The sequence below is a fragment of the Seriola dumerili genome, unplaced genomic scaffold (genome assembly GCF_002260705.1).
Source record: "Seriola dumerili isolate Sdu_G_001 unplaced genomic scaffold, Sdu_1.0 BDQW01000551.1, whole genome shotgun sequence".
NCBI lineage: Eukaryota > Metazoa > Chordata > Actinopteri > Carangiformes > Carangidae > Seriola > Seriola dumerili.
In genome coordinates, this window is record NW_019174806.1 from 40,432 (window position 1) to 151,463 (window position 111,032).

Here is a 111,032-nt window from a genome sequence, read left to right on the forward strand (position 1 = left end):
AAGTATAACACAGAAAAGAATGATTTGTCCTTGCGCTCTTTAACTTTCCCTTCGCCAATGTTCGTAAGTTAGTGAATTCACTATGTTCAGGGAGGATAAGGAAGTCGTGGGTGATTTTCACTGACAGGTTCCTACATGAAATGTCACGCACCTTCGTTGATCATTAACAACAAACACTATGAGCAACAGCAACTTTTTAAAGAGTAAAAAAAAAAGACTTTAAATGCATCTGTTAAGAGATTTGTTTTTATGTAGTCAAAACCATGGCATGACAAAGTAGTCATGGGTTTGTTCAGAGGGGTCTGTATTAGTTATTTTGTAGTGAGGTGACAACATAACAACTGAAGCAGGTATTTCCTGCTTTGTAATACTTGTTCAACTCACCTTTTCTCAGCTCCCTGCTGCCCAGGAAACTCACAATTGATTTGAATAATTAACAGAATATCATGTATTTCATTAAAGTTAAGTGACACCGTGCAGCTACATTGTTATGGGTTAAAAATACCTCTAACAATTTAACTGCAACATGTGCATTAACTTCCTTGTTAACTAATATACTGTATGTAGTGCTTTCATATATTCTAATTACATTCATGTTCTCACACTACTGTTCACAAAATAACTATACTATATACTGTGCTACACTGTACTATTATATTATTCAGTATATTTTTTCGAACAAGTGAAAAAATGTTATTGTTGTTATTTGCTGTGAGAGCTTACCTGAGATGGCTCCCAGGATGATGGCATATAACACAGCTTCTGCCATTTCATCTGAAGTATCAAGTATAATGATTAGTCTTTCACTCCTTAGCTTTGTTTATTTCAGTATGAGGATTTCAGGATATGAAGGCAGTATGAGGAAGTGACCTCTAATGAGGGTTTTCCCATCATTGTACTTTGCACTGGTGTGCACACTTTACTGATCTGATCTGATCTGATGTGATCACCGACTATTACCTACAAGCTGAGCATTTTTTTTACAAAATCGTTCAGCAACAATTGAAAGGTTTTATTGGTAATTTAATTATGTTATTATCATGTCAACAAGTCATATCAGCACCTGAGATCATCTTTTGACTCACTAAACATTCAGTGGTTTATTCATACTGTGGCTATCAGTAATATGCCGTTAATTAAATCAATGTCACTCCCAGGTTTTGTCTTGGTAATTTAACATCATGCTTCCTTTCATCAGATCACTTGCACAAACTCACTTTCACCACAAGAGGAAGACATCTTGCAGCTTTTGACCATCGCCCTGAAGGGGTGTAGATTCAGTGGGTTGCTCTCATCATGCAAACAGTTTGCACTGCAACACGTAGGTAAAGGTTCATGAGTCATTTATTAGAACAGTCTCAGTCTGATGGCGTTTTTCTCACCTGCACGTCTCAGGGAGAGTGACCAATGGATATATTAATTTTACTGTACATTGTCTCTGTGGCCTTTACAGGTAAGAATCTCAAATTTAAGAGCTTTGACATGTTCAGTAGTCCTTGTTTGTCAAAATTTGTTGTTTGTTCTTTAAGAAAACTCACACTATCCTTCAATTGATGGCCAAGGAGTTTGGCTAGTGATTAAGACTAAACTAAACTCACAAAACCATGAGTAGCCAACAGGCAGTGTGCTCTACATGCCACCAGTCCAAACATTAGAACCATTATAACTGAAACAATCACAAAACTGCTTCAGCTGTTTAGCAGTTATCATGACAATCTAACAATCGAGAAAGGGTGACTACAACTGGAAAATGTCTCAAGTCTTCTTGAAACCAATGGGAGCATACAGCCTGTGGCTGATGACAAACTTTCCATAATCCACAGTAATTTTTTGTGTTTTAAGTAGTTTATATTTTACATGTAGACTCTCTCAACAATGATATAGTAACCATTGGCCAATATTACGAATTATTCATTACAATCTTTCTTAATGAAGACTGTAATTGCTTCGTCCAGGTTTGTCTGGAGGAGAAAACCTGTCCTCTGGCAATTCCACAGTCCTCATTTATCATCAGCAGGCTTTATACAGATACTGTTTCTCTGCTTCCTTTCCTGGTCTCCTTTCCTACTTTAGAAAAAAGGAAACAACAGAGTTTTTTCCTCTTTCTCTTTCTTCTAGGAGCGACTGGTCAGCAAGTGGAGGTGGAGCCAGCGGTGTTTTCATATCCTGGCCAGACAGTCAACCTACGCTGTGCCCTCATTAATGCCGCTGGGANAACAACTGAAGCAGGTATTTCCTGCTTTGTAATACTTGTTCAACTCACCTTTCCTCAGCTCCCTGCTGCCCAGGAAACTCACAATTGATTTGAATAATTAACAGAATATCATGTATTTCATTAAAGTTAAGTGACATCGTGCAGCTACATTGTTATGGGTTAAAAATACCTGTAACAATTTAACTGCAACATGTGCATTAACTTCCTTGTTAACTAATATACTGTATGTAGTGCTTTCATATATTCTAATTACATTCATGTTCTCACACTACTGTTCACAAAATAACTATACTATATACTGTGCTACACTGTACTATTATATTATTCAGTATATTTTTTCGAACAAGTGAAAAAATGTTATTGTTGTTATTTGCTGTGAGAGCTTACCTGAGATGGCTCCCAGGATGATGGCATATAACACAGCTTCTGCCATTTCATCTGAAGTATCAAGTATAATGATTAGTCTTTCACTCCTTAGCTTTGATTATTTCAGTATGAGGATTTCAGGATATGAAGGCAGTATGAGGAAGTGACCTGTAATGAGGGTTTTCCCATCATTGTACTTTGCACTGGTGTGCACACTTTACTGATCTGATCTGATCTGATGTGATCACCGACTATTACCTACAAGCTGAGCATTTTTTTTACAAAATCGTTCAGCAACAATTGAAAGGTTTTATTGGTAATTTAATTATGTTATTATCATGTCAACAAGTCATATCAGCACCTGAGATCATCTTTTGACTCACTAAACATTCAGTGGTTTATTCATACTGTGGCTATCAGTAATATGCCGTTAATTAAATCAATGTCACTCCCAGGTTTTGTCTTGGTAATTTAACATCATGCTTCCTTTCATCAGATCACTTGCACAAACTCACTTTCACCACAAGAGGAAGACATCTTGCAGCTTTTGACCATCGCCCTGAAGGGGTGTAGATTCAGTGGGTTGCTCTCATCATGCAAACAGTTTGCACTGCAACACGTAGGTAAAGGTTCATGAGTCATTTATTAGAACAGTCTCAGTCTGATGGCGTTTTTCTCACCTGCACGTCTCAGGGAGAGTGACCAATGGATATATTAATTTTACTGTACATTGTCTCTGTGGCCTTTACAGGTAAGAATCTCAAATTTAAGAGCTTTGACATGTTCAGTAGTCCTTGTTTGTCAAAATTTGTTTGTTCTTTAAGAAAACTCACACTATCCTTCAATTGATGGCCAAGGAGTTTGGCTAGTGATTAAGACTAAACTAAACTCACAAAACCATGAGTAGCCAACAGGCAGTGTGCTCTACATGCCACCAGTCCAAACATTAGAACCATTATAACTGAAACAATCACAAAACTGCTTCAGCTGTTTAGCAGTTATCATGACAATCTAACAATCGAGAAAGGGTGACTACAACTGGAAAATGTCTCAAGTCTTCTTGAAACCAATGGGAGCATACAGCCTGTGGCTGATGACAAACTTTCCATAATCCACAGTAATTTTTTGTGTTTTAAGTAGTTTATATTTTACATGTAGACTCTCTCAACAATGATATAGTAACCATTGGCCAATATTACGAATTATTCATTACAATCTTTCTTAATGAAGACTGTAATTGCTTCGTCCAGGTTTGTCTGGAGGAGAAAACCTGTCCTCTGGCAATTCCACAGTCCTCATTTATCATCAGCAGGCTTTATACAGATACTGTTTCTCTGCTTCCTTTCCTGGTCTCCTTTCCTACTTTAGAAAAAAGGAAACAACAGAGTTTTTTCCTCTTTCTCTTTCTTCTAGGAGCGACTGGTCAGCAAGTGGAGGTGGAGCCAGCGGTGTTTTCATATCCTGGCCAGACAGTCAACCTACGCTGTGCCCTCATTAATGCCGCTGGGATTCAGCTCACACAGGTCAGATACACACAGCTGCAGTTTTTTTTTTCTTTTTCTCAGTTAGGATTTGATAACTTCTTTATACCACCAGACTCATACTTTGTGATTTGAAATTATAAGAAAAGTGTCTGTTACATCCTGAAATTTCGCTCATTGTGCTGAAGTGACACAATATAAATCAGTGAAATAGCTTGGGACTACAATTTACTTTCACATCTGAAGTGAACAGAGATTGGCCATTAAGTGAATATAAATGTAATATGTGACTGAACAAATGGTATTTTCCTTTAAAATAAAGTATTTGTCAATTATGCATCAATCTGATTCTGCAGGTGCGTGAAAGAGCAATTCATGCATTCAAAGTACACATTAAATGATAATACAGGTCCATGTGCCTTGTAGAGAGAGAGAGAGAGAGAGAGAGAGAGAGAGAGAGAGAGAGAGACTCTAGAAAAACTCACATCCATATTCATACCTGTGCCACTTATTTGATTGTAATGCTGTACGCTGCCCTGTGGACTTTACAGCAAAATGTGGATGTCTCAAAACACCTTCCAGTGTCACTTATCAACACCATGATGAATGAGGCCTGTTGTTTTTCTCAGTCACTGTACACATCCTAACCACTGGCCCTGTGCCTCCTCCACCACAGGTCACATGGACCTACGAGCCGAAGGAAGGGGAAATGATCAACATCGCTGTGTTTCACCCCAACTTTGAACCCAACTACCCCGACTCACCTGTGAAGGGCAGGGTCAGCTTCTCACCCAGTCCCCCAAACCTGTCCAGCCCTTCCATCCAGATTAGCAATGTTACGATGACTGATGAGGGGAAGTACATCTGCTCAATTTCTACCTTCCCAGCTGGCAACAAGGAGGGCACCACCTCTCTGGTTATGCTAAGTAGGTCACTAACATAATCTACATACTGTGTTTATAGTGTTTAAAGGTGACATTGGCCACCATCAAGAACTGACTGAGGATACCATATAGTTCAATGAATGTCTCTGAGACACAGTGTGAAAACAATGGAAAGTAAATTTGAAGTGTATTTTACACACTTCCCATACAGTATATAGCTTAATGATATTGCAGAAGGTGTTTGATCTTATGAATTTTGAGCTGATGACAGTGAAATAATTTAACATTGTTTTGACTACTGTTGTTGCTTTGAGGATTTCCCTTTCTGTTATATCATTGTGTTTGTGCATTACTGGGATCAAACAATAGGTTTGTTATTGCTGCTCTTTTTTTCTTTCTTTTTTTTTTTTAGGCACAGCAGGAGCAAATAGAAACCTTAAACATCAGCCATGACTGCTCATCATGGCATGGTTTACTTAGATGGAATTGTAGTGATATTATTCTTTATTTTCTGCCTCTTTATTTCATGATGGCAACTAGAGTAGAAAAAAAACCACTGTGTTTATCACCCACAACGCGAGTCTCCAATGTAACAGTAACTGCCAGCAGCACAGACCTGGTGGAGTTCAGCTCTGTCAGTCTGTTCTGCTCCTCCTCTGGATCCTCCCTCTCTTTCCTCTGGCTGAACGGCAGCTCTGAGGTTACAGCCAGTGACAGAGTTCAGCTCACTGATGGGAACACCACTCTCACTATAGTCAGTGTGACCCGCTATGACCAGGGACCATTCAGGTGTCATGTGTTCAATCTCTTCAGTAATGACACCAGTGCTCCAGTAAACCTCTCCATCAGCTGTGAGTTACTACCCTGCATGCTCAGTCTTTTATCTGACAACATCTGTATGTGACATAGAAACACATTTTCAACTTAATTGACTCCAGTACAAAACCACCACAAACATCACAGTGTCAGTTCAATCGTTGTACAGTCGGTTTCATTGAGAAACTTCTGTTCTATTGCATTGCTTTGCACAGTTTTGTTTTTCTATCGTGCTTGATATATAACAATTTCGCTGTGCATACTAATCACATATAAGACCTCAGTATGAGTCACAGTTCATGCCATATGCCTTTCTATTTTTCATGCACCTACCTTACATCTCGTGATTCTTCTGTTGTTTTTTTTTCTTTTTACCTACATTCAGTTGGCCCAGAAAATATCCATTTGACAAAATCCCCGTCACAGGATTACTATGTGGAAGGGTCAGACATCAGCCTGATGTGCTCAGCTGTCTCCAGACCCGCTGCACTGTTTAACTGGTTCCTGAATAGAGTCCCGCTTTCTGATACTGGACCAGAGCTCAGACTTATAAACATTAAGGAGGATCAGAGTGGGAACTACAGTTGTCAGGCCTTTAACAACAAAACTATGAGAAATGAAACATCTCAACCTTCCATCATCTCTGTCCTAAGTAAGTTTGAATAAAAGGTTTTCTACATATAAATATTGATAAAAATGGGATTTAGACATGTAGCTGTGATAGTACCATATAAAACTTTCCTAAATATAAAAATGTTGTACGAAACATTTCTGGAACAATAAGAAACAGTGCACTCGCTTTTTACTCGCCATTTTACTGCCATTTTACTCGCACAGATATAACTGGGTTATCAGAATAAAAAATAATTAAGGTAATTCCAAATCACTCTCTAATGCGGCCAAGAGCATAAAAGCCTTTGTTGAAACAAACTACTATGAATATCAAGCTAACACATAATAACTGACAATTTATTTCAGTAATTACAGTAAATTAACTGACACAGAGTTAAGTAATTAAAAACCATGCATTGTTTCCCTCGACTGAAACATGTTCCCTGTTGTGAGCAGTGGAAAGTGTAAAACCACTGTGTTTATCACCCACAGCGCGAGTCTCCAATGTAACAGTAACTGCCAGCAGCACAGACCTTGTGGGGTTCAGCTCTGTCAGTCTGTTCTGCTCCTCCTCTGGATCCTCCCTCTCTTTCCTCTGGCTGAACGGCAGCTCTGAGGTTTCAGCCAGTGGCAGAGTTCAGCTCACTGATGGGAACACCACTCTCACTATAGTCAGTGTGACCCGCTATGACCAGGGACCATTCAGGTGTCATGTGTTCAATTCCTTCAGTAATGGCACCAGTGCTCCAATAAACCTTTCCATAAGCTGTGAGTTAATAACCTACATTGCATACTCTTTATCCAAGCCACTTTAAAGCTGCAACTTTATACTGAGGCTTCACAGTAAGCTTAGGTACATGTATTTTAACACCTTCTAGCTGCTAACATCACTTTTTTGTGCTTTTTCTTTTTTTTCTTGTTGGTTTTTACTCCCCATATGCCGCACCCCGCAGATGGCCCAGAAAATATTAAACTGACAATATCTCCGTCACAAAAGTACTATGTGGAAGGGTCAAACATCAGCCTGATGTGCTCAGCTGTCTCCAAACCTTCTGCCCTGTTTCAGTGGTTTCTGAATGGAGGCCTGTTGTCTGATACAGAATCAGACCTCAGGCTTATAAACATTCAGGAAAGTCAGAGTGGGAACTACAGCTGTCAGGCTTTTAACAACAAAACTCTGAGTAATCAAACGTCCCAGCCCTCAGTTGTCTCTGTGCTGGGTAAGTTGAATTTAAGAGGTTTTGTGAATATAGTATTGATATGCGTCTGAGAGATGGCACTTATCTGTCCACCTGCATAATCTGCATTGAAAAAATTTGTACTCTATGCCTCAGTGTTTTGTGCTTGCTTGACCTTGGCACAGCTGATTAGAAAATGCCATGTGAAAACATAACTCCACCTCCATGGTATACTTATTCAGGCCAATAATAAAAAGTGGTTATTATCAATATTTTAATATTAACAGTGGATTATATGACTACTTGTATGTGGAATGGCTCATTCATAGTGATAAACCATCAGAGAGTTATCACCTGTCATTGCAGTTGTCCAGAGCTGTGGACCTTTCTAGGGTCTTTTGGCTCGTTTTGGTTCACTGTCACAGCAACCACACAACCTGCTCACCACCAAAGAATGACAGACAAAGTTAACGACTTGCTGATGAACATAGTGAAGCATTTAGCAGCTAAAGAGCCAGCTGTTTTCCTCTGGAGTTGGTGGAGATCAAATACAGAGCTAAAAAGAGAGTGAATATTGGACTTATCCTTAAGATGTGGGCAGAACAATGACTCCAAATGTTGCTTTGTATGTCCTGGACGAGTAACCTGAATGGACTTATGAACTTAAACAGTGATTATGTGTCAATGTTGCATTTACAGTTTGTTTCCCTGCCTCCAAGTGGCCAAAAAATCTACTAAATAGAAAACACGTTGCATTACGCTCCATTAATACTTATGCTAAAAACTCTGAAACAATGACATTAGACTAAATGGAAAAGACCTTATAGTGGTAAAAGTGGCAACTTGAGAATCTTGTGGTTTTGATAAAACACTTTTCTCCATTATTCTGTACGTGAATTGACTATCTGTTATGTTCTGACCTTGGAGTAAAGTCAGTGTCATGTATTCCACTCATATCAATGATATGGCTGGAGGGTAGGTTGTTAAAAACGTTAAATGGTAGAATAACCCATGACTGGACATGGACTCATGGGTTATTCCCCTCGCAAAGATGAACTGTTCTCAAGTTCCTTTAGATCTATTTACTCAGTCAACTCTCAGTGACTCGGCTAGTTTTGTTCCTGTTTTCATATTTCTCTCACAAAATCCTTTATCTTTTGTCCAACAGAGCCAATAGTGAATGCCTCTGTCACATCATCAACAAACCAGCCAGTTGAGGGAAACTCTGTCAACTTAACCTGTGAGGCTGCTGGCTCGGTCTTTGCCATAAAGTGGATGAAGGATGGTGCAGATCTGATCCAGACTGACAGAGTGCTGTCTTTTCAGTCTCTAAAGAAAACAGACAGTGGAAATTATTCCTGTAACATCAGCAACCCTCTCAGCAGTGTTACAGCTGAATACATCATGGTTGTTAACTGTAAGTAAGATGCTGTACAATGTACATTTACTTTTCAGACATATGGTGGTAAAATGCTGAGTGCACTGAGGGAAATAACATGGTTTGTGCTACTGTAATATCACCACTAATCTCTCTCTCTCTCTTTCAGATGGACCAGAAAATGTTCAAATCAAAGGTCCAAGTACAATAAGTTTGAACGAGACCTTAACATTAACCTGCTCGGCTGAGTGCACACCAACTGCTAATTACACCTGGAAACTGAATGAGACGAAGATACTCAACAATTCTGCCGTGTTGACTAAACACATCACTGATCTTTCTGACAGTGGAAAGTACACCTGTGAAGCGATGAATAGAATAACTGAGAAAACATCATCTGCAGTACATGGACTGACTGTAACACAGTTCCCGACAGGTACCAGACAGTGTTGACTGCACATATTGTTAATACTCTTGCATATTGCACTTAGCTTACATTATTATACCTCTGTTTGAAGAGTAGCAGGCTTCCTGAAGATTTACCTTACAGATCTTTTCTACCAGCTACATGGGGCAGATTTATTCTCATCTGACAATATTGCCTTGAAAAGCAAAACTTCATTTAACTGCCCTTTAGCAAAACATTCATAGAATTTTTGCTTAAGCAACACAGTGCATTGACCAGTTTGCCAAACAGAAATATTCTCCAGCCAAAATAGATGTGAAGTAAATACTGTAGGTATTGGTATCTAGCCAAATATGATGTCACATAAAGGGAGGAATTATTAGACAGTTTTGAGATGGGACACTGTCTGTTTACAAAATGTGGTAAAATCATGTTCTTATCCCCTTTTTTATTTTAGTCCAACCACCTTCAAGTTGTTCAACTGGTTGCATCGTTGGAATAGTAATCGCTTGTTGTGTCGTGATTGTAGTTTGTATTCTTCTGGTTCTTCTTTATATAAAAAAGTAAGTAGAAAATATACAACCAGATAGCCATTTTTTCTTTTGTGAACACTATATTAATTATATTAATTACATACATAATTAATAATAAATTACAATTAGGCCTACAGTAAAACGCAATTTTGAGAGTAGTGATAAAACTCAAACATCAACAAAAGGTTGATATTCAATGAAGGGGACTCATGATTGTGATAAAATGCGAGTCGCAGCTCTATTTGAGAAAGAACTATATTATCAATGAATACATGGATATACTGTATATGTTTTCTTCATATTATTTATTTATTTTCTTTTTGTCAAGCACTAAAAGGAGTTGTGCTGATGTCAAGCCTAATTTTTTCAGCTTTTGATGTTGTTTTACATTTACGACAGTCAACAAACATAATCAGAACAACTGATTTCATCTAATCAGATGCATCTTACACAAAGTTACTGAGTATCCATGCTCTTATTATTATGCTGCAAAAAGTCATATAATGCATGTCTAAAGTAGCTATAATAGCAATGACTTGTTACCTTTCTAAACAGAAAGAAAAAATCCCCTAATAGAGACACCGGTACCAGAACAGGTAAGTTAATTACAAATCTGTGTTTTATGTATTGTTTTATGTGTGTATTTATACTATATTATTTACTTGTTTGCGCAAATTCTTCTAAACACTGTTTATTCCTCATGTTGTAAAGCAGGTGAAGGCCAGAACAACGCAGCGTACTCAGGAAGTCAGGTAAAAGCCATCACTGGGTTTACATGCACTCACGTAACCTTACACAGATAATCATAAATCATGTTTACCTGCCAAACTAAGTACTTTCATGATTCTCAGTCTGTGCACCAACAAAACTGTTCAGACAAATTGCAGTATAGCTGTGATTATGATTGTGTATCTGCAGACACTTTTGACATTTCTAGACAATTGTTTGTTTTTTCATAATTTTACAATGGCAGGGGTTTTAGCTAGTGAAACATTTATGTATAGGCTGCTGTATTTTGTTATGATGATACTTTTAACAAGAAATTCAATAGGCCTATATTCTTTTTTCATGATGACTCCTAACTGGACAGATTTGAAAGGGAAGAGATCTAGCTATATTTATGGATTTGAGCTTCAGTCGATCAGACAAGGATTTTCATAAGTTTTGGATCGTGTCACAAACATAAATCAGGTGCTCTGTTGTTTCTACATTTTTGTACATGTTTTCTGTTATTTCATATTATAGAGTTAAAGCACATTTCTCCCAGTTTTCCTTTTTTTAGAGAGGTTTATGGGTGCCAGTGAAAAAATGAACTATAAAGGCCTACTAAATTAAACTATACATACTATCACAGAGCATTTTTTTACAAGATGTAGAAGTATTGTAGAGCTTTTTCATTGTTCTTGTATAAAGTATATCCTGTTGATTGTTATGTGATATGACTTTTTTACAGGCGAGGACTGAAAAGTACTAAAAAATACCATGTGAGCTGATGTAGTTAGGTGGGGTTGTAGTCACATGCAAAACAAGCACATTTTCAGAAACTAGAATGTTACCTTTAGATTCAGGCCTCACAAATGCATTTTGGCCTTATAGTTCTTCTGTTATAAGCTTATTACTTTTACATATGTAAGCAAATTAGGTTTAAAACAGATTATTTAGTTATTTATCTTTTTTTATTGTTTTTTGTACCCATATTTGAGTTTTTATGTTTTTAAGTTTTTATGTTCTTAATATTTATATTTTGAAAATTTTACTAACATGAACATTTGGAATAAAAAAAATGTTTAGATATCATACATTCAGTCTGATTATTTATTTCATAATTGTGATGAATGCTAATTTGAAGGGGCCCCCTGCCATTTTTTTGCCTAGGGCCCCAACAGACTCTAGAATCACCACCGTCTTTATTTCTTTTCCAGGAGCTGAACTATGCAGACATCAGGTTTTTCCAGAACAAGAATGGTGGGATAGTCCATCTGGGGTCACAGAATAACACATCAGAATACGCTGAGGTCAGAGTGAACAACGGGCTTCCTGCAGCATCCTCCCCTCCTACCTATGATGCCCACATGCAGCGAAGGACAGCTCCTGCTCCTTAGTGTAGTGCTAATGGTGCAGAAACTTATGCCCAGGTCCGCAAGAACTGATCACATTGGATGCAATGGATCAGCCAGTCACGTTAGAGAAGGCCAGACGTAGCTAATGTGTTGTCAGAGTAACCCTCACCTCCCTCTCAGTTGTTTATGGAGGACTAATCTGGACTTGAGTTTACCAAGGCAAAGGACTTGAGTTAGTTAATAATCAACCACCTCTGACAGTTACTGCCATGACTGAGGTCAGAAGGAACGATGTTGCCCCATTCGTTTGCACTTTACAATATATAATAGCCTTCATTTCCTTTTTTTCACCATTTTGTGTACAGTCGATGCAAACATCAGTTATGTGAAAATATTAATTTTGTTCAGTTGATTCAGTTGTTTGGTTGAGAATAATGTTTGACACTGGTCTGCTGTAATATTTGACTCCACATGTATACTGTGTGATTGCAGATGAGATTCCAGTTTGCAGCTTGTCGGTTAAGAACGAATTCTTATATTTATTATTACATCTAAAAAAATGATGTTTTTTTTGTTTTATTTTAAATGCAGTTAAACCAGTGAATGTAATAATATAGAGTACATTTCAGTAATATCAGTCAGGACATGGATACTCCTTGACATCGATGGAGTTTGTTAATTTGTCGTTCAGAAAGATTTTCGTTATTAATATTTAAGTAATTATTACAGACTAATTTAATTCCATAATGATAGTTAAACTTAAGTTAAACTTTATTTATTATCTTTATCATTATCCCACCAACAGAGGGTCTACAGCCACAATAATCCAAAACACTACCATGCAGAAATAAGCACTAGCAAGGTATATCTCTGCACTCAGAGAAGAAACAATGGTTTATAACCAAAGTTAAAAGGATCTCCATGAGACGTCCATTGGTTATTTTTATGGATATTTCAGGAGCAATATACATCTTGATGCTTAAAGTCTGTCGAGCAGGAATGCGGAAACTGTGTCCTGCTTCAGGACAAGTTTACTGTAAATGTCAGTAAAAGCTGACGTGATAAAATGATAAGCTTCTTTCTCGGTCAGTTTATCTAAAGGCCACAAAACAACAGGGAACTAATGTGCGAGTAGAAAAGAGCAGCTAGTTTACATAGCACATACAATTGTTGTATTGTAATTATTATACAAATTGAACTACACTGTATTTCTAAGGCATTCAGTACAGTATGTTTGTACTGGCATTTAAAGATAAAGATTTCATTTGTTAAAGGACAACTTATGATGAGACAGCTATCAAATGCAACAAAAATGCATTTGGGTTTAGTTTAAATTCAAATTTTGATTTCAATAAATGGAGCCATATACTGTTTGCAATGCTATGCTCCATACCATTTCCAAAACAAATCATTTGCTGACTGGCAATATTGTATCCTAGCAGGTGTTGATGTGGATGTAGATTTAATAGATGGATATAGATGGAATGAATAAATTGTATCACCTAAACAACAAATACAGGTTAGAGTGGTGTGCAAAGCACCTTTTCAGTTGTACAGGTAATATCAGGGAACATGCAGACAGGTGTATGTTAAGGACGAGGCTTCAGTTAAAGGCAGAAAGTCGTGACTGCAGCCAGGCTCCACATTAACCCCATCAGATCAGTGCCTCCTGCTTTATTTGACTGTGTTGTTTGACTAGCAATGTAGTAATCGACTGCTGATAAATTCTATCCACAAAGATCATGGTTTAGTCTGGCGCTGTATTGAAGCAGACTGTATACACTATTTCTGTTTGGGTTATTGTTGACTCTCTGTATAAAATAATGATTTGCTTTTAGCTCAGAACACATGAGACTCAGAAAAGGCTGTCTACCAGCTCCAGCTCTCGAATCTGAGCGTCCAGGTTTTCCATCCCCCATTAGTTACTCATTACTAAAGATCAAACTCCCTGTGAGTGATTCACACAGCTGAAGAATGTGTGATAAATGTTTGACCGGTTTGCCTTTTAGCCAAAGAAAGAATGCAGTGAATGTAATCCTCAGGTTGCAGGTGTTGAATTTGTGATGATTTGATTGCTTATTCAGAAGAATAAACTATTTTTTCAGTTACTGAATTGTGCAGCTCCATTGTGTTCCACTTCACTGTTTTTTTGTGCATTTGCATTTCCTCACACAGCACAGTAGTCTCTTTCTCTTGTGCATGGAGGGCACTGCATCTGGTTCTACAGTAGCTTGCTGGGGGTGCTTGTTTTCATATTTGCAAAGTTCATGGTACATTTCGTGCACACATTGAACATGCGAAGAGTCAGATGGAACAATAGTTTGTGGGTGTCTGTTTTTAAGAGACCTACAGTAAATAATTTACCATAAATGCTGCAGTATATAGATGTGTCTTCCGCAATAAGGCAGTGGTCCTACCTCTATCTGCTAGGGTATAGTCAGTGTTTATGAGTAATAATCATCACATCGTTTGTTGTGTGTCTTTAAAATACTAATAAAAAAAGAGGAAGTAAGAAGATCCTTGTTTTACTGTCTGTTTTAAATTGTTGTGTATTAGTACATGCAAACAATTGGCTCTCATGCTTAAGAAAAGAAAATACAGGAAGAAAGAGAAAGAGAAAGAAGAAGCTGTACAGTATGCAAAATGACATCCATTTCCAGGAATGACACTGCATCTAAAGTACAGCAATAAATTCAAAGGTCGTTAAGGGTAAATATAAACAATATAAAAATCAAATTTAATGAAAGTACTGTGCAATAAAAGTGCAATGAAAGTACTGCATTGATGAATGAATGCCAGATATCATTGACTATGGTTTTCTTACTTTGTGCTCTTTAATGTCTTACTCAGAGTAAGATGTTAATGTCTTCCTCCTAAAAGACAGATCAGAGGTTTTCACCCATCAACCTTTACTGTTTGCCCTTGTTAAGTCTTTCACCAGAGAGGCCCCACCTGTTTGGACACAGTATTTATTGACTTGTCTTAGTGAGTGATACCCAGGAAGAGGATGACTCAACTATCACAAGTGATAATGAGCTTTCAGTGTAATAAAAACTTATCATTCCCAAAAGAAATGTTGTTATAATAGGACATTTTATTAGGTGTACAAACGTCACACCTCTGAGGCCAGACAATGTCAGCTGAAATGAGAGTAGGGAAAAGGAAAAAGAAGGAAAATATAATGGTTTAGCAAGATATAAGAAAATGCTAGACTGCTTTATTACTATATCAATACCAGTTTCAAGGCCTGTTGATAGGCTGCTGTGCTGATAAAACAATTCAGGTCATTCACTGTTTATCCTGCTTTATATAGAGGCTATCTAGAGGAGGAGTGGCTGACAGCTATTGAGAAACTGCTGTAAGACAGTGCCATCTAGCTCCATGCAATGCTCTATCAAAACTGTCCAGAACGGTGTAATTTCAGCACAGCTGTATCTTCTTGACTTGTCACTGTTTTCCCTGATTTGAAATAATCCATATTCACAGAATTAAAACAAACATTGTGTCAATCACCCCACAACTTGCAAAACTCACAAAAACGAACCTATAAGTTCATCATGAGGTATACTGTGTTGTGAAACAGGATGACGTTGGGAAATTTGGTTGTGAAACAAATAACGTTTTAGTGAAAAGAGAAAAAACTTCCTGCATGTTCAGTATAAAAAAGGACTGTAGATCTAGCTTAAACCAATAGTGGAGTCAGACATCAGAGACATTACCACGACACCTGCTGGAAGAACTGTGTTTTGCTGGTGGTACTGTTTGACGAAGGTCTGCAAAGTTATCAGAAATAAGCTGACAACACAGCTAAGATATGGCACAAATACAGCAGCGGCACCTCTACAAGATAAAATATACAGAATATATTTTTTTAGGGGCAACACACTGAAAGTAGTTATGAAGTTAGATATAACTCCTAAAAGCTAAGCACATCTTGCTGATTCACATACACACTGAGCAAAAAAACTCTGACATTAGTGCTCACACAGAGATGTATTACACAACCTTATCCCACCACAGCTCTCTACAAAACCAGCAGTGATGAAAAAAGACACAGAACTAAAGAAGTTAAAATATGACAAGAGAGGGGTTGCTTCTCTAAAATGTGTCCAAATGTTAAGGATTTTGTCTAGAAAACACAGGAGAAAAGAATCTGTAGGGGAAATGATAGATGCCTCATTGACAGGCACTGTTAACCCAACAACTTTCATTCATTATGTTTTGGTAGGAACCAAATGAAAAGAAAACACTGTGTCCATTATAGGCAGACAAAGACTAAATAGTCCTTTAAGGGCCACACAGTGAATGAGAGCGGGTTAACCTGGATATCATATAGTGAAACTGCAGTGCGCTGTCCTCAGCCCAGAAACAGGACTCTCTAGTAGTTTCTATTTCTATACCAGTTGCACAGTGATTAAAAGTAACTGAGTACTTTTACACATTTACGGTACTTTCTAAGGTACTAGTTATTACTTACTTTTCAGGTTAAGATTTTACTTAAAAAGCCAAAGCTGAACATGATAAGTTTGAAAAATCTGACACAATGTTAATGATCAAACCGGTGGTTCCCACCTTTTTTGGCTTGTGAGCCCTTACAAAAACACAGTGTCTGGTTGGGGTTCCTTGTCATGTTTCTGATGAGTTGTTAGCAAAAGATTGATCACCCCCCTCAACTTTTCAGATTGTTTCAATTAAAGAAGTCAATATTTCATATAACAAACAATCATTCAGCACAAGATAAAGTAGTTAAAACTAGCTCAACCTCAAGTGACTGTCACAGTGATGCATCAGTACTAACAATCTAATAATGTCATGTATGATAAAAAAAAATGTTAGTGACAGGAATCGTGTATGAGTTACACATAGTGTAGATGTTTTATCTCTGATGTGTGTGTTCCTTCTTTCCTTTATGATTTGGAAATCCTGTCTATCAGATATCCTTTGTGACTAAACACTGTCCCATCTCTCAACCAGGCACTGGATCTGCTCTGCCATGATGACATCAGGTGACCCCCACGACCTGGTCTGGCACAAAGATGGACAGAAATTGATCCTGCATGAAAATATGCGGCTGCTGCAAAACAACCTCATCCTTCACCTTAACTCACTGCTGCCCTCTGGTGCCCATTAACACAGTGTGAGACCTCTATATAACAAGAGTTTCTAGCGTGGGCGATTTACTCACCTTTAAGTATTTAAAGACAGAGGAATAGTCTAAGCAAACACCGTAGAAGGAAGAATTTGTATTTGTAGTTGTTGTTGATCCATGGAATATCAGCATCAGTGGACCTGACGTTGCGTTTCCTGGCAGACTGACTGAGTTCACCTGCTTGACAACATGTACCTTAAATGTGGAATATACTGTCAAATCCCCCATGGGAATCTATTTTTCAGTCCATGCAAATGAAGTTTGCAGAAGTCTGCACCTGCATTGCAGAAAATCCAGCTGCTGGACTCTCTGCCAAGGCCACCATAATGGTAGAAGTTAAACGTTCTGAACGCTCTTGTGTCTACTGTCATATGACTGACGAACTGTGATTCAAATCCAGTCTAATGACTTGTTTTGTCCTGTTTGTTATCTTCATCCTCATACAGACCTTCCTCTCTCTGGCTCTGAGGCAGTGCAGCTCCATGGACTTTTTTCAGTGATCCTGAGTCTGGGGCTGCTGGTCCTATTTAATTCATAAAGCGGTTTCCTGTTTTATTCTTTAAGCTTTAGTAAGCGTATTTTTCCTTGTACTTATTTCTATTATACCTTTTATGACAGGAAAAAGTAAACGTAAACTTTATACACAAATGGAACAATAAACACTTGAGTGAGAAAAACTTTATAAGTTTCAGTTATTGTGTAAGATAATATGTGTTATAACATTTTATGTGAGTCAGAGTTAACTTCCATTTGACAATAAGCCTGGTGGTTTTACATTATTTCTATGCAAATTTATGGCGTTGTTTCAACATGACATGAAGGTACACCACTAGAGCTGCAGTATTTTCACAGCACTAGAATAAAACCATTCACAGCTTATCGCCCACTGCATACACACAGTTATTATTAAGATACTGTGACATATTCATGACTGCTATTGAGAGTCCAGTGTTTCAACAATCAGCTTTAATCACGTCACGTTGCTGAAATTCTGTGTTAAATTCTATCTAGTATAATTCAATGTATAACTAATGTCTTTTATGGGTTAATTTAGAACTGCTTGTCTGATAATGAGGCCCACTGGTGTTTCCTCCTCACCCCTCACAAGGTGGATCTAGCATCATCACTTTGTTTGGCTTGAGGGTGACCTCTGACCTCAGCGTGGTAGTGATTCACTCACATGCTGAAAAGAGATTTTTGTGACATCACCTTCTATCTAGAAAATAAAATGTGTGAACCCTGACTCATTTAAGACGGATGTGTTTTTAAAGCACCTGTGGTTAGTGACACCCCTTCCTCGCTCTTACCTTTGTGAAACTGAACAAATGAGATAGATAAGAGAATCACACACAGCAAACAGATGAGGGAGACAGAGGCCTCTGGTGTGTTTTGTGTTTAGATTTGCCTTGTTTGATAGTTCAATATTACCAATCCTCTTTGTGTGTTTTTCTGGATGTTAATTCTTACTATTATAAAACTGAATATATATTAGTTTAGTTTAATTTAGTTTAGTTTATTCTTCAGGATAATAATGTTACAATTAAGTCTAAGTGTAATAAAGTCTAAAGTTTAAAAGTTTTGTTTCAGTTGTTGTCCTTAAATACCTATGTCATAATGAATAAAATCATTCTATTAGAAATACATTGAATTTCCATATTTCCAAAAGCCATACCTTGACCTTGTCACTTTTTCATGACTGGTATCCATTGTGCTTTGTTTGTTTTCTTAAATACATTTGAATACAAATTTGCAACTGAATTTTGCATGTGACCTGAGTGGCAAGTTTTAATTTAGACTATATAATGTGATGATAACAATACTGTCTACATCATGGACTTATATTTGCTGTACCCACCCTTGGACAGAAAAAGTACCTCACACAGTGACAAAAGACTTTTACCATATCTTTTGAATTATTTAAATTATTCATTTGGATGTGTGGCGCTTCGGGTAGTTTGGATTACTCTCCAAACTTTATTCTTAACCAGTGGTGCAATGTAAGTAAGTACATTTACAGAAGTATTGTACTTGAATAAATGCACTGTTTTCAAATATTGTACTTTTCACTCAACTACAATTATTTGAAAACTTTTGTTAGTGGTTACTTGACAAATTCAGATTATTAATAGAAAATATAATTGACTAATAAGTTATGATATAATGTAATAACTTAAGATGCCCATCGGCAGGCCTATATAAAGTATTAAATTAACCCTACATTTACCAACTTCAACATTATTGGATTATCTTTCTGTCATGCTGCTACTCCTTCTCACACCTATGGTGCATTGTATGCTCTAAAAATACCCTGGCCCGGTCATCAGTCTCACTTAATGTGCAGTGTGTCAGGCACATATAACACAGGTGTGCTCAGATACTGAACTTTGCACCACCGCAGTTCAAATAATGCCACCAATGTTTACTCAGTGATATTGTGAAAGGTACAGTGGTTTGCCCTTTAATGCTAGAAAAGATTGTATTGCTTAATATCTGGATCATTAATAATTTGACCTAACATATAATGTAGCATATCTTGTCCTGCCTGTCTCAGAGATGAAAACTAGATGGTTGCTATATCACTCCTTGCAAGATTCAGCACACTGAGAGATTGATGCCCTCAGTTAAAGTGTAGGCTGCTACACAAAGCTGCTGCAGGTGCAGGTCTATTCCTTTTTTAGTGTAAAACTCCTGAAAACATGTGCAGTATCGATATGAAATCTTTGTCTTTGACACACACAAGCACACACACACGCACACACACACACACACACACACACACACACGCACACATGCACACACACCCACACACACTGACTTGTGTCATATATCAGCTCTGTACACCGAAACGTTCAGGAATAGGGGTGGAAAGATAAAAACATCCTAAAATCTATCCCTTATCCAACATGTAAGAAATGACCAGTACAGGATCATTTTCTAACAATAAAAAAAGATTAACACCACCCAACCACAACCACAACCCCCCACTCTCCAGTCTCCAGCCTCACATACCTTGTGTCATAATTTGTCATTTTGCTCATAGACCATCTACAGAACATCTCCCAAGATGGCAAACAGAAACTGTTGTGCACCTTTTGTAAGTTTGACACCTGTTGATAAGAACTTGGGTTGCTACAACAGGTATTTATGGGTAGGGGGCTGGACATATAATGGACATTTATAATAGAGCAAAAACAGTGAGGATATCCTCAGACCATCAATACAAAATGGAGAAGAAAAGTGAAGGAACCTTGGCTATTATATTGCTGGCTTTAATACAAGGTGGCTCTGTTACGGCTGATGAATTTGTGGTGATAACTTAATAGTGCTAGTTAAAAATCTAAGTTTAAAAGTGTCTTTTGTGACATTTATATCATGGTAACTAACAGATGCTGCTCTCTTCCTCAGGTTTTCTGGCCTCTGGTGCTGTGGAGGTCCAGCCCTCCATCAACCCTGCTGTAGTCGGGGACACAGTGACATTGTTTCTGTCTCCTCCGGCATCTCTGAAGAGTGGAAGCTGGGCACTGGGGGAGTCCCACATCCTCACCTGGCTGGGGGAACAGCAGGCTGTCTTCCCCAGTCACAGCGGCAGGGCGTTGGTCAACATCCTCACTGGAGCGCTCACTCTGAGCTCCGTCACCGTGGCCGACTCAGGAGTCTACGTGGTGCAGAGCAGTGACCCCCAGCTTAGGGCCAGCGCTTCCATCACTGTTCTGGGTAAGACTAACACACATGGCTGATATTCAAGTAACTGATTTCAGAGGTTTATCCATCAGAAACACGACAGCTGCTCCAAAACATTGCATTAGAAGTGTAATCCAAGGTGAAGGTTTGGTTAGTATAGCAACAACACTGTTCCCTCTGCCTATGGAAAAGATCACATCCAACAATGTTGAATCAAATCACTTGATAAGTTTTGGACAGTTAAAATAGCTCTGGTATAGTAGTAGGTATAGTTCTGGTGGCTCTCATGAAAGTAATACCTCTCCTCAAGTATGATATTTTGGAATTTTCTCTACAAAAGCCTATACATATTTGATTTTATATTTTTTTCATATTAGCAGTATTATTTGGTGAAATTTTAATAACTTTTTCAAGGATATTTCAGCAGGGGAATGCTTTCTGTCAGAATGGCTTAAATCCTTATTCACCATTGCATTATATTTAACCTTATTGCTCGGTTTAAATTGGGTTGGAGCTCTGAACAAGGCCTTCTTAACCGCAAACATTGTTGAGTAAATAAACTCCATGGGGGTATATTTCCAGCATCTGACCTGCTTGAAAAAAGCAGTTTCTGACAAGGTTCTTTCACACTAAAAAGCAATACATTTTTATAATATTTATGACCAGCGTAAATAAGGAATATGTACAAAGATGTACAGTCGACAACTAAATCTATCTTAAAGGCAACATCATAAAATAAGCGACGTAGACAGAGGTAGCAAACACAAACAAGCACAGCTAGACATGTAGAGAGGGAGAGGGAGAGAAGAATTTGCTGATGAATTGTTTACTCCACCCTTTTCACTGAAACAGGTTCCTGGTGTGATGAAAAACATGGATTCAGACAGGACTGAGAGGAATTTCTGTTTGTGTCTTGTGATATTTGGACTGACAACTAGAAAAATTACACCCCTCACTATTTCCTGTAACAGCCTGCATGTGTTTTGGTTTTGGTGCCCTTTCACTCACATGCCTTCTGGTTAGTTTCTGTCTGTATCTGTGTGTCTCAACACCCACCTCCATCTTGTTTTTCCCTTTTGTTCCTTTTGTTCCCTCGGTTTCACAGAACCTATCTCTGCTGGGTCAGTAGCTCACAACACATCACTGCTTACCCATACAAAATAAAATCTAAAAGAGTTACACTGACTATGTTATAAAAACTACAACTATATGCTTTGTATATAAATATACCATCCTATATATTTTGCTAATACCAGCCAGTGCACAGATACAGGAATCATGAGGAGGCAGAGGGGTTTTAGCATTGAGGTCATATAGTGATCGTGTATTATTCTGAGAGCTGTTTCTCATATTCTGATTCCTCACGTATGTACTTGTAAATGGACTGCATTAGATTGTAAAGGTGTACAAAGTGGCCACAGAATAGTCCTATGGAACATTAACTTTAACATATTTTTTTGGATACTGCTCCTCCATTGCTTCCCCTAATCAAATCATGTCTCCATCTTTTTCTCACCCTCTTGTCTTCCACAGAACCCATTTCAAATGTAACTGTAAAGGCAAATCAAGCTGACCTCATGGAGTTCAACAGCTCAGCAGTCACTACATGCTCCGTCTCCTCTGGATCCTCCCTCTCTTTCCTCTGGCTGAACGGCAGCTCTGAGGTTACAGCCAGTGACAGAGTTCAGCTCACGGATGGAAACTCCACACTCACTATAGTCAGTGTGACCCGCTATGACCAGGGACCATTCAGGTGTCATGTGTTCAATGCTGTCAGTAACGGCACCAGTGCTCCAGTAAATTTTACAATCAGCTGTGAGTAGGACAAAGTGAATTTAATCATAATTCAGGATGTGTACTCAACCAGTTCTACTACAGAGCTCTTATTTGCCTCTCTTCTTCTGTCTGACTCTCTCTCTCTCTCTCTCTCTCTCTCTCTCTCTCTCTCAGATGGCCCGGACAACATGGCTCTCACAGTGAACGGACAGAACACGACTTCCCTCTTAGTTGGATCCAATCTGACCATGCTCTGTTCAGCACAGTCCAGTCCTCCAGCTCAGCTTCAGTGGGCTTTCAGAGGAGAGTTTGTCAACACGACAGGTCCGTTGTTGGAGCTGTACAGCGTCACCGAGGATCAAAGTGGTCCATATTCTTGTCTGGCCTTCAACAGTCACACCAACATGAACAGCAATATCACCTCACACATCATCATAGCAAGTGAGTTTGTTAGTATAGTGATATCAACTTCCATATGTCTCCATTTGTTCCCTGCTTCACCCTTCCTTTGGTTTGTCTCTACAGAGTCTCCCTTCTCAGGATCTGAGCAGCAGGCAGTCAGTGGCCGGCCTCTTCCTCTGCTGCTATTGGTGGGATTCTTCTTCTCATGGCTAGGCAAGTAGTCAAATAACTTCTTGTAAATACATTATATTTTTTGTTATTCATAATCTCCAAAAATGTTTTAGGATTTATATTAAATTATCCATAGATTCCTTTACATTTTTCTCTCAGAAAATAAAAAAAACAGCATTATCCCTTTGAAATAGTGACATTTCAGAGTAGTTGTGGTCTTTAACATGATATATATATATATATATATTAGGTCATATCAGCTTCCTGTTGTGACATAACTGATGTAATCATTATTTCATTATTGATTAATATGAAGATTGTTTTCCCAATTATTTGTTTAGTCTGCAAAATATAGACAAATCACATCATAATTTCCTTAATCATAGGCTGAAAGAATCAGATATCTTGTTGTGTTAGCAAAAGTTTTCATTTGAAAAACTTTTTGATTGGAAAAAGGTTTCAACGATTATTAAATGAATCAATTCCAATACAAACCACAGCCCCATTTTATACACTGTCTCCTTATTGTGTTTGAACACTAGTCATTTGTTTTTCCAAATACATTTTGAGGGAAAAGGAATGAATAAGTTGAGTATGAAGAATTAGACCGACATTCAAGCATACTTTTATGAGACAAAAGAAAATGGAAAAATATTTTTGACATCAATGGTATTGACTGATATATATACATATATTTTGTAAAGACATTAATAAGAATTAGTTATATACCATGACTAATAACTTAAATAACTGCTTCTCTTTCACAGATGTTGGTGGCTCATTCAGTCCATGGATGTCGATGGAGTGAAATAACCTGGACAAAGCGAATGTTTGTGGATTGTCCAATAAAGCGTTCAGAGCCACTTCTACATGTGTTGGTGTAGCAAGAAAACGAAAGTAAAATCTAAACTCCACTGTGTTTAGGCTCAAACATTGAGTATGATTCCAGGTTTGGGCCCTAAACAGAGAATGTATGTGTGTGTGCGTGTGTGTGTGTGTGTGTGTGTGTGTGTGTTCGCGCCCCTGATTTTTTCCCTATAAACTGAAATAAATTCATATATACTGTAAGCAAATTCGATTAGCATTACTGATGTCAAATATTTTGGCCTTTGCCTTTGCATGATGTAATATGTTAACTAATCAAATAATGGTTGATACGGAACTACAGGGTGGTGAGCAGAAAATGTTTTGCACGTCCACAATCACGCACCTCAAACACAGATTAACTGTACTTCCCTGCCAAAAAACACAACTTCCTTTTATCCTTAATTAAATTGCCACAGCACAAATTCTTTGCACAGTAAACTGAAAGCAGTGTTATACCTTCAGTACTTTGTTGACCATCCATCTACTGCATAGCACTCATGATATACTCTCATTATTTAAGTAAGATAAGTTGTTCAGACCAAAGCTGAGAGAAATCCCCTTCACCTAGCAAAGGCTGATTTTTATGCAGTGTTAAAAAAAAACATGAAAATCTTTCAATATCTGATGCCTCCAAAAAAGAAAAAAAACTACTGTCTATTGAAAAGACAGCTTTGCTATAATCATTAGAGCTATTTGGCATATGTAAAGGTTTTAATGCTCATCCTCTGGAACATAATAAAAACCTTCCAATCCCTTTGTTCGTGAACAAATAAAATATTCATTGTTTGGGTCTATGGTTACATGTAAACAGAGAGAGAGATAGAGAAACACTGAGTGAAGGGACAGATGGTCTATTGACCCCTATTAAATCATGTCAGTGTTGAGATTATGGGTGCAGCTCATTACCAAATAACTGGATGTGAAAACCAAAGACATATTTAAAAGGAGTTTAATTTCATGTTATGCCTGATTTACTTTTACTGTTTTTCTCAGTTTCCTGATATTTATTTTATTTAAGCTCACAGTACCTTTTGCATCAGAGAACACAAGAACACAAGCTCAGCATCATTTGTCAAATGTGGGTGATTCCACGGAATAGGGTTTTGATCTGTGGAACCTGCACGTCATGCAGTCCACTTATAAAATATCCCTGTGCCTTACACTGGTTGGTTAAACGTTGCAGAACAACAGTGGTTTACAGTAAATGGACACTCCTCGGTGTGTACCAGTAAAACCTCAGAGTGGACCAGGGCAAAACAAGGTGTGGCCAGGAAAAGGTGTGTGAGGTGACATGGTGATGGTAAAGTAGGGGTAAGCAAGCATTTGCATTTGCACCTGGAGAACAGAAATCTGGAGAGATGCAGAGCAAATATTTGCAGATCAGAAGGCGGCTGTGACTATACAACATCTCAAGATTTGAATTTAGCTAGAGAGAAGTCAATTTAGCTGAGGAGGACATTTCTAACCAAGAAGAAAAAACAGTGAAAAGAAGAACAGAATGGGGCATCCAGTGGCGTTTCTACTGATCCTGGCCACGGTAGCCTTTGCACCAGGTAAGGCTGAATTATATTAAACTTGAATTCATTTTACATTTTTTTTATTAGATCTAATCTCAGTTCAGATATTGAGAGCCTCAAACAGTGTTTTTATCAGTACTTTTATCAATATTTGTGTGTGTTGTGTTATAACTACATTTCAGGATGACTGAATACATTTTCTGTTCCTTGCTTTCTGTTTCTAGATTATGTGTGCAGCCACAGTCTAAGTGCCTCTGAGAACCCCGTGCCCGTGGGCAGCAATGTCACACTATATAGCCAGGCCACCAACATTACAGGGGCATGGCTGTTCAACAACAACATCATTGTGCTGATAATCCAAAGAAATGTTGTCATAAATAATGCTTGGCGTGACAGAGTTACATTCAATTCAACCGGTTTATCGTTGACTATAAAGTCACTACAGCTGGAAGACTCTGGCGAGTACGCATTACAAGCAGTGAATGATTTTTATGCTCGGCTAACACTGTCAGTCCAAGGTGAGGACCAGTTTATCACTTCTCATTTTTACTACCTCATATACTTGCTCATGTTCTAAAAATGCTTTTTTTTAAATAAAATGCAATCTAAACAAAAAACTGTTAACATGCAAAATGTAACAAATAGCAGATAACATATTCCAGTGTGTACTTCTACGTTGGCAAAGTGTTGATTCGCAAGACAAAAGAATAGAGCAGTGTGGGAGTCTGTAGCTATTACAGTCATGGATGGATAGCTAGGATCTCAAGTAGCTCCCAGGTCTCAAATTGGATATTTTGACTGAAAATATTCAATATGATAAAACCTTTCTTCTACTCATTTTCATAAAAATACCAAACATAAATCAAACCCAAATAAATAACTATCATTACTGTCGCAGAAAGTTCTCAAAGTCCAAATCAAGTTTTACTCACCTGAACAACACATAAGCTTTAAAATGAGTTTACAGCTAGTAGCTGTCTAAAGCTGTTTAGGTGCAGCAGTGTTTTAAGCTCAATGCTAATGTAAGCAAGCTAACAAGCTCAGACAGCACTAGACACAAAGTAAAGCCGAGGCTGATCGGAATGTCTTTAGGTGTTTTGTCATAAATAAAATGTTGGACAAATTATATTTTTTTCCTGTTGACAGCACTAGATTGAATCTTAAACTATCAAAATGATTAAAATATATCCTTAGGGAGATATTAATGTGCGCTGCAATCCCACATTGCAACAGAACCTGACAAAGAGCTTGCTATTTCCCTCTCTGCAGTGCCTATTTCAAACGTCACCCTCAGGGCAAAAGCAACCTCACTGGTGGAGTTCAACGACACAGCAGTTTTCATGTGCTCCGTGTCCAGTGGCTCGTCCCTGTCTTACGTTTGGATGAAGGGTCACGATGTGCTCACAGCCGGTGGGGAAGTAGAGCTCAGCAATGGAAACGCCACTCTCACCATACTCAACGTGACCCGCTATGACGAGGGGCCATTCAAGTGCAATGTGTCCAATGGTATCAGTTATGATATCAGCCCTCCTGTATATCTGAACATCAGCTGTGAGTTTTAACTAAAGAAAGATTACATTATATATACTGTATATATATGTAGGCCTAAAAACTCCAACATTAACCCCTATAACAATTTCCCTCTTGTCGTATCATCAGATGGTCCAAGTAACACAACGATGACGATCATGCCCATGGTATCGCACTACATCTACAGAACAGGGTTGAATATCACACTGTCATGCTCAGCGATGTCCAGCCCTCCAGCGATGATCAAGTGGATGGTTAATGGGGTGTACATGAATAAATATGGCTCACACATTCAGCTGGTGAACGTTACAGAGAGCAACTCAGGAAATTACAAGTGTGTGTTTCACAACACAGTCACATCCAGGTTCAGCAGCGCAAGTACAATGCTGTGGATTTTAGGTAAATTTGGATTTGGGGGTACTTCTTTTTTTTTTTTTAAAGCAAAAACACATTCTTTTAATGAAAAAGTTTGGTATTTTAGGGTTCAGGATTTTTGCTTATTTGCTGGAAGTTAGATTAGAGGATTGATACAACTCTCATATTTGTCCTGTCACTATGGAGTTGGAAGATGAGAAAATCTGCCAACCAGCACCTATAAATCTCTTATTAGCATGTGGTATCTCGTTTGTTTAATCCATGCAAAAATTGTAGGGATATTGTGGTTTACGTCCATGACTCAGCCAGGAATCCAGCAGAGACTCGTTGTTTTTTGTAAGTAATAAACAGAAGAGATAACATGTGGTAATGAGTGAACTAAAGAGGTGCTGGTAGGTGGAGTTTGTTATCTTGACAGGCTGGCTCAGACTTTATGCCAAGCTAAGATAACCAACTGTTGCTTGTGGTTGTCACCTTATATTCAATTGACAGATATGAGAATGGTATCAGTCTTCTCATCTAACCATCTGCAACATGGGAATTAAGCATGAATCCCAAAATGTCAAACCCTTCCTTCAGATTTCCCAGTGGCATATGTCATATTGACTGAGCCCACATACAGAACATGTGTGAATTTAAATTACTCTATTCCCTTCTCCGCCCCTAGATCCACTCGAGACAGTCGAGGTGAATCATACCGGTGGACCAGCGATACTTGATCAGCCGTTCGCTCTGCATTGTGCAGTGACTGGATCTGTTGACAGAATTCAGTGGTGGAGGAATGGGCATCTTATTTACCCTAACGACACAATAGTCTTTGACATGAATAATAAGACACTGATTCTCAACCCAGTCCAACAATCAGATAACGGAGATTACCAGTGTCAGGCTTTTAATGCTGTGAGCAACATGACCAGCAGCCCCTACAATGTCGAAGTGAACTGTAAGTATTTTATTTTCTGTCATCATCACTTACTAATGAGGGATTAGATGAGACAGCAAATGTGGCCACATCTAATACCTGCTGAAAGTGACATAAATATTTGCTTGTTGGTGTCAGATTATCCATTGGGAAAAACAGTCATGTGAACATGTTTTCAGTGAAGGTGATTTAAGGTAATATCCAATGTGTTTAGATGGACCAGAGATGCCAACTATCACAGGACCAACTGTGGTGAAGACAGGATACAGCGTCACATTCAGCTGCTACGCATCATCACACCCTCCCAGTCACTACAGATGGTACTTCAATCATTACGTAGTGGCCAATACATCTAAGTATGTAACACCTCCTCTTACCACAAATATGAGTGGGACATACACCTGCAAAGCCTACAACAACGTCACCGGACAAAACAAGACTGCATACATGATGCTTACTGTTGTTGGTGAGACTTGAGTGGCTATTTTTTTTGTTTCTATATAAAAAAAAAAAAAAATGTGCTACTTACAGGGAGGAAAGGTGGCTCAGGAGAGGACTTACATCATTTTTGTTTTGTTTCAGACCCAATAAAAGATGTCCGTGTAGAAGCACCAATGAAAACTCCCATAGAAGGTCATCAATATATGCTACATTGCAACATGAGCGGACTTGCTGAGCATATTTACTGGATGAAGAATGATATGAAACTGCAGGAAGACAACACAACCGTTTTCTCTATGCACAACAAGACAGTCACATTCCACCCGCTTAAACGCTATGATACTGGATACTACAGCTGTAAGGCTATGAATGCTGTTGGAAACATGACCAGCGCTCCTTACCAGCTCCTTGTGAACTGTGAGTATAACATTTAAAGGATTTGTGTTACTGTAGGTGACACATTTCCATAACTGACAGTTTTACATATTGTAGTGTAGTGCATTATACTGAGTTATTTAAAGGCCAAGAATTTAAGTTGCTGATGTACAATGCAATAAGAGCCTACTATTTCCTTTGCTGTTGCAGTTGGACCAGAAACCCCTGACATTGATGGACCAGAGTTTGCTGAGACAGGCAAATCCGTGACCTTCAACTGTTCTGCCATGTCATTTCCTCCCAGTCATTTCAGCTGGTGGTTCAATGGCACCATGGTGGCCAGTACTTCAGTGTTTACAACTGGCCTTTTGACTTTAAACATGAGCGGAGAATACACCTGTATGGCATACAATAATGAGACAGGAAAGAACAGCACTAATTCCAAGATGCTCACAGTTATTGGTAAGAAAACTGAAGTATAGGGAGGATTAAGCTGAGACGTTAGCAAATTTTAATACTAGTCATGTGACTGTGTAACTGACCTTACCTATTTGACTCATTGTTTTGTGTCTACAGAGGCCATAAAGTCAGTGATGATCAAAAACTACACAGTTCCAATAAACTCTGAAAACTTCACTCTCATCTGTGAAGTCGTTGGGCCGTATGACATGATCTACTGGAAGAAGGACAACCTGCTCCTCAACATGAACACCTCTTACCCAGACATGTACCATCCATACATGCACTACCACATTGAAAACAACATGCTGCACTTCACTCCAGTGACACTGCACAGTGAGGGGACATATCACTGTTACGCCGTCAATAGGGCTGCTATACATTCAAGCCCCCAATACATGCTCCTGGTGATCTGTGAGTATTGTAGGAAACAATGGAAATAGTTTTGTGACAACCAAACCAAACTCATTTTGTTATGGCTGGTTTGAATAAAAGCAATGTTTTAAAGTTATTCTTTAATTACTGTGTAAATACCAGTAACTTTTAGGGTACCAGAAAATATTTCTGAGCACCTACACGTAAAAGGCAAGAAGTACAGAAAAACAAGTGGTAAAAAAAACATTATTTTATAGCTTTGTACTTAAAAGCATAAACACAACCTGTAAAACTATAACCTATTTAAATGTCACAGCTTTTAAGGCTTTTAAAATATTCGATTTAAAAACATTTTCCACAATGAAAATATAGAATAATTGTGAATAATTCTGTGATAAAAGTGAATGAATGTGTAATATTTACCATAGTAATAATTACGACGCATGGTTTTGACTGGGATGAGATTTGGAAATCTGCTGCTCAGAATATTGATGGGTTTATACTTGTAAATGTGAATATTATAATATATAATATTCATCATGTTTCTGAACATCATTCTGACCAGCTCTCTCTGTGTGTTTGTAGATGGCCCTCTGCGTATGGATATCACTGGTCCAGATTCAGTAAAACCAGGTGACAGTGTGTCCCTGAACTGCACGGTTGATTCTCGACCAGATTGTGACTTCTACTGGTTCTTCGATAACATGTCATCAGTGGTTATAAGGACTGGCTCTGTTATTACTTTCCCAGCAACAATAGAGAATGTGGGGAACTACACATGTAAAGCGATGAACCCTGTGACCAACATCACAATGTACAAGACTACAGCCTTTACTCTCAGTGAGTCTTACATCTTCTCTCCTTATTTTTGATGTCGTTTTTACACTGTCGCAAAAGTGCAAAAGGGACAAAAGTCCTTTTGTTGGTTCAACTGCAGAATTACAACTACGACATACATTTCTCTTTGTTTCTCACTATGTCCTTCCCTCTCTGCCTCTCAGATCACGCCTCTGCCAACCACTTCCCACCCCAAGGCGGGCTGATGTTGATGGGTGCGTTTGCTTTGTTTGTCCCTATGATGTTCAACTGAGTCCAGAGGGAAAGGCCTCTTGCTCCCTCTACAGTCTTTATCTAACAATCTTACTGTTAAACAAATGGGAATGTATTCAATATTATTAATGTAATATTCACACTGACACTGTAAGGGCAAATTATCTTATTATAGCAATGTCTGCTTTGGTTTTTTTTATGTTAAATGTTATCATTATTAGCAAGGAAAAATAGCTTGGTTGGTGTAGTTTTTCAAATTCTTCAATACACTTACATTTAACAAACAAGCATCTTCTTCTAATACACCTCCATTCTCGTAGATACAAGTTGCAATTCTTCAATCTGAACACCTGTAGCTTTTTATGTTATATGTGATAATATTAAAACCGTAAGAAAATGTATGTTTTATCACACTTTGATTCACTGTATTTATTTATTAATCAATAAAAAAAATGAACATATTCAATCTTTTGTAGGTATTTTATTGTGGAGGATACAGTAAGTGTTTGTAGTGATTAAAACGTTACAAATAAACACTTGAGCTGTTTAAAAAAAAAAGCAGAACTTGTATACAAAGAAATATGCATGGCAGTGATTATTACCAAAAACACTGATATATAAAGATATATATAAGGATAGACAGTATATAAGAAGGGCTTCTTAGTGTTGTTCATATGGGGACACTGGGCCTCAACTTCATGGTCTTACCACGTTTCTTCTCTCTGGAAAACTGCCTGCACTTCTTCAGATTCTTATTTTTTTCCCTCTTGCACCATGTTTCAAATTGTGATTTAGATAATTTCCCTACAGATAAAGCGAAAAACAGGTTAAGTTCACTGTCCAAAATGTTTTAAAATCAGCAATTAACACTTTTGAAGTAAATTTAAATTTATAAATTTTTAATCACCTCTCAATTTAGTGAGGAGAAAATACTGAATGCAAGACTTTTCTTATCCATGATCTCCCTTATTACTGGCTCTTAGACTTAATTATTTTATAAACCGCAAAAACTATAAGTAACTCACATTTTCTATGTTTGCCACTGTGTCTGGCAAACTGCTGACAATGGCAACCCATAGCCGCCGCATCTCTTCTCTTTCCTGGGTGACCCAGATATACAAGGACAAAAGAGGTTAGGAAAATGCAATCCACAGATACTGAGGCTCTGATTACATATTAACTGATGGGTTAAGTGTATTATTCACTTTATGCCCTTGGAGATAACTTATTTCACCTTTGCAGTTGCACAGCCTGTTGTGCTGTCTTGGGGTGTTGACTGGATTAACAGTTGTCAGTGGTTTTCCAACAGTGGAGGCTGCAACAAAATATATGATATATATGATATATATATGATATATATCATATATATGATATCAAACTTAAAATTCATTGAAAATTAGATTAATAGTAATAATTAGATAAAATGCAATAATACAATAAATATCAATGGCATTTGTAAAAAATATGTTTTGAACATTAATCTCACATACCATCAGTGAATGCACTGACAGTCAAAGATTGTTTCTGTGTCTCAGGAACACCTTTGGAAAAAAAATCACAGTATAAAATCCACTAAATGCAAAGAAAGTTACTTTTACAACTCATATAATATATTATTCTGATAAAGTATTCAATACCTTGGCTGTGTTCAGTGAACATTAGCAGCATAAGAACCAACAGCAGAAGCATCCTTGATCCCATGATGCTGGAGTAAAGCCTGTACGATATAGTATGTCCAGGCAAAGAAGTTCTGTGTGTGCACTAACGTCAGCCCCAGTGAGGGAATGAAATGATTGTTGTCGTGGCTCTTTATAAAGGTTGGTGTCGGTCTGGCTCATTTGTCATCTGCATGTTATGTGAAGCATGTCTTGCACAACCAGCACCTTTTCAGTGGGTTGTTGTGAATAAAAAGAAAGATGGACCTTTGCCAATAAGCCTTTGAGTAATGGCTCATTGTCGTGAGAAAGTGAACAGACCCACATCATACCCTTGAGTGCAACTTTTCATACAGGGTCTTGTTATTATATGAGTAGCATGTGGTTAAATGTGTCACACACACATTTCTATACACACACAAGTTCTGTGCTTTTTTCTTACTGATCCAAGCTGAGATCAAATGATCTGTTCCATTCTTTAAACAACCTCTTTAAACAACATGCGAGGAAAGTGAGAAGTAAAAAGGATATGTACTGTATGTCGATCTGTCTGTGGTTATATACAAAATATTTTCCATGGTAAAAGCACTTCATGCTTTCAAGATCAATCACAATTATTATCAGCCCTGCTGAAACCACTGTAATTGATATGCCCCTAACTGTTATGTAAGATAATGTTTGTTATTATTTAGGCAACAGCCAGAATTGTAAGTATGAGATATTGTACTATGCATAATAACTGTTGGTCGAGGTGACAGTCTTGTACTAACATTGTTGAAACTGGATTTAGCGGACAGCAAAGCTAGACTTGTTCCCCCTTCTCTAGTTTCAGAAATGCAGCTCTCTGCCTTTAGCCATTGTCTAATAGTGGAACAAAACCAGTCAACCAAACGCAATTAATCTTTTGTGGACATAATCTGTGTATATGTACTCTAGATGAACCTAGTAGTCTTTGACGAATAAAAATGTAGCACTGTTTCAGTGACATTAAATCATCATCAGCACGCACATCTGATCAATCAGTCAAGGGATACTGAAACCATTTTGTCTTTGTGTTTAATGCATTCTTTCATCACTTACACAATCAGACACCCTGAAACATAATTCAGAGGAATATTAGTGTGAAGTAAAACGTTTTAGATCGCCTAATGGGCCATTATGTTGCACACAAGATTGAACCTGAAGCACAAGCAACTGTAGATGTTTCAATATGACTTTACGACCTGCTCAAACATACCCATGTTTAGCTAAACACAGCCTCTCACATCAAAAATCTGTTGCTATTACATTGGGTGAAGCAAAAAGGTACAAGGACAATAATGAAGTAACATGTGACATGATAAGCAAGTAGACAGTAATGGTCAATGACACATTTGGTCATTCAAAGTAAAATGTACAAAAGACATAAGACATCACAAAAGAGTAAATAAAGCTATTGACAAATAAACGGAACTTAGTGAAACTGAGAAACCAAAATGACAAATTACAGGAATTTCTCTGTCAGGGCAATTCTTGTATCTTGTTATTTATTTATTTACTTTTTTTTTTTTTTTAATCAGACATGTCCTGGCATGTGAAGAGCCACAGTCTCGCACCCTTTTCCAGATAAATCCTGTTCCAGTAGCCTCAGTCGGACAGTATATTTTGCCATAGAAGGTTTGTTCTAAAAAGCAGGTGTCTGTCCATATTCTAAGGTCAATCAAGCTGCTTTGATAGACTCACAAGAGCTGTAGCTGCATAGCTCACACAGCACACAGTTATAAATAAAGGTTTAAATAAGGTGCAGCAACTAATGTTTTAACCTACAGCATGTCTTTGTTAGAGTAAAAAGTTACTGCATCTTTTTAAAAGCTTTATTTATAACCACTGGACATCTGGATTTATTTACATATTACAGATATCATCCCTTCATTGTCCTGACTGTTGACGCACAGAGCTCCCCTTATCATATTCAACCCTTGTATCAAGTGGCATACAAATGAAATAATCCTTCGGTTGAAAAAATCTTTTAGAAGCGAAAGCTAGTGGAACAGATGTTTATGTGGGAATTGAAGGAGGACTTTGTCTCTCTATAGTACAGCACATTTAATTTCTGACTGCATCATAAACACCAAAAACTTTACGGTTCCATTACCTGTAACAGTGGTCACCAACCCTGGCCATGGAGAGGACTTGCACAAATAGTTTGAGCAGCCCTTAGACCTTAATAATTGATTCTATCCATCATTCAAGGTCTTAAAAAGATGAGTGCGATGCTCTCTGGAAACAGGGGCGAGGACCACTGCGGTAGTGTAAGTTTGTGCCCTGGTTGCTCAGTTCTCTGCAGGTTTATCTAGCATGGACTTGAGATGAGCGTGCAGGGGTTCACACACAGCCTGGTAGCCCTGGGGAGTCAGGTGGAGGTAGTCGTACATGTCCTGGTGGGAGATGCTACCATTGGAGTGGACAAAGCCAGGGTCCACACTGAGGAAAGAGGCGTGGGGGAGGGACGATACGGCCTCCTGGACCAGCATGTTCACATTGGCATTTCGCTCCCGCAGAGGGTTTGGCAATTTACCTCTGGGCAGTAATCCCTGGAAAATAGATGAATGTATGCTATTGTTAAAAAGATGGAAAACTCTCAGGCATTTTTGTAATATTTTTACAATAAGAAGTACCAATATAAAAATTAAACAAATGTTTCCCAAAATGGAAATTAGGTGCACTCCAAACTCCACTGAAGTTTGTAACCCTCTCCTAAACAAATGCTGCTTTTTTTATTTTTGTATGTAAAGTATTGCTCACATCCAAACACTTTACATATAATTTAAGTGTTTTTAAAAAACACTGGTTTCAAATTCTTTTAAGTCTGTATTAGTCAGGTGCACCCATGAGCAATGAAACAGGGTTTTCTTGTGGTAATCATTCCTCTTGTTAATTCTGGCCATTAAAAGATCCATTTCTAATGTTCTTCCAATGTACAATAAGAGATGTGGACTAAATCCACGATCCTTGTTCTGAGCAGAAGTACATTCTGAAGTTAATATGAGGTTTCAACAGTGTGAGTTAAAGAAATCATGCAAGTATCTTAAATAGCTACGGTGTTTTTTCTTACTGTCCTTCTACTGCAGCATTTTCAACAGACATGCAGATTAGTAAATTAACACTTCCGGATGTATCTGGAATATATCAGAGAAAACCTACAAGTACAAGCGTGCGGGCATGAGGGAGCTTGTTCTTGATGACTTGGATGATAGCCATGATGCCTCCACAGATCTGTTCTGCTGTGTGCCCATGATTGTTGGTGCCAACCCACAGCACTACAACCTACAACAACAAAAGAGGAAAGATTATAGGACTGAGCAGATGTCATTGATAGTTCCCGGCCAATGTACCTGGAATTAGGATCTCAGCACAAAGTTGAGCACAATGAGTCTACTGTGTGAACAAACAAGCATGATCATGTTCTCTATTTTTGGCAGTGTTTTGTACCTTTGGGCTGATGTTATCCAGTTCACCGTTGCTCAGTCTCCAAAGCACATGTTGTGTTGCATCACCACCCACCCCAAAATTAAGGGCATGGAGAGGAGAGAACAGTTGCCTCCATATCTGCGGAGAAACCACAATATGTCCACGTGTTGAACACAATTTGAAGGTGTGCACAGTGTGTCAAACACTGTGTACAGAGCAGACCCATATAGGAATGTGATCTATGTTTTACCCCAAACTGGTGCATGAGCTGAATAAGAGAGTCTCCAACAAACAGGACATCAGGTTCTTTATCTTTGCTGTCAGACACAAAGCGGTTGTGCTACATAGGGGAAAAAAGGAAAAACAAATGTGAAGATTTTTCAATTTCCAATATCAAACATCACCCAATATGCAGCATTAAAGGCAACTCTTAAAGGTGAAGCATGTCAGTCAATGGAGGAGTCAATCAACAAAAAAGTAATCAGCAACTATTTTCATAATTGATTTATAGTATTTTTTATCCAAATATTTGCTGGCTCCATCTTCTGAAATGTGTCATATATGATAAATAATGAACTGAATAACTTTGGATTTTGGACTTTTGGTTATATGAGCAATTTGAGTGCATTGAGTGCTTTGAGTGCATCTCTTTGGGCCTTGGGAAAGTATAATGTGCATTTTTCACAATTTTCTTATGTTTTAAGAACAAGTGCTTGATCAAGAAAATAATCAATAGATTAATTGATAATGAAAATAACCATTAATTGCAGTCCTAAAACGATACTTTTGAAATGGTTCATGAGAAATGGAGACACACATACAAAAAATGTCTTTTGTATTTGGTATATTATTGTATATATTCAGATATGGAAATTGGAAGATATTATATAGTGGGGGTAATTGATACATAGCTTCATCTATGGAACATCAAATAATGCGAAAGATGCCTCTCACAGCTTTGCAGAGTAGAAAGTGACATATGCAAATGTCTTGATTTGTCATACCAACTGTTCAAAAGCCAAAGATATTAATTTTAATGTGATATATGTCAAAGAAAAGCTGCAGAAGCTGGAATAAGCCCGTTAACCCCATTAACCAGTCTTGCTTGAAAAATGTCTGACACCATAAATCAATTATCAAAATAGTTTCAGATTATTATAAGATCATTCCAGCTCTACTACTCTACAGTTATGTCTCATAAAAATAAATCAACTGTAATTATTTATCTTTTTTGTTTCTGACTACTGTTTTGAGAAAAATGCTGTTATCATATTAGCAACATGCTATAAATTATGTCAGACTTGGACAATTTTCATCTATGATAGCTCCCTTAAACTCACATCTCATAAAACTAATCATTAGCGACAATGCAGGCTGGGAAACCTGACAAATCATGGCTGTGTTACGTTGTAGCCAGGTAAAATCCGAGGAAGAAATAATAGAAAACTCATAACAATAATGATAATTTCACACACCAGAGACATCCATCGTCCATCTCCCTGGTTGTCCACACAGGGAGTGGGTGTGGCGGCTGGATTTGGGTCTTCAGCACTCATGACTTGACTCTGTCTGTGTTGGAAAGCAGTCACGCAGGGGCTTTGGTACTTTTTAGAACGGAAACAAACCGATAAATCAATATTCTATAGCTATAATTCCTTGCTAAAGCTATGGAGGTTGGTAGAATTAGCCACAATAGCTAGCCTACTTGCTGGAAACACAAGACAGATGTAGTTTAGCAGAGAGATAACGGTCACACCCTGGTTGGTATTAAAGTTAAATCATGCAAGTCTGTATTGTGCAAAAGGGGAGAAGGTAGCGCTTTACACAACAGTTACATTTATATTACTGAACATAGGCTACCACTAAATCAAAATATCGTCAACCCCCAGTTCAGTTTCAGGAAGTAAATTTTCACTACAGTTGCATGTACCATTATCCTCCATGGGCAATGACATATATGTTTTCATGTATTTTAGTGTAATGGGACATTTGATTATTACTATGTGTTTTGTAATGAGTTTTAGAGCATGCGATACGAATAAATGATAAGTAAAGCATTTCTCGTGTGAAGAGGAATAAAAAAGATGAAACGGTTTTACCTCCTCGTCTGTGTAAGTGGATTCGCCCTGCTCGTTTGTGTTCATGGGAGTTAGTGCTGCGTAAAGAAATCTGCGTCGAGTGTAGCCATTTTGGGCGGTTTTCCGCGTGATTTAGCTATTTTTTTTAATTGGGTGGGTTATAATTTGGGCACCTTTTTGTGTGGTTTACGCCTAGGAGAAGTTTGCCTGTATTATTTGAGAAGGGAGGGAGCTGAGGTGAAGTTACCATGTGAGGTGAAAGGAACAGGTACATGCAGGTGTTATAAATGGTAAACTGGAACACTCACTGAGCACTTTATTAGGAACACCTGTACACGCTTATTTATAAAATTATGCAATCAGCCTATCATGTGGCTGCAGCGCAGTGCATAAAACCATGCAGATACAAGTTAGGAGCGTCATTTAATGTTCATACAACACATCAGAATCAGATAAAAATACATCTTCGTGACTTTGACTATGGTATGATTGTTGGGGTATTTCTGAAACTACTCATCTTTTGAGATTTTTACTCACAACTGCCTCTAGAGTTTACTCAAAATGGTGTAAAAAACAAACAAACAAATAACATCCAGTGAGAGGTTGTTCGGCGGGCAAACACAATTAATTAATTTTCCAAATTGCATAGATAGATAGATTAATTGATTCTAGGCTCTGACTGCTACTTTTTGTCCGTCAAATCTGGCAACACTGTCTTCGGCATGTTGCTGAGCAACGACAGATTTACATTCGGCAAAAACGACTGCAGACAAGTTCGGTAAGCAGCGTTATTTATTAGTAAGTTTACATTTGTATAAAATTTTTAGATTTAGTATTTGTCTCGCATGACATGCGTGGATTTAAGATTAGTTACTCTGTTTATTAGCAGCTGAATACTGTAATTTCATACAGGTGTGTTTAAAGTTAAATTGCACTTGGTGGTTGACGATATTATCACCTGTTAGCTAGCTATCAGTTAGGCTACACTAGCAGGTTGAAGGCAAATGTTAGGTGTCTGATATCGCAGGGGGCGCGATTGCAAGGATGTTGTCACACTAGTATAAGTTGTTGCAATTAATGTTCACTTTTACTTTAGAAGGTAAGTGAAAGACTGACAATATTTGGATGTGTTAGTTTACGGGTATATATTTCCAGATACTTTGTTTCTGTTTATGCCCTCTGTTAGTAAAGGGCAAGTTTTTAAGTACTTAATAATGTTTGGATGGTTAACCTTTTTTTTTTTTTTTTTTTTTTTTTTTTTTAATTTCCAGGGAAAGTAGGGTCACATTTGTATCCTAACAGTCAGAAATTGTAACCTAGAAATATGTTCTTGATCACTCACTTATTTTTGTAGTTATCAGTTTTTTCAGATAAGAGGTTTGACATTGAATTCAGCCACTATCTTTAATACATTTTGCTCAAATCTAGAAGAAGCGTTGAGCTCATTGAGGTGCAACAACATCCTGTAGCAGTTAACCTAGCTCTCTTATCTCTATTTCCTACCTACATCATAATTTCTTAGAAATGACTAACTGCAGTTATCTTTTCACAGAATCGGATGCAGCATGAGCCACATGAGTGGCAGGGCTTTATCAGACAACAAAAAGATCCTAAATTTTTTGAACAAGCAATCAAGAGCAACAGATAAAAACTGCTGCTCAGTGAACAGATTCACTGCAGATGGGCAGCACAAAATGAAACGACTGAAGACCCGCAAGGAGAGGAGTCAGATGAGAGCTGGTGGGAAAGAGGCCTCAAAGAACAAATTACATCACCATCACTGCCGTCACCAAAGCAGTACAGACATGGCACATGCCAATCACTGTTGTCATAGTAGTTGTCATTGTCCTTCACTATTTCCAAATGTCATTCCTGCTTCACATGAGCCCAGCATCATCACAGACAGCCGACTGATAGGACACCATGGTCTATTCAACCATGAGGTGAAGTCTATTGACATTGAACGCCTGTTAAGTGAGCAGGGGAAGCTGGAGAAAAGTGGACAGAAAACACAAAAAAAGAACCATGCCATTTCACATCCATCTTCAACTACTTACATTCCTCCTCCATTGTCCAGTAAGGATTTGCTGTGTGCTGATACTGATGCGGTTGTGCCATTTGAAAAGAAAGCAGACCCTGCTACAAACATCTGTGATGACAGCAGGGAAAAGGAGAAGAAAATAAGTCATGGATTAGATGTTACACCTGGGCAGAGACCACAGCAACAACTTGATCTTTCACCTCAAAGCAATAAATGCATTTTCTCATCTAAACACAGCTCCCTTGATGTAGTAATAATCAAGAGCAAAATGGCCAACTCTGTCATGCCTGAAAAGGACAAAGCATCTCCACTGACTCCCACTGCTGATAGAAAAAGTGTGAAGGCATGGAAAAAGAAGGTCAAGACACACATAATTTCTACTTTTGAGTCCACCCCAAACAACCAAGAGCCTCCTGAATACCAGACACAAGGTCATGGTCTCAGCCCAAGCCCACTTCAGCTCTCCAGCTCACTCACTGCTGATAGCTTTGACATACAACACAGAAGACAAGGTCCCAGATGTGTATCTACGTCTGTCAGTGCAATGGCAGCACGTTTGTGTGACTGTTTGCAGTTCCCACTTCTGAGAAGGAGAAACCTGGTGGCAGAGAGCAGGGAGGTGCTATTGAAGGCTCTGCGGGAGAGGCATGGACCCCGGCTTCAGGAGAACCTTCTCAAGGAGCAGCGACGCCTCAGTTTTTGTACCGATCTCACAAATGAAGTCCAGGATCACAATCAGGAGCCAGCCATGATAGATGAAGGTGAGCTCTTGCCTACATGTAGGCACTGAAATACTTGACAGCTCTTGAATTCTCTTAGTACAAAGAAAATATGGTGATTTGTATAAGATTATTATTATTTTTAAATGAGAACTTGTTTGCTATCTCTCTGTATAGTCACACAATTCTTTTGTTGTCATATTGTGTTTCACAGTTCTAATCTAAAAATGAGAAACAAGTTTAAGCTTACCAACATTACTGAAGGTGTCATGTTCACATGGTTAAAACCTGAAACTTTTACTGTGTGATATTGAACTCATTAGTATTCATATCGATAGCGTCTTTACCTCAATATTGATAATACCATATTGATATAGAGATTGTACTGTGATGATTGTCAATATTACCAATCTTCAATGCTGCCCTGTGGAGTTTTTTTGTAAAGAAAGTTATGTTTACATTCAGTTTTATTTACCTTAACACACTGACTGTATCTTTGAGGCCTGATAAATGTGTTGAGTTCTTTCCTTTATAAAACCTTTGCAAACCTAATTTTTGTTTGCATTGTGTATATTCATATTTACTAGTTTGAAGTCTTCTTCTTTTGCCTTTGTTAGCACATTATTATGTTTCCTTGCCCTTTATGCCAGCTGCAGCTATTATAGAATAGCAGGAATGTGTCTTTCATCTCCTCCTTATTGTTTTTAACCCTGCTTAGCGGAACTTCTGGCTCCACCTTCTGGCAATGACAGTAAATGGTCAAACCGTTGGTAAACCAAACGTTGCTGGTTGATGTCAAACACATCACTACTGGTGGGCCAGCACAGGAATGTCGCCATATACACTAGATTTAAAACTCTGGTATACTATGAAACACAGATAGATTTACCTGGCAATGATAAGCCTTATCTGCATTATGTGAACTCGTTTGGCACGAGCTTGAATGTAATGGACGTTCATTTATATGTAAAAGTCCTGTACTCCAGCTTTAACACAGGCTTATCCTTAAAAGTGACCTTTGTCAGGAGTTCAATGAGTGGAATCCATTCTGTAAATTCTTTCAGTAGGAAGCCCTGCACACAAAGTTTCTGGCCAGTTTTTCAGTTATGTCTCCTTCTTTTTAGATGCATCAGTATTTCAAGCCAACGCTGCTAATCGGCCATGTTTTGACACCAAGAAAACTACATCCTTCAAAATAATGGGAAGTAATCATTTTAACTGGAAGTCCAGGCTACAGCGACACCAGAGCCTTGAACAGGTAAGACCTAAAGTTTATACTGCCACTTTCTTATTTAAGTTAATTTCACATGTGGCCCAGCTGTTATCCGTCCTTTGATGATCATCAGATAATTTAAAATTCTCTGGAATAAAATGCTCTTTGGTGTTTCATGTGAAGACTGCTGAATGGCTCAGAAGCCCTGTGGATACATCTGCCAGTCTTTTGGATGATATCCCCAGACTAAGGTGCTCTCCTCAGTTCTGTATGGACATTGAGTCCTCTGGAGCTTCAGCAAGCGATCATTTGTTTGCGCCCTGTCCCACCTCATACTGGGGAGAGAGAGCCTCAGCATCTCAGCACTGGGAAGACAGTTTCAACAGGCCAAGGAGCAAGGAGTCTGTTATTTTTGATTCCTTTGAAAACCGCTTTATGAACCACACCACAGCAGTTACAGAAAGGAGGCGTGGGCCTCACCACAATGATAGCAACATCCAGCCCTTCTTTCTTTACCAAACACAGCTGCCAGATAGACGTTCAGCAGAGCCAATGCATTTTCCCCAGGAGCAAGACCCATTCGAAACTGATAGATATTCTTTGGCTCCCTCCTTCTCCACTCAAATTCACCATCCTAATCAGAGCAACCATTTCCAGCCTTTTAGCCAATTCAGTCACCCTTCAACGTGTCCTCCCTTCAGGTCCCACAACATTGACATGATGCATTACCCCCCATCTCACATGCTTGAAAGAGGCCCAGCACTTCCCCTTTCTTCTTTACCAAGCCCTGAGCACTGGTCCTTTCCTCCTATGAAACTGTACTAATGTGTTGTGAAACTCTGCATAGAGCCATTCCTGTGAACGTGTCTTTGGCTAACTAAACAACAATGCTCTCTTAAGTCATACCAAGTTTTTTTGTTCACAGTCAGTGAAAATATGTGTTGTTTGCATGTTTTATTAAATGTAATAGCAATAGCTGTCACCTTAAGAGTTACACCTTTTATTCTTTTTTGCCATTTAAATAGATAAAGAAACACAATTATGTATTGTTTGCATCTTTAGAGAATTTTTTTAATATGCAGAACTGTATATTAACACATCTTCATTAACACAGGTGCTATAATGGGAAATTCTGTACAGATTATTCATTTTAGCTAGGAGTGTGCTATTGTGAAGGCTATTTGACTTTTATGTGCGTGTGTGTGTGTGGGGGGGGTACATGCAAGAAACTGATCACAAGATATTAAATGACACTGCTGATTCATGCTTGAATAAATGATGTTATTGTTAGTCTTACAATGTATCGCACTGTTTATTCACAGTTATTTTCATGACCCTCTCCCCGCAGCAGAGAGTTGAATCATTCATTTAACATACTGAAGGTTTTATCCCGACTAAATCACGAATAAAATCCTCAAATCGTTTTAAGGTAGCAAGTAATAGTTTTCATCTGATGTCTCAGAATGTTCAGTTTCTTCACTTTCAGCATTAACACAACCTTCGTTGTTGATATTTTCTTCCATTTTGAGTCTGCTCCCCATTCTCATTGCCCTACGCAGCTGATTCCAAAACAGGTCTTGGGCCTGCATTGGGTTAGTGCAGTCTGAGTCAGGCCACTGCAGATAAGTCTTTTTTAACATGACTTTCCGCATGCGGTGATAGGCTGACAGCTGCCTCTCAGAGATTGGCTCCAAGAACACGAGCAGAAGAACATCTCGGTGCTCATCAAAGAGTCGGTAGCTGGCAAGCTGGATTTCTAGTGAACACCACTCACTTTGTAGGAAATTCCTGCTCACCACACAAATAGTTTTACGGCTGCTGTATACAGCAGAGACAATGTTGTCCACAATATCGCGGCCCAGTTCAAAGTCCCTGTGATGTAGGCAAAGTTTAAAAGATGATCCATTTCCCTCCAGGTTAGGCAGCAACTGGTCCATGACCCATTGTTCATCAGAGGAATTATAGGAAATAAATGCATCATATTTGCAGTTTTCCTCCTCCTCCCTAAGCCTGCGCCACTGATCACTAAACCATGAACGGAACACATAGTAGCTGTACTTCATTTTCCAGTAGAGCTTGACATAAAGTAAAGGAGTGACTGTGAACAGGAAGATCACCACCGCTGTGCTAAAGAACAGGTACTCTCCTAGATCTATGTAACAAACATTAGTTTTAAAGTTGTGGAATTTGTAATTTGCATCATTTTGGCACTGTAGATTATAGAGATATACAACCTGAACATTTTTGTTATATATTGTCCAGTTTTGCAGCAAGCTGTTCTTGCAGGTGCAGCTTAAAGGAATGTTACGTATGTCAAGGTAGAGGAGTTTTGGTAGACTCTGTAGTGCATCTACCTGAATGCTCTGCATCACATTGCGGTTGAGCTGCAGTGAGCTTAACTGTGTAAGATTCCCAAAAACCTCCTTAGAGAAGTTCTGAATGCCCATACTTTCTACAGTCAATTTGGTCAAATTTCTTAGATTTTTAAAGACTCCTGGTTCTAGTTGTGTCACCCCAACACAGCACTTATCCAGTGTGAGGAACTGTAAGCTTGTCAGATCATCAAATACATCAGGAGGCAGATGAAAGATGTTATTGTTGGTGAGATACAGATATTTTAGTGAGTAGAGGCCACGAAAAAAAGTGTGGGGCAAAACGGTCATGCCATAAGGCCGCTGCCCATCCAATTTCAAATCACTGAGTTTGCTGAGATTCTTAAATGGTGAGCTGTTATTTTCAGTGAGGAAGCGAATCTGATTACTTTGTAAATCCAGCACTGTGAGTGTATCTTGAAATACACGATAGATGGAGGTGTCAATGTGTTTGAGGTTGTTTCCATCTAGATAGAGTTTGGACAGACTTTTTAGTCCATCAAAACCTGATGGCTGAAAATGAGTGATCTTATTACCTCCCAGGTCCAATGTTGTCAGATTCCAAAGCATGAGGAAGGTCCCATTGAAAATGACAGAAATACGATTGTTGCGTAAGTTAAGGACTTGCAGTTTGTTATTGTCTTCAAAAGTCTCATTGAACAAATCAGTTAAGAGGTTATTGTCCAAACGGAGTTCCTCAAGCTTTTTCAGCCCTTTGAGAGCTTTACGATCAAGAAAAGCAATTGTGTTTATGTTAAGTTGCAGCTTCTTGATATTTGGCGTATGAAAGAAAGCAAAGGAATTCACTGAGAGAATGCGGTTGTAACGATAGCTCAGCTCTTCCAGACTTTTTAAACTAACCTTAGTTTGTTTGTTACAGGATTGGAGGGAGGTGAGATGGTTATGCTCTGCATTGAAGCTTTTTATGTACGTCTGTCTTCTGAGAAAGCTAAGACAACTTGTGCTTTTCAGTTTGTTGCGGGATAGATCCAGATCCCCTGTGATATTAGGACAGTAGTACAGTGTGTAGTTTGTTAGATGCCCAATCCCATTATCACTCAGGTGCAGATTTTTAATCCGATTAACCTTTCTCCTTAACAATTTGCATAGCTCCATGAGCAGGCTGTCATTTTTTAGACCCAGGCCAGAGAAATCAACCTGACCTACTTTGACGTTGCTGATGTTTAAAAACTCCACTACCCTGACATTTGTTGAACGCAAACGCAGATAGTTTATATGTCTCAAATCCACTCGTTGAAAAGCTGTCGTAGGGAGCCTAGAATTGTATGACAAATCTAGTATGTTGATGAACCTGAGAAATGAATCTTTACATCCTAATGTAGACAGATTGTTTCTACATATATATAAAGTAGTGAGGGATTTGGGTAGCGACACATTTGAGTGGCTGAGAGAGGTCAAACTGTTATAGCAAAGGTCTAATATTTTCAGATTCATTAGATGTGACACAGACTCAGCGATCTCTGAGAAATTTGTCAGAAGGTTTTGCCTCATGTTTAAAGTGTTTAGATTGAGAGTAGCAGAGAAAATGCCCTCAGGGAGTGTCTTTAATTTATTGTCTGACAGCGACAGAGAGGTGAGATTGTGAAGGTCCTTAAACAGATAAGGGTTCAGTTCTGATATGTTGTTAACAGATAAATTTAGAGACTGAAGTTGATGCAAGTTTTGGAAAGCAGATTGATCGATGGTATTCACGGGGTTATTGTCTATTCTTAGGTATTTAAGCTTTGGTAGACGAACAAAGCTGCAGTTGCAGATGTGCCTCACATGAGTCTTGGAGATGGTGAGATTGATGGCAGATGTTGGCAGGTCATGTAAAATAGCAGACATCTTCTCTTCCTTTCGACTGATGCAGTTGAAGAGTGATCCATTTGAGCGTGGATCTGCAATGCAGTTTTTGAAGCTATAACCACTTATGAGTTGAACAGCACCAAGAACAACTGTAACTGACAACAGCTGATGAAGTAGACCAGCCATCTTATCTTGTTGTAGTCCAGAGAAACGGTCCTTTTAAAATTTAACTTTCATCGGTGGCTTTGTTGATTTGGTCTGTTAGAATATGTTGAAAAGGTCTCTGGGTTGTTGATTAGTTAAACGTGGTACGGGAATCTGAGAACAGAGAGCAGGACAACACATATGTTATGTTGTATGAGCAAATTGAAAGTTACATTTTTAAATCAGGCTAAGAACAAAATTCTTTTCAACTACTGTACCTTTGTATGGAAATTCTTTACTTTCTAAGCAGAAAAACACTAATGCAGACCTGTTACCACAGTTCTTATGTATATATCACAATGTTAGTCCTGTTTACCTTTACAGGACATATGGAAAATTAGATGAATAATTTGACATCCTTCTCCAAAATGTTTTGTCTTTGGTTTTCAGGTGAACATTTATATTTGAATTGTAAAGCTTTTCAAAAGTCTGAAATGTACCTTTAAAACTTTGTGGAAACAGAATAGATTCATTTCTAATAAAAATTTCTTTTGTGTCAATACATACATACATGCAGACACACACACTCACACACACACACACACACACACATTATACTGTATGTGACTGAAGTAAATGTAAGTTAAGATATTTATTAAATACAGTCATGTTTTCAGAAACATAGTCTGATGTCTCCTCACCTCAAGATTACACCTGTATTGAGCCAAGAAATTAGAACCTTGAAGTCACAAGGATAACTCAGTTCCTCTCTTATGTTTTCATATCCCTGCTCACTCTGCACTTGCGTTCCTCCTCCTCCTCCCGGCACACGGTACTGTTAAATTCACACATGATTCTGTTATAAACATGCCATGAAAGGATTTGCATGGATATAAATACAAACATACATATATATCTATACACACACACAGTTAAAAGTAGTAAATTGAGTCATGTTTTCAGGAACAAAGTCTAGTATAGCCTAATAAATGCTTTAAAATAAAACTCATATAGAGCACCAAAATAAAATTAGCCCGGTTTTTACGATGTTTTAGTATATTCATGACGTGAATATCCTTCACTTAATTAAACAGTTTCTTGCTGATGTTAGTGTGTCTTACCAGAACCAAAAGTTTCAAGAGTTTCCTATAATAGTCTCAATTACAAGCACCCTGTTATCCTCACCTGAGGATTACAGGTGTTTGCCAAGAAATTTTAACCGCGAAGTCAAAAGGATAACTCTGTTCCTCTTTTTATAATGCTTTCATATCCCTTTTCACTCTGCACTTCCTTTCCTCCTCCTCCTGCCTGTTTCACATGATACTGTTAAATTCACGAATTATACTGTTAAAAACATGCCATAAAAGGATTGTCATTGTTGGCTAAGCAGCACAGCAAATAGTTTGGCGTTTATTTGTACAGGAACAGGCAACTCGAATATAGCAACATTTTGTGTCGATCCTCATGAGTAATGTCAGCATTAACACGGACAGGGAGACTTCTGAAATGTACCTTTTCTATCTTAAACATTCTAACATTATTTCTCCTACATTTTAGATTCAACTTCTTTAAAGGAGGTATTTTTAGTCTAAAAACTTGCTAATATTCACGAAACAGCACTTCCAAATAAACAATAATATCCTGAGAGAAGTTGTCCTCTTACAATCTTTCACATAATCTTGACTCTCATACTTGACTCATCAGAAAAGCAATAGCTAAATATCTTACTATATTTGAAGTTAAACGTAATGACACTATTTGCCATGACAGCCTTACCTGTTGAGATGAATGTTGTTCACCTGACCATGCCTTATCAGAAAGCTTCGTTGTAACGTGCTCATCTTAAATAAACACTTAATCAGAAAGAGGAAGATGGGTGACACCCATTCTCTTCCTTCCATATCCAGTTCCAGTTAATTACATGTCAAAAAAAAAAACCCCTACATCCCAGCATGATAATTCCACAAGGTTTTATTGAAACACTTTCGCTTGAATATACTCTATAATTAAACATACATAAAATATTTGTTTTATACATTTGTTTTATAGAAAGTCATTGTTGCTGTAAATCTCAGCATTTCCTTCTTCGTGTGTTACAAAGTTGGTTGCATAAGGACAATTTCAACACAGTGAGTCGCTGTTTAACTTATAATGAAAGACAATAGTTGAGTGTAAAAGTTTAGGCCTGTTAAAATACTGAATTATTTCTCTGTTGTCTTTTCTTCCATCTCTGTGATTCTTTGAATGCCTGCCCACATCTCTGACTTTTTAAATATGTATATTATAGATATGATATAAAATGTTCTATAGGTATAGAATAATAAAGTGAAACAAAATGGCAGTTCAGTCTGATTATCTGGCTGTTATTCTTACATTGTAAACCTTGTTCTACTGTACATGTTTTGACTATACAGCGCTTAATTATGGTTATACCAATATATATTCAAATTGCAATTTCAAATACAGAAATGGTGTCCAGACCAAGAAATGTAAATATCCACATGTGCGCTCTCCTTGCAATTTGACCTCTTTTTATCCTCTCATCTTCTGCTCCCGTGCCATCTGACACAGTCCACACAGAGGCAGGCAGGCCATGACAACCCAGTCATCACACACTGAGCCCTGGGGAAAAGCACAGGCAGAGTAAACAATCCTCATTATGTTTGTGGTAAAATCATTTTACTGACAGGAACTGGGTCTGCATCTCATGCATCCTATTTTCAGTACAATTTTTTTGTTTGTTTTCTTTAGCACACTTACTTCAATGTGGTATCTGCTGCGAATACTTGTCCTTAGAGCAATCATGGCACCAGGAAGGAAGGGCAGGCAGCAGCTGTCCCCGTTGTCCTGAGCCACCTTACAGCCCAGGATACATGGGACAAATGTTGCGCAAAGACCTGGAGGTGAGAGACATTTTGTCATGTCGGGATTCATTTCGCAGTGTTGGTTAATTTTTGCCTGTGTACCTAAAATCACATACAGATGCCACAGTCTTCACAGCAATCGCACACATTTGAACTCCAGTCTGATGATCCAGAGGACACATTGTACTGTGTTCCTGACATCTGCGGCTGTGAGTTGATCACACTTGACTGGAACGTCATTGCTGAAATTAGAAGAAAAGGAATTTGAGGAAAAGTGAAGATTCAAAATGCCACACATATCAAAACCATGACCAAAAAAATATCTTGCTCCATGTCCAGTCTTGCGCAATTGAGGCTTCTGAGGTTGTTTTTTTTTCACTAATAGTCCATCATAAACCAGAAAGGGAGAAATTAAATTCATAGAATCTTTTATTGCATTTAATTGCTATGAAAATAAAGTCTTCCATGCAGGACTGGACAACTTTAGTTTGGAGGAATCACTGCTTCACAAAATCTCACCTGATCTCTCCCCTTAAGATTTGTGCGGTCTGACGTTGTTGATGATCACGGGCTAAATCCACAAACAGGAGGGCGAGGGCATGGCCACAGCTCTTATACCTGATGTGACATCAGTCATATTTCTGAGCTCCGTTCCTGTTCTGATACGACAGCGCAAACAATGACCATTTGAGCTGGTGCAAACACCTTGTGAAGACAAAACTCAAATGTTTAGTTTTGGGGCGTATTACGTCTTTCAAAAGGGTGCACTTTACATGACGCGGTTTTTATCAGCACACAGTAATTGAGAACAAAGTGGGCATATAGTGCATATTTGTAGTTTATCAATTTATAAACTAGGTTTTGCCTAAGTGCAGGTGTGGTATGTGTACACACTGTGGGCCCAGCTCTGTGAATGGGAGCTGTGACCATCAAGCACAGATATGAGTTGACAATAAAAAAAAAGGTTTGTGCTGCAATACATCTTTTTGTCAGTGCATATGTGTATTTGTATGGTATGCCCAGATGTATACATGAGTTGACAGAAAACACTGGAATCTACACACTAAATCTAAGCAACCCTATTAGCTGTAGACCCAGTGATTTATCTTTTTGCAGTTCATACATAACACATAAGAGAAAAACAATATTAAAATAGTATAAAAATGATTAAGTAAAATAAAAATACCAATGACATGTTTTATTTTGTCAACAATATAAACATGATATAACTGCACATACACACAAAACTAAAAACAGATATCCAACACAAAATAACACTTTTTCAGCAACACAGGCTGTACATAAATCTTAAATTAAATTAAAATAAATTAAACACCAGTCCAGTTAACTGGTCCCTTAAACATTCACAAACTTACCATGCTACTGAACGTGATCTTCATGTTCTGTCCGGCCTTCTTAAACAGCTTAAAAAACATACACTTTGATGCTCAAAGACTTTTCCTGATTTTATTCCATTCCCGAATTTAATATAAAATTGATGTCATGATTCAGAAGTACTTCTGTTTGGGGTTTCAGAGATGAATAAATACAATGGATTTTCATAACCTCTTTATACGTGATTGGTGTTGACAATACTTTTTATGCAGGACTACCCTCCTAGATCTCAGATTTATTGTTTATTTATTGACCCCAAACAAAAATGTATGTGGATAATATACATTTCTTTGACTGTGAATGACTTTTTTAGAAGCAAAGGGGATATGTATTTGTTGTTTTTAACATGAAATCTTTCCTTACAACAATGCTATATTGCCATTTCTGTATTTTGTCTCCAGCTCAGTTTGTGGAAGAAGGAAGGGTGGCCACCCACTTCAATACTTTTCTTCATACTGGGTTTTAATAAGGTTTGTAGAAAAGAAAAGAAAAATGTATACTTATAATTAGTTTATTTTTTCACACGGCAGTGTAGCCTGTGAGACACAATGTCAAAGTAAAGAAAATGTGAGCAAAACATAAGGATGAACTCTAATAGCAGCATTAAACCATTAGGTAAATGGGCTCTTTCTTGTGCATTTATATGATCAGCACTTGGTTGTATCATGGACATTATTGGATCTCATATTTAAGAACTTTTCTCTTTTTTTTTTCTTTTTTTTTTTTTGACTAGCACAGATTTATTGAAATGTGGCCTTAAATCATGATCCCACAAAGAAATCTGAACAGCAGGTATCATTAACAAAACTCAGATTACACCTGCCAACACAAGACAGGACATATAACAGTGGGCTGTTGCTATGCTCTGCTATGACTCATGTCCTGCATGTCTAATTTCACATCCCTCTCAAAGAACAGCTTGCAGTTTATATCTCAAATGTACTCACAGTGCTCAGGTGTTGTATCCAGGCTTGGTCTAAATCCAAAAAACTGCAAATCCCAAAAAAAAAGACATAAAACAAGATTATTTTTTTGTATCTGTTTTTTTTATTTTTTTTTATCAAGTTTTCCTCAGTTGACTAAAACAAAAACAACTTTTGAAAACAACCTCTGAACAGAACAACATGTCATTATGGCTGCTAATAAGAAGTGAAATGTCACACAGGTATATCATAACTTACAGATTTAGAACTGGTAAATTGTCTAGGTTGATCTATCGGCCAATAATTAAATAAATAAGTAAGGACATTACAAACAGAAATGCCAAACTGGGTGTGAGGTTGTTTAGAAATACTGTCTCCACTACACGCTTTGTCAACCAGAGAGCAATGCCAATACATCTTTATCACATTTTCAAACTTCCAAATATCAAAATGAGAATCAGCCTCAAAAATCCAGTAATGTCATCAAAGCATCAAAGACGGACACAATTTTTTTTTTCTTTATAGGCACTTTGGCTCTCAGAAGAGCAATGCTGGTCACCAGTCCCACCTGTACCATATTACTTGCAGACATAACTTCAGTAATATGTTTTTATTGCACTATTCATCATATAAAACAAGTCGATTATGGCAGAGGAAAGAAAAACATCAGTGATGTTGCACAATCATATAATTTACCAGAAGACTGGACGGTCGAAACAGAAAGAACCGCAAGTGTATTCAGTTCCTCTCACATTTTCACACTTTTTTTTTTTTTTTTAAGAAATATACTATATTAATACTGCGAAACATTTATCTCTCTTTAACATTTATTCTGTTCATCCCATCTCCCTCTGGTTTGTTGAGGTAGCAAAAAATGGCCTTTGTAACTCATGTCTGCACTTTATCTCTCAACCAGTATTTGAGTTTTGTTTGTCATCAGTCTATAGAGACACATAATAATAACAATTTCATTTTAATTTCCTTTAAATCTTCACCTAAACCTTCCCCTTGAAGCGAAAAAATAAGTTGTCATGTGGACAGAAAATCTGTTTCAGTGGAGATCTACTGCATTGAAGTCTTGCACTCCTTCATGCAGAAAAGTGTGAAATCTTCATCACATTATTTTTAACTTGTTCAAGTTGCTTTACAGAGTGTGATAAAGATTTAAATGTACATAATTTTACAGTTAGTCCAAAGCATCCCTAATACTATATATGCTTTAAGATAATGTTACTGTTTGCCCCCAAGTTTATTTGTATTTAACCACCTGTTGCTCTGTAATCAACTGTGGCGTTCTGACCTGCAAAACTCCTTAGTTTGCATCCTGTCTCAGAGGGTAAGTAAATCTTGTCGACCTTAATAAATTAATTTGTTTATATTTGTTTTCATTGAGGAAAAAATTACTGCAATAAGATAGTTCTAGTTTACACTTTGTTTAAAGTTAAAAGTGTTGCAATTAAAAATAATCAAAACCAGAAAGTACTTTGAAATCTTTGAAATTGTGTCTTAAACAGCTTTATTAGTATTAGTAAAGTATTTTGGACAATCTGAGCTTTGTAATATTCATGACAAATAAATAATACTGCTGAAAGGTCATCACCAAGTTACTATGATAAAATGTAATGCTTAACATCACAAAACAAGCTGAATATAAAGAAAAACATATGAAGAATCTGAAATTCCTGTCAACCAAGCAATTTCACTTCTCTTCCATTTGTGGAGGATTGCTTTGTGGAATCAGTTTCTGTTGATTGTAGATTTAATTCCCACAGACTTTGTTCCCTTTATTTAAGCATTTAATTTGTTAAAATAACATACATTGGATGTGCATGTCGGTGCACAACCCAGACAATAGAATATTTTTCCACATAGGGTGCATCAGTCATGAACTGACTGTCAGAAGGAGCTGCCTGCAGCCAAGTTTTAAAACGTATGTCATAATTTCCTTGAGACAGTCATCAATTCCTACTACAGCTATGTTTGCATCTGTCTAAAATGTGTGAGGACTCAGTTCCTGAAACCGTGACTTCTTCTTTCTGCAGTCTGAAAAATAGACAAAAGAAAAGGATGTTTAGCAAATGTGTTTATGAGTACATTGTGCTCTCTGATTCTTGGAGGGTCTCAGGAGTTGTGCTGCCTCCTTGTTTGCTACAAATATGGATCAAGTCACACCAACCATAGAGGATTACTGGGTGAGTGATTATTTCTATAATATAATAGGCTATGTGCATCATTATTGATTAGGAGACAGTGTTGTCCGAGACATTTCTATAAGCTGGTATCTGTAAAATGAGCAAGCAAACTACCATTGCAGAGAACATATTGCTCCAGATATTCTTAGATTATAGTTTGTAGTTAGATTAAGTATCTAACACATCTGTTAGTTTTCCTTTTTGATTAGTTCTAATATGAAAATGTGAATCTTTTGACCTTCATGCCAAAAGCAGCCCTGAATAAGGCTTAAGAAAATTAAGTAACTTAATAAATTGTTTCTGAAATGCTGAGACAGGTGGAATCCCTTCAATGAACTAAGCTTTTCTTGAATAACCCATGTCCTTTAAGTATCTGACAGTTTCACTCTCTTGCAGAACATGGATTATGACGAAAATTACACCTCGTCCCCTGAAACAAGCAGGACTCGTGCAGCCCCATGCTTACAGGAGGACATCTACGCGTTTGCACAGAAATACTCCCCTGTTGTTTACTGTCTGGTGTTCCTCCTGGCTGTTGTGGGCAACGTGCTGGTCCTATGTGTGATTCACCGCTACCGAAACTCTCAGAGTGGTGGCGCCTGTTCCTTCTCTCTGACGGACACCTTCCTTCTTCACCTGGCCATTTCAGACCTCCTGCTGGCCGTCACCCTGCCCCTGTTTGCGGTGCAGTGGGCTCACCAGTGGGTGTTCGGTTTGGCTGCTTGTAAAGTCTCCGGTGCCCTCTTCTCCCTGAACCGCTACAGTGGCATCCTCTTCTTGGCCTGCATCAGCTTTGACCGATACCTGGCCATTGTTCACGCTGTCAGCTCTGGCTGGAAGCGCAACACATGCCATGCCCAAATTGCATGCGCCTTCATCTGGGTGGCCTGCCTGGGCCTGAGTGGGGTGGATATTACCTTCAAACAGGTAGTGGTTGGCCATCACAAGCTGCTCCTATGTCAGGTGTGGTTCACTGAGAACTCCACACAGTGGCAGGTGGGGCTGCAGCTGGTCAGCGTGATTCTGGGTTTTGGGCTCCCTCTGTTGATCATGCTCTACTGCTACATCCGCATCTTCAGGTCTCTATGCAATGCCACTCGCCGCCAGAAGCGCAAGTCTCTCCGCCTCATCATCTCCCTGGTTTCTGTGTTTGTCGTCTGCTGGGCACCGTACAACTGCTTCCAGCTGGTAGATATTCTGCACAGGTTGGGCACAGTGACTGGAGGTTGCCAGTTTGGCCGTGTTGTGGACATTGGGACTCTGATCACTGAAAGTTTGGGGCTGTCGCACTGTGCCCTGAACCCTCTGCTGTATGGCTTTGTTGGGGTGAAGTTCAGGAGGGAGCTGGTAAGAATGTGTAAGGGGCTTCTGGGACAGAGAGGCTTGCTGGGGATGGAGGGATGGAGGCAGAGGAGGCCTAGAAGAACCACGGGCTCCTTCAGTTCTGCAGAAAGTGAAAACACCTCCTATTCTGTCATGGTGTGACACTGGTTAGAGAGACAGGAAGAAAGATATGTGGTTTTGAGTGAGAGGGTGGGTTTGGACTAAATTAAGAGAAAGAATATATGTACAGTTTAATTTAGACTGTTAAGAATGTCCTCCTCCTCATCTAGATTTCTGTGATGTATTTCTTCCAATGGTGCCTTTGCCATCTGGTTATGGTGCAGCTTACAACACTTTGTTCTGTTGTTGTTTCTCTCTTTTTTTTAAGAACACTGTATTAATATTTTGAAGTGAGGGTGGGGCACAGAGTAAAACAGAACTCCCCACCCCACATGTTGATGCTATCCAAGTCCAAATCCTGTGAAACATATTGATTTCTTCATACTTGTAGAAACCCTTGTTCAGCACTTAAAATGTAACCTGTGACGTCAGTAGACATATCTCAAATCCTTACACTCATTTTACTCATTTTGTGTTCTTTTTTTCTGCTGGCAGTTTTACAGCTCTTTTCTCAGCTGTGTGCTTCATAAAATGACTGTGCTGCAAAAGAAGAAGTGAGAAATTACTGTTTTTGAGTTTTGTATGTGCCATTAAAACCCAAAATCTTTGTAAGGTACAAAGGTGTTTTTAATAAATGTTTTTGAATAAAAACAAAGCGTCATGTACAGTATATTATACATCAACATGTGTGATGATGGGACAGTATGTCTTGGAGAGCACTGTGCATCTGGTTCTGAGACACATCGACAGAGAAGAAGTGCAGATCCAGAAAAGTAAAGTTCACATTATTTGCTCACAGAACAAATGTTACATTTTAATGTGAGATTATTGACCACAGCAAGTGTATTCAGATCATATACTAAAGTAAAAGCAGTGATACTGCAATGTAAAAAAAAACACTTATTAGTAAATGATACCCCCTATGACTGACATTTATATGACATAACAAGCATACATATTTAGTTATAGCTGGTGGAGGTGGAGCTAGTTTACAAACATATACAGTTTTAGGTCAGTGGTTCCCAGCCTAGAGTTTAGATCCCCCCAAAGGATAACAACATAAATTTCACAGGTCATAATGGGAGAAAAAAAAGAAAAAAACTAAGTGATACACAAATTTGTGTTACATTTTCTTTTCTCTAATCATCGACCTTAATTTTTTTATTTTTTTTATTTTGCATGTGTGTGTGAATATAGGCTCCTGGAACATGTGACCTCATTGGGCATCAAACTGTTATCTAAATTGAACTACCTGACATTTCTCCTTGGTGGAAAGTGCACAACTAACAACTCATATACATCTGAAACATGATGAGTGGCTCCAAATACACACTTCTTTTTTTTATAAGGTATCACATGTCAAAAACACTGGGAACCAATAATCTTTAACATTGCATTGTATTTTGTAAGCCTATTATTCATTAGCGTGTTTAGCATGTTAATTTTAATGCAAAATGAATCTCAAATTTTGAGAGATCGCTCAATGCTCAAGTAGCCTTTAATCTATCTTTTCTTCTGAAAGGTAATAGAATAGAATTAAAGTAGCCTGGCTTAAAATGGAAATGCTTGGAGTAAAAATAGTAGGCCTACTTACTTACTTACTTACTTACTTACTTACTTACTTACTACCTTTTTTGAGCTTTCTCTATAACTGAGTGAGTCAGACCAGAATCCCCTCACTGTCCACTGTGTAAAACGAATCTATTCTACACTTTGGAGACACAAGCACAACAGTTCCACCTAGTGGAAAGCGGCTCTTTGTGCGCCGCATTGTTTGCTTTGTGTCCAGCGTCCGTGGTTGTGTCAAGTCAGGCAAAGCAAGAACGCGGAAGTTGGGAAACTTGGCCTTCAAAATTACGCACCTGTTTTCCACCCTAATAATTTTGGCCATGCAGACTGTGCCATTTTTTTTCATACTCCGTGCTTTTCAATGCACACTAAAGAGGCCTGTAAATTTATCAGCCTCTTCCTTTAAAATGTCTACTTGCAGGCGCTGTGGTGAATTTGATTAAGGGTTTTATTTTGAAAAGCAATTGATGATGACTCGGTTTCTCGTGTGAGTTGGGAGATTTGGCAGAGGTTGCAGCATGCGAGAAACGTGACGGTTGGCCTATCAAAAGAGTCCAGTGGGAAAGCAATAGAAGTGCACGTTCCCATATACGTGTAATACAAGTAGCCTAAAAGATACAACCGGTATCGGTATGTCCGCGCAGCGCGTCCGTGTTGCAGCTACTAAAACTTCCAGCCGTTAAGCGTCGCCAGCTCTTGCAGTTTCCGCCACAGTTTTTCTTTTTTTCATCCTCAGGTCATTTAAATATTCGGCGTTTGACCTTCAGTATAAGTTTAGTGGTGATTCCTTGTGTCCCGTGTTTGCGCGCAGACACGCAGAAAGCGTCTGGAGTTGACGGACACCGGACAGTGGCAAGAGCTCCTCCGCCCTCCCTCCAAAAAAGAGCGACAGTAGTTCAGTGTACAACGTGTTGACCGCGGTGTGAGGGGGGTACGTGCAGGTTGCTGTGTTTGTCCTTTTTTTTATCATCATCATCATCGATTCACAGACCAGTTGTCCTCTGACTCTGACTCAGCCTTTTATGGTAAGTGAGATAATATATTTGAAAATTTATCACCGTCTGATTTTTCGTGTTATAAATATTCTGTCTTTGATAATAAAGGCTACATTAACGTGGTGCACATTTTAGTTGTAGCAGCTATTGCCATACTAATAATAAAGCGAAGTCTTTCCCTTTCTGTTTCCTTTTTGGTCTGTTTAGAAACTGCTGCTTGCGGTAGCCTGTACCCTAATGCATATTTATCTACGCAAATCTCTTATCTTAGCACATAAGAGCATTTCTCGTTTCGTGGCGCAGGCAGTAAAGAAAGCTGCGAAAAGTTAAACCGCCTCTGTGCGTAAAAATATATTTTTTTAAGTTTGAAGTGTGTGTGTGTGTGTGTGTGTGTGTGTGCGCGCGCGTGTGTGTGCGTGCGTGCGCGTGTGTGTGTGTCAGCCTCAGCCTGACCAAGGGGAACTTTGCTTTCGGTTAAAACCCACTCCAAAGTTGCCTCATCCTGTGACATCACTCCACCATGTGAGTTGTGTGTGACCCTGTTTATAAAGCTTGAGCTGGACTTCCCAAGGGTGATTTTAAAGAATTTATTTCAGCTGATGATACAGAGAGAGAGAGAGAGAGAGAGAGGAGTGAATAAACTCATATTTTTTGACAGCTGACCTCGGAGACACTGCAGTATTTTTGATTTCTCTGTGTTTAACCTTTTTGTCTCCACAGTAGAAGAACATGGAAGTAATACTTGATGGATTTCTTAATCAGAACACTACCTATGATTACACTGACTATGAGATAAAAGGTGACTTAGAACCTGAAGGCAGTGAGGCGTTGTGGATCCTGGCTCTGTACTCCGTGGTGCTGGTTGTAGGTCTGCTGGGGAATGTGCTGCTCCTGGCTGCTTTGGCACAGAAGAGGCTATCTTGGAGTACATCAGATACCTTTGTCCTCCACCTGGGTGTCGCAGACATCCTGCTGCTGCTGACACTGCCCCTCTGGGCTGTGCAGGCTGGTCAAAGTTATGGATGGTTCTTTGGGGATGCCCTCTGCAAGATCAGTGGAGCTGTTTTTAATGTAAGTACCATGTGTGTGGAGGGGAGTGAAAGTGAAAGAGAAATAGTTTCAGTGAAGCTGTGAGAAAGTTTGTGTTTGGCTGAAGGCCATTATTTCTTGCTTAATGAAGACTCTTGGCAGAAAAGGTTCATTGTTGTTAATACTGTTCTTGAGAAAGTGTACTCCCCTGTTGACATCCGCATTCCAGGTATTTCAGCATTTCTGGGAAAAGGCGAGAGGAGTAGGAAAGAAGTGAAAGCTTTGATAGAGATGGCTGGGTTGTTTCTGTGTTACACTAGATCAAAGTAACACTGCCACTATATACGGGTATTGACAATAACTGTCATATTTAAAAACTAGATATTGAGAGATATTGAAATCATGGTAATAATACATATATGATAATATCGTGATGGCAGCTGTTATGCCTTGTGGATCTTTTGTTGAACAGTTCATCTGGTCAACTTTTTACTTTCCCATTAAGTGTTATTGTTGTTTTAATACAGTATAGTACAGTTATAGTTATTTGAATCTAATGAATTTAACAAAAAAAAAGTTAAAGAATTTGACTCAAAGCATTATTATAATTTCTTTAATGTATTTTCTACAGATTTCACAATAATATTGTTATTGTGAATTCTTTTGGCCACAATAATTGTTTAGTTAGAGTATTGTGAAAACCCTAGATCAGAGTTTTAAGTTTTCCATTTCTTTTTCTTAGATCAACTTCTACTGTGGAATCTATCTGCTGGTTTGCATCTGTCTAGATTGCTGCCAGTTCATCGCCAACACTACCCCGCTGTTCTTCCTCAAGAAACCTGTGTTAGTTCATCTCAGCTGCCTGTCGGTCTGGGTCATCTCCCTGCTCCTCTCCATCCCTGATTTGACTTTTCTAATGGCAGAGGAAGATGCAATGTGTGTTCCCAAGTACCCTCAGTCAGAAACTAACTGGAAGCTGTTGTCACGCCTGCTCCACCACACACTGGGTTTCCTGCTGCCCACAGCCACCCTGATCATCTGCTGCTCCTGTGTCCTGCCTCGGCTGCAATGCAGATCAGAAAGCCTCCAGAAGCAGAGGGCCATCATGGTCATCCTGCCCTTGGTGGTGGTCTTCTTTCTCTGCTGGATGCCATACAACATCACACTCATTATGGACACCTACCTGAACAGCTCTAAGAAGCCACACGATGGTTCATCTGGAAACCCTGAAGGTTCTCTGAAAACAGCTCTGATGGTCACAACTGGTCTGGGTTGTGTTCATGCCTGCCTCAGGCCTCTGCTCTATCTCGGCCTGTGTGGAAACTTTAGGAAACAGTCCCTGGCCATGCTGAGATGTGCTGCAAATGAATCTATAAGCTCGCTGTGGGAGCTGGGTGTGGGAAAGGAAGTCCTGCCTGACCAGAGTCATGAGGGAGAGCTGAAACAGATGACAAGTGAGCATCAGCAGGTGTAGTCAACACAGTGCTTATGAATGCCCTGTGACTCAAAATTCACCTGAACAATGGATTTAGGATGAAATCATGTCATGGGTTCAAGGAGTGGAGGACTATATTCTGTGCAATGATGAGTAATAGATATTTATTAAAGAAAAAAAACTCTTACATTGCACTTTAATGTGAAGGCTTCAGAGCCACATCATGGTGACTGTAGCTTGTCATCCTAAATCATGAGTTTTTTTATTCAATTTTGGATATATTTTTTTACTGTGTATTATTATGTGTATTATTATTTTGATGATCATTATAATTGTTATGAAAGCAAACTGTTAGATCATATACTTCATGAAGAAACTGTTGTGTCAGTGAACAGTTTCCAGATGTTAAACAATAATCATATAACTAATGCCATAATCAGTGATATAATAAGGAATATAAGCTCTTATCCTTGCCAGTTTTATTGTGTGCTTGTATTTAACAGTCCTACACAGTTTATAAGTTTATTTCTGATAACATATGTTATTAGAAATAATATCACTTTTCATTTTCCTTGTTATCTTGTGCTTATCTAAAAACAGTAAAGACTGTGTGGATTCCACAATTGCACAGTGAGTGTGTGGATTTCTGTTAACAAACATAATGCTGTGAGGGAATTTCCCACGGCAAATCCCACTGCCTTTTTTCTTTTTGGACTTCACTGTTGCAACATGGACGTGTGTGGTCTTTGAGACACTGGATGATAAAAAGAGGTGGTGATGTCATCAGTCAGGTGACAGAGCAAGACAGAGGCGGAAGAGAATAAAGCGCTCTCTGCTGGGGCTGCGGCCTGCTCATAGATCTCTGCTTACACTCATCTGAAGATTTGTCTGTTGCATGGAGAGAGAACTGTGGCATGCATTGTGTGTCAGGACAGCTGACTGAAGGAAAAAAAGAATGTAGTTAGAGGGAAGAAGAGGATTTAGAGAAGAAAAAAAATCTTATTTTAAAGATATGCTATAAGACATGCTGTGCTGAGTACCAGCTCTGTGGTTTTACCACCACACTGCTGTGTTACAGCCGGACAAGCCTGATTTCTGGGCTCAAGGCCAAATAATAATGTTAACACTTACAAATGTGACCTGAAATAAAGTTGTACTTTCACCATTGAGTATTTTGATAGAAACTCAGATGTACAGTCATTTCTCACTTGAAATGAAACTGTGTCACTTCCTGCAGCCCATGTGTTTTCCTTCCTCTTTTTCTGTTACGTGAGTGGTGTCGAAGTTCATCTAGAGCTGAAGCCTTATGAAGAGTGTATTCTGATCTGAAAAATGCTGCTTGACTGTAACAGCAGTAACATGTCACATTCTCTTTGAGTATTGCATCAGATTGAAGTGTCATTTCCTGTTTCCACTAAAGCTTATCTGTTCTCTAAGACAAGCGGCTGATCAGGACTTAACAAACCTTAACATAAACCTTGTTTTACACACGACAGATTCATTCCTCCCAAGAAAATCAAGGCACAATGCTCCATTAAAGTACGAAAATTAAAAAAAAAAAAAATTCAGGATCATGACTAGACGCATGTTGACCACACACCACACAAAGCTTGATGTGTATGAACAGGCCTGAGGCCAAAAAACTGGAACAGTAAACAAACCTGTCACTCACTTTGCTCTCAGCCACAGTGACTGAAACCAGTAGGGCCTCTCGACTGAGATGTCTAACCTGTAGGTACACTGATTGTTGCCAGGATGTTTCTTACACCACCGCCACCACCACCACCACCACCACCACCACCCTGCTGTAGTCAGACATTGTATTTGCCTCGCTTGCAAATAATGAGTAAGACATGCTGCAAGGAAAAGGTGTGATGGCACATAGTGGTTTTTATAATCATCATGCAAGTTGGTTGAAATATAGACATTTGCCACAAGCCTCGAGTTTTTCTCTGCACTCCTTGCTCATCGATTTTTTTTCTCATTTCTGCTTAAACCACGTGTGCAGATGAGGATGTGCGGCTGCTTTTGTGACTTTGTTTCGATTTCCTGTGTCAAAGATGTAAGATATTTCCAGTGAAACCACCACATTTTGGTTAGCAGCTTTCTTGTCAATACGTGTGCTTTGTTAATCACCTAACCTTGACTTTTTCATAGAAAGTTCCATACGCATAATATATTACCATTCTCAGATACATGCTCAATACATACAGGAGGAAGAGAAGGAATAGAAAAAGGATGTTGCACAGTCTAATTTCTTTGAGTTGGGAGGTTTTTCTTTTGTTGTGACGCACTTTGTGAAGTTTGCTATATATATATATATATTAAATTTACTTGTTTAACTTTGTTCTGCAAACCTATCTATCCTCTATCTGCCATCAACAGCCATTACCTGTATACAGTGTAGGCCTACTTCTGTAACCATGCTCCTAGCTTTATAGAAACAAGTATGCAAAAAAAATCTTTTTCGATAAAAAAGATTACAATTTAGAAAACCCACAGTAAAAATGGCTGAAGTAAAACACAAGTTGTTACAGTTCACAAGATATTTTAAACAAAGTGCATGCCTGTTGAGATTAAACAGTAGCCTTAAACAAATAATAACAAAAGAAGTATAATACAAGCAAAAGATAAATCCTTGGGCATTGACTGGTTCCTTCCTGCAGCAGAATCTACATACAGTAAGACTGAGATTGTTAAACAAAGTGGACCTGGCCTGGTTTCAACAAGCAAAAGAAAGGCCTCTTTAAACTGGAAAGTCCAAGGCATGGGGTGGCTGACCGGAGGCGTGGGAAGGTTCCCAGTGGGCCGGACCACTTGTCTGGCCCAAGGGCCAATTTTTTATAAATTGTTCATGTAGATTGTGGCTTTAGGTTCTTTAAATTAAATCTGACAGTTATGACTTTAATTTAACATCAACTTCACATGGCAGCTTTAAGCAGAAGGCTATTTGGCCGGTGGTACAAAATGAAAACAAATCATTGGCCTAATAATGAGAGAGAGAGAAGGAGAGAGATCGGTGTGAGTCAGTGTGGCCTTCATTCTCACATCTGCCCCTCGTTCCCGTGGCTCCGTCCACCAGGCGGCCAGCGGTGGACTGCTGCTGACTCGCTTTACCTGAAAAGAAGTTCAAATCCAGTTGTGTATCTGCAGGCAACAGACAGGAGGAGCAGAGCAGCAGGTAAGGCCAATTTTACACTAAAAGACACAATAAATATTTAGTCTGAGGTCATTCAACAGCATGATGTTGTAGTGCTTAATATCTGTGTGATTATCTGAGATCTAGTTAATTTTATTACAGAAAGTTCCAAAGCAGGGAGTAAAACTACTAAAATGAAATTATGTTTGGAGTTGTAGGCCTATTTCCTGCTGTTCAGTCCTGTCTGGATTCTAATCGGACACCTCTACAGCTACTACCCTAAAGAGCGAAAAAAGGAAGTACAGTTTGGTTGTTCTGTTTCATGTTCTGTTCTATAAATCATCTATCAGTCCTACATGATAGGTGTGACATGGGCCGTACAGTATGTGATGGTTACTCGAGATGGGCTTTCGTGGACCACTCCAGGTCAAAAATCCCAGGCCGATTTATATTCTGTTGCTGTACTGTAATGTAGGCAAAACGCTGGTTTATGATTCAAAAAGTAAAATTTTATTCTCTATTTGAATATTCCATATCCAAAACCAAGATAAAGCAGTCAAAATATGTCACAAAATATATGATTTAAAAGTTTGTTTGTAAAATAGAAGATACAGTAATAATACTCACTGCAGTCCCTGAAAAATCCCTGTCACTATACATCATATCCTCACTTAGTTACAAATTAAAATATGTAAAGTTTTCACATTTTTTTCCACAACATTTCATGTTATTTATTCATTTGAATGTTAAATGTTCAGTTTATTTACATCATGCTATATATGTTGATCCAAAGCCTTCTCCACACTGCCAGGTGTTTTCTACCCAAAATATGTTGGGATATTTCACCTAAAACATATCAGAATAAGCCTTAACCATTCTAATGTATAATATGTGCATAGCCACAGATTTCCTGATTTTTTTTTACTTGACTTTGGTGAAATAGAAAGTGAAATAAAAAGTCAAAATCCTGGGTGGGATCCACATCCACTGGAAATCCCAGCAGCCAAAAAGATTGTTTTAAAGAGCAGCCTGCAGTATAACAGTGGATTCAGCCAAACACATCTGTGCAATGAAAAAATTGTCTACAGGCTTCCAATTGAAACAGAAAGACAATAGCACACTTGATCAACAGATTGAATCTGCTGCTTAATGTGTTTTAGTTGGCTTACTGTTGTATTATTTGTTTATATATTATGTTTCCAAGAAGGGGGTGTTGATATTGTCGCCTTTGAATGGTAATCTCATGGTCTTTTGGCTCTGTTGCTGTACAGTCATCTTGGCAACACACTTGTCTATGATTAAAAAAAATTAAATTAAATTTACTTTGTATTTGAATATTCCATAATAAAAAATAAATTAAAAAAACAAGATGAAATATACGCTATGAAATATGCCAAAGTTGGTTTGTGAGACAGTAGATAGCTACATTAATAATACTCACTGCAGTATTGCATGACGTGCTGACTATGATACAATGCTGCTTGATAGTCAGAATAGGGAAATGTTATTTTTCTACTACTCAAGAAAAATTAATCTGCTGCCCAAAAGCACAGCTGTATGACCTTGAGTTACAGAGCAACAGAATTATTTTTGTCCTGTGTATGTTCATGTTCAGCTGCTAAAGTGCTATGAACTACAAGAAAGCTGAAAGAAAGCATAGCCTGTTACAGGTCATACAACACAGGAAATAAGGTTCGTGTCTCTGTCGTCGTTTCAGTCAAAGTCTGCTTGTAAGCTTCAGGTTCATCAGTCGGCTTGTCAATAGGTTCATTTCTCTCTCTCAGATAGCCATGGAGTTGGAGGTGTCGGCAGACTCAGACCAAATAGAGGTTCTCCGGCTGCTGACAGCTGATTGAAATTTGACGCTCGTCTTCAGCATGCAGCCCAGAGACCTCAGGATGTTGAAGAGCTGACGCCGGAACTTCACACCCACAAAAGCATACAGGATGGGATTGAGGCTGCAGTGGAGGTAACCAATGGAGGAGGTGATAATCTTAGCTTTCTCCAGAGATGATCTGACTCCACAGGTGTCGCTGTTTTTGTTGGAATGAAGTGTTTCCGCCATGAGTGTGATGTTGTATGGCGTCCAGCAGAGGAAGAAAACCACCACCACAGCCATGATGACCCTGAAAGCTCTCTGCTTTTGAAGGCCCTGGGTGCCACACCGCAGCCGCCGCAAAATACAGGAGTAGCAGAAGATCAAGATAGCTGAAGGAAGCAGGAAGCCCACCGTGTGATAGAGCAGGCGTGATGTCAGGCGCCACTTCTCTACTGACTGAAAGGAAAACTTAAGGTAGTTGCGAACACACTCTGTTTTGTTTCGTCTGTCATCCAACAAAGCTTCCAAAAACATCCAGTCAGGGATAGAGAGGAGCAGGGAGAAGAACCAGACGGCAAAACAGCTGGCCTGAACCACCCAAGGCTTCTTACGGGAGTACATCTGGGTAGCATGAACAATGGACAGGTAGCGGTCCAGACTGATGCAGGCCAGCAGAAAGATCCCACAGTAGAAGTTGATCTGAGGGCACAAACAAATCAGCAAACGAGAAATGAAATAAAACCTCCGTATACAAACCTCTGAATATATGCTATCAAGAACTTTTCTATAATGCATGTAGCTCTAGTGCTTCTTTCCTGTTGCACATCTCTTACCGTAAAAACAGCTCCAGTGATCATGCAGATAGGAGTACCAAATGTCCAGCCTTGAACTTGAGCGGCCTGCGCAGTCCAGAGGGGCAGGGTCAGCAGCAGCAGGACATCAGCCACGCCCAGGTGGAGGATGAAGGTGTCTGTCACACTCCAGTTCTTCCTGCTCTTAGCCAGAACTCCCAGGAGCAATCCATTTCCCAGGAGGCCCACAACAAACGCAGCAGAGTACAGAACTGGGATGAACACCGCCTCAAAATGTATGCCCTCGTTCAGGTCACACACGTCACCCCCCTCACAACAGTTGGTGGCATCGTAGGAGTAATTAAAAGTATAATCTTCCCACCATAAGTCTTCTCCACTAATCGAAGCACCTTTGTTGAACAGGTCACTCTGCAGAAAAAGAAGAAGTATAGGTAAAGAAATCTGCATTAATTTGGTTTGAGAATTTGACCTGTTTAGTCAGCTTCAACCACATGGTGGTGCTATCTATCTATCTATCTATCTATCTATCTATCTATCTATCTATCTATCTATCTATCTATCTATCTATCTATTTATCTATTTATCTATCTATCTATATATCTATCTATTTATCTATCTATCTATCTATCTATCTATCTATCTATCTATCTATCTATCTATCTATCTATCTATTTATCTATTTATCTATCTATCTATATATCTATCTATTTATCTATCTATCTATTTATCTATCTATCTATCTATCTATTTATCTATCTATCTATCTATCTATCTATCTATCTATCTATCTATCTATCTATCTATCTATCTATCTATCTATCTACGTGATGCAAAAGCAAGAGATGTTCTTTCAGGAGGAGTAAGTCCAGAGTGTTCTGTTTGCTCTCTGTCTTATAAGCACATCCTGCATGATTTTTGAAGAAATAAAAAAAAAAAATCATCCTGAAGTCAATTTCTTTTTTTTATTCTTAAAACTCTCATGGCAGTATTCATTAAAGCAAATCTAACAAAAAATATTTTCAAAAGTGAAAAAGGAGTAATATGTCTTGTTATTATAAAGTAATAATCTCAGTTCCCTTTTTAGCTGGAGACGGTATTGACCACTGTTAGGGTTTGTACAAAATTGCTCTCCGCTGGCATATGGGGAAGAGAAATTGATGCACGTGTACAAGAGGAAGCAGTACACTGATCATTCACAACATTAGAACCAGTTATAGGGTTTAATCTTTCATGTTGTGATTGATCGGTGTATAAATGAATAGTTTGTAGCGAGTTAAGACCCTTTGATGAACTAAAATATGAATCGCAACATTGATTATCATCTGTAATGTGTTGCATAATTATCTTCTTTCATTTTAAATGCTTCACAAGCAGACTACCACACAGGAGTTGGCAATGCTCCATCATTCTTTCCTCGCTTGATCCTTCACAAAATGCTACAACTTTTTAGTGAACGGCACAGTAATGTATTGGCACACCAAACCACATGGTCTCTCACTGTGAGTGTGAGAACAAGTAGAAAAATGGGCGAACAAAAGAAGTAATGAAATAATACAATAAGATAGATAGGATAATGGACTGCATCAAAATTAAGTTTCTTTTCATCAATAATTAGCTACTTAGGTAAAGACAACATACACAGGTATACAGGGAAGGACCAAATCTGTTGAAACACATTACATGCATGTGATTTTCAGATGTGAATTGAAAATCCTCAAATAATAAAGAATAACATATGAATATGAGTAAAGGATGGTATGTGCATCTAAGAAATTAGAAAATAGCATAAGTAAGTAATAACCTACCAAATTGCCTGACATTGTCTTCTCCTCAGTGGGCATGTTCACAACAGAGCAGAAATGAGCTAAATGATCCACTGTTACCAATAGCAATCTAAGTAGGTGACAAAGGAAGTTAAGCAGACAGGAAAAAAAAAAAACTTGAGCCACAAAACATTTAGATGTCTTTTAGTTCAGAGAAACTGTTACAATATTACTATTGCATTGATAAATGTCATTCAAACCTCATTTTATTGTTTCTAGGCTACTTTTTTATTATTTCTTTAAAAAATTATATATAGGCTAATAATTTCTTTTGCTGCTGAAATTTGATTGATTGTTTGAAAGAAGTCCCTCTCCACAGACTCACATCACATTCACATCACATTATGAATATGCTTAGAATATATTATATGTCACAGTGTGAGTAAGCTGTTTCACTTTCTAGAGAAACTGATGAATAGTATTTCTTTGAAATAATACGGACTGATTGTAAAAAGAAATGAAACACATAAGTTGCATTTGGTGTGGAGGTTGTTTTTCAGAATCTGTTGGTGTTTAAAAGAAAGGCATCGAACTGGTTATATAGAAAATATGTATGTGTGGACTACGTGTTCATTCATTGTCATTTGAGTGACTGACAAACTCAGGAGAACATCTGCCTTTGGTCTGGTCATCGGAACACCAGTGAAAACATTTTACTTTCAAGTTGACAAAATGTTTTGCATCATTTTGGTCTTTTAAAGAAATGTTCTTCAACTTCCCTTATATGAGCAATATTAGAGGTGAACCACCATCACACAAGTTATCCTCTGCATGAATGATCTCTCCTTTATAGTTTCACTATCTCTGGTGTGATTGACAACAAGTTATTCATGTGTGTGTGCTTGCACCAATTGACCCCAGGATTTGTTGTCATGCACAATGACAAATAACAGAAAAGACACAAGGTCACAGCAGATGATATAACAGCCACTACAGAGGTAAGTGTACCTAAAAACAAGACCAGTAGGAAATACACACGAAATTAAACTTTAATAGTTTCTTAGAATTTTTTTCAGAAAACCACAATGCCAGTATGATTATAAACAAAAATAATAAATAATAATTATAGCTTATCTAATGTTGCTATTCACTTGAATGAAGACAGACAGTGAAAACTGCTCAACTCAAAATTGCTCAACTGAGCAATAAAATAATATACTGTGGTCATGTTGTTCACCTTTATCATCTCACATACCTGTTGATAGGTATAGGACAATATATGCTGACACACACACACACACACACACACACACACATTCACAAAATAATGAATGAACTTGTTCTTGTTGGTTGATCAGCTGCTCACTTTCATTATAAAAGCCTTATCAGTCTATCAGAATTATTCTTCCTCTTGACGCTATTTATATACTGTATATCAGTGTAAAATCTCCTCTTTAATCAATTTCAAAAAAACATTTCACATATGCAGTTATCTCCAAACCAAAACCTCCAAAGATTTTTATCACCTTTTTTTTTTCTCTCTCGGTATGACTCATATATGCACCCAGGCAAAGACCAACATGCAAACACAACACCTGCAACAGTACAGTTCATGAGTCTCTGACATCTCAGCTTTTTCCTGTTTTTTCACACCTTTCACACCTCACGTCAGTCAATGCAATGAACAATGTTGACAGAACAAAACTGAATTGTGCTTTATGCGAACCACAGCCTGCGTTTCTGATTTGTTACTTAACACTTTGAAAGGGATTATTTATGATTTAAAAGCACAAAAGAGAAATAAGAACTATAAATGCTGATAGCTTCAGTGTGGCTTCAGACAAAAGCCGTTGTGTTTCATTTTGATATCCACAATAACTATTTCTACACCTTTTAGCTGGACACCTAACAGCAGATTTAAACTTTGCTCACCGGTCTTCCTTGTCAAGTACTAGACAGTCTCTCTCTACCTGTTGAAATGACTCACCAACATATAATACACACATAAAATACCACTTTTTTTTTTTTAACAGATCTCTTTCAGAAATGTTCAAGTTAATAATTTGGATAAAGGGAGATGAAGTAAAAAAAATATGTTTTTCAGTAGGTATGTTAGATTGTGAGTGTACCCTGTGGAAACCATGGAAATATTTCACTTGAGGAACCGAAAGAGCAAAAATGCGAAGGAAAAAATTTTCCACGTGCCAGTTTTGATCTCTATAATTATGCACTATGGTTTTGGTTGTCTTGTTGCTAAGAGGTAATACCAACCAATCATTATACACTGCCAGCTGTCCGCAGTGTACAAACTCAACAGTTACAATCATGGTTCTTTGCTACATTATCTTCAACTTCCTGTACTGAGGGCAGTAAGAAACATAAATTATGGTGATACAGATATGAGGAAACTAAATTAATTATTTATGATTTTAATGAACAGATAAAATATCAAAGCGCCTTGAAAGAAGTATCCTTTCACTGCCTTTCACATCTGTAGAAATTGTTGTGTACACCCCGGTGTGTGAACCTGCTTTTGGTTTTGACGGAAAAATGGTTTGTTTTACCACATTGAGGTTAGTGTGACACTCACATCAGACCCTGCATTGGAGGCCGTACCTACAAATGGCATCAGTGATGACTACGTATCTGAAGATGCACTTAAATGTTTGAGTCTTCAAAAGGTTGTTACAAATTTCAGGATTAACAGAACAAAAACGGGACACAGCCCAAATATCTGACAAAGTCCATCTGACAATTTTAAGATGTGTTTGGTTGATAAGAGTTTCTCCCTTTAGGTTCTAGTGACGACTCTATGAGTTTGTTGCAGCTTGATCTCTTTTACTGTGAATAAGTGACCCACATCATCATCACATCAGATGACCCTCTCTGAGCAAGCCTCCCAATGCATGGGCCTGGTGGTCAGAGTTGGCTGGGGAAGTCCCCTTTAGTTACATGAAACTGCACAAAGTGACCTGATACACCAAGACATATTAAAGGGACAGTTACCTCAGGTATGCATTTTAAAATCTGTGAAGGTTGATAAACCTCAGAGAAAACATTTCTTCAGTTGTGATGCATCATCAGTGTCAGTGTCGGTGTCAGTGTCAGTGTCAGTGTCAGTGTCAGTTTGGGATTTGTGAGGCCTTGAAGTTTTAAACCTAAACACATTGGCTGCAAACCCTCAAGAGTAGGCAGATCATTATGTAAAAGAGACAGAAACCACAGTACCCCTTGAGGATTTCCTGTGACATTTGTAGCTGTTACAAACATTCATACATACATATTTGTACCCTTTATATTTTAGCAGTGCAGCCTATAGTTCAACAAAAATTCACCTTTGTGAATATCAATGTGGCAAAGATATGTGTTTTGTTTTACACATTTGACAGTGTGCAAAATTCATCTACTTTGTAACTGGAATAAAGTTGATATTTATTATAACATCTGACATTATGTATTGGAGTCCTACCTTACCATCAGAGTGAAATCTAAGTCATACAATGTGCATGACAACCTATGAGTACCAAGAAATGTGTGTGTAAATGGGAGAAGGGCATAGAAACCTATATGAAAACCCCTAAAGCAACTGTCATTCCAACTCAAACGCTCACCGAACACATGTAATATGAGGGGGATGTAAGAGCGTAGATGTGTCTTTGGTTAAAGAACAATATTTTTCTGTCCTTTAGTCTGAGTTTTAATGGAGTTATATCGCTATCATGTACGTAGACTATGGTAATGGACAAGCAAAGCCGCTACATTGTTTTGGTTTCTGTTTTAAATTGTTGCAAAAGATCCTTTAAAGGACAGATACACAGACAAAAGGCAAACAGCCAACAATACCTTACACCATGTTGAACTTGGTGTGAGAGATGATCACATGAGCCACATTGCAGTCTCATGTTGGCACTGTGGCTCCATCTGTTGGATATACTCACATCATGAACCCTTAGAATTGTGTTTTGAATAAAGGACTTCTGTATGATCTAATTCAGTGGTATGGGTGGACTTGAATGGGATCACTAGGAATTAGTCTTTTTAAAAGAGGATATACAGCTACAGAAATTAAATTTGAAAACATGGGGAAGGGATATTAAAAAAAGGTCCTGACACACTGTAGCTTTCATATTTGTGTCAAATTATGCAATAGGGTTTGTTTGTTTGTTTCATAGCACAAAGTCTTCACAGTGGATACCACACCAGGAGCAGAAGCCCATCTTGTCAAGAACTGGGTCCAACTCTGCTCTCTGATACCTAATATCTAAACTCTCAGCAGCTGCAGCAAACAGGAGTGAGACACTGATAACAGAAAGCTTTGGCTCCTTCACTTGCAAGTAAGAAAGTCGAGAAAAAAATCTAAATAGGCAGTTCTTATTAAAAAAAAAACAAAAAAAAAACTAAGGCTCTGCATTAAAGGGAAGATAAAGACTCGTCTTGACGCTCTCATGATGTAATATAATGATACAACGACTGTTGTGTTATCAGTGACAAACAGGAATACAAGCTGGCATGGTCTTTCCTGTGCAGACACAAAATACACTGTCTCAATCCTATTACAGTTGAATGACATGGGTATGAAAAGTGACAAAATATCAGACAAAATTAAAATAAAAAAGATTTAAGAAATCTACACAAATCGTGAAATTTTCAAAACGTGTACGAGTCTGTTCAAATACAGTCCAGATAAAATATAAGATTATCACAAATAACTGATTAGTATATGTGCCATGGTGGGTTTGTGTAGTGTTGTAGTATAATGGTAGTTGGATATATATCTTCTTTCGTCATTGTAACAGAGAGGGTGTTTTTCTCTCTGCCAGGTGAGCAAAGAGAGGTGCAGAAATGCACATCTGCTCGGGAAGAACTGACCAAAATAATTTCTTTTGCAACCTCCATATCCACTAGAGGGCAGTGTTAGATGAACCCTGGTCAGGTTTGCTGCCTGTGTCAAAAATACGGAAAAGGAGTGTGCCTGAAGTCGGTACGCGCTGTGATAGTGCTGTTTGTGGGGTTTCTACTTTTCCAGCTTGTCCCCGAAACTCATTTTTCAGTTTTTGCTAGCGTAAGAAAACATATCACTCAGAGCCAGGTGAGTGTTTATTTGTCTGTTTGCGGTTTGTGAGTTTTCTCTAAAACGAAAGTGAACGCGAGAAGGGCCCGTGAAGCCATGGCTGATAGTATGGATGAGGACATAGAGGAGACTCAGCCTCTCCAGCAGGACCTGACCTGCCCCGTGTGTCAGGGCATTTTCCAGGACCCTGTTTTGCTGCCCTGCAGCCACAGCTTCTGTCGGGAGTGTCAACACAGAAGTTTACAGTACAATAAGAAGTGTCCCGTGTGCAGGGAGGTGTTTGAGGAAGGTCAGGCCATCTCCAACCGTGCGCTCAGCAGCGCCTGCGAGACTTTCCTCAAACAGACGAACTGGCGGTTGAGCCATAAACGTCCCAGTGAGGACACTTGTAACCTGCACCTGAAGCCGCTGGAGCTGTACTGTGAGAAGGACGAGGAGCCAGTGTGTGTGGACTGCGTCACTCTGCACAGCACGCACAGGCTGTTGCCACTAAAAGACGGAGCCCCAAAGTGTAAGGTAAAGTGCCCTGACCAGTTTTTCAGCCGTTTTGTTTTTCTTTGTTGGCACCACCATTCCTGTAATCCCTAACAACTGCTGCAAGAATCTTTTCCTCTGCAGTCCTAAGAGGAAATATACCCGTATCCTCAGACCGATTCAGACAGCAGCCCGGGCAGGGGTGACCCGGGTTCATCCTCAGGTTTCAGTAACCTTGGACCCCTGATATCATGGGTTTGATAATAATAACTGCAGAATTACCACACAGTTACTTTAGGTTTATTACATTTAATAATATTACTAACAGCACATGTCACAGCCCCATGTAAATGAGTCAAAATGCTCAATAACAGGTCAAAGTGAGCCATTGTTATTGTTGTTAATTTCACCTGCGCTTTTCACCCCATGGCCATTTCTCTCCACCATGATAATTTGGTAGGTGTGTTATAATGTCCATGTTTAGCAGCAACGTTTATGTATGTAGAGTTGGAATTTTAGACGTCTTGTGAATGGTGATGAGCAGGAAATAGCCAGTACCAGCAATATGGTATGAATACAAGCTGATCATATGTACATGCGGCTGTTTGCTTATTGTTATTTAATGCTCTGTTCTTTCACATTACAGAAGGAGCTCAGCTTCAAAGTCCGGATTTTTGAAAAGAAAGTTGAAACGTATAAGAATATGACACATAAACTCGGCAACACAGTGGATTACATCAAGGTAAAGTGTGCATATTACATTTATCTACAGTGGGGTCAAAAGTCTGTTAGGAAAGTGGTCTCAAATAATAAACGAATAAAAACATATAAAAACATAATAACTAAATGAGTTTATTATTAGACAAGCTGCAGAACTGGTCCTTTAAATTTAAGACATCTACAGCCCTTGAAGCAGACACCTCCGGTTCACATCGCCGGTCTGTGAACAGCTGCCCTGCTGAAGAGTCTTTTACCAAAATAATTTTTTTAAGACACAAGATTACATTACAAATCAAAAGTACAGACTAGAGAAACTGTATAATGCTGGGAATTAAATCATCTAAAGGATTTTTGTGGATTTACATATTACACTTAGTATGTAGAATTTAGTCACCTGCATGTCAGTAATAGTTCATTGTAGTTCAATGGATCTGTTATTATATTTTTTTCCTATCCTGCTGAAGAAGAAGATTTAATTGAGATCCGGAGTTTAACAGTATACGGGTGGTGCTCGAGCAACAGGACTTTCTATACAGAGCAAAGAGGCAGTGCAAGCTTATTTAGTATGTGTATATATACTGTAATATTTAGGTAATGTGTATGTAAACTTTTCTCTCTGGCTGAATGCAGAATCAAGCTGGGCAGGCAGAGACACTGATCAAGGCAGAGTTTCAGAGGCTCCACGAAGCGCTTGTCACAGAAGAAGCTCTGCGTCTAAAAGCCCTGGCTACTGAGGAGGAGGAGAAGATTGCTGCCATACAGGAGCTGATTACCAACACGAACATGGACATCGTCGCTCTGAAAGGGCTCATTGACACTCTGAAGAAGGAGATGGGCAACGACGATCTACCCCTCCTGAAGGTAAGAGAAGGCAGCTTGACTCTACAGTTCAAAGATTTTTTTTGTTTTGTCTCTGATGTTTTAAGTGTTTTACAAGATGTTTTTAAAAAAAAATATGTTAAACTAATCTCAATCACTCTCTTTATTTTTTTAGAATTTCCAGAATTTAAAAAGACAGTAAGTAACTGCAGAACTCACTGTAGCAATCACGTATACTGTGTCTGCTGCATTTCGTTGATGTACAAATGTCTCTTGTTAACTTTACATATTGCCATCTCTGCTCTAGAAGCCAGTGGACTCATGATGACCCTTGCCTCCCTGATGACTCTCTTCTGGACATGAGCAAGCATGTTGGTGCTTTGAGCTACAAAATCTGGGAGAATATGCAGGCCCACGTCAAATATTGTGAGTAAATTATACAATGAGAGTTGGGAATGGTAACTTGTGTTAAGAACTGGGAATCCATACCAGAACTGGAAATAAAGTATTTCATATTGACTCACTGGGGTCCATTAAAACTGTGTTGGATACTTCAAACATCAGTCTAGGAAAAACTGATTAAAAAAATTGGCACAAAATACAAGCATTCTGCAGTGTTACTCTGAAAACATTGTATGAGACATTAAAGACTTTGTCAAAATCATTTAAGAGGCAGTAAGACACTGTTGCATCTCTTCCTGTGTGTGCAGATCCAGTGGTGCTGAACCCAAACACAGCCACTCCATGGCTGTCCTTGAGTCCTGACCTGACCGGTGTGAAGGAAAGCCCAGAGCTGCTGACCACCCCGGAAAACCCAGAGCGCTTTGATCCCTGCATCTTTGTCCTGGGTGCTGAAGGTTACACCTCTGGGAAACACAGATGGGATGTCATTGTTGGTGACAGCCCCAAGTGGATTGTGGGAGTGTGCAAAGAGTCAGTGGCCCGCAAAAAGAAGTTCACAGTCTCTACAAACCGTGGTGTGTGGTCCATAGGACTCAGCAAAGGGGTGTACACTGTCCTTACACAGGAGCGCTCAGAGCTTCAAGTGCAGCAGCGTCCTGAAAGAATTCGCATCAAGCTAAACATGGATAAGGGGGAGGTGTCATTTTGGGATGGTGGAACAGCAAAGCACCTGATAACTTTAAAACACGAGTTTAGTGAAAAGATTTTTCCTATTTTTGGCCCTGGGCTCCATAGCACACCTATGATTCTGGCTCAGGGAAAAATGGCTGTGCACACATCATAATGGGCCAGGATACTGCAGAGCGATGGGTTGTTGACCTAAACCTGTAGAATTTAAATTAAGAATGATAACCTTTTCCAAATGAAAAGCTTTTTAAAAGCATGACAAACTCAGCAATCAAACTGGGATGAATTCTAACTCTAATTAGAACATTAAATAAAACATTAAAATCTTCCAGTGACAAGAGATGGACCATAATAAATTGGGGAAAGATAATTAATAAAGATAGAAATGTTCAATGGGACGTAAAATATCCTAAAATCAGATATCCCTACTATAGGAATAGAAAAGACAGTACATTGGCTAAAAGCTTCTCACAAAATATTTTAAGAAAAGATTAAAGTGGTGAGGGTGACTTTAAGATTTGGCATTAGAAACTAATGTCAGAAATAAATGTTGCAACAGTACAGTATGCCAGAAATGTAACTAGAGGATAATATGTAAAAACATGCAGGCAGCAAGTGAAGAAAGGCAAGGATAGATAAACCCTCTGATGTTAATAAAAGCCTTGCAGCTGCAGGACCCATGAGTTAGGTGAGAAATGTCTTTCTGAATAATGACGTGCAAAAGCTGAGATCTGACAGAAACATGACTGGCTTTCTCTGGGTCAGCAAAGGAGAATGAAGACTTTTTTTTTTTTAAAGATCTGCCTAAGCTGAAGAAACTGGGTTGACTGATCTTTTGCCACTTTATGATGGAGAGACAGACATGTGCTGTGTGCCTGATGCTGGTGATCAATACTAATGAAAGGTGAATTAAACATTCTCTATTTACTTGTCATAGAGCTGTAGGAAACTCTGTGAGACCAAGCTCTTAATATCTGAGAGATAAACAAAAAACTAAAAAGCTGAGTGTGAAAGTAATAATTTAAGTTGCTTGCTTCTCTTGTTACACCTGTCTGTGGGAATATAGTGCTATATTTACTTTGTATATATTAACACATATTAACAAATAACTATGACCATGATACCAGGTCATAGTTATTTGTTAATATGTGCTTTAATTAATTGTTTATACTTTTATATGCTTTTGTGGATTATCCTCAAATTTTGTAATAATCTGTGCTGTTTTTTTCTTTTTGGTTTCATGATAATTGTTTTGGGTTGCTATTCATCACTCACTGCAGTGTGACCAGAAAGTAGTCATACTGAGCAGGCACAGTTTGGGCAAAACTTTGAAGAATGATATACTACTGCAACTGCTCTGAATCTGTAAATTCAGAAAAATGAATATACTGTCTCCATATGAACGCTTATTCAATAAAATATGTTTAAATCAAATTTGTTTTGTTTCATTAATTGGACCCACATAAAACTATTCTTGAATAAATCTGATTAAAGGAAATGCTGCACTTGGGACACGAGTAAATGGAAAAAAAACATGCCTAGATTGCATTGATGTAACAAACTATGAGTTACCAAGTATTTTGAGTGAATGTTACTTTGATTTATTTTGACCATGTACTCAAATTGTATTTGTTATTCTTTTGCATTATGATAAATACATTATTGTCTCTGTGTGGTCTATGTCCAGATGTTTAAATGTTCTTTTCCATCTCCGCTGGATGGCAGTGTGGGACATGCCTCTGTCTTTTGTGTTGGCAACCACCGGTTACTGCTCGCCAGCCATAAACACAGAAACAACGAGCATCTGTCCATGAGATGGACCGCAGGAATCGCGTCGATGCTGTTAAAGGGCTTCGTTGTTAGCGAGCAGCATGTCCTACTTGGGTCATGGCAATGAGTTCTCGAAACATAATTTACTAATTACATAATTATTAATTACTCTCAAGACTGACTTATTCTGGTAGATTCTGCAGCCACTGACGATTGCGCATCTGGATTTGGCAGAGCTGCTACCGCTAGTTAGCGAACAAGCTAGCAAAGCACCGTGTTATCGCCCCAGTCAGCGGCTGCCCACTGCGGTTGTTCCGAATCAGACGCTACAAGCTAACTTAGCTAGCTGTCAGTCTTGAGCACTCGATAACAAAAAGTTGGCTCATGTGGTAGCTAGCGTTAAACGGGTCGCCGAAAATGTAAATTACCATGGGGCTAAAGAGACGGGAACTGGTGAGTGTGATAATGCAAATCTGCAAACAACACGACTAACGGCCCCAGGCTGTTAACGGTATTCAGTTAGCTGTCTTAGCTTAGCAACCCCTTACGATAGCTTTGTTATGATAGCCTGCGGAGAGCCCCTTGTTGTTGAAACTAGTTGGTTTATCATTTAACTGGTTGGGTGTAAGAAACGAAATTCGTAAAGGCTATGTTTGCGTATAGCGTTATTTGTATAGTCATACCACTACGTGTGAATACCTTAGTTTGTTTGACGTTACTGTTATATCTGTGAGACTGTTATACTGAGCTAACGCTACTGTACATAGGGCTAACACTCGTTAGCTCCAGCAGAATATTTTTTCCAGAGGCTGTCTTTGAGCCTCGCACTGTGCATCAAGCATTGTAATTTTGCCACCCCTAATCAGTTGTGCAGAGTGAATGGCATTGCAGTTTACAGAGGGGTTACGCAGACTTAAACTGGAATCTCTTTGTGAGATAGTCAGCAAATACAGAACCATGTAAACAGGCCACACGAAGTTGTTTGTGAGACCACCAGGCCACATACATATTACCATTAGAAACAATCCTGTATATTCTGCTGGCATTGTTCCTCTGTCTTGTGTAGTAGAGCAAGTGGTAGACCCAAACTGTGATGTCAATTGCTGCATATTTTTGGTGCAGATGTGTCTGTTAGAACTCACACCAAATAAGTCTCTCTCACATTTTACCTCCCATCATGCAGGCAGTGCCAGTGATGGCCTCTCCCCTCCCTGTCTCCTATATCCTGGTGTTTCTGCTGTTGGCTAAGTCTCCTGTGTGCCAGACAGGGGACTGCAAGGGCCACAGGCAGGTGTTGAGGGGACCGCCAGGCTATGTCACAGATGGCCCAGGAAACTACTCTGTCAACGGGAACTGCGAGTGGCTTATCAAAGGTAGTATTACTTAGATAATATATTGTCTCAGGCATAGGAAAATTGGTTATTGAAGAGAAATGTGTAATCTACTGACAGTCAGTTTTATAGCAAATCACGCTGATATTCACCACCTGATTTATATCTTCCAGCTCCCAGCAACAGTCACCGCATTGTCTTGAATTTCACCTTCATGGACACAGAGTGCACCTATGATTACCTGTTTGTTTATGATGGTGACTCCTACCAGAGCCCTCTCCTAGCCAGTCTGAGTGGCAACACTCTGCCTCAACCCATTGAAGCCAAGTCTGGCAAGGTAACCGATGAAGACATGACCAATGAGAAGCTTAAGGATTGTAATTATGGCAAATAACTTCCCTTTATGTCTGTTATTTAATGTCCTTGTTCCAGATGCTGCTTCATCTCTTCAGTGATGCTAATTACAACCTCCTGGGCTTCAATGCAACCTACACCTTCTCTTTGTGCCCTGGTGCCTGTGGTGGTCATGGGCGCTGTGATTCCTCCACATCAAAGTGCCAATGCCATCAGGATTGGGGAGGAGCAGCTTGTATTACTCCTCTGTGCTCTAAGGACTGTTCTGTGAATGGCCAGTGTGACAAGGTAAGAGTAGGGAACAGAGTAGTTTACTAAAAAACTGATTACTGATATTTAACTATTCTTTAACTATTCTTCTCCATGTTTTATCTCAGAAAGGAGAGCGCTGTCTGTGTAACCCAGGCTTCCTGGGTCACAGCTGCCAGCTTGGGCTCCATGATGACAACGGGGTGGGGCAGTGGTGGCGTGTGAGTGAGGGAAACCCCTACACGCCTCCCAGGACAGGTTCTGGTGGCGTGTATCTGTCCTCTGCTGGAGCCATGTACTTGTTTGGAGGTGAGAGTGACACACTGCTTATTTCTTCTGATGTTGTTTTACTGAATGGTAAATGGTATGCTGAAAACAGCTAATATTTAATTATGTTAATTTAGCTAATTCCTTCATTCTTCAGCAGATTTATTAAATTCTAACTTGGAACAATGTTGATCACTTAAGAAATATTTCTATTTTATTTTAAATTTTAACCAACTTTGATATTGCTCGTCTCTAGTATCTGATAGTGTTGTTGATAATTAATGACAATAGTGTATCTTTGAATATTACTTCTTCTCCCTGAAGGTTTCGATCTGAACAGAGCTCTCGGGGACTTGATCAAATACAATTTCACATCCAACCAATGGGAAAGCAGGTCTTATGGTCACTCTCCTGTAAGTGGTTTGTGAACACACACACACACACACACACACACACACACACACACACACACACGCTGTTTTAGCCTCCTCTTGCTCTTGCATTTCATTTACTGTGTTTCAATGCATGCAAGTGACCTGGTTCTGATCAGCCCGCTGCAGTAACCTGATCCTTAAAATATCAGTTAAACAAGAAACCTGGTTTGCTTGAAACCTGTCAACACAGCTAGAATTCTACTGGAGAAACTTTATTTCTTGTCAGATGGATGAAAGGAAACGAAATTAGTTGTAGCAAGTATTCAAAGAAATACTGTAACACAAAGTCTGGCATAAACTCAAGCTGAAATAAACAAGTATCACAAAGTTGGATTCCATAGCTGAACAGTAGATTATTCATGAAACTCTGTCTTCTTGCTGTGTTGTCTTTCCAGATACCATGGCAACAAAACTCCATATCTTAAAGCTTCATATGATGAATGCACTCAAAATATGCCAAATGGGGCTACTGACCAAGTGTGTAGATGCAGGTTTTATAGTAATCAGGTTATTGTAGTGCAAGTAAATGTGTTCTTCTGTTTCCTGACTTCTCCCAGTTACCTGTTCAAGTTTTGTATATGTAAACATAGTCAACATGAATATAAGTGCTCCCATTTATTATTTTTCATTGCAATGTTATTCCTTTCTTTCCTGCATTCTTTGACTCTCCTGTGCTGTCAGGTGGCTCGTCATTCCCACACAGCAGTAGAGTGGATGGGTAACATGGTTATCTTTGGAGGAGAGCTAGCCAACGGCTCCCTTGCCAGTGATGTCTGGATGTACCGGCCTCTTCATGATGACTGGCAACAGCTTGGCTTTTCAAATACACGTGGCTCTCCTAAACTGGCCAATCATGCTGCAGCTGTAGTAGATGATTATCTCTATGTATTTGGAGGTGGGTTTCACATTATATTGTAACCTTGCAATCTGTCTTTGAATTGGCATAAATTTATCTCTTGAGAAATAAATCTTCTTATTTCCCAGGTCGCACTGAGGAGGATATGTTTTCCTCTTCTCTGTATCGGTTCGGCCTGCGTGGCTCTGGACGGTGGGAGACAGTTCAGCCTACTGGTGGTAAACCCCCGGCCACTGCTGGCCACTCCATGGTATTCCACAGCCCATCCAGGACACTGCTGGTCTACGGAGGCCATAGGCCCACCACTGCCAGGTAGACACACTTTCATGTATGAGTATGCTGGATACAGTAATACACACAGCAAGTAGGAGGAGTGAGAGAAAATGAGGCCTCTGACATGTGTTAACATTGCCCACTTCTCTTTTTTCTCAGTTTGTTCCGCAATGCACTCATAGAAAAAATTCCCTTTTCTATTTCTGTTTTTGAAGGAGGAAGTGAAACAGTTTCCTGCCTAGTTTTGTGTGTTACTTTTGTTTGGGGTTCTGCAGTTGTGTAATTTTGCTTGTGTTATTTATTATTATTATTATTATTATTATTATTATTATTATTATTCACATATAGTGAAATATAAACTATCTGTCACATTATATTAGATAAGATAAGGTGGAAAATCTTGTTAAATTAAGCACTACAGAAAAAGATAAGAATAGCAGAAGTAGAAATTAATTAAATATTAAAATAAGTGGAAAGAGCATTTTAAGAATAATTCAACAAGTGAATCAAAAAATATACAAGATCTTTATAGATACTAAAAGTAACCTTGCTGTATATTTTTCTAAGGTTTAGCGTGAGGGTGAACAACACCGACGTGTTCCACGTTGACAGGAGGTTTTGGACATCTTTCCGTTCCCGTTTCCCAGCAACGGGCCCAAGAGAGAGAGCTTTCCACACAGCCACTGTCATTGGAAACTACATGGTGGTCTATGGTGAGCATTGACAAAATTAGCAGACACAACCCATGCAGTGCAGGCCTTTGTATATTTATTCCCCTCTCTTCCTGCCTTTCTCTCCCAGGAGGGAATGTACATATTCACTACCAAGAGGAGAAGTGCTATGATGAGGAGATCTTCTTTTACCATCTGGGCTGTCACCAATGGGTGTCTGCAGGGCAGAGATGGTCACTCCGTGAGTTCTTGTAGTCTTTATCTTCTGTCACAACTCTCACACGTGGAGACACACGGCCCAGTTTTCATTTATAAACTGTTATAACTTGTACACCTGCACACACAGTACCTACAAAACTTTCTTTCTTTTGAAGGTGGGGATACTGTGCGTGGGCGTTACTCACATGTTGCTGCAGTGATGGAAGGACGAGTGCTGCTGGTTGCTGGGGGTTACAGTGGTGTTGCCCGTGGAGACCTGGTGGCTTACAAAGTTCCACTGTTTGTCAGTAGTGATCAAGGTGACAGGGTGAGTCAAGGTATCACAATGTCACAAAACAAGACAACAGGAAGTCATATTATTGGGAAGACTGGCAAATTTGCCTAAGCTGTATAAAGACCGATGGAAGGGGGAGAAAAAATTGTGTTGAACAAGAGTAACTAGGGATAACAAAATCATTGTGTATACCTGTGTGTGCGTGTTGCCTTACCAGGATGCTGTTTGTGCTGAGGCACTGGATGAAAGTATGTGCCTCAAGAACCCAGAGTGCAGCTGGTGCGAAGGCCGCTGTCGGGAGTACCAACCCACTAATCCGGTAACACTTCCTTCTGCACAGCCACACCAACAAACACTAAACTTTTGTTTTAGACTGATGCATATAAATGTATGATGTTATGTATATGTTATATTTATATCCATTCAGACATAATCAGATACCCAAAACATTTTTACACTTTCATGTGTCTTTATGAACATCTGTCAGGATTACAACTGCAATGTTTTGTGTTCACAGTGTGGGAGTACTGGTTGCCTGGGCCTGGCGCGCTTCCTGTCTGACTGCCAGTCGTGTCTAGTGTTCAGTGGCACTCCAGCTTTTCTGGCCCGTGCCCCTGGTGAATTTGGCTGGTGTGTTCAGAATGAGTCCTGCCTACCAGTGTCAGGTGAGACCCAGGGAGGGAGGAAGGAGGGCAGAAGAGAAGCTTCACACTGAGAAAAAAAAAAAAAGATGTTGGGAGTTGACATGGGAGGGACTAGACTCATGTTTGGCGTGTTTCAGAGATGGAGCACTGGGACCTGACTACACCTAGTTGAGATTGGACAAGCTACTCAGACCACGATTTGACTTGCCTGTCCAGTCGCGTACTTCCTTTGGTGCAGTGAGGTCATGTGCTGTTACTCCTTCTGAACATGCGTCACACAAAAGTCGCAGATCACATCTGTTTCAGTACAGTAGTACACTTTAGCAAACTGCTGTATAATGAGATATTAAGAGGTCAGATGTGTTTTTTGTGTGCTGACCTCTCCCTCTCGGTCTCACAGAGCGAAGTGCGTGCCGTGTGGACCAGATCTCAGGGGCGTACGGCTGGTGGGGGGAGCGTACCCTTTTCCTAACCTCCCTCCACTCCTGTCGCACCGAGAACTATGTCCCAGGACTGCACCTGCTCACCTTCCAGCACCCCCGCAACGACTCCCAGCCTGACAAGGTACGGAGTCCAAATCTCAAGTGCTAACTGTACTAGTTGTGGTTGTAACTACTTCCCTCTCTGCTTATACTTATCCCTCCTTCCTTCCTCCAACATTGCTTTGACACTTGAAATTCTCCACCTTGAAATTATAATTGTTTCTCTTTTATTGTTCATTCCTTCTTTGTGCTCTTGGCTTTTTAACCTGTTGACTCCAGTGCTCACTTTTCTTTTTTTCTCTGTTTGTTCTGCAATGCACTCATAGAGAAGATTCCCTTTTTAAGTAGTTTGTCAAACTTGTGGAACAGTTTGTAGAGAATAGTGCTTCTGTTGATGTGTTTCCACTTCCATCCATCCTCCTCTATCCTTCATCCTCCTCACCCCTTCGCCAGGTTTCCATCCTGCGCAGCACCAACATCATCCTGAGCCCCACTACAGAAATGGATGTAGCCCTACAGTTCAGGGGCTTCATCCACCCGTTGTGGGGGGCTCCCCCACCGGCACCTCCTCCCACTGAGACTGTCTCCATGTGGGCTCGCATCCAGAGGCTCCACTTTGAGGCTCAAATGGCATCAGGGCCTAACTCCAGCCAACTGGTGAGGGAAAGTGCACGTCAGCACTTCAAATTGTGTTTTTTAATTGAATAATTTTTTTAAAAACAAATTGCCTGTCTAAAATCGGAAAGTATTGATAAGATTTGTTTCTGTAAACAAGGTCTTATAATATAATTTTCACTGGACAGTTTAGTGATTTTAGTCCCACATGGGATGACATTGTTGCTGTTGGAAGGCAGGCTTCCAAATCATCACCCTGTATATCTGCAGTATCCTGGATTGGGTCTGTGTATGCTATAAATGATATCTACCTTACTTTACTGCTGAAGTGCTAGACCCCAAAAATGAATCACGTCCAATAGTGTAATGGATTGTGGAAAACTATTGTAATAGATTGAATCATGTATGAATTTTCATTTAAAATCACTGTCTTATAATAGAATATTACATTATGCACATCTCTGGAATGCTAATTTAATTCAAAAAGGGCAGTTCAACAAATACAAGTTATATTTTAAATCAAATTACAGAGGTATATTAAATTAGCAGCAATTAAGTATGGACATTTTTGCTTAACTCACTTTCTCTTTCTTCCTGATCCTCTATGCATCTTTTAATTATCGGAGTAGGAGGTGGTGGGTCGTTGGGCAGCCCAGCAGGAGAAAGAGTTGAAGCTGCTGGCCCGCGCAGATGGGAGTAGACTGTTCTCTAACCTGACCAGGGGCAACCATTACCTTGTGCAGGCTGAAGGATACCTTAATAACTCAGGTTCAGGACAGACCAGCGAGATGGCCCTGATCTGGAACAGAACATTGCCTGGAGGGAGTGTGAGTACTGGCACAGTGTGCTTCTCCACAACAGCAACTATGTTTAGTCTGCATAGGTAGTGAAAGTAAAAAAAATAAATAAATAAAATTTTAAGTTGGTGCTTTTTTTTTTTTTTTACCTCATATCCTCTCTTCCCAATAACTTGCTCTCCTTCCAGGAAATCTCCTTCCTGTTCTTGGAGCCCTACCGCTCAGGTTCTTGCTCAGGGTACATGTCCTGTCTGGCATGTCTGTCCGACCAGTCTTGTGGCTGGTGCCCATCTTTGTCCCGCTGCCTGATGCGAGATGGCCCAGACCTTGAACCTTGCCCTGAGGGAGAGAAAGGTGAAGTCAAGGAAGAAGATCAGCGCCATCTGCTGTTGGCACCCCAGCAGTGCACCTTGTGTGAAGAGTACAGAGACTGCTCTGCTTGTACTCAGGTACAACACAGATAACATCTTATCTATATTTTGACTTGTGCCACTTTGCTGCTGATATTATATAGCTTAATTTGGAGCTACTCTATTTCTGACTCACACAAAGCTGACTTTGGCCTGCAGGACCCTTACTGCGAATGGCAGATAAACTCCAGCAAGAAAGGTGACTACCAGTGCAGTCGACGGGGGAGACTAGATGGATCCATACGTGACCCAAAGGGGTGCCCTAGAGTCTGCAACCAGTGAGTTGGAAGAACTATATTTTTAACATGGGTAATTTCAAAACATACAGGATTCCCACAAGAACCTACAAGTCACCCTGATTGTCCTCCCCTCTCTGGTCATCTTTTTGTCTTGCAAAGGAGAAAGACATGTGGTGAGTGCCTTTCTAACTCCAGCCAGTGTGCATGGTGTGAGTCAGCCCAGGCCTGCTTCTATTTTGCTGCCTACCTCACAAAATATCCCTATGGAGAGTGCAGAGACTGGTACGACAGGTAAAATGAGGACATTTTCTAAACTCCTTTCATTGTATTTTTAGCTTAGAGTTGATCATTATTTGCAGTTGCACATACGCTTTCCTGTTAGTTTTAGAACTCAACCTGAACACTTGGAGCAGTACACTCACATTACTACCAGACTAAAACAAGACAAAGAACTGACAAAATCTTAAAATTGGAAGTTTTAAGACAGAAATTTGGCATATTTTATCAGTCAGGGAGTTGCAATTAACCTCAGATCAATAATCTAATATTATCATTTTTTATTCTCTTACCTGTCAGCGTTCATTCGGTTCCCCAGTGTAAGCAATGTTCAGCTTTAAACACATGCACAGACTGCCTGCGAACATTCCAGTGTGGCTGGTGTGGTGACTACAACAATCCCACAATTGGAAAGTAAGTATGGCAAATGTATAATAATTGTTAAACAAGTAGACTGTACAGAGAAAATACATATAATGCCAACACACCACTGATTTGAATTACACATTGCTGATATGTTAACAGTCATTGTTTTTATTGGGATTTCCTTGTGCTTATTCGGTTTTTCCATCTTTTCAGATGTTTAAGGGGAGACTGGGCAGGAATGGATGATCCCTCAGTATATAATTGCAGTGTGGCTGTGGCTGAAGCACGGGCTGCCAAGTATGTTATCTCTTATGAAAGTGTCATGGCATGACAGACAGTAAAGTGTAAGCATATGACTTTCTTATAAGACAATGGCTTTTGTTATAAAGGTGATGTACTCTAAACATTGTGGGTTTAGTGTTTCACAAAGGTTCAGAATTTATTTGTCATAGTCCAGTGCTTGAAAGGGCAAAAGGTTCTTAACTTGGTCTTCACAATACAATTACTTCAGTATATTTGATGGCTGAATTTTGCTTTCTGAAACCTTCCTGTATCTTAGAATGATCACCAACTTTAGGCTGCAAACTACTCCAAAACTTCCTCCTAGAGGTATAGCAAAATGGATGGTTGGAGAGATGGATATAGGTTACCTGTCCAACTTCACATCTCCCTGTCCTGCTCTTCCAGCCCTGAGCCGCAGACTTCAGCTCCGCCTCGACCGCTGGAAATGGAAATGGAGCTGGAGCACTTGGACGATGAAGAGCAAGACGCGATCTGGTCCTACCCCTCGTGCCCCGATGTCGAGGAATGCAGGCTAGGGCTCCACAACTGTCACCCCTTTGCCACTTGCATCAACACTCCCACCTCCTATGAGTGCCACTGTGAGAGAGGATACACAGGGGATGGCACATTGCACTGCAACCAGACGTAAGAGTCTTCATGTATTTCTCTACTCATTAATTTTTCATCTCTCTTAATCTAAAATTATTCTTCACCTTTCCCATTTAGCCGTCAGAATTGCTTTTTTAAATCTTTTAAACCCACCACAATTTCCCCCTCCCATAGGTGCTACAATGAATGTCGCGAGGGTCAATGTAGCGGGAGCCCACGGTTTGAGTGTGAATGTTCCCTGGGCTGGACGTCTGACCCTGCCACTCTGGTTCTGAGTGGTGTTGAATGTGATGTGGACTGTGGCTGCAACTTCCACTCCACCTGTATAACTGCTCCAGGAATCTGTGACGAATGCCAGGGTGAGATCTTAATAGAAGAGTCTCATTCATTTTTTGTTTTTAAGTAATCCTAAACCAGGACAAGAAAACTGGTCTCTTTACTGTCCCATTGGGACAATTATGAAGTGAAATCATACTCACAATTAATAAAACTGAAACTGCATTGGTAATGCATTGATTGAAATTTCCTTTGTTGGCATTCTTCCTCTTCCTCTGTCATTCAGATTGGACCACAGGGCCTCATTGTGAGCACTGCCGTCCAGGTAGCTTTGGTTCTGCCCTGGCTGGTGGTGGTGGCTGTGTTCCTTGCGAGTGTAATGGTCATGGCGATCCTCTCCGAGGCTACTGTCACAACCAGACAGGCCAATGCTACTGCACCCACAACACTCAGGGACCACACTGTGAATCCTGCTTGCCTGGTTACTACGGAGACCCCAGGTAAGGAGATCTTCACCATTTACTTTGAGTGTAATGTCCAGTTTTTATTTATTTTGTGTCTACACTAATTAAAAACAACTCAAAATCAAGGAGTGGAGATTACAGTAAGATACTGATAAAAGTACAAAATGTGAAAACAGAAATAGCTTTGGTTGCTTTTTGTATTTTCACATTCTTTCATCATGACTTTCTCTGTCCAATAGGAACAACGGAACGTGCTACCGCCAGTGCCAGGGCCGTTCTGTGCTGCTCTCCTCCACCTCATCTTCCACCATACCTCTCTCCTCTTCTCTGGGATGGCGAAGTGGCACAGAGGGGAAAGGAGGACTTTCTCATTGCCTGTGGGTCCTGTCTGTGACTGAGAACCTGGCACCTTGTCTTCCCAGACAGCCATGTCCCCCTGTAGCCCTCACTCTACACCCAGACTCCCATACACATTGTAAAGTGAGTACAAACAAATGAATATGTCAGTTGTGCTGTAGCATAAACATAAAATGTCAGTATTCCCTCAACTGTCTCCATTAACATGACCTATGCTTTATTTTGCAGAGCTCATATGTCTATGTGTTTGATGGCCTTCCTCGTTTTCTGAACAATGGAGTTGTACATTCAGATCATAACCTAATTGGAGCATTTTGTGGTACCACAAGGACTCAGCCAATCACAGTGGAGGCCACCTCAGGTATCCTTCAAACTTAAACACTTAAATTACTCATTATTGGTTTACAGCTTAAACTACTCATTCACGAATAAGTACATTATTCACAGTGTAACCCTAATCTATGTATTCGTTATAACAGATTTAAAGTAGGCACAAAAACATACATCGTGTTAAGTCACTTTGATAATATTGTATTTTCTCTTTTCCACCAGGTGTGATCTCAGTCTACTTTGAGGCCAATGTCTCTTCAAGCAAACCTCAAGGCTTTAATGCATCTTTCTGGGTGCGGCGGTGTCAACAGAGCTCTGATGAGGGTGAAGAGGGGTCACCCATATGTCCAGGTGGAGCCCAGTGCCAAAGTGGGCTCTGTCAGTGCCCTCAAGGATATGGGGGACCTCACTGTGATCGGCCCATGTGCCCTCAGGACTGTGGATTAGCAGAAGGAAGAGGAGCTTGTAATATAGTAAGTATTGTGACAATTTATATTAAGGATTTAACATTTGCTTTTATTTTCCAAGTTGTTTCTTGGGCACAGGGTTAATTTATTTCTGGGACTAGAGGGTGTTTATGAATGAATAAAATGTGAAAATTGTATTGTATAATTTAAATTGATTATTATTAGAATACCATAACACAACATTTTTTTGTAGTTATATCCTCTACCATTTAATTTGTTGTAATGTAGTCATAATAATATTCAGTTATAAATGCAAAAAATTCAGGTTAAGCTTCAAGAATTTTAAAATTCTAAAAAAAAAAAAAAAGAGAGAGAGAACAAATTTTCCTGTTTTGCTAACCATCATTTTTTTATTTGTCTCAGTCTTTGGGGCTGTGTGTGTGCTCAGACAGCTGGGCTGGCTCAGACTGCTCTGTTCCTCGCGACTCCAACAGTCTACTCTGGGAAACACTGCTGGACACACAACTGACAAAGGTAGGGGCACAACATAACATAAATGGGAAAAGAAAATGTTTTAATGTTGCTCATTTCATGAATTTCACAACCACAAACACACATTCATATGTACTGTTGCTCCACAGAACCAGGCGCACAGGTTCCTCCACAGGATGGGCCACTCTCTGGTATCTGGACCACAGGGCAATCTCTGGATGTATGGAGGACTGTCTCTGTCAGAGGGCATTCTGGGAAATGTCTACAGGTAGGGGCACGTAACGTAAGACTATTCTGAGTAGCATTAATGTCATGAAACTTTTAAGGTTTATTGTACTGTATGTGTATAGGACATGTACTGTCTTTATGTGTATAATAATGCATTTAATCCCTGCTTATTTTAGATACTCTGTGTTGGAGCATCGTTGGACACAAATGTTGACAAGCTCTGTGGAAGAAGGCTCGACTCCTAGCCCTCGCTATCACCACGCCTCTGCACTGCTGACCAGTCATGAGTCTGGCACTGGAGGCCACGCTGCCACTCACAACTTCATGTTGGTGGTGGGCGGTGTCACTCAAAATGGTGTTGCCATGGATACCTGGAGTCTCAATCTCAGCAGTTTAGTCTGGAGAGAACACAAGGTTAGAATTGGATTTAAAGTGGAAATACAAAATATCTGGAAGATCCCAAATCTCCTTTTTCTACCTCTTACAACTTACATTTTCTTCTTCCTCTGACAGAGCTCAGTGCTGCCTGCCGTGGCAGGCCACACTCTAACTGTACGTCGAGACTCCTCTGTGCTGTTGATTGGAGGTTACTCTCCAGATAATGGCTTCAACCATCATCTACTGGAATTCAGCCCTTATTCTGGGAACTGGACCATTGCCCCACACACTGGCACACCACCTACAGGTTTTTGAGGCCTTTTGTTTTTTAAGGGTTGTAAAATAGTTTTTGATTCACTCCATAACATAATAGTTAATTTATTAGTCTACCTCGCACAGAAATTCAGGATTACATTTTGAAAATGTCTAAAAATATACAAACAAACAGAGATATAGCAAACTGACTTTTTTTTTCTTTTTTCTTCAATCAGGTTTATATGGCCACTCGGCAGTCTACCATGAGCAGACTGATGCTGTCTATGTTTTTGGAGGCTACCGCTTTCATGTGGAGACAGTGGAGCCCTCAGGCGAGCTCTACAGTCTATACTACCCCAACCTCACCTGGTCTCTGCTGGTCCCCTCGCAGGGTAATAAGGTAAGAAACTGACCACATCACCAGTCCCGTCCAGTCTCGTCCAGTTCAGTGAATAAAGATAACTTATTTATTCTTGCTGTATCATCTCTTTGCTACGCAGCCCCTGTCCCGTTTCTTCCATGCTGCAGCTCTGATCAAAGACACCATGGTCATTGTTGGGGGAAGGACGGAAGCAGAAGACTACAGTAACTCAGTGTCTCTGTATCAAATCAACTGTAACACCTGGATACAACCAGGTGACCATCTTGACATCTTCCAGCAGCTTCAGTTATGGTCAAATCATAATTTACCATACCATAACGTAATCACCTTTCATCTCTTTCCTTCAGTCTCAGCTGTAGGCGATCCAGTAAATCGTTCAGTGTCTCTTGCCATGACAAGCTGGGGTGGCCGTCTCTTCCTGTCAGGAGGCTTCAATGGTGTCACACTAGGCAGACTCCTAACCCTGAATGTGCCCTCGGACCCTTGCGCCCTGCTGCCCACACCAGAGGCCTGCAACACCACCACAGGCAGCTGTGTATGGTGTCGGGGAAGCTGTGCTTCTTCTGATACTGCTGAGAGGTAACTTATTTGGCTGAGGGCAAATCAGTAGATAAATAGCCCCCTGTTTTTGAGTTTGGAGTTATGTGCATCCAAAAATGCAATGTAAATGTATTCAATCTTATACGCTCTGTCCCACTCCATCAGAATGGGGTGTTTCACTGGCCAGTCTCCCTGTTCCCCAACCCCTCGTCAGCCAGACCAGTGTCGCAGACTGAAGACCTGCAGTGAATGCCTGGCCCGACACCCTAAGACGTTCTCAAGTCCATCACAGGTAACATACAACACACCTATGCGACCACCATCACTAGCTCAAATAGAGACAGTCTGTCTGTCAACTAAAATCTGTTTTTTTTTTTTTTTTTGTTGTTTTTTTTTAGCCTGCTCTTCAGTGTAAGTGGTGCACAAACTGTCCAGAGGGGGCCTGTATCAGCAGCTCTGTTAGCTGCACATCTGAACATGACTGTCGAATCAACCAGAGAGAGATCTTTCTGTCCAGCAACTGCACTGAGACCAGCTGTGAGGCTTCTGACTGCCCCAAGTGTACTGCTTCTGGAAAATGCATGTGGACTCGCCAGTTCAAACGCACAGGTGCAGGCAATAGTGGCTTTCTTCAATTTTCAGTCCATAGCTGAAAATAGATAAGATTCTGTAATCATGATCACCAAACCTAGTAGGATATGGATTCATTATTAATTTGAAGATAATTGTCCTCCTCAAATAAAATATCCCACTAGGTTACCGCTGAGATTTAGAGTATTTTGTTGCTCTAAAACACGTTGTCTGTGTTGTGATTTCTCCAGGGGAGACGAGGCGCATCCTGAGTGTGAACCCCACCTATGACTGGACGTGTTTCAGCTACGCCCTGCTCAATGTCTCACCCATGCAGGTGGAGTCTTCTCCCCCTCTGCCGTGCCCTCCACCTTGTCACAGTCTCCATAACTGCAGCCTCTGTCTGGGCTCGAGAGGCTCTGATGGGGGCTGGCAGCATTGTGTGTGGAGCATGGCACTGCAGCAGGTATGACTGCCGTGCTTGATCTTTACAGAGTGTTTTCTGTGTTATTTTTTTAAAGCATGTTCATATGCAGCTAACCTCTCTCCCCCTCTTGCAGTGTATGAGCCCATCTTTCGTGCCACTGCGATGTGAGGCAGGTCAGTGTGGTCGCCTGCTTACTGGGGGGGACTCTTGCTCTCCCCAGTGCTCCCAGCTCACCCAGTGCTCCCAGTGCATTGCCAGGCCTCAGTGTGGCTGGTGTGCCACTCGCGGGGGCAATGGAGCTGGACGCTGCCTGCAAGGAGGACTGGATGGTACTAATATTTTTTCAGCTGATTCACTCAGAAGGATTTGAGGACTGTGGAGTGTAACCAGCTGAATGTTATGTTATTCTCACTCACCTTCATTTATGTCTCCCAGGGGTGAGTGAGGGTGTTTGCCCCCTGAGAAACAGCAGCTGGTCTTTTCTCCACTGTCCAGAGGAGGATGAGTGTGCTAATGGCCATCACCACTGCAACAGCACCCAGGACTGCCACGACCTACCCCAGGGATACCACTGCACCTGCAAACAGGGTTACATACTCAGCAGGTGAGATCAGGAGCCCTGAATACATAGTATATAGGATAGGATAGTTAAAAAATACTTTATGGCTTCTCATTGTAACTGGACAACTTTACCCGAATCGCCTCTTGTTTTTTTTCTTTTCAGTGTTTCTGGTCAGTGTGAGCCAGTTTGTGCACAAGGCTGTGTGAATGGGACATGTGTGTCCCCAGGAATTTGTCAGTGTCACTTTGGCTTTGTTGGGGATAACTGCTCCTCTCAGTGCAGCTGCAACAAACACAGCAACTGTGCTGGTGTCAACAAACCAGATGTTTGTCTTGAGTGCCACAATAACACCATAGTAAGTGCTTATAGTAATACACATCCACACACTGTGAGCAAAGTTTTCTCCATATTCATTTGAATGTATTAATTTCTCCTTTCCCCAATTATAGGGTAAGCACTGTGAGAAGTGTAAGCCACTGTTTGTGGGCTCTGCCAAGGGGGGCGGCACTTGTCGTCCCTGTCGAGAGTTTTGCAGGGGAAACAGTGCTGTCTGCCTGTCCCGGGATGAACATAAGAAGGCCCTTGAAAACCCTCGGCTCTTCTCTCTGGACCCCAACAAAGTAAGTGTCTGTAATAATCATGGCCATATTTGGATTCTAAGTAACAGCAAATACAAAAGTGAGCATGCGTAGGTTTTTTGAGCACTGCCTTTATTTTAACTCCTTTTTAAGTTTTAGAGTCTATCTCTTTTCCTCTTCATCAGATTCAGGACTGGGTGTCTGAGGGTCCAACAGAAGAGAATGCCATGTGTGTGAACTGCCAGAATAACAGTGTGGGGGACAAATGTGAGAGCTGCCTCAGTGGCTACTTCCTGCTGCAGGGGAAGTGTGACAAGTGAGCAACATTTGCTATTCATGTGTCAATGGATTCACATACTGTGACAAAACATGTTATATATAATAACCCTAGGCTTTAAAATGTTTTTTTTTTTTTGTAAAAAAGGTCTTCATACTGTGTGTTTTGGCAGTGTCCACAATTGCCATTATTTTGGTACACACAATACCAGGCCTATCAGATCTAATCTACATCAACATACAATGCTTTGTGCATGTTGTACTACTAAATATCGATTCTTCTTTTAATTTACCGTGCCATCAAAGGCAGTTTTTTCTGTCTCGTCTTACAGCAGAAATTATGCTAGTAATGAGATGGAAATCTCCTCATGGCTATAAATTAGATAAATAAGAAGGACAAAAAAAAAATCAATGCTTAATATTTTCAGAAGCAACACACTTTCTCCTCTTTACTGTTTAGAGATTCTCCTCTTCAAGTGTTTCAAGTGCTTAGATTTTTGTTCAGTTCCAGATATTAATTATAGATACAACTACTGTTTGCATTTTATTCAGTTGCAAAAATAGCTGCCTGCATAAGAGTGTACATGTCATAATGTGTTGAGAGGCAGAAACAGGAAGTTTTGTGGTGTTCGAGTTTTTGGGGTTGACCGAAGAGTCAACATGGCCGTCGTCCATAAAGTAGTTGGCAAGTAACTTCAAAAGAGTGTCTTTTGTCAAGTAACAATTTCTCCTTTTCAATGTTCAGATTCTCTCCCTCTTTTAGTATTTGGATGTTCTCCTCTTTACTGTTTGGATTTCTACTCATGTGTTTGAACTTTCTCCTCTTCATTGCAGGTGTCAGTGCAATGGCCATGCAGACACATGTAATGAACATGATGGCACAGGTTGCCCCTGCCAAAACAACACAGAGACCTCGTCCTGTCTGAGCAGCCCTCAGAGTGACCGGAAAGACTGCTACAGGCAACAGGTATGCACACGCTATAAATGATTTTTTATATGGCAGAAGAATGTCACAATATTTTTACATTTTTTATTTATCTGCGTTGATTAAATCAGTAATTAAAACAGGGAAAAAAACAGGTGACCTTGTTCTATTCATTACAGGGTTTTGCTCAAATTGTATTTCTTTTGCTCTTCCATTTAGTGTGCCAAGTGCAAAGACTCCTTCAATGGCACACCGGTGAATGGGCGTCAGTGCTACCGTCAGTTCAACGTGGATACTGAGTGTTGCTTTGACCCGACATCCCAGACCAACTGCTTCCATCATCCCACCATTCGCAACCTGCCCAAGGGGCGCACAGTGTTCTTTGCAGCCCAGCCAAAGTTCACCAATGTTGACATTCGGGTCACCATTGATGTTACCTTTGGTGAGGTGGAGGTGTATGTGTCCAACTCTCATGACACCTTCATTGTGGATGTGGATCGGTACTCGGGGATTCACACCATTAAGATTGAGGAGGAATCGGTAACCCGGGGGACAGCAACTGGGGTAGATAAGGATTCACCTCCGTCCCCTATTAAGGTGTTTGCAAATGCTTCATCCAGTCTTGGGGGCCCCGTGCTCTCCCACAACCCACTGCAGCTGCAAGCAAAACCTCCAGGAGCCGATAGAGAAATTAGGGAGGAGCGGGCTGAAGGACTCATCACCTACATCACTGTGTGGAAACCACAGACAGTGCTGATTGTCCATGCTGTTCGAGATCGTGTGGTCATCACTTTCCCCCATGAGGTGCATTCCTTGAAATCCAGCCGTTTCTACATCGCTCTGAGAGGTGTGGGAACTGACGAGAGACAGGGAGAGTCCCAAGGTCTGCTGTTTCTGCGACAGGACCAAGCCCACATCGATCTTTTTGTCTTCTTCTCTGTTTTCTTCTCCTGCTTTTTCCTCTTCCTATCTGTCTGTGTCCTCTTGTGGAAGGTTAAGCAGTTCCTGGACTTTCGTCGGGAGCAGCGGCGCCACATTCAGGAGATGACCAAGATGGCGTCAAGACCCTTTGCTAAACTCACTATATACCTTGAGCCAGAGGAGCCTCAGCTCATCTACCTGCCCTCAGCTGGTGGAGGGGTGGGGGGCAGCACTGTATCGCTTGCTCATGCCCGCACAAGCAAGTTAGGAGGAGTGGTGGTGGGCCAGAGGGGCAGGGCAGGAGCTGTCTCCTACAAACATGACCCGGGTTCTGGTCCCACAGCCCACCACCACCATCACCTCACCCTGGGTGGAGGGGGCAATAGTGGCCAGCACCTGCCGCTACACTACCTGAACACCCACCACTATGCCAGCACCACTGCTGGCACCCCAGCCTCACATCATCACCATCCATCCACATACAGCGGCTACCAGCATTTTTGCCGCTCTGACCCGTTCCTCTCTCAGCTCATGGGTTTTTCCTATTCCACCTTTAAGGTGGGGCCCATCACCCTGGAGCCCACAGATGATGGCATGGCTGGGGTGGCCACTGTTCTCTTCCAGCTCCCTGGGGGTGTCTTGGCTCCAAATCGTGCCTGTCTGGGCTCTGCACTGGTTACTTTGCGTCAGAACTTGCAAGAATACTGTGGCCATGGCAGTGGAGGGGGGCACCCAGGGGCGGGAGCAGGGCGCAAGGGGCTGCTAGGGCATCAGCACCTGACCACTATGGCTATGTAGGGAAACAAACAAAAGATATAAATGAAATAAGACAGGGATAAAAGAAATGGGTTAAGTCTGTAAATTGTTTGATATATAATAAATTAATTTTTTGAAAGAAACATAGCTGCAAGGCAAAGACAAAGTCCAAAAGAAAGAGTTATGTCAGAGTCAGTTAACAAGAGCATTTTGAACAGAGTTGTACATACACTGTATAATGAATTATTAAGTGTCTTTTATTGTATTATGTATTGCTATACTGTATTTCAGTGCTTCACATGACCAAGCCAGCTGTCTCTAGAATGCACTACAACTGCTTTATGTATCAAGAAAACAGTGTTGCATCCTATCTGTGATCACTAAAGAGGTATGAGCACACTCGACAGTCAGTCCCATACAAAGACTGAAGCTGGACTGTTCAAAGTCTTCTCATTGACCAACAGAGGTGTTAAGAAAGACATCCGCTCACTTTGGAACCAACATGTGCTTTATACCCCCAAAAAGTGACAATCAAAATTGCCATTGAGAACAATAGACTGTTTAAATTGGTTCAGCATAATGTGCAAGATTTTGATTGTCAGCTCAGTGCAGGATGAAAAAAGTCAAAGTTGCTTGCAAGATGTTTTTTATATCATAGTCGATATGAGTGATTTATAATTGTAACTCAAAACATGGCAGGCTTGTAAGCTATTATGTTTATGTTAAACAGACTCCTGGGTATGTTTTTGCATATTCATTCACCTGCTATGTTACATTGTTATTTGTTTTTCTGCTCATCTGCCTTCACTTCTTGCCTTGTCTGTGAGTCAACTGGCTTACACTTGTTACATGTGTTAATGAAAATGTGTGGTGTAGCTCCTGAAGGACATAATAACAATGACATATTTTACATTTTGTTTCACAAATTGTTTTTGTAAAAAAAAATATGAAGGATAATGTTTTCAATATTAGTCTTGAGTTCCTGACACTATATTAATTTAATAACAACCAAACTCGTCCATGAAAATGAAGAAATGATATGTCATTTTCAAACATTTGATTACTTTTTGACATGAAATGTATGTAGGTCTTTTGCTAGTTTTACTGGACTGTTTTTTTTTTTTTCTTCTTCAGGCAACTTGCTTGCTTAGATGATTGCATTGGCCAATCATTGCTACAATTTGATCAAAAACTTTGGATGTGGTTAAAAAAAAAAAAAAAAAAAAATACAATATGAAAAATGTTACAATGGTAATGGAAAGAGTTGTTAGAAAGTTCTCCTGGTGAGAGATTTTGAAAAGACTTGACAGCATTTTTATTTGCAATGAGACGGAATAATGAGACAGAATGACTTGTTCACTGGCTGGTGTTGACATTAGTATTTTTGTTTTCTCTTTGTTTTCCTTTTTGCACTGCATGGAGGCAATGAGCCCCATTATTCATGTGAAACACTAAGAGTGGATGTCGTCCAGCCTCCGATGGCACATAGTGTCATGGATGACCTCAGAGTGGTGCTACTGGCTTCTTATCAAATGAAAAAAAATCATGGGAGGTTTTGTTTTGAACTGAATACTCAGCATAGTTAAGCAAACTAAAGCTCAATGGAATATTGTCACTATTTATAGCAGCCCTCCACAAATAAGCATTAATACTGTTTTGTTTGTCTTGTATCTTTGTGTATGTTTTTTTTTTTTTTAATATACTTTATTTTTGTACATAACATTTATTGTGTTTGTTTGTTTTTTGTTTGTTTGTTTGTTTGTTTTCAAAGAAGGGAACAGTGTTGTACAGAAGATCGTGTTAAGATTCTCTGTCCCGAGTCGGATGAAATAAAGTCTGTGGAACAAGATTGTGTGTATGTGTGTGTGTGTTTTGTACAGGAGAAAAGATCATTTTGGGACCTACCAAGATGTTTTCAACTGGGATGTTAACACAAAAGATGCTGCCACAATGTTAACATTTCATTTGTGATAATTGGATAATTAAAAAATGTTTTTAAATACAATATCACTACCATTTTTAGAACAATCTCAAATGTATTTGCAGAGTGTATTTGTGTGTAATTACAGTGATGTATATGATAGATAAACATGATAAAAATATACTGAAATAAAACCAATATGAAAATAATAATAGATAAGTAAATGTCAAAGTGACACCTTTGCACTGCTTGTTTTGTCCAACCAACAGTCCAAAACCTCAAAATTACTAGAAATAAATTACAATTATTAAAATAATAAAAAAGGAAAAGCAGCAAATCCTCACATTAGAGAAACTGGAACCCTAGCTTATGGAAAGCTCTCAGCCACTTCCATATAATTTAAAATCAAATAAAAATAAAACGGCTCTCAATTCCGCTATTCCCAATAACATGAGGAAAAATATTTTATATAAGTATTATATACAAAAGTATTAGTCAATGCATTTTGGACTGTGGCACAAACAAAACAAGACATATTAATCATCTCGGGCCTAAGAATCTTGGGGGTTATACGTTTAAATGTTGATATGAATTAAAATATGAATGATTGCCTGACAGTGTAACGTGGGTTTGACTAAAGCTTTTTGCCCCTGTCACTTTAATTGCACTGTGGGCTGCAACCTGAACATGACTGATGTGAGCTGGTTGGCCAGAACCTGAGGAAGTGCGGTGTTCTTCCTGTGTTATTATCACTACACACGAATGCAGCCAGTTAGTAGACGATGGCTTAAATATGTAAACGCAGCTCTGGCTGAATCGTGTCTTTAAAAAACGGTAGGTCTTTTCTTTAAAGCAGACAAAAAATGAAGGACGCTGACAGCTGCCTAGCTGCAAAGTAACTGCATTAAATGATCCACAGTGTTGCTAGTACTGCTGCTAGGCTAATGTCGCCGTTAGAATGGCTTAGCTATGATGCTAACGTTAGATAAAGATTAACGAAATGTCTCCATAGCGATTATGGCTTGTGTCTGTTTTAGTGTTGCTTAAACTGCCTTGAATATAGATGTCTTTGCCTTCTAAGATATTCACCTCATTAATTTGTTACTCTAAACCAGAGCAAACTAAAGAGACGAAATCCTAATGGTGACGAGATGAAGATGAAATCTGCCAAGAAGAAGTCTTTGCTAAACGAAGCAAAGAGAGGGGAGAGGCAACACGATGTGGGTGCAGTTAAAACTGAAGATGAATTGGAGCTGGATGGTGAGGCTGAGGAAGGCTCCCGTGAAGTTTACACTAACGGAGATGGTCTTAGCATCCATATCAAGGAGGAGCCACATGCAAAGGAGATCTGCGGGGAGTATAATGAAGACGCATCAAGCTGTCCAGACACTAAGCCTGACAATGTGACATCCAGGTCAGATGTTCACCATCAACGGGTGCACATAAAGGATGAGTGTGACTCTGGCCATCAGCCAGAATATGAATTCACTCAAACTGCTGTCAAGGAGGAGTCAGAGTCGTGGATCAAAGAGGATAGAGACAGTGAAGAGGAGGCAGAAACCCAGGAAGATTATGGGGAGGGAGAGGAGGTCTGCACAGGTAGGAGCCAGTTTCTGAAAAAATACACAATAATATGTTTTCCTTTTTTTTTTTTTTTTTTTTTTTTTTTTACATGTTCTTTTTTGGTTGCACTAATACTTTGGCATATGTAGCCAATTTCAACTTAAAAACATTTATACAAAGCATATTGTTTTGCATTTTCATCAGTTTTTAATTACTTTGTCATGACTGGAAGTGTCAAAAATGTTTATTTGATAAACAATCAAGGGTTAATCTAGTATGTTTTATCTTAAGAAAGGCATGTTTGAACAATTTGCTATTTTGCATTTGTATTCACCTTCTTACTTAAATACATGTCAGTGTTTGATGATATGTTAAGAATAGTAGTAAGATAGATAGTAAGAGAATAGAAAAATCTCAGCCTTAAAAAAGTTCATGTCTAGCATCTACAATAGCTTTACTTTGTTTCTCACAATTGTCAGTCAGTATATTCTAATTTGACAATACAACAGGGAAGGGTAAAATCATAACTGCTTCCTTTTTTAAATCTTCTCTACTCTCTGTGTGTGTATTTCTCTCCTACTTAGAGTCATCATCCAAGTTCTTTCCATGTCCTCACTGCACTGTCTCCTTTACTGACTTGGACTTCTTGGAGAAGCATGTCAAGTGGGTCCACCAGAAACAGTATCTTGCAAAACTGAAAAAATGCCTCTCAAGCCGCACACTAAACCTCATTCCTAAACACACTTGCACTATCTGCAGCAGCACCTTTAACTCTAAAGTACACCTTAGGGTCCATGTACATGAAGCCCATCCTTCTGCCCCTCCTCGCAGGCTCCACCCCTGCCCAACCTGTGCGCGCAGCTTCCAGTACCTGAAGAATCTTAAGAATCACTGTCAGCGCTGGCACAACATGTCTGTGGTTACCACAGGAGGGCATCTCAGCTGTGCTGACTGTGGGAAGAGTTTCAAAGCTACCTGGGGTCAAGGGCCACATTTGTGTCATGAACCAGATAACACAGAACCTGAGGATAAACCAATCTGTCTGGACACTGGTGTGCAGTGTCCAGAATGTGGCAAGAAGGTGCGCACTCCTCAAAGCTTGGAGGATCACATGCGCACACACACAGGTGACCGGCCGTTTGTCTGCAAAGATTGTGGCAGGAGGTTCGTGGAGCGCAGTGGTTGGCGGCAACACATGAAAATACACACAGGGGAGAAGCCGTACAAATGCCAGGTGTGCGGGAAAGCCTTTTTAAGATCACATCACCTCAAGTGCCACTTAACGACACACTCTGGCAAGAAGGAATATTCTTGCTCCGAATGTGGAAAGGAGTTTGGATTCAAGTCGAGCCTTGATCTGCACCTGAGGACACATTCTAGTGAGAGACCCTTCCACTGCAATGTGTGTGGGAAGAACTTTAACACCCAGAGAAATCTGAGGGTTCACACCAAACTCCACACCAATGAGAAAGCTCACCAGTGTGGGGACTGTGGGCTGAAGATCGGAGATCTCGGGGCTTTGAAAATACACCTGCGAACACACACAGGAGAAAGACCTTACCACTGCACAGTCTGTGGAAATAGGTTCATTCGCCTTGCACATTTGCGAAACCACCAACGCACCCACACTGGTGAAAGACCCTACAAATGCACTGAATGCGACAAGAGTTTCACTCAATCTGGTGACCTGGTGAAGCATAAGCGCATACACTCTGGGGAAAAGCCCTTTGAATGTCCAGACTGCCACCGATGTTACACTTCTTCTGGCGATCTTGGCAAACACAGGAGGAGTCACACTAACCTGCGTCCCTACACATGTCAAGAATGTGGAAAAAGTTTTCGCTTGTCAGGCCATTTGAAAACTCACATGTTAACTCACACAGGGGAGAAGCCATATTCCTGCCCCAACTGTCTCCGCAGGTTTGCTCGCTCTCACCATCTTTCTGGTCACGTGGCGAAATGTCGCTGAGCTCTTTTGAGAGGATTGTAAATAAGCTAGTCTTGATCTAATATGGTAATTATAGAAGCTGTATACAGTGTACTACTAGATTTTTTTTTATGAATGTGTTGACAAGAAAACTCATATTTGTAAATAATTATTTATATGAACTTTCTGTAACCCTCTTGACTCAGATGACTGTTTTAACTTATTATCACACAGTTTGTTATTGCATGGAACTTTTACAGAACTATCCCAAGTCCTGTATGATTTTTTTTTCCAGAGTAGCTCTAGACTGGCTGTTTAAGACACTATCATAACAGATGCTTGAGGACATGATATAAGGCAGAGTTCTATATGACATGCAGATAATGGGATGTTTTTTGCCACTGATCAATGCTGTATTATCTGTAAAAAATTAATAAATTATTTGATGAATGCATGGACACTGTGTGTAATGCTACTGTGTTGAGTCACTGGGAGTCGCCAAATTATTTGAAGTATCTGTGCACCAGTGTTGAAGGCCCATAGCAAGGATGACCGTATATCACCAGAAACTGAAAACAGGAGAATTTGCTTGAATAAAAATGCTAATAATAATAGATTCAAAAGATTACTGACATATTAAATAGCTTTTTTGTTTCAAAGATAGGCCTGTCTTTGAAACAAGCTCTTAGCTGGATAACTTTGGAATGGGGGCTCAGGTAAAAAAAAAAAGAGTAATTGGGGATTTATTTAGTCAATTTCTGCTCCATGAATCAGTTTAAAATTATAGATTGTTATTTTTTCCCCTTTACAGTAAACATTTTTCCTTTTCTTAGAAAAACTAGTTGGTCTTGCAGCTATGAAATTAGCTTAGCTTATTCTTTAATTGTTTCACTGTCTAAACTATAGTGAGCAGTTTCTTGCAACCGTAATTGTATGGCAACTCTGGGATCAGGAGATGATCAATATTTGTTTGATGGCTTTTAATCGGTGGATGAAATGTTACTAGTTACTTTACAGATGAAGTGATGAAGGAAGAAGTATTAATACGAAATACCAGTTATTATATTATTGTGTAATGAATACTTTCACTTTTGGTACACTTAGATTGGTGCTACTTTAGTAACGTTTTGAATGCATGACTTGTGCTTGTAACAGTAAACACTGTAGTATTGCTACTTTTACAGAAGATCTGAGTACTGCTTCCACCGCTGCTTTTAACAGACCGTAAATCGTTAATGCAGTTTTATAGGGAGCACCCTCCATATTCTTAGAAACAACACGTATATGACATCCCCTAAATCACAACGTTTTGCTGGGGTCGTGAAAACTGTGGGACCCAAAGATAAGGTTGTGAAAGTTTGCACTCCCCGTTTGTTTACATTGCGGTTGATCCAAGACACTGAGTGTCCCGGCGGGGCGGATCACACTTTCTTTTACCTTGCGTTCAATGTTGAAGCTCCGCCCGCTAGGGGCAAGCGGATATAATAAAACATCTATCTTGATTTTAGCAGGAAGAGCAGCCTATGCAACTTGCTAGAGGCACATTAATTCGTAAAGTTCTGAGGTTTTTTGAATCTTTAAATGAGTTTTGGATTCAGAGACATTGAAATATTTGTAACCTGGTGGACGTGCGCGGGCTGGACCATATAAATAAAAACACTTAAACCTTGTTCTGAGAGTATTTCAAAAATACCCCAACACCATGCAACATTGCAACACTCAAAAAATATTATCTCTGTAAATGATAAAAAAAAAAAAAAAAAAGCTATTTAACCTGTTTCCCAAGTTGCGCCACTGGTTCAGAATCAAAACAAAGATGGCTGCCCACAGGCCATGGATAGGAAGTAGTATACACCTTGGGGAACAGGTTAAAAAAATCTTCGTGCAGGCAACACAATATTTTTTCCATTCAGATGGTTAGAAGAGTCGTTGAGGATTCTGAAAATACCGTGAAAAGAGTGGTGAGTATTAAACAACCTTGTAGGTACTTTTGTAACAAGAATGAATGCTAATAGAGGCACAAACTGGGCCAGTTCTAACCTAGCTAACAACAAACACAAGCTAGTTTAGTGCGGCGTCATTAGCCGTTAGCATTTCGGCAAAATTAGCGAGCATTTAAGGATGGAGAATGATGGCGATTTGAAATTTTATGCAAGTTTCATGGAATCACGCCAAAACTGTAGGCATACTGAAAGCACTGTATGGAGTCAGTTTAAACCCCGCCTAACATACCCCATTCTAAGATCACCCATATTATTTGGCAAAAAAAGTTTTGTTGTATCCTGATATGAAACAATACATTATTTTACAATAAATAAGAGGTTTCTCAATAGACTGTGGTGGGCTGTCTGTAGGTCTTAAAAATATTTTAAAAGCATTCAATTTAGTTTGTCAAAAAAGTATTTGAAGGTAATAATAAGTCTGCAATTGAATTCAGAAAAATCTATATATAAGTACTATTTAAGTATATATATATATATATATTTATGTATATATATATTAAATATATATTTATTTTAGTTATAAAAACAGTTTTTGTATTTGATTGTGGGCTGTCTGGAGTTATAAACTACAAATGAGACCTGTAGCAAACACTGCTGTGCACTGTAGCTATTACTGCTGTAGCTACAGTTGCTCATCATCTTATAATTGGCAAATGTTGATTTGAACAAAAACCTTACTTCAATAAATTACATTCTATGTGGCATTAATAAGCTCTTAAAAGTCTTAAATTTAACTTGAAGAACAGTATAGACAGCCTATCCTGTAAGGGGAGTGAGCTTATCATTGATCTTCACTCTCACAAAATTCTGCCTTCTCAATCAGCCTACTTAAAACTGCTCTCACAGATCAACAGGAAAAATATCTATACATACATATAATTCACAAGGTATATTGACAAGCAAGTCTAAGATTCTCTTTGTATGTCCCAGACATGCATCACATGTTTATTGTGAATTGGCCTCTTCAGTTTGTCATATAATCAATAACCTTCTCTCTCTATTTAAAATTAATTGAGGGGATGTGACACATTTTAATGGCATAGTAATGTATTTAGTTCACACCTATGTCAGAATGGCTTTCATAACTGCATGCATGATGAAACATATTATCTTGTAAAACATTAAAATGCTCCCAGCCATAGTAACTGTACAATACAGCAAGATAAAGAGAAAACCTCATATTCAGAGACCTCTAGTGGCATTCAGGTTATTTCTACAAGAAGGAGGAAATGGCTATTAAGTCACCGCTTCCGAAGACACAGCAGTTCTCTTTAAGAGACTGTGATTTTTATTCTTGAAAAACATTTGGTTGAAATTTGTTTCAACAGCTTAATGTGTTTGTGCAAAGTAGTCATAAAAAACTGTTAGTAATGTATATATTTACTTATGACATTACACTGACGGATAATATGAAGTCAATGTCATTGCTTAATTGACATTTTAAATCAAATGTCACATAATAGCCAGTAAATAAAAATTGCCTCAATTTCCTTTTTGTATAGTAGCAAGTTTTTTGGTGAGCTTGCACTCACTTCTGGCTTCCCTGACTACAGATAATATCCTCTACACTGAAGAGGAAGACAGCAGGTATGACTCAGTCTGCAGAGATGGAGCTTCAGCGTCCTCATAGGACTACACACACCAAGGAGAAAACCCCTGTTATAGGTGAGATAAGGATCCTGTCATTCAAAACGGAATCAGTTCGCTGTAAAAAGACTGAACTATCTTTGGCCAGCGGATTAATCTGCTTTCCCAAGTCACCAGGTCAGCCACCGCAACCAAACTGTACAAACTGTAATTGACTGTCCAACAAGTCAAACTACCATCAACAAACAAGGACACCTTGAAAAGAATGCTTTGCAAACTGTAGAAGAATATCCCCTGAACAAACAAAAGGAATTGCACTAAAAGGGGATGTGGGGGACCCATAATTTACACTCCAATGAAGGACCCTGCTTTTTTGTTAAAAACATCATGAAGCTTGCAAAAAGAAGACGAGGACACACTAAAAACAAATTGTTATGGACTGAGAAGAAATTCTCCTGAAAAACAAAATGAATTGCACCACAAAAACACAAAAACAATACCTTATATCCCAGTTAGGGACACACCTATATTACCAACATGAGCATGTCAGCAAAAAGAGGACGAGGACACCCTAAAAACTGCACTGCACAAAGTGGAGAAAAGTTGAAAAATGAACGAGAGAGCCTGAGCTGGAATGATGGTGACCATAAACAAGTCAAAAAGGAGGAGGCAGCAGAACCTCAGATGCATGAAATGCCAGGTAACAAAGTGTGGGAATCAGTAATTTGTGGGCCTGGAGGCATTTGTTAAAGAAGAGACTGAGCCACGCTTAACTGGACACTAAAGGCAACACTACAAGTGGAAGCAGTCGAATGCAATACGTGTAAGAGTTTTTTTTAAGCATGCTTTTTATGCATTAGAATATTAATTTCTTGCTCAGTCCAGAACAGATTTGTTTTAAGGATTCAATTTTTGTTAACAGTTTTGATTGATTACTGAACCCTACAAGGATTTCGTCTTTGTTAAAAAAAAAAAAAAAAAAAATCCTGAATAGTAACACTGGTAACTAAATTTAAAAAAAATTTACAATAACCTCACTGTCCTTTGTTAATGAAAGCCGAGCTGCTATATTTGCTTCTGTAGCAAACAATCAATCTTTGCATAGTTAAAACTATAAAGTTTCAGGTATATATGCTGCAAGGCATACACAGTAGTCTCCTGCCAACCTTGCATGAAACCAGATTGAACTCAAATTTACTGTTGCAACAGCAGGGTCATGGGCCCTTGGTCATTTAAAAGCTATTGACCCAAAAAACATTTTTTCCCGCATCATTGTTGCAGTGTTTAAAAGACTAACAAAAAATGCATTCATAGAGGAGAAAACTACTATATCCCCTGTACTGTTGCACTGTATTACAAATCAGAACTGAATTACTGACATTTTTTTTTCAGTGTTTAAGCTCCTCATCATGATCTATACCAGAACTGATCTTTTGATACAAGTTTTTCTGTTTGGCGACCACTGTGCTTTCACTTGCAAGTCACTGACCTTGCTGCTGACAGTCATATCAATATGCATAATCATATGAAATAATAAGAACATGCTGTATGCAATTCTAAGAATAAAACTGTATTTTTCTGTGCAGTTTAGATTGTCTGCTGGGTAAAGGATCTTTGGCAAGATCTATATAGGTGGGGGATGTCTTCTCCACCTAGTCTTTTACCACACATTTTATTGAATTATTGCCCACTTTTTAAATATTGTCAATGCCACTAGATACCAAGTTATTCAGTTTTGTACTCTTTTTCTCTCTCCAGCTCTGTCACTGCAGGACACTCCAAGGTTTCACCCGTGTCTGACTGCACTGTCTCCTTCACTGAGCCTGGCATCCTGCAGCAGCATTTCAGGTATCATCACTGAAATGAACACAATGGTATAGTTAGGCAAGTGTCCTCTAGATATCAGTCCTCAAAGTACTCTCAAGTACTTAAGTCTCCTCAGACTTTAATGCAGCTCACAGTCCATAAGAAACTCCCCCGCAAAGGAAATTTCACACATGTCCAGTCTGTGTACGCAGCTTTGATTACCTGAAGAACCTGAGGAATTCTTGGGGACAGGGGCTTCATATGAATATACACTCAAGATTCCAGCCGCATGGGTGTGATGTATGCAAGAAAAAAATCTCTGAGATCAGCGCCCTGCATAAACACATTTGCATGCACACAGGTGAGAAACCTTACACCTGCTCTGAATGTGGGAAAGCCTTTGCATTCAAGGTATCTTTAAGCAAACACAAACACAACCATTTGCAATCTGGGGAAGGCTTTAGTCATACAGGATGTGGTAAGAGCAAGGATAGATAAAAAATATCACCAGAGGATCCATCAAAAAATGAACCAGTGTGCTGAATGAGAAGCCAGCTTGCAGGAACGGAAGGTACATGCACAACGACATACTGGAGAAAAGCCTTACCACTGCAAGGTGTGCAACAAGAAATTCAGAAGCTGGGATCACTTGTACAACTACCTTGGAGTCCACCTCAAGTTTAAGAGACCCAAGGAAAACCCTTTGTGTGCACAGTTTGTAATCTGAGATTCATCTGTAAATAGTTACTAAACACACACGTGTGATCCACCCTGATGGGCGTCCATATAAGTTTGAGACTTGGAAGTATAGCCTAAATTTTCGCAAGAAGATCTATTTAGAGAAGAGGCCATGTTGTTGCATTTATTGTGATGGTACTTTCAATATGCAGTGAACACCTGAAGATTGATCTTTTTTATTGTGAAAATTGCCAGTTATGTACTTATCAAATCAGTCTGAGTGTATCTACAAAAAGATAAACAACAGACTAGCATAAGTCTCAAAGATCTGTTTTGCCAGGAAGAAGTTTGGCATGGTTAGTGGTTAGTAGTACACAAAAACACTATTAAAAAAACAAAACAAACATGAATTTTCCACATGATAAAAGAAACCCTAGGGGACTTAAGAAATATCTTAAAAGAAATGCTTTAAAAAAAAAAAATCCAAAACTAAATACATGACAAATCTCTAAGAGGAGGAAAACAGGATTTTTAAAATTAAATTTACAAAAAACAATAGTGGAAAGATGATGAATTGCTTTTTTAGTATTTTAGATTACCTTTGAAATGCTTTGTATATTTTTTGTTATGTCCCAATGTATTTGTATTGTATTTTATTTCCTGTTTGGATCGGAATATATATCTGCCTCTGCAGGGCAGCCATCAGAGGAAAATCTTGCTCACACATTTATTTACACCCAGGATATGCATCACTAGGACAAGGGCCACAACCAAACCTGTCTCAGTCAATTCAGTGGGAATTGGTCTATTATTTTTATGTCCGCAATTACGAGGACAGAGCAGTAACTACGACTCCAGCACAGATAACAAAGATATATTTAGGAGTAAATAATATTGACTGTACCTTTGTTTAAAGCTGGAATCAATACTTCTTAAAGCGTGTCCATTTTTCATTTAGCCGCGTCATGTCTGTGCGGAGGAGGGGCAGAGAGATGAATGGGTGGATCCTCTAATTCCCCCTGTTGCAGTTATCATAATTGTTGAACAACCACGGTTTTTAAAGATCTGGTTCGAGGAGAGGCAGGCCACACAAAGAAAGTTAATAGATTTGGAAAATTGAGATAGATTGCACAGCAGCCGTTTTTGGAATGTTCCATCGGCGTGGCAGGCAGATGGACAAATATGATCCAGGAATGGGGGTGGGGGGTGGGGGGTGGGGGGGGTGGGATTGGGGAAAGGGGGGCAGCACGGCAGCAGAGACTGCATCCTGACATATAAAAGTGTAACTGTTTACCCTCTCCATGCAGTGTGTTTGTATCTCATCGTCTGGTGGGTGATAACCGGGTACATCACAGTTTGAGGCCCGCATCAGCTTTAGAGCAGATGAGTCGGCCGGTGAATTCTCTGTGAAAGGCCGCAGTGAAACAGCAGTAGTTGCCGCCACCCCATTCCTGGATCATGATTTGTCCATCTGCCTGCCACGCCCGATGGACAGTTCCAAAACGGCCAGTGCCCGTTCAGTTCTATTTCGTCGGGTGGAGTTTATAGTTCAGATGCAGTGAAAGTAAATGAGACAGTCATTAAAATGGATAATATTATCCGGGACTATATGGAACACTTTACGTCTAACTGTCTATTGTGCTTTGACAGCATGACCCCCCGGCTGGCGTGTTCAGTGGTCTATGGCATTGACGCAGGCTGTGATGAGAACACCACAGTGCTCAAAGTGTGAGGCACCCCAATCTGGGTCGTGGCCAATATCATCGGTCAATTATCCAAATCTATTAACTTTCTTTGTGGTGCCTGCCTCTCCTCGAACCAGATCTTTAAAAACCGTGGTTGTTCAAAAACAATTATGATAACTGCCAACAGGAGAGGATTTAGAGGATCACCCATTCCATCTCATCTCTCTGCCCCTCCTCCGCACAGACATGACGCGGCTAAATGAAAAATGGACACGCTTTAAGAAGTATTGATCCAGCTTTAAACAAAGGTACAGTCAATATTATTTACTCCTAAATATATCTTTGTTATCTGTGCTGGAGTCGTAGTTACTGCTCTGTCCTCGTAATTGCGGACATAAAAATAATAGACCAATTCCCACTGAATTGACTGAGACAGGTTTGGTTGTGGCCCTTGTCCTAGTGATGCATATCTGGGTGTAAATAAATGTGTGAGCAAGATTTTCCTCTGATGGCTGCCCTGCAGAGGCAGAATATATTCCGATCCAAACAGAAATAAAATACAATACAAATACATTGGGACATAACAAAAAATATACAAAGCATTTCAAAGGTAATCTAAAATACTAAAAAAGCAATTCATCATCTTTCCACTATTGTTTTTTTGTAAATTTAATTTTAAAATCCTGTTTCCTCCTCTTAGAGATTTGTCATGTATTTAGTTTTGGATTTTTTTTTTTTTTAAAGCATTTCTTTTAAGATATTTCTTAAGTCCCCTAGGGTTTCTTTTATCATGTGGAAATTCATGTTTGTTTTGTTTTTTTAATAGTGTTTTTTGTGTACTACTAAACCACTAACCATGCCAAACTTCTTCCTGCAAAACAGATCTTTGAGACTTATGCTAGTCTGTTGTTTATCTTTTTGTAGATACACTCAGACTGATTTGATAAGTACATAACTGGCAATTTTCACAATAAAAAAAGATCAATCTTCAGGTGTTCACTGCATATTGAAAGTACCATCACAATAAATGCAACAACATGGCCTCTTCTCTAAACAGAATCTTCTTGCGAAAATTTAGGCTATACTTCCAAGTCTCAAACTTATATGGACGCCCATCAGGGTGGATCACACGTGTGTGTTTGTAACTATTTACAGATGAATCTCAGATTACAAACTGTGCACACAAAGGGTTTTCCTTGGGTCTCTTAAACTTGAGGTGGACTCCAAGGTAGTTGTACAATGATCCCAGCTTCTGAATTTCTTGTTGCA

At 39.4% G+C, this 111,032-nt stretch overlaps 10 protein-coding genes across 12 annotated transcripts; 7 read left to right on the forward strand and 3 right to left on the reverse strand.

The window, feature by feature from the left end:
• The first annotated feature begins 5,475 nt into the window (after positions 1–5,475).
• Positions 5,476–14,037, forward strand: LOC111236063 (carcinoembryonic antigen-related cell adhesion molecule 5-like). The gene is made up of 10 exons (XM_022764671.1): positions 5,476–5,797; positions 6,148–6,414; positions 6,867–7,142; positions 7,328–7,594; positions 8,721–8,969; positions 9,100–9,366; positions 9,794–9,899; positions 10,425–10,465; positions 10,581–10,621; positions 11,792–14,037. Exons 1-10 carry the CDS (start codon positions 5,476–5,478, stop codon positions 11,969–11,971), a joined length of 2,016 nt encoding a protein of 671 aa, XP_022620392.1. The 3' UTR covers positions 11,972–14,037.
• Positions 14,038–25,267: 11,230 nt separating this feature from the next.
• Positions 25,268–31,480, forward strand: LOC111236045 (carcinoembryonic antigen-related cell adhesion molecule 5-like). Its single transcript, XM_022764643.1, has 11 exons — positions 25,268–25,528; positions 25,717–26,010; positions 26,762–27,043; positions 27,152–27,421; positions 28,065–28,340; positions 28,534–28,785; positions 28,902–29,177; positions 29,346–29,597; positions 29,712–30,008; positions 30,555–30,809; positions 30,971–31,480. Exons 1-11 carry the CDS (start codon positions 25,474–25,476, stop codon positions 31,057–31,059), a joined length of 2,598 nt encoding a protein of 865 aa, XP_022620364.1. The 5' UTR covers positions 25,268–25,473; the 3' UTR covers positions 31,060–31,480.
• A 2,233-nt stretch (positions 31,481–33,713) lies between these two features.
• pafah1b3 (platelet activating factor acetylhydrolase 1b catalytic subunit 3) lies at positions 33,714–48,361 on the reverse strand. Of its 3 annotated transcripts, XM_022764632.1 has the most exons (8): positions 48,277–48,361; positions 47,202–47,335; positions 46,333–46,674; positions 37,600–37,728; positions 36,375–36,464; positions 36,146–36,262; positions 35,858–35,980; positions 33,714–35,247 (listed from the first exon to the last, which is right to left on the reverse strand). In XM_022764632.1, the coding sequence occupies exons 3-8, from the start codon at positions 46,540–46,542 to the stop codon at positions 34,987–34,989; spliced, it is 930 nt and encodes a 309-aa protein (XP_022620353.1). In that variant the 5' UTR covers positions 46,543–46,674; positions 47,202–47,335; positions 48,277–48,361; the 3' UTR covers positions 33,714–34,986. The 3 variants fall into 3 exon arrangements, with proteins under 3 accessions (XP_022620353.1, XP_022620354.1, XP_022620352.1); XM_022764633.1 differs by lacking the exons at positions 46,333–46,674; positions 47,202–47,335; positions 48,277–48,361 and adding an exon at positions 38,224–38,241; XM_022764631.1 differs by lacking the exons at positions 33,714–35,247; positions 35,858–35,980; positions 36,146–36,262; positions 36,375–36,464; positions 37,600–37,728 and having other exon boundaries at positions 43,230–46,674.
• Positions 48,362–48,488: 127 nt separating this feature from the next.
• Positions 48,489–49,604, reverse strand: cnfn (cornifelin). Its single transcript, XM_022764675.1, has 3 exons — positions 49,481–49,604; positions 49,261–49,397; positions 48,489–49,122 (listed from the first exon to the last, which is right to left on the reverse strand). Exons 1-3 carry the CDS (start codon positions 49,602–49,604, stop codon positions 49,033–49,035), a joined length of 351 nt encoding a protein of 116 aa, XP_022620396.1. The 3' UTR covers positions 48,489–49,032.
• Positions 49,605–53,761: 4,157 nt separating this feature from the next.
• On the forward strand, positions 53,762–55,963 carry LOC111236054 (C-X-C chemokine receptor type 3-2-like). The gene is made up of 2 exons (XM_022764664.1): positions 53,762–53,874; positions 54,271–55,963. The coding sequence occupies exons 1-2, from the start codon at positions 53,839–53,841 to the stop codon at positions 55,357–55,359; spliced, it is 1,125 nt and encodes a 374-aa protein (XP_022620385.1). The 5' UTR covers positions 53,762–53,838; the 3' UTR covers positions 55,360–55,963.
• A 1,412-nt stretch (positions 55,964–57,375) lies between these two features.
• Positions 57,376–62,282, forward strand: LOC111236055 (C-X-C chemokine receptor type 3-like). The gene is made up of 3 exons (XM_022764665.1): positions 57,376–57,911; positions 58,602–58,952; positions 59,653–62,282. Exons 2-3 carry the CDS (start codon positions 58,611–58,613, stop codon positions 60,382–60,384), a joined length of 1,074 nt encoding a protein of 357 aa, XP_022620386.1. The 5' UTR covers positions 57,376–57,911; positions 58,602–58,610; the 3' UTR covers positions 60,385–62,282.
• A 1,695-nt stretch (positions 62,283–63,977) lies between these two features.
• On the reverse strand, positions 63,978–67,970 carry LOC111236056 (C-X-C chemokine receptor type 3-like). The gene is made up of 3 exons (XM_022764666.1): positions 67,921–67,970; positions 66,137–66,523; positions 63,978–66,002 (listed from the first exon to the last, which is right to left on the reverse strand). Exons 1-3 carry the CDS (start codon positions 67,954–67,956, stop codon positions 65,265–65,267), a joined length of 1,161 nt encoding a protein of 386 aa, XP_022620387.1. The 5' UTR covers positions 67,957–67,970; the 3' UTR covers positions 63,978–65,264.
• Positions 67,971–72,832: 4,862 nt separating this feature from the next.
• Positions 72,833–77,561, forward strand: LOC111236036 (zinc-binding protein A33-like). The gene is made up of 6 exons (XM_022764628.1): positions 72,833–73,465; positions 74,070–74,165; positions 74,774–75,004; positions 75,138–75,160; positions 75,270–75,388; positions 75,673–77,561. Exons 1-6 carry the CDS (start codon positions 73,046–73,048, stop codon positions 76,206–76,208), a joined length of 1,425 nt encoding a protein of 474 aa, XP_022620349.1. The 5' UTR covers positions 72,833–73,045; the 3' UTR covers positions 76,209–77,561.
• Positions 77,562–77,952: 391 nt separating this feature from the next.
• megf8 (multiple EGF like domains 8) lies at positions 77,953–97,820 on the forward strand. Its single transcript, XM_022764658.1, has 44 exons — positions 77,953–78,274; positions 79,005–79,194; positions 79,326–79,489; positions 79,585–79,794; positions 79,884–80,064; positions 80,347–80,435; positions 81,138–81,351; positions 81,441–81,624; positions 82,153–82,298; positions 82,387–82,497; positions 82,631–82,782; positions 82,967–83,068; positions 83,267–83,414; positions 83,794–83,957; positions 84,329–84,532; positions 85,120–85,317; positions 85,476–85,736; positions 85,857–85,975; positions 86,096–86,227; positions 86,513–86,626; positions 86,792–86,875; positions 87,266–87,505; positions 87,644–87,828; positions 88,032–88,245; positions 88,449–88,689; positions 88,795–88,927; positions 89,119–89,369; positions 89,727–89,837; positions 89,945–90,063; positions 90,200–90,437; positions 90,537–90,708; positions 90,893–91,056; positions 91,157–91,292; positions 91,386–91,617; positions 91,744–91,870; positions 91,977–92,187; positions 92,400–92,614; positions 92,709–92,904; positions 93,011–93,179; positions 93,300–93,492; positions 93,587–93,757; positions 93,901–94,031; positions 94,826–94,958; positions 95,136–97,820. The coding sequence occupies exons 1-44, from the start codon at positions 78,251–78,253 to the stop codon at positions 96,633–96,635; spliced, it is 8,673 nt and encodes a 2,890-aa protein (XP_022620379.1). The 5' UTR covers positions 77,953–78,250; the 3' UTR covers positions 96,636–97,820.
• Positions 97,821–99,258: 1,438 nt separating this feature from the next.
• Positions 99,259–102,422, forward strand: LOC111236060 (gastrula zinc finger protein XlCGF57.1-like). Its single transcript, XM_022764669.1, has 3 exons — positions 99,259–99,348; positions 99,630–100,113; positions 100,662–102,422. Exons 2-3 carry the CDS (start codon positions 99,666–99,668, stop codon positions 102,044–102,046), a joined length of 1,833 nt encoding a protein of 610 aa, XP_022620390.1. The 5' UTR covers positions 99,259–99,348; positions 99,630–99,665; the 3' UTR covers positions 102,047–102,422.
• The last annotated feature ends 8,610 nt before the right edge of the window (positions 102,423–111,032 follow it).

Bases quoted from the DNA above. Each gene is read 5' to 3' on its own strand.
- LOC111236055 (XM_022764665.1), top strand. From the start codon at position 58,611: ATGGAAGTAATACTTGATGGATTTCTTAATCAGAACACTACCTATGAT. The intron at 58,953-59,652 runs GTAAGTACCATG...TCTTTTTCTTAG, and splicing joins TCAGTGGAGCTGTTTTTAAT to ATCAACTTCTACTGTGGAAT.
- LOC111236036 (XM_022764628.1), top strand. From the start codon at position 73,046: ATGGCTGATAGTATGGATGAGGACATAGAGGAGACTCAGCCTCTCCAG. The intron at 73,466-74,069 runs GTAAAGTGCCCT...TTCACATTACAG, and splicing joins ACGGAGCCCCAAAGTGTAAG to AAGGAGCTCAGCTTCAAAGT. The intron at 75,005-75,137 runs GTAAGAGAAGGC...TTATTTTTTTAG, and splicing joins ACGATCTACCCCTCCTGAAG to AATTTCCAGAATTTAAAAAG.
- megf8 (XM_022764658.1), top strand. From the start codon at position 78,251: ATGGGGCTAAAGAGACGGGAACTG. The intron at 82,299-82,386 runs GTGAGCATTGAC...TTTCTCTCCCAG, and splicing joins AAACTACATGGTGGTCTATG to GAGGGAATGTACATATTCAC. The intron at 83,958-84,328 runs GTACGGAGTCCA...CCCCTTCGCCAG, and splicing joins ACGACTCCCAGCCTGACAAG to GTTTCCATCCTGCGCAGCAC.
- LOC111236060 (XM_022764669.1), top strand. From the start codon at position 99,666: ATGAAGATGAAATCTGCCAAGAAGAAGTCTTTGCTAAACGAAGCAAAG. The intron at 100,114-100,661 runs GTAGGAGCCAGT...TCTCCTACTTAG, and splicing joins GGGAGAGGAGGTCTGCACAG to AGTCATCATCCAAGTTCTTT.
- LOC111236054 (XM_022764664.1), top strand. From the start codon at position 53,839: ATGGATCAAGTCACACCAACCATAGAGGATTACTGG. The intron at 53,875-54,270 runs GTGAGTGATTAT...ACTCTCTTGCAG, and splicing joins CAACCATAGAGGATTACTGG to AACATGGATTATGACGAAAA.
- LOC111236063 (XM_022764671.1), top strand. From the start codon at position 5,476: ATGGCAACTAGAGTAGAAAAAAAACCACTGTGTTTATCACCCACAACG. The intron at 5,798-6,147 runs GTGAGTTACTAC...ACCTACATTCAG, and splicing joins AGTAAACCTCTCCATCAGCT to TTGGCCCAGAAAATATCCAT. The intron at 7,143-7,327 runs GTGAGTTAATAA...CGCACCCCGCAG, and splicing joins AATAAACCTTTCCATAAGCT to ATGGCCCAGAAAATATTAAA.
- pafah1b3 (XM_022764631.1), bottom strand. From the start codon at position 46,542: ATGGCTGGTCTACTTCATCAGCTGTTGTCAGTTACAGTTGTTCTTGGT.
- LOC111236045 (XM_022764643.1), top strand. From the start codon at position 25,474: ATGGGGCATCCAGTGGCGTTTCTACTGATCCTGGCCACGGTAGCCTTT. The intron at 29,598-29,711 runs GTAAGAAAACTG...TTGTGTCTACAG, and splicing joins CAAGATGCTCACAGTTATTG to AGGCCATAAAGTCAGTGATG. The intron at 30,009-30,554 runs GTGAGTATTGTA...GTGTGTTTGTAG, and splicing joins ATACATGCTCCTGGTGATCT to ATGGCCCTCTGCGTATGGAT.
- LOC111236056 (XM_022764666.1), bottom strand. From the start codon at position 67,956: ATGCCCACTGAGGAGAAGACAATGTCAGGCAATTTG. The intron at 66,524-67,920 runs GTAGGTTATTAC...CTTTTTCTGCAG, and splicing joins AGACAATGTCAGGCAATTTG to AGTGACCTGTTCAACAAAGG. The intron at 66,003-66,136 runs GTAAGAGATGTG...TTGTGCCCTCAG, and splicing joins TCACTGGAGCTGTTTTTACG to ATCAACTTCTACTGTGGGAT.
- cnfn (XM_022764675.1), bottom strand. From the start codon at position 49,604: ATGACGTTCCAGTCAAGTGTGATCAACTCACAGCCGCAGATGTCAGGA. The intron at 49,398-49,480 runs GTATGTGATTTT...TCTCACCTCCAG, and splicing joins CTGTGAAGACTGTGGCATCT to GTCTTTGCGCAACATTTGTC. The intron at 49,123-49,260 runs GTAAGTGTGCTA...GCTTTTCCCCAG, and splicing joins GCAGCAGATACCACATTGAA to GGCTCAGTGTGTGATGACTG.